Below are 122,931 nucleotides of genomic sequence, written 5' to 3'. Positions count from 1 at the left end.
TATTGTTTATCTTTTTTATGTCATTTCACCAAAATTGTCTCCCAGCATTGTTACAAGATAAAAAGCTTAAAGCCACATCAATAGCACAATAAACTGTTAAACACCCAAAAGCAAAATAAGAAATGAGGAAAACTCCTTAAAAATATTATTTAGTTTGTAAATTAGGGTATATAGACTTTTTTTTCTAAAAGTTCTGACTTGTAAACATTGCTCATATAAAATTTAACCAGAGGTAAAATTAGTAATGTGCTGTGCAATGTTTTTGGTTGCACTGATTGCAAAATAATCCCTTTCAAGCTATCTATTCCCATGCATAAAAGTTAACTGCCTAAGCTCAAGAGCTTATATCGTTTTATAGGCAGTCAACTTACCTGCCTAACTTTATATATATATATATATATATATATATATATATATATATATATATATATATACATATACTGTATATCAACCAATCAATCAGATTTTATTTATATAGTCCTTTTTATACTATTTTCATTCTCAAAGTGCTTTACAGAAAAAAACCTCTCTCTCTCTCACTCTCCCATACACACACACTCTCACACACACACACAATTTCAATTGTGAATGAAACACAAGCAAAGGATCTCTCCTCATGGATTTGAATTTTAGTTTAATTTTGTTTTTAGTTTCTTCAATGAAAAGTGTTGTGTTCTTACATCCGTGATATTTCCAGAATTAACTAAAATTTTCCATAGTCTGAGCCCTCTGGATGTTCATGTAAAAATATCACTCCAGTACTTTTGTATTTTGGGGTTAAGAGCATAACAAACATTTCAATGAGTTTCCTTGGAAATAATTGAAATTTGGCATGATATAATTTGGGCAAAGTTTCAAGCTTTAATAAACAATAAACTCCAGTGTTGGAACGTATGTGGACACAAAACCTCTTTTCCTTTTACATATAATTATCTCCAAACATTGCTCCTTTGTTTTTCCAAATATATCTTGAATTTATAGATCCTGGCAAAACTTCCATAGTTCCTCTCAAAAGCTCATTTTTAATTATATTTCAGTTTGTGAAAACTGCAAATTGGAAATGCTTTGATCTCATTTTGTCTTGCTATGTAGGCATCACTTACCTTAATTTTACTCAGTTGCTGCTGATTTAGAGAACTGATCTTCACTGGGTTTAATATTGAATTTATATTTATGAAGTGGATGAAATAAAATTAAACCGTAAGCATTTGAAGAATTACTTTTTAATATCTGATAGTTGCAGAAGTTTTAACTACATGACTTTACTTTGAAGATCACAACTGAAGGGTACTCAAAATTAATTTCATTCTAACTGAGGTTAGGTATTCTGTTAAGGTACATATGAGAGCATAAACAGAAGGATAGACTTCTTTTTCTGATTCTTGTATATTTTTTCCTTTTCCTTCAAGATCTCTCTTTTGTTCTGACTTATTAGAGGCTTCTAAATGCTCAGCATGTTGGGACAAGAGGTGAAATTTCTTCAAGAGCTGAAAAAGAAGACAGTTGTTTTTTTTAAAGTACTAGTAATTACCATGACTGATAATATATACATGCTTACACTCTTAAGATAATATTAAGAGAATACTTATATTTGAAGAGAACCTGTTAGAATCATGGTTCAAGTATTGCTCAACTTCTGCGCTGCGTATGGGAAATGGGCTGTAGATTATACAAAAAGAAGATACAGCAAAGGCTGGGCTGAGCAACACAGCCTTGACATGAAATGCTAAATTAAATCCGCATGATAACGAATGTTGTAATCAGAAGTGGACATGTGTGGTGCGATATCTGACAGAAGGCAAAGCAACATCTGCAAAACAGATGAGTGTACTGTGTATTTTTCTACAGTTATCTAATAGCTTCATTTAACAACTACACATTGTGCAAAGGTTACTAAATATATCTGTCAGCCTGACCTTTGATCAGCGCTCTGTGGTCACATCCTTTAGACAGTGGACTAGTTAAAAGACCTGGTGGAAAATATTCATTCATGGCATAGACTCATATTGAACTCATGTTTAATACACGCAAGGAGAAAATTCAGCACAGAGATGCATGTTCAGACTGTCAGAGAAAGTAAAACCCCTTTTCAATCGTTTCTCTTTCCATTTCTTTCTGTTACACACACACACACACACATACACAGGGGACAGGAACTCCATAATTACCAAGTAGTGGATCCCACTAACCACTAGCTGGCCCAGAGTGGCCATGTGATGGTGTGATCACTGGGGCCCAGTTTAGAGGAACATTTTCTCTCATTGTAGATCTGGGGTCAGTTTTACATTTTCCCCACCAGTAGTTTAGGTTACGAGAGGGTTATTAAACTGATCTACAGTCTGCACTTTAAGAGAAATGTAAACCAAGAGCAACTTGGTATTGTTGAATGTGGCTCGCCCTTGCATGGCTCATCCAGATGCTAGAGTTTATTTTTGTTTTATTTTCCTCATCCACATATTTTTTTTTTTTTTACAAATCTGCTTCACTTCAAGACAAAAAATGTCCATTCTGCTTTAATTTAGGCTTCTAACATTTTTGTGTGAAAATTGTAGTCTTGTTTGTGAATAAAAATCTCATTTCCTTCATATGTTATTTTCCATCTTTATCCTGAAGGGAACAAAAATATGCAACATGTTTTCAAAAAGGGGTACTTTTATTTTTGGAATTTCAGCCAACAAATGAAAAGATTAGCAGTTATTCTTAAGACTTTCTAAACAAGGGCTTTTAAATTGACAAGAATAGGACAGACACTTTACTCTCGAGTCTCTTGTTGACAAGAAAAAATTATTCTTTACATTTTTGTATAATTAAAAAAAAAACTAAATGTTAAATAGATAAAGTGGTGAGTAAAGTGGATTTGCTTACAAGGGCGCAAACCTGTAAATTTAGAGTGCCAGTTACTTAAAAGAGAAAAAAGAGCATTTAAAACCACTTTAATGGTTTTCTCCAAGGTGATACAGGATAAATCAATTATATAATTTTAGTAGATTACAAAGAGAGTCATGACAGCCAGCAGGAGAAATGTTGTCAGAGCAAAGCTTTGACTCTGCTGTGCGCTGTTGAGGTAGTATTCGGCTACCTTCTTGTTGGGGTTTGGTTTGGTGAACCAGAGCTGCATGCAACGGCCAGAGTTTTTGGTATATGTTGTGTAAAGGTAAGAGTTAGACCAGATTTGTTCACACATAGATTTGGGTGTTGGGAAAACTTCAGTCCACTTCCTGCATTTGCTGCCGTCGGGGCACTTGTTAATACCTGAAAGATTGAAAGGGGGAAAAGGGGATAAGAATACCATTTAATGGAATATCTCTGAATGTATTTGTTCAACTTTAGTGAGAGCGTGTTATTGTGTATACAATGACATGAATTAGCATAAATCCACCTGACTGTGAACATGCATTCAAACACGTCAATTACCTGAGCCCCAGTTCCATCCTGTGTGCCAATCAGTCTTGCAGGTGAAATCATCTTTGCAATCTTCCCACCACTGTTCACAGTCCTCCTTACAGAGAGGCACATCCAATATGCGCTCCTTTCGCCAGCTCTGGTCCACCTACAAACATGCACATAAGCAGCTTTTAGGTGCTTCAACTAGTTGGCTATATGTCAGACAATTTTTGCCCCCAGGCATCACTGTAATATGTAAAGGGAGCTGTGAATGTATCCAATAACTACACTGTGGAAAAACCCTAACTTCTTTTAAAAAATTTTCATATCTACTGCATGTGGGGATTCATATTTACAGACAAGTAATTCTTTTAGAAATTCATATGCTGCCATCTAGTGTTACAAGCATTTGCATACACATGAGACTCAGCCGCACACAAAGAATATACATACTTCTTGTATCCAAGGTCCCAAGTGTGGTGAGCATTCATAAAAGCAAGTGTCCTGCACAAAATGTTTCTTGCACTTGGTGCTCATGGGGCCACAGTGATCCCAGTTGAAGTTGTACAGGTAGGAGTTATCCTGGTGGGCCTCTTCTGTTGTGTTGGCAGTACAACATGCATTATCACTCCAGGGTTCACACTGGAAAGAAGAAGAAAAGCAATCATTTTATTTGGTTATATCCCAAAAATTCTTTCTTTCAGTTCAAGCATTAACATGAAAAAAGGAAAACAAAATCTAACATGATGCCAACTGAAAATTCACAAGAGCACAAGCTATTGCTATTGCAGCGGGAGACTTGCTCTTGGTCTACACTCGGCAGCAGAATTGCGGGGGGGGGTCAATGACAGAAAAAGGTAGAAAATGGTGAAAAAAGTAACTACTGACCTATGATATATTTGCATTTATTACCTGACTATACAGCTTTCCCTCAGGGCCAGGCTCTACTTTGTGGTGTTTTGCATCCATGCACATGTTGAGTCTGTCCTCAAACAGAGCACCTTGGATGAGGACTAGCAGCAAGGCCAGGATCAACCACATGACTCTAGAAAAGAGGCAAAAAACAGTTAAGGAATGTCTGACAGTCTCCAGTATGAACGTTTTCCAGCTTTTGCCTCAAAGCTGCAACAATGACACACATGCAATGCAACTGTGGCGCATCATTAATCAATGCCTCCTCTACTACAACAGCCAACTAGGTGCTTTGTTGGGAAAGGCGCAACTTGACCCGAGCAAAAGGACAAGTGGACTTGATGTAAAACTGGACAGAAGATTTGAAGAAATGCACAAATGTAGTGCAATGACCTTGTTGTGTAAATTATGTCAATTATCACAATCAGACCTTTGTTGAAGTCACTTTAAACTCAATCTTAGATGTTATCAATTCCCCACTCTTTTATATTAAATCTAATGGACAACAATCCAATTAAGTCTAATTCTGGCTCTGATATACTACACATGGATGTGTTGTCAGTAAGCCTTTTGTAAAATTTAAAATACAGCTTCTGAGTGCACAGAGTTAGCAATTTAACACATATGAACTATGCCAATAAATAAAGGAAGTACACTGAAACCATGAATAATTAACCAATTTACTTTACCTTTCTAGATTCTTCGATGATTCTATCTTAAAGCGATGATCCAACCAATCAGTATCTCCAGCCAACCTCTAGCACGTTTCTTAAGCCCAAACAGGAATTATAAAACACATCTGTGCCTATATATGTGTGAGACCATCTGAGAGTGTGACTAAGCACAAGGTTATCCCTAATACAAGGCAGTGCCATTAACTACTTTGTTTCCAAAGTCCGAAGTCTGTCTTGCGTGTGTGTGTGTGTGTGTGTGTTTGTGTGTTTCAGATACTGAAGAAGAACAAGAATGACACATGGTGCTATTTGCACGTGTGTGTGTGTGTGTGTGTGTGTGTGTGTGTGTGTGTGTGAGAGAGAGAGAGAGAGAGAGATCTTGTGTGTTTTATTACACTGTGAAAAGTTTGGTTTATCTCAAGGTCTTTCTAACACTGTCACACTCCCTCATGCACACACACACACTCACACAAACACACTCACACACACACACACGCACGCACACACACACACACACGCACGCACGCACGCACACACACACACACACAAATGAAGGAAAACATGTAAAATGGCAGTGTGACCTATAAGGGCAATAAGAAAAGTAACACTTTTACAGTTAAAATATGTTTCTGCTGCATCTGTGTTAGTGTTTCCTGAAAAATTGCATTTTGAAATGATCAAAAAACATCTGAGAAATACCAGGACAGGGCACTGAGACTGACCTTCTCAGTGAATGTCAAAATATAATAAAATTCAACAATAAATCAGAGATCTTTTGGTTTAGCCGTGACCTTCAGAAGATTCAACTGATGTACATTTCTGTCAAACATGTGATTCAGAAAATGTGCCTTCTTTAAATGTTACTAAAGACAGGATGGCGTGAAAAGCTAGGGACATGCCTAAGGTAAGTATTTTGATTAAAAAAAAGAAAAAAAAAAGAAAAAAAATTACATATTTTAATATGAAAAAATGTTGAAAGAATAGATGGGATGTGGCGTCACACACACACACACACACACACACACACACACACACACACACACACACACACACACACACACACACAAAAAAAAAAAAAAAATATCTACATAATATGATAATTATCATATCAATGCACCGTTAAACGTATATCGTCTATTCACTATTCCAAGTGGAACCTTACTGAAGCTTATGGAAAGGGGACTCTTAATTTAGGAACACCAGCAGCTTCCGGTAAAAGTGTTTTGAATTTTCTGTTATCTGAAACAAGAGCTTAGCAGGTATAGGAATTTGTAGTTTTATAAAAGATTACTTGACTTTAATATTTTATTGTGTTTTATTGATTTATACACCGAACATGCTCAGAAGTAGGTTTGATTTTAGAGCTTAGAAACACTTTAAATCGTGCGATAACTGTTTCTGCATTCGTCCAGTATCGTTTAACGTTTAACTGATAACTTATGGATAAGCTATGGTTGTTTAGGGTGACTTTTTTATTTTATTTGTTTTAAGCCCCAACTCGCTGATTTTCTCTGTGTGCGTGACAGCCATGTCCACGCTTTTCCCCTCTCTGTTACCACGTATAACGGAATCACTGTGGTTTAACCTGGACCGACCATGTGTGGACGAAGCGGAGCTGCACCAACAAGAGCAGCAGCACCAAACCTGGGTAACCCCTCTGCTTCAGCATCGACTTTTATTCGCCCTTAACTTAATGTTGATATAACCTCTCTGTCTGCTTTAGTTACAGAGCATTGCAGAGAAAGACAACAACTTAATGCCGATTGGGAAACCTATTTTTGAGGTAAAACATGAGCATTTTACCACATTATCAAACATGCTCTGGTAACATCTTGAAGTTGACTTTGTCTAAGTAATGTGTCTTTTATGGGTTCAGGCAGGCTATGAAGAGGAGGAAGAAGAGGATGATGAGGATGAAGAAGACAGTGAGGAAGACTCAGAAGATGAGGAAGACATGCAGGATATGGATGAGATGAATGACTACAATGAGTCACCTGATGATGGCGAGATTAACGAGGTGCTTTTTTTAAGCTTTTTATTTTATTAGCTTATTTTCTCAAACATAACAGTGAAGTATTTGTCTTTAATCTGACTGTGTTTCCTTATGTCAGGTGGATATGGAAGGGCCAGACCAAGATCAAGATCAGTGGATGATTTAAAACAAAAGACAATGTTAGTGAGCCTATTTGGCCCTGCGTTACTACTCCTTATTTTTTTAAGTGACTGCTTCTCCTCCAGTCTGTGACACAATCCATTATTTTTTATGTAACTAGGATCTGAATGCAGTTAAAGGAGCAGTTTGCACTTTTTAAAAGATTCATGCCGCAGTTCATCAGCCATGAAAGCGCCAACTGTTGTTGAACAGTACTGTGAGTGTCCTTACCTGCCACACCTCTATGTACTTGTATGAGGGATGTGAGGATACTGTCATAAGTGTACATTTAAACTCATGTGCACACACTTCTTACATTTAATTGTGTAAATCTGCTGGATACGATTTTAATGAAATGATTCAGCCAAAGCACCTCCAAGCCTGTCTGGTGCTATAAATCAAATTCTCAAGCACAGAGCTGTGGTTTACAACCACAGAGTGGTGGCTGCATGCTTTGATCCAGTGATCTCTTGTTAAAACTTGAACCTTGTCATATTGTCAGTCATGTGCTACTAAGAGTTTCCAAACAGCTGATTGGACACTAACATCAATTCAGTCAGCAAAATAATTAGTTACAGATGAAAACGTCATATACTTTAAACCTATACTTCACCTCTGTTTCGTTGAGTGCCTAATATGCTGCTGACCTTTTGTTACATACTTCTACAGTAAAATATTTATAAAACCTTGTGAAAGGACATCATGTTCAAGCAGTTAAAGCACATTTAGATAGTTTAGGCTTCCAATAAAAACTTTAATGTGTCCATCTCCGTTATCTAATTTTACACCACAATGCCACATAAAAGCTTTTGAGAATTTCTTCCTGGAATAACAGTCCTTGGAATTTAAATTAAATTATTTTGATGGAGCCAATTTTTATGTATTTTTATTTTTTAATAAAAAAACTAAAAATGTATTATACCAATTAGCATTGTAAGTTAGATTTATGCTGACTCATAGTTAATACTTACGAATGCCCATGTATATTTGGTTGTAATAAAATTTTAAACATTATTTGCTGCTGCTGTTCACTTCATATATTTAACTTAAAAAAACATTTGAGAGCTATTGTTTGCCTTCACTAAGAGCAGTGATTTTAATTAAAGCATGTAAAAAAAGTACATTTAATAATACAATATAATTAAGTTTTGATAGATTTGCAGTTTTGATACCACTGAATATAAATAAACTTTTTTTCTTTTACATTTACAATAATTTTGAGCGCAACAAATGAAAGGAGATGCTGGCAAAATTCCAGCACAATAAAAAGGTGATTATCTTGATCTATTTAAATTAGTATTATATAAATATATGATTACTAAAATGGGATGTTTTGGGATCAGATGGTGTAGTTTTGGAGACAAAAAATTTTTAACTAGTCTTGTATTTTTGTTGTCTTACTGAAAAACAGAAGACATCTTAAACTATATGCATAAAGTTGACCGTTTTTAGAGGTCAGTTTACACATCTTCACAATTTTCCACAACCCTTTAACACCTAGTGTATCATTATTTGATACATACAGTTTCTGAGACCTGTTACATTGCCTTTTAGTTAAAATTTGGTTTAAACCCTGTTGTTTACAATCTGTTGTCTTCTGCCCTCTTGTGGATACCTTTTGCACTAAACTAATTCTGACATAACACTTATAAATTGTACATATATGCAATTATAACTTTATTCTTTTTACATATATATTTTAACATTTTGTTAAAGGGCAAGATAAAGACTCCAGATTTGAAAAAGAATTTAATTTTCTGCTCTTTATTTCTTGGGTCAGACTTTAAAAGGTGAACGATTGCTTGTTCCTGTGTGAGACAACCTGGTCTATTTGACTCCCTCGTAGACCAGCTCAGCCATACCATCCCTGATGCCCTTGCTATATTCTAGTGTGGCTCTGTGAATTTTCCACTCATACAGGCCACTCTTTCGAATGTGTCGGAGGAATTTTGGAGCCCCGGGAAATAAAACATTGTCAGCCAAAATCATAGATCCTTTTCCGAGCAGACCAGAGCCCTCAAGCATCTGTAAAACATCAGAAGCAGTAGGTGAGAAAAACTGAGCAGAGATAAAAAGAAAATAAGGCATATAAAAATAATGCGATTAAGCTTTTGGGCTAAACGATTATTAAAATGCCTCAATGTTATCTTTGAACAGGGGGTGTATACACAAATACAAAATATTTAGGTACACAACAACTTAATCCATCAGGAGAATATTTACTCCCTAAAGTACATAATTTAAGTAAAACAGAAGTACTAGGTCCCACACTTTAAAGTCATGATCCACCTTAGAGCAAATCAAAAGAAAAACTTAAACTGCTAAGGGCAGTTAAATAAATAAGATATAAATAAGATAAGTAAAATAAAATGGGAATAATAAATAATGTTTTGAGTTATTACCTGAAGGTCAGGCAGGTAGCATTTCTTCCAGTGGTCCATAAAGACAAAATCCAGCCTCTCTAAATTGTAGTCTGACCGCAGCCGAGGGATCACCTCATCAGATGGACTAATGATGAGCTCCACCTGGTAAAAGACACAGAAATGTAAAAATAGGCCTCCAAAGGCAGAAAAAAAGCTCAGCATGCACATTGGATACGAAGTGGATATCTCTTGCTGTCTCACTGTGTCATCATCAAACCCAGCCAGGCGGATGATTTTCTCAGCTATGGCAGCATTTCTCTGATCCATCTCAATGCTGTAGAGCCTGGCCCCCAGAGGCAGAGCTCGGGCTATTCGCACAGTACTGTATCCGCAATGGGCCCCCAGCTCCAGCACTGTCAAAGGGCTCTGCTCCATTAGCAGGCGGTCCAAGATTTGCCCTAAGGAACCACATTCATCAGTGACTTAAATGGTAACACCAACATGTCTTCTACAATAAAAAAAGACCCTCTAAAAACATTCTCCACCTTTTTTAGGCCCAATGTTGCTGATATACTCAATTTTGCTGCACCAGAAATCAAAGGCATCCAGGATGCTATCCGGATCTCCTGGAGTGGAATGAGTGAGAACATACTGGTAGGCACGCTCCTCCCGACTCAAACCAGTAACGCAGTCTTTCCATGTCCTGACAAGGACTGCTCGATAGAACAGCACAAAATAGTAGCGATACCGAATAATCATTGTCAGCAGGAGGGGGATAAAGGCCAAAGCAATAGCTGGCGACACCATCCTTACACAGAAAGACACAGACAGGCACTTTCACTTATAGTTGTCATAAACTGTACATACTTATTCACGTGGTAGCTAAATTCATGCTGTCATAACTAGTGTCCCTTAAAGTCCCCATCAACCTCTTTGCAAAAACAGACATTCTGTAGAGATTTTTAATATTTTATGACTCGTGCACCCACAGGATATTCTAATTTACATCTAATGAAATCCCTATTGTTTTTTTTCTTTCTCACATTTCAAAGTTATGAAGACTTGGTACAGAATGAGTTTTTGTCTGTCAGGACACTGTGACTAGTTTCTGTTTTAAAGGAAATGTACAAATAAATGACTGAGGGACTTTTTGGCATCTGTCTGCCTTCTGCTTATTCACCTATTCCTTAACAATGCTGCTGTGTACTGTGAAACAGTAGCAGCTTTTGTCTCATTTGATGCAGTTTTTGTTAATCTAACTTATGTAATTTGACTAAAGTGATGCAAAGAAAGATAGATCCAGCTATGTTGGGATAGTGCTGACAAATAAAATGCCCCACTGAAAAAAGCAGTTTAATTTCAAGCAAATGTAGATACATTTTGACATACATTTAGTTTGTGTTCATGCTCTATGTAGTATTGCAGTAGATATGACAACAAGTGCAGTACCTCTATGTTTCTCTTGCCTTTGGTAACTTCAGACTCTACACCGATCACATGCTACAGCCTTTCTATCTTAAGGAAAAACTGGACAAAACACAAGACAAAAACAGCAAAACTCACCTGTACTCTGAGGAGCAGAACAGAACACCGAGACTAATGAAAAGTAGTGAAGAAATAAACATAGAGGAGTGTGTGTGTTTAGGAGAGGCTTTGGGGTATGAATAATTCATGCATCACGCTCATCACAGTATATATCAGGTGGTAAACTCCTGTAAACTGACACTGACTGCAACGTAAAACACAAATATATGTATTTTTCCTCTTAAATTTGCTGAGACATGTAAACATGGCCATCTTCAAAAATTACAAAGAGGTCCAACACTGAAAAAGAGCAGACAGATCAGCAGTCAGAGGCACCCTGAAACTGATAAGTCAAGTTAGCATCAACAGAGCATTTGTGCGAGTTTCTGCGGAGTCTAATTTCCAGAGTCAAGATGGAAAGATGAAGAATAAAAAGCTAATTTCTGGAACATGGTCAAATATAATCCAGAGCAACAGAGTTAAGTTTATTTAGATACAGAAACAAACATATGAAAATTAAGAATTACCATGCTAGATTAAAAACACATATTATTTAAAAAGGAGAAAAATAGACTCAACTCAAATTAAAACATTTTATTATTGATCCCATTTTCAATCCTTTCGTTTTTCACTACATCTCCTCTGTTGGTATTATTCGATCTTAACATTTGGTTGTTTTATAGTTGTCATTTTAAGATGAATGTTTAACTTATCAATCAAAAAACAAAAAAAGAAAAAAGTGAGATTTGAGCTGTTGTGAGACTGTTGTGACTTACAATGGTCAAATAATAGTAAAGCAGTGCAGTTGCGAGTTCATAAAGCAGCATTTACAGACAACGAATACAGCTTTTGATAACTTGCTGTTCAAAGCTGTGGACAGGGTTGTTTAAGAAGAGCCTTGATGAATTTCTTCAGCTCTTTGTCTCCTCTGGTCCACCTCACCAGTCGAGTCAGTACCAGTCTACCTTCCTCAGCCTGAGCCAGTGCCAAGTACCATCCACTCAGGGCTGCATTCCCCACCTTTACTTCTTTTTTTCCCTGTTTCTTTTGTACCTGCTCCTCCCCTCGCTCTGTGTCTTCATTTGTATCTACAGAGTCTAAGCCCGGACAAGTACAGCTGCCACCTTCTTGCAGCCACAAAGCCCCGTGGGCCATCGCGCCTGCAATCTCTTCTGCCCTCTCTGGACCTCCCCCTGCCCACCTCAGGATGCGGCTGCGGGCCAGAGGCACCATCTGACGGTCACCTCCCACTGTTGACACACTGCCCAGACGCATCTTTAAGGCTGCAACAGAGACAGAGATTGTACCATAGTACTATCACTTTACACACAATGAAACATCCTCCTCTCATTTAATTTGTGTCAGGTTTCCGCATGAATCAATTCATAACCTAAAAAAGAAAAGGTTATGTGCTATATTCATAAAATGAGAACCCATATTATTCATTCTCACCATATGGACTGTGGCAGAAATTTTCTTGGATGTCTGTCTCTCCTTCAGCAGCCAGACTACAGGCATCACAGATAACACTCCCTGGGGGACGGAAATAGAGATTACTTGACTGCAGTTATGAATGAATGAATGAAATGTCTTGTACTCTAACAGAAACTCTACTAGCAAATTATTAAAATAAATTTTAAGGTCATGTGAGGTTAGACATAACTGAGCTTAACCAATATATGAACGGAGACTCACAAGGGAAAACAGATTATAGAATGAATTACAATAAAAAAAAATACATTACGTTGATACTATAAGAGAAAAAAATGCTAAATACAACACAAATATCAAAATGCATTTTTAGTCATTAGCTATTCCCTTTTATAAAAAAAACCAAATACCCAACTAACTATAAGTGGTGTACAGTAGCTCATCTATAAAAACAAAAACAACAGCTTCATATGTCATGTAACTGACTTGTGTTTGAGTCGTTACTTCGTGTTTTTATGAAAGAAAATGGGATAAACCCTCTCACAGGCAGATCTGACCTTTCAGTGCCTCCTCATGCCTAACCTCCTGGTCCGTCCGCCCCTCCTGCTCTCCCGTTGCTGGGATACAAAGCTCGGTTCCGCGTGGGAACCGGGTGCAGTTAAACATCTCCGGCCAGGGGAACCCGAACGCGCTCATCACAGGAACACAGCCATCCCGCACGGCGTCACACAGGCTCCTGCAGGGACTGACCGGCCCGCTAAGCTCCGGGAGGCACACCGGGGCGAACAGTGAGCACAGGAACTTCTTGGTGTCCCGGTGGCACAGCTTAGAGATGAGGGGCAGCCAGGCCGCCGACTGCTGCTGGGCCTCTTTTAGCGAATCATGGCCGAGTAAGTTGGGGATCCACATGCGCCTGTAGCCGATCCCGTGGCACAGGGACAGTGTGCTCGGGATGGGTTTACAAACCGGGCGGACTGATGAGCTGAACCCAAGACTAGGCGCTCCAAACTGGGCAGGAGGCACTGACTCGGAGGCATGAGATACTCTAAGCAGAATAGCAAAGCTGAACAGAAAAACAGACATTGTTTTTATCCCTGAAGTCTTCACTGTCTGGGCTTGACCGGCATGAAGGTGTAAACAAAGGGGTGTGGAGGAAACAGGGTAAAGAGTGGGCAGGCGCCTCCCACCCATCATCCCACCCCACCAGACGACTGTTTGACTCTACAATTACTAGAAATATTTCTGCCATGTTGGCTGTTTGTGTCAGACAACAAAGAACAGGGGGAAAACTCACATTTTGTAGATATTAACAAAATACCTTGTCTTTTTCAGCTTTATTTCTTCCTGTTACTTTTATTGTTAAACCATTTATTTGCAGTTTAAACCAATGTTTAAGTATTTATTTAACATGGCCCTTACTGTGAGGACTTTACATGTAGACAAACATAAAATAATTGCAAATATTTCAAGACTTTTTATATGTAGATACACCGGCTCAGTTTAGGATTTTTTTCAGATTTTGAAAAACAAAACACATACAGCTGCATTTAAAGTTGCTTGCTTCTCTAGAAATAATAATTGTGTGTATTTTAAAAACACAGTTGAAACAAGTTACAAACAGCTTTCACAAAAGAAAAAAAAAGTTGAAGCTATGTTACATTTGTCACTGAAAATCAAGTGTGAACGCTGTGTGCTTAAAAAAGTGTGAGACTCTATCATCATGAACAAAGCCAGAGGGCATCATTATTTCCAGAGAGCCTGTCACATGTGCACCAGCATGTCTTGTCCTGTTTTTCTCCTGCTGTTGATGAATTCTGCTGCTTTCAAATGCAGAACAGCACATACAGTTTTTTTTTGTTTTGTTTTGTTTTAAAATATTTGCTGCTTATTAGATGTGCTATCCACAATCAAATAAATTAAGAAAGAAGGGAATTATTCAGACAAGATTCATCCCTTCAAGCTTAAACAGAGTTTAGAGACAAAAGAGGGGAACTATAGTACATTGTTGTTCTTTAGTATGCTGTGGAGAAGGAACTGCTTAGATACTTGAGATTTAAAAAGTATTTGGTTATAAACCTTTCACATTCTAAATATTTCTTGTTTAAATTGGGTTTTGTCAAGTAAAATACTTTAATCATTGGATTAAATGTATTTATTATGTTTTGTTTTATTTTTTCAATTCAGTCTTTACTTCAGGCTCAAAATTTGAACCATATAAAAAGAAAAAAACCCTCACACAAAAACAAAGAGGCAATGCAGAGAAAGACTATAAATTATATCTATAATCCAAACAAGCACTTTCTCCAGGGTCCACAGTTATATCGTGCTCTTCTTAGGCATTGTTAAAACCATAATAATATCACATTTTTAGAAACCTCCAGTCTCATAATCAATGTATATATAAAATTTCTAAGAACAGCATGTAGGTGGGCACAGCATTCTGCACAAACAGCTCACTGGCACTCATCCATCGAGCATAGCTGCACCACAAGTGTGCAGTGTACAGAGATTGTGCAATAAGCTATAAACAATGCAATTTTAACATATATATATATAACATTAGAGCTAATTCTTTGATCACACAACTGACTTCATCAGTCCTAATAACTACTTTGTCATGGGAAACAACACCAATACTAAAGTCCTCAGTTTTTATACAATTAAAGAGATCGCTGTACTGCTTTCTCCATAGCTCAACAATATATTTTTTAAGGCCTCTTTAGCTTGCAGATGAAGTTCACTCACATGCTCATTCCATCCTGGTCCAACATTTTGATGTTTAGCACTTTTTTATAAAATGTTTTGCTTCCATTATTTAATACATTGACAATTTTATCATGCATAGTACATAAATCATTGTTATGGTCTGGGTTAGCACAGCTGATATTGCCACACATTGTAGCATCATATGGAATTTAAATTTTACCTAGATTCTTTTCAGAAAATTGATAATGTTGCACATTAGACTGTGAGCTTTGACCATTCTACTTTACCAACATACGGGTGAGTATGCTTCATGATCAGCTCAAGCAGGGACTCTACATTTAACATCAAAGAGAAAAGCATGTGATCTGTTGTTACCATCCTATACAAAATCTCAATATCCTCTATACTTCCATGAGCATCTGCTGTGCATATGCAGTGATCAAGCCAATATGTTGTATTCCAGGCCTCACTAACATATGTAATGCTATCAGTTGGCAGCAGAACCTTATTAGACAGAATTAAATTGTTTTCTTGGTGAAACTGAGACAAGTGTTGTTGACAAGTGTTGTTATGTTTTTATGCCACATTATAGCCACTCTGCCAGAGATTCTACCATGCCCCATCCCCAAACTCAGATCCGTTGTAGCCTCTCCTGCCCCACAATTTACAGAGTTAAGCTTGTCCAGGTCTTGCTTAGGAAGGAAAGTTTAGGTTGTTTAACCTTTTGAATAACTTCTAATGCATTAACATATAAGTAACATATTACAGCAGACAAAGGTTGATCTGGTGTTAGTTATTCTATGTATTAGCTGGTGTATTTATTTAACCTAGATCATTCATCCTATTTAACTAAATTTTAAATATTACTTTTTCAAAAGTCCTGATCTTTTTTACGGTAAGGAATAACCACAGCTGCCAGACAAACAATGTATCCTAAAGATTAGCTATACAACATTTCCTGAGACATAGTATAGTTGAAGTGAGCATACAATCTAGACATTCAAAAACCCTGTACTGTTTCCATTTACTCTGCTTTGTTCATTCATGCCACTTTGGGCCTTCCTCCCTTAGAAATATGCAAATAAATAAAATACTTCTAATTCTACAGTACAACTGTATAATTATGGCATACAATGAACAGTTAACTTATTCTTGATATACTCAATGTGGCACTTATTTTCAGTCTGTTATATTTAGGCAACGCCTGTATCCCTGCTTTGCTGTTTACCTTTTCCACCATTAGCAACGTTTGAAATTTCCGCGTTCACGTGATGAGGGCCATTTTATGTCTCAAATACCGGAAGTAGGTACTGTGTTGTTGTTGCACCACAGCTGCTGTCATGTGATAGCCTGCCTGAGAGGCTGCTGTGGACAGTGGCTTCTTACCTTTAGATGAGGCTAAAGTAAAAACTGTCCAGAAGAGGGGTTTTATGTTTGTTGGAGAGGAAGGACAACACGGCTCGTATCTGACGGAGCGCAGTGAAGCCGGGGTTGTGTAGTTTGGCCCCTCGGTCGCTGCCATGGGTTGCTGTTACAGCAGCGAGAACGAGAACACAAGTCAGGTAGTTAGCTATTAGCTGACTGAAACCGATAAACACATTCTGGTTTATTCTGAAACAAAGTACTTATGGCATTTCGCTCTTTTGGTAAAGATTAACGAATAATACTAGTATTGTGTGTCGTTGTTATCAGGTGGTTGTTTTATAACGGTTAAAACTGTGATGTTTAAAAGCAGCGTTAGCTTACGCTTAAAGCCCGCGGGACAGGCCTGACTCAACTCAGCCTGTGAAGTTAGCACCAGTGGAGAAGTACTACAGAAGCTAAGTTAGCTTTACAGGGTTGAAGATAGATTTAAAATGTTTAATTAAATCTATGTGCAGCTTTAATAGTTAGCAAGACATGATCACCGTAGAAAGTAATGAATGAGTTTCTTATGCATTTAAGAATCAGTTTTGGTCTGTCTACTAATAACAACAATGTTTAGTATTCCGTTTTGTAGTTTAATGTGCGTTGTGTCATATGATCCAAGCCTCAGCTATTTTCAGTTTAGGGAACGAAGTCTGTTCTTTATCTTTTCATAAAAGCAGTTTATCATTAAGATTAAAATTAAGTCTTTTTCAGTCTTTAATACATATATGTATTTTGTAAATATATACTTTTTTCTTGTTTTTAAAATAGGGAATATATATGTGTGTATGCGCATATATATATATATATATATATATATATATATATATATATATATATATATATATGTTAAGTTAGACAGTTAAGTTTACTGCCTATAAAACAATATAAGGTCTTGAGCTTAGGCATCTTCTTTCGTACAAAGAAGAGTACAAATTTTATTTATATTTTCATGTACGAAATTGAACCTATAATTAAACTGTTGCAGCATTTATTAGTAAATTTAGCTACAAGTGACATAAAAATGGAAGTTACATTGTATTTGCGTTTTTTTTTATATATATATACATTGAATTGAAATTCATTATTTTCAAAGCAATAGCAGGGCTTCTCTGCCTGTGTCTCTCTTTGAGATGCAGTGTTGTGTATTGATTGCTGAGCAAGTCTTAATTTTTTTCTTGTTTAACCTTTATTTTACCAGGCCAGCTGGTAAGAATAGATTATTTACAGTGTTGGCTTGACAAGTGTCAGAAAAGCAAATTTGGTTCCTATTGTTGATTATTTCTTGTTGTTAATAATTATATTTAAGTGCTTTGTTTTATGTATGTAGAGGAAAAGAACATTTCTCATACATAATCATTTTATCTCTCAGTCTCTCATACTGTTCTTGTATTATGTACAGTATATTATTTTTTAAAATGACTTGAGCATATCTTGTTCAAGGACCCTGATGATGAAAGTAAGCCACTGATCCCCCCAAACCCTGCCAGCAAACCTCCAAATGGGACCGACTGGATCACGACCAGCACCCCCTCAGCGCGGACAGATGAACAGGCCCTTCTTACATCCATCCTGAATAAGACTGCACAGTAAGACTTTCTGATTCTGCTTGTAACTGGTGAAATTGCAGCACAATTTATTACAATAAAAATAATCATTTGTGAGTAATCCTTTATTTCTATATTTATTTTATTTAGGAATATCATAGATGTCTCAGCAGCTGACTCTGTTGTGATGGAGCAGCATGAGTATATGGACAAAGCTAGACAATACAGGTAAGTGCATGAGCATCTGTGTAAAATTTATTTATGTTCTTGTTGCATTAAAGAGGTGAGAAACTGGAAAAGAGCTGGTGAGAAGGTGAGATGTTTCCTTCATCTAAAGATTAGTGACCAGTTTAATTGTTTGAATGTTAACCAAACATGAATTTTAAATCCACATTATAATATAATTAGGATTTTTTAAATGTTGAATTCAAGTGAGTAAGTAAACCTTTATTTATATAGCACCTTCCAAGTAAAAAAAAATCAGAAAGTGCATCACAAAAAAAAAAAAAAAAAAAAAATTAACATGGAGAAAGATATCACTGAGTCCACAGATCTCAGGTGTAGAGTAATTGCAGCAGAGCTCTGTTGCCTTTGGTTTTGCTTGGCCATGCAGAGTTCTATATGTTAAAACCAGAATATTTTAGTGCACTCAGTAGCGGATTGGCAGCCATTGTAGCTGAGCTAACAATGGGGTGATGTTAGTATTTTGAACAGTGTTTCTCAATCCAAGTCCTTAAAACCCACAGCCCTGCATGTTTTAGATGTGTTCCTATTCCAACACACGTGATTCAGATTAATAAACTGCCTCATCAAGATCTTTGCAAGCCTGTTAATGAGTCATTCGTTTCATTCGGGTGTGTTAAAGTAAGGTTACCTCTAAAACATGAATGGCAGTGACTCCAGAGGTGCAGGATTTATTAACACTAATAGAAGATTTAGTTAGAAGCCTTGCAGCAGCATTTGTTCAACTTGGAAAATGTTACAGTGATTTCTTATTGATGCAAGTGAAAATAGTTACAGTGTTCTAGGCGTGAAGATATAAAAAAGTGTATGATTATTTCCAGCTCAGTACATGACAAAATTGGGTTTAGCTAGATTTTTAAATGATTAAAACGAGCTAACCAGGGATTTAACATAGGTGTTGAAGGTCAGTTCAGAGTCAAGGCATACCCTCAATCAGAAGATTGAGGCAAGTGGGCCAAGAAACTGGACTATCTTTTGGTTGAAAACCATCTGGGCAAAGACGAGGCTTTCAGTCTTTTTTATCATTAAGTTGTAGGAAATTTTCAGCCATCCAACTCTTCACAGACTCTAACAACCTGAGCAAAATCTGCAGTTTAAAAACATCCTGGGATTTAAAAGATATATAAAACTGAATATCATCTGCATAGCAGTGATAAGAGACGTTGAAAGAACTTAAAACATGCTGAAGAAGGAGCAGATGAAAAAGAAAAAATAAACGCCACAAAACAGACCCCTGTGGCACACCATAGGCAAGTTATGAGCGTGTGGATCAGAAATTAGCAGCAGCCACAGAAAAACAGAAAATGGCTACGATCTTTTCTAAAATCTTAGCAAAAAGAGGTAGTTTTGCAATGGGTCTGTAGCTGCTAAAAAGAGAGGGATCAAGCTTGGGTTTTTTAAAGAAGAGCGTGAATGTAAGTATTCTTAAAATAAACAAGGACATGACCAGGGATAGTTATAGTGAGGACATATGGACCAGTAGATCGTAGTTCTTCAGGAGCGTTTTAGACATTTTTCCAGGGGGGATGATGTAAGAACAAGAGTTAGTTGTGTTGTGACATTACAGGCGTTGTGTGAAATGGACAAACAATAGCTATTAAAAAGATCAGTTGAAGGTGACATATGACCTGACTAAGGGGGTGAGCTTGAGAGACATGTGGCTGCTTTTGCTTAAATAAAAGTGGGCAAAATTAAAGTCTAGGCAAGAAATTTCCACACCAACCCAATGACTGGAGAGGTTATGAAGCAGTTAATTTAATGGCAGAATTGCAACAGCACTGGTCTTTACTTTTAAACTTTAACCTCATATCTACTGATTTCTAGTGGGACTTGAAAGATTTTCCATCAAACACAGCAGCTGTGTTTAGACTAAAATACAAGTGAAGATTAATCTTTAGGTTGTGAAAACATATCAGCTTGGTTTGAGACAAGGGAATGAATTCCAGATAGTATGTTTTTTTAAACAAACAAGAAATCAGCAAAAACCTGAACTCAAGAAGCACAGTAAGTTTTTTTGTTTTTGTTTTTGTTTTTTTCCCCCCCAGTACGAAGCTGGCTATGTTGAGCACTAGCCTGCCCCAAAAGAAAGCCCTCGCTCTCCCCTCCCTCACCAGCCAGCCCCACCAAGTGCTCGCAAGTGATCTGGTGCCATACTCGGATGTTCAGCAGGTATTCTTGTCTTGCATTGACTGCAAATTGGCATGTACTTCCTGCATCCTGTTGCTTCATGTCATGTTGTTCCTACCAGTTTGCAGCACAAGAGGCTGTGTTGGATTTCACTGAAGTCTAAAGCTACTGAATAAAAAATAAATACTCAGAATTTGTAAGTTTTAACTATTTTGCACAACATACAAATTCTGTTTTCTCATTTTCTTTGCAGGTATCCAAGATAGCAGCATATGCTTACAGTGCAATCTCTCAAATCAAAGTGGATGCTAAAGAGGAACTGGTGGTCCAGTTTGCCATTCCCTGATTCTGCGCCTCTGGCCTGCATATTTTTCCTCCCATCTCACTCTGTGTGTCACTCCTGCATCTTCATCCTCCAGCCCACCTTTTATTAAAGCATTTTGGTCCATGTGCTTCTTAGCGGTAGTTCTAACAGTAATAAAGACAGGAGACTATGAAGGATTGTACCCTCTGGCTGTCCCTTTATCAAAATGTGTCCGTGACAACTGGTCAATTGTCAAATTAGTAATGGGAGATAGTTTACTGTGTGGGTATAATCTCATACTTCAACAAGGCCTATTCTGTATGCGATGGATGGATCACAGACTTTGTGTGTGCTAGATTCTGAACAAGATCATCTTGATCCATACAAAACCAAATTTTTTTTAGTTTTTCAGGATTTTCTGAGAATATTTACGTTGTATTTTTTTCTTTTTAAATCCCTAGCCCAAATGCTCAGGCAGGCAAAGCTACTTTCGTATCATAGTGTTATCCAAAGGCATGGAAGAATGCACAGTTTATTTGGGACAGATCAGGGATCTGGGACAGGGATCTTCTGAACAATAGACATTTTCACAATCAATTAAGTGCAAATGCACTAGTTAAAGGGGGGAGGGGGGCACTTGCAACATAGCTTTACATGTGTACATTATGTGAGTTGAGCTATATACTGTTAACCTGGAAGGCCATCTCATTCTTTAACTTTGTTTTTTTTAAGTTGGAAAAAAATGGTAATTATAACCAGAAAAGGCAAATATTTAATTTCAAGGTTAAGATATCGCTCTAATTCTAACACAATTCTAACTCTAATTCTATTGTATTTAGGTAATTTGGTGCCAATCTCAACCAAGAAATCACACCAATCTGTTTGACTGGAGTAAATTTAATTGACTGTTATTTTTTTTTTTTTTTATAAATTAACCACAAATATGGAGTCTAGTTGTGCATTGCCCAGTTTGTAATCTGTATTTTCCTATTAAGGCCCCGTCATAAGTGAACTGCCCATGGGTGGTGGTCTCTGGTGGGTGAGGATGCAGACACAAGTAGGATGGTGCTTCCTGGAAGGGACTAATGTCACTGGGAATGGGAAGCGGTCCTTCTTGGGGTGCAGTGCTTGAGTTTACAGACAGTAACGTGCAGGTTTAGATCCCTAAAGATGAACTTTCCAGAACCTGACGTTTTTAATAGCAGTGGAGGCAGTCGGTGATGAAGGGAGTGGCTGCATGGGGGGATGCAGGAACTGATGTTGTTTATTCACGCCTTTGTACAGACTTTTCTGAACGATTATAAAAACAGATGGATTGTATGAAGTTGCTTTTTGTGTCCAGAGTTCATTGGTCAGACTTGGCAAAGACATTGTGCTGATGAGAGTTTTTATGAAACACAGCAACACTTTTCAGGCCGTTTGCTTTTACACAAAGCATTTTGCTGCAGATTGTAAAAATATTAAGTTCATATTAATCAGAAACTAACCATTGTAGCAGTTTGGGAGAGTGTTAACAATTAATGTACCACAGCAGATTAAATTATCTCAGACCTTTTTGTGATTTATTTATTTTTGTTATTAAATGTATATTTGCTCTTTAGACAGAGCACAATTCGTGGGCAGAGGGCAAATAAGCTGCTCTTAAGTCGCTAAAGGGATGTTCTGCTGTGATTATTTCAAACCATGTAACACATTTGAGCTTTTTGCAATCAGTTCTTGGCATTTTTGTTTGTTACTCAAATGTGTAATACTACCTTAATTACTGTATGTTTGTAATATCTTAGGCAAGTACCAAAAAGTTTTAAGATTTTTCTTTTGTTTGTTTAATCAGTTCATTAAAAACTTTCAACAAAATACTCACATCACTCATACTAGTTTATTTAGAACTAGTTTACTCAGTGGTGTTACAGAGACGGCCTGTGACAATAATGACTTATCCAACTTTGTTATAACAAGACAGTCTATTGAAATGTTTCACATATATTCAAGCATGTTAGTGATTTACTTTAATGTGCATCCCTATCACTTAATCACAGTTTAGGAAATTACAAAGCTCTAAGCTGTCTTGAAATCTAAATCTGTAAATGCATCCATATTTTCAGTTATCACCAGTTCTACAAGCATGAGGCTAAACTGAGCTATTAACTGGACTCAAACTGATGGTTTCACAGCAATAACATGCAAGCATAAAGTGTGTCAGTTCCAGCCTGGTCCTCGGGCAAGGAACAACAAACAGACTTAAAGAACCTAGCTAAATCTTACTTCAAATAGTGAACATATATACACATATTTGTTTTCATTAAGTTACAGGAAAGAAGGGCCAGCAGTCACAGGAGACTTTTCCTTTCTGCCCCTGCTGCAAGTGTTGCCTCGATGCCAGATGTTTGCCATGACATGCTCCTGTCGTGTCACAGCACTGAAATCCATTGTTTTCAGCCGAGGCAAAACAGAAATCACATGATATCTAGACAGAAAAGCACAAATTCATCAATGATTATTTTTTGCAGTTATACCAAAATAACCACAAAAGGTAAAAATAGTTTTCTGATGTGCAAACTCGATTAGAAGTCACTTGTACGACGTGCCAAAAGTAATGCAAAAAAAAGCACTGATTCATAATTATAATTAAAAAAATACTTATAGGAATAGGGCTTTGCCACTGCACTGTCAGTGTGTGTGTCTGTGTGTGTGTTAAACCACTGTTTCCATGCAGACTAGGACATGAATCTGATCTGCATTTGAGCACCTGTTGTAATGTTATGCATGTTCATGCTTGCCAAGAACTCGTCTCAAAAGTAATGCCTTACTCTTCACTTGTGAACTTTATAACAGTGTGAGACGTACAAGACCCTGTTGACGGCCTGTATTTGTGTTCTGTTAAGTAAGCAGCAAACATTACTAATTTTCTCAAGAATTTTCACAAACCTATTTCTCAAAAGCAAAAGGATCTCACTTTTATAACATACAACAGCTGAGCAGGATGGATATGTGTGTGTATTTGATACATTGCACCTGTAAGTTTTGTTGGTTTCTACTGGATTTCCATGAAGAGTGATGGAGTGAAGATGAGGCAGTACGGTTAACCTGTCCACCTCGGACAGGATAGAAATGCTGTTTCCATGAAGGTACAATACACGCAATGCATGCAGCTCACACAAAACCTGGAATACATGTGTACATAAAGTTAAGATATAACATGCAGTTCCACATCAAATTTTCCTGAATTTTACATGACAATGCCCACACATAAATATGTCCCTATAACAAAGAGAACAACCAACCACCACTGACAACACCCTTCAAGTCAGGGAGATGGAAAATCACCTGGTCTATGTGTGTGAGTTTGTTGAAGGACAGGTCCAGCCAGGCAAGATGTGAAGGCTTAGACAGGAAGTGGCTCACAGTCTTCTGAAGGTCATACAGGTCAGTAATGTTGTTATTATTGAGACGCAGGGAACAGCTGAGGTATTTACTCTTTGAATTTCGCTTTAACGGACGTAGACCTCTGGTGGGCTCCTCTGTCAACGCATCTGAAATAGCATAAATATGAAACAATATATTAAATAAACATTTCTTATTCATTAATTTATTTTTCTGTTTAGCTGGTCTACAGTATAGTTAAACGTCACATAGAAGACTTTTGTAAAGCAAAGTATGCTTTTACTTATTATGTTCATTATCCACTGTCTGAGCCAAAATGATTATTTAAAGATAACTTAAGGTATCCATTAATTGTCATAAAAATATGGAGGAATAATAAATATATTAATCAAAGTATTACCTGTCAACCTGCTGAAATTTTTAAAAGATAAATCCACTGGAGCTCCACACATGGTCTCACCTGTGAATGCCTCTCCAACCTGCAGAGTGATAGGGATAATATGCTGAATCAATGTGTCAACTTGCCATGATATGATCAAACGTTTCATTACTCCATGTATTGCATACCTCTTTTACCATTACAACAAACACATTTTTATCTGGACGAGATACGCATTACATATGCCATACTCTTACCAAGAATGTGAGGTAACTTTTAGTGGATGTTTTCTATAGTTTCACGTTACGACGGATGATTTACTGTAGAAAGTTCCCTTTTGGGTTTGCTAAAGTTACCATTTGTTTCTAAGGAAACAAGCAAGCGCATCATGGGACTTGTAGTTGCATGTCTAGTGCATTTGTGTATGCTGAAATCCAACTGCAAACATGCTGAAACAACTGAAAAAATACAGGCTGTTGTAATGCTGTACATTCTGTAATATTGATTTACGAGTGCATTTGTATTTTTTTAGGTTGTATCCATTTCCTTTTCTTCTTCTTCTTCTTCTTCATTTCCTATCATGACTTGTAGCATTGCCACTACGTAGTGAGCGTAACGTCTGTACAACATCCGGCTTCTAAACCAATCATCCTCTTCTATTTTAAGACCCAACAGTATACGAACACGGATTGGTTGGTTTAATCTCCTGTTACTGTTTTTAAATTTTTTCCTGTTTCACCGGGTAGAACTGTTTGTTTTGTGACGCTAGCTTCGTGTAATTAGTCTCCTCAGCGAAGTAATATCTATTAGCACACTACAAGAGCGAGGAGTCGTTCGATTTAAAGGCAAGTAACTGCTCGGAAACAACATTTTACTACAGTTGCCCATTCTCAGGCAACGTTCACTAACTAAGCTAAACTTAGCATAAAACCAAGTCATCTGTGAATCAACTGTTATGAAAAAAAAACATGATGCTGACAGTACATTGCATGTTGTAGAACTAAGGTGATGTATCGTGGCCTTTAGTAATTTCACAGGCTCGCTGTGGGTTAAATGTGATGCGGATTTATGTTTTGTGTGCAGTCTTTCAGATGAAAATACTAGCTACTTTGGCTAACGCAATCTAGATGCTCTCTGTTTGCTTCTAGGTTGAAATCCCTTTATGGATAAAGGGACAACAAGATGGAAAACGTCGGGGTTAAGGCTCTTCTTTGCTGGGTAAGTTGATAGTGACGTCAATTACGACATGAGATATGCAGTTTGTATTTATTTGATAAATAATTTTGCTTTATTACTTTTGTTTTATAGGTCAACAGTGTCCAACTGTCAGACAGAGAGATAAACATCGACGATTTACAGGATCTGATTATCATAGAAAAACTCATTTATAAGCTGTGAGTGGGAGCTGTGTGTTTAAACTTTTGTTTTGTGTAAACAAGAGGTCGTCAGTGATTTGTGAAGGTTTTAAACACATTTCCATGGTTGATAGGATATTTGAAATGTAGAAATGCTACTTCCTTGTTGTGAACTACAATTTATTTTGTGTCATATCAGGAGAAAAGAACCGAACTTCACTCCCAGCAATTCCTTTGAGGATCGGTTCAGACTCATTACAGAGTTTTTAGAAAGTGAGTTTCTCTGCTTTTTCTATTTTAATATTCCCGTGTTTTTTAAAACGATTGTTTTAAAGTTTCATTTGTTGCAGTTATAATGCATTTAATGAACTTCACTTTGTGATTAATTACATTTAGCTTAGTGCTGCTACATTTCTAATTATTGTAAAGCAAAACTCCTGTCCTGTTGTACTGATGTAGATGAAAATCAGTGAGTTTATTTTACTGTGATGAAATGGCAATAAATAAATAAATAAATTGTATTCTGAAAATGGTATGCTAGATATTTAGACAAATGTAGACAATTCCTTTTGTTAATTTGACCACACCTTTTTTGGTATGGTCTTAAGTGTTTCACCCATACATTCTGTAAAAACTACATTATGTCAGTGACAACACTGATGCCAAGCTCCTCTACCATTTTTTCAGTTTAAATGAAGTAATTCTTTCTGCTGACAATTAATTAATGTATGTTTTGTTTTTTTAGGGGATTGTAGATTTAGTCAAACTGCAGGCACATTTGTATCTTGGGGCAGCATACAAGATGGAAAGAAAGTAACTATAGAAATTGCAAAGGTACAAGAAAACGGAAAAACAAAACAACACTTGCTAACAATACTAGGACAAGGCTCATTCTGACAAACTTTTGTAATGTCACCAGGTGCTTTTGCTCCTTGTCTACCATGACATGATGAATGACCGCTGCACTATCAACATGTTGGATTGTGAAGTAGAGGTACAAGCTTTTCTTCTAATGTGCTATTTAATATAGTGTCCCCTGTTGCATAACGCATTTTATTTGACAAACTATTCTGCCTTTTAATTTTTTTCTAATGTGTATGTTCATGCTCTGTTAGCGGGAACTGGCAAACCTCACTTGTTCCTTTGTGATGGAGAGTGATGGCTGTGTGTATCTGAAAAACAGACTTGACACCTACTTGGCAAAGAGACGTAAGTTGCAAATTTGTTCATTCTTTCATTCCTTTATGATATTCCCTTAAAAACAGAAGTATTTTATCTGACAGACACTGCAAACTTCATCTCAGGTTTGTCCATCTCACGTGAGGTCTTTGAGGAACCAGAAACCATGTCTACCTCCAACGTGTCAACTATTTCCTCGCTCTCCGATGATAGTTCCCCCGTCTTTCATCGCACTCAGAAAATCAGATTTTTGAATATGGAAACCGTGGCATCTTCCTCTTGCAGGTATTGGTGTACATTCAAAATGAATTCAGTATAACTACTGTATTTGTTTAATGACAGTAAGATGGTTTTATAGGCAATGTTGATTTAAACGTCTCTGGATTTAATCATTGAAATCCATGAGATTAACCTGGCTGACCTGTTTTCATTCCCACAGCCAGTCTCCTTTGGCAGAGGTCATGAATACACCAAAATTTCAGATGAGGAAAATGGAAAGACAGATGATCAAGGAGAGAGAATACAGAGACAATTTGGAAAGGGAGTTGGCCAACACTGTTGGATGCATTGCACAGAAAGGTATCACATTTACAACACTGCAGTTAACTCAACAGGTGCTGTGTGGTAAAATGGGCTACATTTTCTTATCTGTAAATTATTAATTTATGATGTAGAATCTTACATCAGTCAGCTGCAGTACCGTCTAGACAAACTGAAAGAAGATCAAGACAATCAAGAGCAGGCTATCCGAGAACAGATCGATGAGCTTGAGACCAAGAACAACATGTAAGTACACAAAATGATGACATATTCTAAAAACTTACACCACGCTCCTACCAAACATACCTCAGAGCTTTTTAATGCATGCACATAACAATCTCTAATAAGTTTTGAGATTTTTATGTAGACATAAAATGTTTAATTTGCATCTAAAGAATTTGATGTGCCGATGTGGGGGAGAAAAAACTGCTTAATTAACTGATTTTTGTCTTAGGTTGCAAGTACGTCTTGATGAGATGTTGAAGCAAAATAAAGAGCTCAAGACTACCTCTTCGCATATGGAGCGAAAAGTTGATGAGTTAACAGATGAAAATGGTGCACTCTCCTCTCAGGTAATAACACATCTGCAGGTTGTAAGTTTTTTTTTTCCTGATTGTTGACATTAGAAAGTTGCTTTTTGTATCCATGGATTCATTATTTGTAATTGAACATTTTTTTTAATTTTCTTTATAAAGAACATTTTATCAGGAGATTAGATCAGTGAATACCTGATCAGTTTTAGCAACAGAAGATGCATGCAACTGAAAGTTGAGGATGTCATAGATTTTCTGTCTGTTTAAGAACCAGTGCATCTGTAATTTATATAAAGATAAAGACTTAAACTTAATCTAGATTGTAAAGACTTACCCTACATGCTTTCTTAGGTGAGAGCAGTGTGTTCGCAGCTTGCCATCTTCGAGGCAGAAGTTGGTAGACTGACAGAAGCTCACGCTTCTGCTGAGAGGGAGTGGAAAAGTAAAAGTAGCCATCTACAGTCTGAACTCAACCAAGCAACAAACCAAAAGGTAGATAAATCATTCAGTTTTTTTCTGTCACACCAAAACAGTCCTTGACGTGTGGGGATGCTCAAGCACGCTTAAAGTTTGATCTGTTAGGGGCACAAAGTTGAAACTGCAAAGCATACAAACTTTCTACAGTTGAAGAATTGTAGAAAGGAAAGTGCACACTTTTTCAGAAAGCATACCCATTTTTGTTGATAGTGATTGCTTCTGTTACTGTTTTTGTATTTTTGGGATTGCCACAGCGCATGTCAATATAATGTGTGTGTCTTTGTTTCAGGAGTTCCTAGCTGAACAAATTCAAATCCTCCAAGGAAAGATTTCCTGTTTAGAAACTGAGATAAGCAGGGCGGCAAGGGAGGAAGTAGGAGAAAACATGGGCCCTGTAATGGAGGTAAAATGATTAACTCTTTGCTAGTGCTAACAAATGTATACTCAAACTTTATTTAGGAATTAGTTTAAAATAAATTGTGCATTTTCTGAAACTTTCCTCCTATACTAGAAAAGTGATTTGTTTTTTCCTTCCTACATTACCAGAGAGAAGAACTGGAGACTGAAATCAGTGATCTAAAGAACGAGCTGGAGAGCAAACTTTGCTCCCTGAAAGAGGCAGAAATGGAGATTCAAACCAAAACTCAAAAGTTGGTTGAGAATGAACAAGAAATAACCCAACATCAAGAACTCCTAAAACAGCAGAAAGCCCAATTCAAAGAAATGATTCGAGTCAAGGACGAAATTTTAGACAAGCTGCAAAACGATATAACTGAACAAAGAGCGTTTTTTCAACAAGAGATCCGAGAGCTGGAGCTTCAGCTTAAGCAAGTTGAGCAGCAGAAATCTGAGCAGGTGGCCAGACTACAACAAAATATCACAGCTTGCGAGCAAGAAATTGAAACACTTAAGAAGAATAAGAAAGAGAAAGAAGACCTTCTACATCAGGCAGAAGAAAAAGTGAAGGTGCTTGAGACAAAACTATCTGCTGTTACTTCTTTATTAACTGATAAAGAGCAAGAAATTAATGGTCTCAGAGAGGAAGTAGACATGCTTACAGATGTAACTAAACAAGCAAAAGATGATATTCAAGCCAAAGAGGAAGCAATGGCTAAGTTAGTTCTAAATAACTGTAACGAACAAGAAGTTCTTCATTCTAAAATCCGGACCTTAACAGTGAGTGTTGATGATCTTACCTCATCTCTAAAACAGGCTGAGCAGGAAATTCAACTGAAGCAAGACCTACTGGCTAAAACCCAACAAACGAATATCCAACAAAGGAGTTTACTTCAAGAGCAGATTTCAAGCTTTGAGAATGAGGTACAGAAACTTAATGCAGAGATACTGGAGAGAAACGAGCAGCTGGTTATGTTACAGAATACCAGCTCTCAACAGTGCAAATCTCTTGAGCAAGAGATCAGTGGCCTAAAAGACCAACTAGAAAGTCTGAATGATTCTTTCAAGAAGGCTGAGGATAAAGTTCAGGCTCAGCAGGCTTTGCTTACAAAACATGAGCAAGAAAGTGATTATCAAGCAGAACTTCTGCAACAACAACTGTCTGCCTCCGAAGAGGAGGTAAAGAACTTGAAAGAGGAAATCCAGGCAAAAGAGAAACATATGAAGTTGTTGAAAAGTCAGAGTTCAGAGCAAGAAAAATTTCTACATCAACAGATTGAAGATTTAAAGAAACAAGTTGAGTGTGTTACATTATCAATGAGGGTTGTAGAGGAAAATCTGCAGACCAAGGATAATCTGTTGGCAGAGCAGCAGCTACAGAGCACTCGGCATGTGGAGGCCCTCCAGATGGAGTTGGCAACATCTCGAGATGAAGTGAAGAAACTAAATGCAGCGATAAATGCCAAGGAGGAGCAGTTAATACAGCTGAAAACAGAAACTTCTACACACTCCGAATTGCTTCAGCTGGAGATCGAAGCTCTTAATGAACAAATAAAAAGCATGAGCAGTACTCTGGAGATGGCCAAGGAGGAGGTTAAAGCCAAAGAAGACCTGATGACCAAGCAGGAACAGGATAATGTGTTTCAGATCGAGGAACTTCGAACGCACAGTGCAGCTCTTGACGAGGAGATTAATTGTCTGAAGCAAGAAATCAAAGCTAAAGAGGATGAAGTAGATGAGTTAAAGTCCGAGAGCTGCAAGCAGTCAGAGGTCCTGCAGAATGAGATCCAAACTCTCAAGGATCAAGTACAACATTTAAATGATTCATTAAAGGCCGCAACAGAACAGGTTCAAGCTAAAGAAAACCTGCTTGCTCACAAAGAAGTGGAAATTTGTCAGGAAAGGTATTCCTTTCAAGACATGCTTACAACTTCTGAAGCAGAGATAAGAAAACTCAGGGAAGAGATCCAGTTTAAAGAGGAGCAGCTGGTCACAGTTAAAGAAGAAGGATCCACACAGTCTGACTGGCTACACCAAGAGATCAACAGTCTAAAGAAGCAGCTGGGTGATATGGGCGACTCTCTCAAAAACACAGAGGAAAAACTTCAGACTCAGGTAGTTCTTCTTAACAAGCAGGAACAGGACAGTGCTCACCAGAAAGAGCTACTACAGCAACAGCTGTCTGTGTTTGAAAAGGAAGTAAAGAACTTGAAACATGAGATTCAGACTAAAGAGGAGCAAGTGAGTCTGCTGGAAAATAAAAAATCAGAGGACGCAGAACTTTTACAGCAAGAGATTCATGGTTTAAAGAAGCAAATTGAGTGTCTTACATCTTCACTGAGGACGGCTGAGGAGAATCTGCAATCCAAAGATAATCTGTTAGGAGAGCAGAAGCTACAGAGTACTCAGCTTAGGGAGGCACTCCAGATGCACATGCAAGCATCTGAAGATGAAAATAAAAAGCTAAATGCAGAAATTAATGCTAAGGATGAGAAGTTTGTTCAGCTGCAGACTGACAGCTCTACACACACTGAAGTGCTGCAGCAGGAGATTGAAACTCTGAACAGCCTATTAAAAACGGTTACCAGTTCTCTTGAGATTGCCAAAGACCAGGTTAAAGACAAAGAAGATCTGATGGCCAAGCAGGAACAGGAGAGCATGTTTCAGATTGAGGAACATGGAAAGCACAGTGCAGCTCTTGAGGAGGAGGTGAATCGGTTGAAGCAGGACATTCAAACTAAAGAGGCTGAGGTTGATGAGTTAAAAGCAGAGAGCTGCAAGGAGTCGGAGGTCCTACAGAAAGAAATCCAAACTCTGAGGGATCAAGTAAAATGTTTGAACGAGTCCCTTAAAACTTTAACAGAGCAGGTCCAGGCTAAAGAAAACCTACTGGCTCAGAGGGAAATGGAGATATGTCAGGAAAAGGATACATTTAAAAATATCATCGCAACCTCTGAACAAGAGATGAATAAACTAAAGGCAGAGATCCAAATTAAAGAGGAACGACTAGTCGCCCTCCGAGAAGAAGGATCCATACAGTCTGACACGCTACAGCAAGAGATCAGCAACCTAAAGAAGCAGCTGGATGATATGAGCGACTCTCTCAAAAACACAGAGGAAAAACTTCAGACTCAGGTAGTTCTTTTTAACAAGCAGGAACAGGACAGTGCTCACCAGAAAGAGCTACTACAGCAACAGCTGTCTGTGTTTGAAAAGGAAGTAAAGAATTTGAAACATGAGATTCAGACTAAAGAGGAGCAAGTGAGTCTGCTGGAAAATCAAAAATCACAGGAAGCAGAACTTTTACAGCAAGAGATTCACGGTTTAAAGAAGCAAGTTGAGTGTCTTACATCTTCACTGAGGACAGCTGAGGAGAATCTGCACTCCAAAGATAATCTGTTAGGAGAGCAGAAGCTACAGAGTACTCAGCTTAGGGAGGCACTCCAGATGCACATGCAAGCATCTGAAGATGAAATAAAAAAGCTAAATGCAGAAATTAATGCTAAGGATGAGAAGTTTGTTAAGCTGCAGACTGACAGCTCTACACACACTGAAGTGCTGCAGCAGGAGATTGAAACTCTGAACAGCCTATTAAAAACGGTTACCAGTTCTCTTGAGATTGCCAAAGACCAGGTTAAAGACAAAGAAGATCTGATGGCCAAGCAGGAACAGGAGAGCATGTTTCAGATTGAAGAACATGGAAAGCACAGTGCAGCTCTTGAGGAGGAGGTGAATCGGTTGAAGCAGGACATTCAAACTAAAGAGGCTGAGGTTGATGAGTTAAAAGCTGAGAGCTGCAAGGAGTCGGAGGTCCTACAGAAAGAAATCCAAACTCTGAGGGATCAAGTAAAATGTTTGAACGAGTCCCTTAAAACTTTAACAGAGCAGGTCCAGGCTAAAGAAAACCTACTGGCTCAGAGGGAAATGGAGATATGTCAGGAAAAGGATACATTTAAAAATATCATCTCAACCTCTGAACAAGAGATGAAAAAACTAAAGGCAGAGATCCAAATTAAAGAGGAACGACTAGTCGCCCTCCGAGAAGAGGGATCCATACAGTCTGACACGCTACAGCAAGAGATCAGCAGCCTAAAGAAGCAGCTGGGTGATATGAGTGACTCTCTCAAAAAGTCAGAGGAGAAAGTTCAGATTCAGGTAGTTCTGCTAAACAAACAGGAACAGGACAGTGCTCACCAGAAGCAGCTTCTGCAGCAACAGCTGTCTGCTTCTGAGGAAGAAGTGAGGCAGGTGAAAGCTGAGATTCAAGCCAAAGAAGAACAAATACTCCTACTGAAGAATGATGCCTCAGAAAAGGTGAATTTGCTAAATCAAGGGATACAAAGTTTAAATAAACAGGTTGAGATTCTTGAGTCTTCCCTGAAAAAAGCTGAGGAAGATGTGCAGTCCAAGGAAGCTCTGTTGTCTCAGCAACAGCAAGAAAATACTCAACACAGGCGGGAACTACAAAGCCTACAAGAAAAAGTCCAACAAGTGGAAATTCTGCAGAAACAGGTTTATTCCAGTGAAGAAGAAATTCAAAAGCTAAAAACATCTCAGACTGAGAAAGAAAATCTCCTCATTGAAGCTGAAGAAAAGCTTCAGAACCTTCAGACACAGTTGTCAGATGTTAAGACAGTCATCTCTGAAAAAGACCAAACTCTGATGGGGTTTAAAGAAGAAGCCGCTACCCAAGTTAACTTGGCTCAAATATTAAAAGAGGAGGCTGAGGGCGCTAAGAAAACCTTGGCTGAGATAAAGGAGGAGAGCTCCAAGCAGGAAAGTCTTCTTCAGCATGAGATTCAGAAACTAAAAGCTGAAGTGGAAACCATTTCTCAAAGACTTCTATCTAAAGAGCAGAAGTTAATGGATACTCAGCAGGAGTCTGCTCAACAGATAAACCTCCTTCAGCAGCAGCTCCTAACAGTCAGTGCAGAGCTGAACCAACACAAAGAGATGTTAGCTGCAGACCTCAAATTGAAAGAGGCTTTGCAAGAGTTACAGGTTACCACACTAAAAGAGAAGGAAGTTTTCATTCAGGAAAAAGAAGTCCTCATGGCCAGGATCCTGCAGTCAGCTAAGGATCAGAAAGCTTTGGAGAAACATGTCAAAGCCATTGCCCTTGAAAAGGAGAGACTTGCTCAAGCCAATCAAGCCATAGAGAGAGAGAACATAGCCTCTCGCAAGCTGGAATCTGTGCTGCAACAGGAGTTGGAAATACTAAAACTGGAGAAAGAGAAGCTGTTAAAAGAGAGGGAAAAAGCAGAAGAGATTGAGCTGATGAAGAGGGATCTGCAGGAACAGCTTGCAGCCAAAGTCGAGGCTGCAGAACACTACAAGACTCAGGTTTGTACAGCTACAAGTGTTCAAGTTACACAATGCACATTTATGCATATATTCTTGTAAATTAGCTGATGTTGTGTATTCTTGGTTGGTTTGGTGTTGGATATGTAGTTTTAAGTGAGATATTTATAAAGAGATATCTGTTTTGGTTGTCATAATGCATCAGATGGAGAAAGCTGCAAGTCATTACAACAGCAAGAAGCAGCTTCTCCAGAAAAGTCAAGAGGAAACGATGGAGCTCAAACAATCCTTAGAGGTTAGAGACCAAGAAGTGAAGACTATTACCATGGAAAAAAAGTTGCTTCAACTTGATTTGGACAAGGCTCAAGCCAACGAGAAGAAGCTTTTGAGCAAGGTGGCCAGCTTGGAAGCACAGGTTAGTGTTGCATGTGCAGACTAAGCTGAAATATTCTCTTCAATTATTGTAAGGAAAAAGTACCTTTCTGTTGCAGTTCATTTGACTGTGTCAATTTATCTTTAGCTGACTTATGCAGACCAAACCCTGCGAGCACAGAATAAGATTCATGGCATTGGAGGCAGTACAACAGAGCCATGTTACTTGGAGGTTCCCCGCACAAACTCAGGTGTTTTCACTAGAGCTCAGGTGAAGAAGTCAATGAGCTCTGACAGCCTGGATCAAAGCTCTCTGGAAGACTCTCTAAACTCTACAAGGTAAAGTCTGGGTCATGTTTTTTTTTTTTTTTTTTTTTTTTTTTTTGGTTTTATGGATGTGCTGTGGGATGTAGTAGTATCCCTTTTAAAAGCTGGGATAATCTATTTTAAAACAGTCTACTCAGGAAGTCATTAAGTGCCTCGTTGCATCATTCACATGAAAATGGCACAAAAAGTTTAAAAATGAAAGAAATAGACAAGTACCGTGTCTCACTCATATTCATACCATTGGCTAATCAGCGTTTGAATGTTGTGATCTGTTATAGAAATGTAATGGGATGATTAGAACCTCCTAAAATACTCTGTTCTTTACCTTTGCAGGAAACTGTCAGCACCCGATGAGTCAAGCACACCGCTTGTTCGCAGCTCAGAGCGTTTGGCAGCCAAACGTCGGGGTCTACAGGCCGAGTCACTGGAAACCTTGTACTTTACACCCATTAACACCAGACAGATTAAAAGGTGTGCTGTATAGTTGTTACAGTCATGGTGTTTCACCAATTTTTTAGGTGTTGAGTTTCTATGCTGAGTGAGACAAAGCAATGCTGTTATGCAGCACAATGAACGGGAAACTGAACATTTTGATTGCACTTTTTTCCTCTCACAATTTTATGTTTTATGTCTGATTTATTTTCAGCACAGCAAGATTTCAGAAACTCCACACACTTTCATCTCTGCCATACTCTGTTCAGATCTTAACTTCTTTTCCATCCCCAGGGCCAACGAGTATGATCTGGAGCTGGACCCGGCCTGGAAAAATCCAACATCGTCTGTCAAACGACGCAGAACCACACAGGTTATAAATATCACTATGACCAAGGTGGATGAAACTCATGCAAAGTCACTGCATGTTTATAATAATCAACACTGTTGAAAACACTGTTGAAGTTAAAGTACTTTTATATCATTTTAGTTATACTTGTCTTTAATGAGATTAAAGCATTATTTAACTGTGAAACATCACAGCAATTTAACAATACATTCAAGTAGCTGGGTATAATATTTTATCTTGTTACCTTTTTCAGAGCATCCCTGTTATTTCCTGCTGTAGTATTACTGTAGTTGTAAGTAGTTTATTCATTCTGGTCTTTTAGAAAGACTGCAGTGAAGGCAATGAGACTTTCTACAGCCTGGCTCCAGCTTGCTCCCAACCAAACCTCTCCAGTGCTCACTCTGCACGACCCGTATCTATGGAGCTGTTTAATACACCTGCTGGAAAGACCGGTGCTGCCAGCGACCAACTCATTGGTCTTCCAGGATATAGACGGAGCACAGCCCACTCACAGAGTAAGTAGATACCTGGACAAGCAAAAATAAAAGGCTAACAACCAAAAACCCCTACAGGTGCTTTGAGGTGCTTACTTTTTTGTGTGGTCACCCTACAAAGATAGGTGTCATGCAATAGCCATCTGGTCAGTGTGTAGTTGTAATGATAGGCTTCCTTTTAGCCACTGTTTCCCAAGGCCATATACTCACTCAGTAAACACACACAATCACTTACCCGAGAACATTTTACCACTACCTCTGCCTTCAAAAGTGGTTTATCCAGTTTGTGCTTTTTGTAATAATGCAGCCAATTAAATAAATAGTATTTCACCTGACAAAATGTGATTAATCTGTTGGGATTCTCCACCGATCTGAGTCAAATATTCAGCATTATGGATGCATTATGGATGCACTAACTGATTATTGAACCCAGAGTAACAGTGGATTGACTGGTAGGACTGAATGTGTATATTAAACTCTACTTCTCTTATATCTGTTTACTTTCAGCCACGAGCACCTTCTGTGTGGGAGCAGAGAATGAACCTGACGGTGGATCTGAAGACTGGCTGAGGATTGCAGAGCTCCAGGCCAGGAACAAGGCCTGTCTTCCTCATCTGAAGAGCAGCTACCCTTTGGAGTCTGAGGTGAGAAGAGAGTTTCAGAGGAATTGATTCTGACAGCCACAAACCATCATAAGCAAATTAAATTAAACAAGCAAATTCATACCTATCTAGAAGCTGAGATAGTAGTGTGTAAAGCAACAGAAAATTTTCATGAAATCTCTCCTTTCTTTCTACAGTATGGCCGTAGTGGTCCATTTATTTTCACAGATGAAGAGCTACGAAATGGGGACCCATCGGACACTATCCGGCGGGCTTCTATGATGCCAGGCCAGCTGCAAGACTCCCTTGTCTCCCATCGCCATTCACTCATGTTGGGTCAGGCTGGTGTGTCTGCAGTTGGGACTCGTCCTCACCGTCTGTCTTTGATGCCTGATAAGCTGCCATCAAAAGCAGCTAGTTCCACTCATCTGAAGAGCCCGAAAATGTCTTTACATCAGATATCCCCACAGGTTGGTTTCCAGAAGCATGCACAATAGTATTTGTTGCATTGGTACTTTATCCTTGAGCCTGTTGGTAGTGTATTGAATAAATGCTAAAGAACTTCGTGAAACATTATTTTCTGTTGTTCAAACGTTTATTGAATGTGAACCTCTAGACTCTAGAAGTTATTGGCTTGTTAAAAAGTTACTGTAATACAAAAGGGGTTTTCAAAATGACCATTTGTTTGCTTTTATTTGTATTTGAAGAAAAAGACAAGGGCAAGCTGCTTCCCTCGTCCACTCACTCCCAAAAACAAGAATGTGAGCAGTGGACCTTCCAACATTCAGCCTCAACCCTTCCTCAGTCCTGTGAGTATAATAATTATGCACGCAGTTAAAATCCCCTGGCTGATGTTATATTATCCATATTTTGAGCTTGATTTTAAGTAATTCTCTGTGGTTCGCTAACAGATTTTCTTGCATTAATCACAGGCTGAAAGGAGGCAGTCTATGATGTTCACGATTGACAACACCCCTAAAAGCAATAGCTACTTAAAGAAAGGGCTGAACAAACTGCGCAGCTCCACCAGGAAATCCCCAGGGAAAAGTTCAAAGAAGTCACCTGCACAGACAACTGCCCGTAAGGGCCAGGAGAACACGGCTTCAGTTAATTCCCGAGCTGAAGTGAGACGAGCTGGCAAAATTGGCAACTTTAAGTCACCCCAGGTAGCAACCAAAGGCCTGAAGAAATCTCAGGTCACCAGCAGGTCTGCTAAGTCTCCTGGGCTGACGGCTAGTGCTCGAAAGGTAAACCACTGTTAATTTTTCCATTGCATATAGTTTGAAAGCTTTAGTTCTGTTGAACTGATTGATGTATTGAATCATTTTACAATATTGTGGCCACAGCAGAGACAAGAAATAGTAACAAATATTAAAGCAAAAATTACACTGAGATAACTCACTTATAAAACCAATCGATTTTCTGATTTTAAACTTCGATGAAAGGATCCCAACTATTCAGGTGAATTAAATTTTGAGCCTCCAAAATGTAATTTCTTCATTATATTCCTACAAACTTCTGTTGTATCATTTCCAGTGACCTAGCAGCTGTGGCAAATTAACTTATTTCTTATGAGTCCAGTTTGCAAGTAAATATTAAATAACCAGCCATCTTAGCTTATGGTTATCCATGCTTTTTATAGTAGTTTTTCCTAAATGTTTGCAGTTCAAGAACTTATTCACAAAGGTCTTTTGGTTTCCTCTCTGGGGTCTCAAGAGTAGAAACTTTTTGCAATACCGAGTGAGGTTTTTAAAAATTTGTACCATTCTTATAGTGTGAAAAATGATAGAAACACAGGTCTGTTGTTCATAAGGATGTAGGAACAAAGCTGCAAACCAAGTCATGATGTGATCTAAATATGGAAAGTTAAGTTGGGGTGGGTGTGGCAAAGCAATCACTCCCTCAAGTTTGTGATTCGATCCTCAGCCTCAGTAAATTTGCCAGATTTGACAAATAACCAGCTAATGCTGTGAGAAGACATGTCCCTTCAGAGTAACACCCGTTTTTAAAGGGAATCCATCACCCTAGAAATAATGGCTCATCAAGCAGGTTTAAGAACTTCATTCCACTTATATTTGCTTTTCTCTTTGTTATAGCCCAGCTCAGTGGCTGCAACAAAAAAAGAGAAGCAGGCACAAAAGTGGTACTTTACAAAAATCAAATTTATTAAAGAAAACCAATTAAACATGTACAGGCAAATGTATGCAAGAACATGCACCAGACCCAGGTTTGGCTTGTGCCACTAATCACTAGATGGCACTTAAACACAAACATAAAACAGGTGGTGCGGCCGTCACATCTTTCATGGCCTTGCTATAGTCCCATAGTGACATTTAGTTTTTGCTTTTGAAATGCAGTTTAATTTATATTAAAAAAAGTCTTCCTTTTTATTTATATTGCATACTGTGTACATCTGCTGAACATGTATAGATATTTTTGTCTTTTCAAAGGAGGCTATAGTATTACACTGACTGGTGACTCTACATTGGAACAAATTAGTGCAGATGTATGGGTGATTTAATGGAAAAAGCAGGCATGTTGATAACTTTTATGTTCAGAAAAAGCTGAATTTGAGCCTTTGTTTCAAAAACAGGTGTCTATAAAAGATCACAATCTTGCTGGAAGTCCATAAAGGTTACCATGTATTCATTTTATTACTACTTTTGTTCTTTTTTTTTTCTTTCTGTTTCCACTTAAAAGTTGGTTGGTGATTCTCATTTCTCACATCATGGCATAACTTTGTTTTTGTACTCACTGATTAGATGGTTGCCCACATTTCTATAAACACTATAGCCACAACATCTAGGATTCTAGTTTATTATTATCATCATTAATTTATTTTTAATCTTGTGTTTGTGTGTTTTAAATTAGCTTTTTGTTTAGTTTGTTTATTTCTTTGTGAGATTTGGTTTAATCAGTCTTTTTTTCTTCCTACAGATGATGAGCAGAATGAAGGTTTGAGGACTGGTTCCCAGGTCGAAGTTATGATCATCTGTAATTTTATAATCTCTGCTTTTTCTGCTTCTTCTTCCTACTGATAATCTGACTTTTATTGTTGTTCATCGAGACTTTTATTTTATTACAATCTGCCTTTATTTCTTCTGTATTATATTTTCACATCTGTTAATAAGAATAAAAATTTAAAATACACGACAAAGTCTGCTTGTTTACATGATCACAGCTTACTTGACACATCTGTCAGGGCATCAGCATCACTACTGCACATTATTTGTAACGGTGATTTTATAAGTCCTTCATCCTACCTTCATCCTGTCATAGTCCACAACTTGCTATTATTTAAATATAACCCAAGTAGGTTGTAGCCACACTTATCTAAATACGATATTTCTTGACATCTTGAAAAGCATTTAAATGCAACAATTTGAAGCCTTCTCAAAAGGATCAAATGTTGTGTACCTTATTAAAAATGAGGTAGCTCATTCTTCTAGTTCCCCCATTATTTACATTTTATTTGATATATTTTAAGTATTCATTACATAACAGGTGCAATTTACTAGAAATTGTATATTTACAATCTGAAACATGAAACCAATTGCAAAGAAATTTTGGTGTACAAACAAATTTTTGATTTGTAAAATCAGTTTTCTTTAAATTCATCTTGATTTTGTGTTAGAAAATGGTTTGTTGGGAAGATTTTGTTCTTGGCATGAAGATATTAAATCTAACTTTCATACAATTCAGTTTGAGGACAAGCAATATTTGGTTTACATGTGCAGGTGAATTGCAGACTTCCTGACAGACACATGGTAGTTTGTGAGGCTCGGTTCTCCCAGGGCTGTGTCATTTCTTCTGTTCTTCTCCCTGTACACCAACAGCTGCACATCTGGACACTACTCTGTCAAACTCCTGAAGTTTGCTTTTGACACCACTCTCCTTTGGCTCATCTCTGATGGGGACAGCCAACATGAGTAAGACTTGTGTCCTGGTGCAGCATGGACGACCTGGAACTCAACGCTCAAAACAGTGGATAGTGGACTTCAGGAAGGACCCAGTCCCTTTCTCCCCTGTCATCATCTGTGACATCCAGTGACAAAACATTAGCTCCCGCACCAAGAAGGGTCAACAGAGGCTGTACTTTCTTTTGGCAGCTGAAGAAGGTTCACCTCCCACTAAAGCTGGTGAACTTCTACACAGCCATCACTGAAGCCATCCTCTCATCCTCAATATCAGCCTGATTTGCTGCAGCCCCAGTCAAGGACAAGCTGCAGTGCACACTTGGCTGAGAAGGTGATTGGATACAGCCTTCCATCTCTCCAGGAGCTGTACCCCTCCAGGACATGTAGATGTGCTGCCACGGTTGCTGCTGGTCCCTCTTATCCTGGACACAGACTTTTTCAGTTTTTCCCCTCTGGCAAATGTTTCTGTTCCATCAGGATCTCATGCCACCTAAACAGTTTCTTCCCCTTTGCTGTCAGCTCCTTTGCTAACATCTACTTGCTTCGGAGAGCTGGACAAATCAGGCAGCACTCTGAGGATCATGCTCTTTGATTTCTCAGGTGCTTTAAATACAGTTCAGCCTGCTCTGTTATTTGAGAAACTCTATACATCCAGGTGGATATGTCTACAACCATCTGGATTTATGACTACTTAAACAGATCACAGCTTGTGAGACTGAAATGTTGTGTCTGAGATGGTGGTCAGCAGCACAGGAGCAATCTTACCATTTTGCTTCACACTGTACACCTCAGACCTGTCATCTGCAGAAATACTAATGACTCTGCAGTTGTGTGGTGTACCAGTGATGGACAAGCAGCTGAGCACAGAGAACTGGTCAGTCTATTTGTGAGATGGTGTAGAAACAATCACCTCATCTTGAATACAAACAAAAGAGATGAATGTTGACTTCAGGAAGAACAAGAGTAAACAGAGGACTATTTACATCATAGGATAAGAGATGGAGGTAGTGGAGGAATACAAGTACCGTGGAGCTCAGCTGGACAACAGATTGGACGAGAAATGCAACACAAGCATCTACAAGAAGGGACAGAGCAGTTTCTGCTACTTCTTAAGGAAGCCACATCATTTTCTCCACCAAGATGTTGCATATCTTCTATAAACTTGTTATGGAAAATGTAATCAGCTTTGTTGCCATCTGCTGGGTAGGCAGCATCAGAGCCAGGGACTTTAAGCTTGAATTTTTAAACATGATCATGTTTTAATACTGTTTTTATATAATGTTCTTTCTTTTTCCTTTCTCTTTTGTATTAAATTTAAAATTATGCTTCTTGTTTTCTGTTGTTTGTATTTCTCTGTAAACCACTTTGAATGACCCTGTCGTTTGATTTGTGCCATACAAATAAACTTGCCTTGTCTAAAGAAACTGAACATGTTGATCAAGAAAGCTGGTTCTGTGCTGGGGATAACCCTGGAGCTATTAGAGCTGATTGTCCAGAAAAGCATGCTGCATAAGCTACTGAAAGTAATGAATGGTTATTTACATTCTTCACGACACAATGAAGAAACAAAGTATGTTTAGTGTGAGGCTTGCCCAAATTCAATGGAAGACAGAAACGTACATGCATTCCTGCCAGCATCCATCAATCTATGTTTCTACATTTTTTCCTATCATATCAGGTCAAAATATCTACCTTGAAAAACAAGTCAAACACCTGTGTCATGGATTTAAACAACAAACAAACAAACAAACAAACAAACAAACTAACTAACTAACTAACTAACTAACTAACTAACTAACTAACTAACTAACAAAAAAAACCCAAATTGATAAGGTCGTAATAAATTGTTAAGAAGTTAAACTAGATTTTTAAAATGCTTGGCTAGAATTGTTTTCAAGCAGTTGGATTGTGTATGTGATTTTGTTTTTCCTGAGGCGATACCCTTTAACGTTACCAAATGGACTATGAATATTGTACTATTATTTTGAAAATATTCCGGATGTTAGCTAATAGGAAACTAAGTCGGAAGTGAAAGAGTACGTCGTTGGAAAGAAGTAGCGTCTCGTGTAATATTCTTAAAGTTTATGGTTTATTTTATTTTATTTATATTGCATACTTCACTACGTTCGTCATGTTATCCTAGCTTTGTTTCAGTGTTAGCAAGAGAGCCGCATGTATCTAACTGTAGTGACGTAAACCAGGTGGTTTCGGGTATATTTGGTAAGGTTTAGTAGCTTTTCGTCGATTGAAATTCGTTTCAGAAAGAAGCATGGACTCGGACACTGAAGTAGAAAAGTGGGTGTTTCTATTTTGCCATTGACAGTTACATGTGCATTTGAATTTTATTGACACTTCATGGTCGCATGATTTATTTTTTTAATTCTTTTATTGCTCCAGTTCTTCCAGGTGACAAAAGTAAAATAGAGGCCGAGTGAATTTAATAGTTGTTTCAGTTGTTGCTTACCAATCATTGAAATAGTTTGCTATTGTCAGTAGACTACTAACTACATTTAACCAGCCATAACATAAAACTACTTAAAGGCAAGTAACCCTGTTTATTTTGTTACAATGCAATGTCCTGCCAGGAGTACCTGCACCTTTGAGTAGGTTTGGAAGTTACTTTGACACTTAATCTACCAGAACATTGAGGATTTGGCCTGTTTCCCACATATACAGAGACGCCCAACAATACACAAGACCCAAAAGAGCTATTGTTAATGTCTGGATACCAGAAATAGCATTACCTATGATACCTTAGAATACCTTAAGTGTTCTTTGTCCACATCTTGACTGGTCAGACCTCTTTATTTATTTATTTATTTATTTTTTTATGTGAAACAAAGTTAGGGAGTTGGTGTACTTAAAAAGCAGTGTCTCTTGCGTTCATATTAACAGTCTCTCTTCATCCACTCAGTATTTTTACCAAAATGAATGGCGACGATGATGACGAGAAGCAGAGGAGACCACCTTCTAGTTATGGTTCAATGAAAAGCGAAAGTGATGACATGGAAGACATAAAGGAGGAGCAGGCAGATGAAGTGGTGGTTGCAGTGCTACCTGATCCACCTGTTACTACAGAGATGGGGTATGTTGTCTTTTTGGTACTAAAGCATTGTCCGATCTTGCCTGCTCATTTGGTTTGGTGTGAAAGCTTCACTGACTGAATTATCCTTTGAGATGTATGCAAGCTAGTTTAACCAAATCACTTGGTAAATGGTCCATATTTATATAGCACTCTACTGTACCTGGGATGATACCCAAAGCGTTTTACATCATACATCACATTCACCCATTCACACACACATTCACACACTGATGGCGGAAGCTGCCATGCAAAGGTGCTCAACCATGATCTCCATCAGGAGCAAGTAGGGGTTTAACAATATATATTAGGTTTGCTATAATTCTTACTGTTATACTTTTCCAGTGAACAACTGTCGACTTTTCAAAATGTCTGAGTCACAGAGTTGACTACTTTTTCTTAATCTGGATTTTTAAATGTAAAACAATTTACAGAAAATTCAGAATTTGGCTTTGCTTACATGTTCACATATATACCGTGGAGAGGCAGCACAATGTTTTCAATATTTTTTCACACATTCCACAATGTGTTGGTGTCCAACATACATTGGTCGATAATTCGTATCCCCTCCTGTACACGTATACTTGGACAAGGACAGTTGTTTGTTTAAATTCCCAAGCTGAGCTATATCTGAAACTCACCCAACTGTGCATGAAACTGTGGAGAATAATCGGGATCGGCACTGAAGTGTCACATTTGACTTGACGTTACAGTAACTTAATAAGGAACCATCTTTTTAATGCCATTATTTTTCTTATTTATTTTAATACAAAAACTGTCTTAAGAGGCTGTTTGTTGAGATCCTGAAAAGTTTGTTTTCACCATTTACCTAAATGTTACTTTTGCTGCTTTGAAATACATAGAATGCTTTATAAATAAAGATTTATTGATTGATAAGAGCCTGAAGGCCTATATGCTGTACTATTATTATTTATGTGTTGCAGAATGCAGATGAATCGCTCAATGTCTCCAGAGACCCTCTACACCATAGGCACAGAGCAGACCAAACCCCCCGGAGCCATGGTCCTTGAAACCAGGTAAAGGACATGCACTTACATTTAAGAGGTCTGACAGGTAACGTGAAGCCAAGCCTTCGCTTGCACATCTGAATATTTTAAGTGCAACATTTGTAAAATCGGATTATTTCTTGATTCAGATGCAAGTGCTCAATTTCTGCAGAATTGGTCATTTATATTAGTCTGTTTAATTTTAACTTGATATACTGCATTGTGATTGTTTGTGTGATAACATTTATCCATGTATTACAAACACATATTTGTTTTTAAAGTTTTAAATTAAAAATAAGTGTTGAAAATAATTTCTTGTTCTCTCCCAGTTCTTTGGATTTTGAGAATTTGATAGAGGAGGATGAGGAAGATGAGGATGAAATTTTGTATACTTGTTCTCCTGAACCACCTGAGCTTCTTGACCTAGAAGATTCAACGAGTGATGAGAGCAGCCAGCCAGGCAAAATGCACCCAGAACAGGACCTGGCCCACATATTCAAAGTTAGTTCATCACATTTATGTATATAAGAATTTGTGTATATATGAAATCGTATACAGGCTGCAAACAGGATCTGTGTAAGACTGTATGTTAACATATTTTGATATTTTTTTTTCTGTTTAAAGAGTATGCAGAAAAGTCTGTCAGGCCTCACCAGCATGGAGCTGTTAAAATTTCAGATCAAGTTTCATGATTGGCAGCGTAAAGTTACCATGAGGGTGGATGGAGACGTTCTTGACTTTGTGGACATGCTTATTGAGCAGTATGGTAAGAAAACAAGTGGAGCTTAAAGGCTAGTTATTAGTGGGGAGGGCAGCCCTAAAGTGATTGAAATGTTGAATTTATCAAATTTTTGACTTGAGAAAATTACTCTACAGCTGCAATAGTAATTGTTTAATTTACAGGTGTATTATTTCAAAGGCAAGGAGTGATACCTATAGTGCACAGGCCCTAATATTCCCAGAGTACTTACTATTGATTTTGCATTACACTTCTGTTCTTCAGGCCTGGAACATGCTTTGAGGTTGACAATTGAAACTCTTCAAAATATTGGCAAGAGGGAAGAGGCAGAAGAACTGAAACAGCAATGTCACAGAGGTAAGTAGACAAGTGGCTGGTTCTCTCTCAAAACTAGCCTGTGACTGGTTAAAAAATACGTGAAGTGAATACATGGCAAAATCTTTACTCAAATGATGCAGAAATTTTTTTTTATTATCACGTTTTGGGTGGTAAAATATAACAAGGGAAAGCAATACAAGCGGAAGTGCTGATTATAAGTTTAATATGGTTTACATGGCTCCCCATGTTTTAATAGCTAGTATATATTAGTGTGATGCATGAAACACTGATTAAAAAAAAAGCCCAAAATAATAATAAAGTAGGAAACACCATTCCACCTCTTTGTATTTAAGCTCCAGGAGGGGGGTGCATCATATGGCAGAGCAGATTTAAGGCTCGCCGAGATTTGCATCCCCTGATTTTTTTATGCCATTTTGTAAGTTACATGTCAGAAACTCACACGATGAGTCAAAATAGACTAGTTATATTGTAGGGAAACACCATTTCAACCCGACCTGTTTTGATTTCAGCACAAGAAGGGGGGGGTACGTTATATGACAAAAACTTTTTGTCATATAAAGAACGTTTTATTCAGCGAGGTAGCTCTACATATTCCTAAAATACAGCTCTCTGCTAGATGCGAAATGCCTTAGATGTTACTACAATGACACAAATAGTATCGCTTGCTTAGTTGTGTGAGATTTGCATGCCCATTCACATGATGGGCATGCAAATCTCGACAGAAGTGCTGTTCTTGGCACAACAGTGGTCTGACTTGCAATGGGAACGCTCACCTGAATTGGCTGGACTATCCTAAAATTTCCAGACCTTACCAGCCTGAACCGAACACTGAACCAAACTTGTATGAATATGTGTCCTGAATTTACTGTATAAACAAAAAGTTCATTAAGTGGAGACATACTAATTTCTCTGTAAATGTTTGGATTGTAGGTCTGGATTAGGCCTAAAATAACTACAAATAGATTTTTTTTTTTTTTTTATGGAAGATTTTTGCTGCTATAAATGCCTCTCTGTCAGTTTCAATGAAAGTTAACCTACAGCTGATATGTTGGTGTAAATCATCCAGGTGTTAATAATCCTAAAAGATTGGAAAAAAGAGAAAAGCGACTCTGTTTCTTGGTTCTTGTGGAAATTTCACCTCTCCTCTGAAAGACTTCTAAAGATCTAACCATTAGTAAGGGTATTTCTGTTTTATAAGTTGTTGAAGGGCCAGTCATATTTGGAGAGTTTTCTAGGCCAGAATATGTAAACTGGGCTAATATTGAATCAGGTCAAAAAATGGTGGAGGAAAAAACAAACAAACAAACCCAGAACAAACAAAGAATATAAAGAACAGATGCAAAAAATATTGTCAGGCATGTATGAGAAACTTTTAATCCTCTAAAAAAATGCCATTACTGTATTTTTCAATCCCAGCGACACCATCAGACAGAAACTGCAGTGTTTCCCAGAGACCAGGTAGCAATTTGTGGTGCCGGTGAGGGAATCGAGTGTCGCGGTGGAGTCTGTCATCGGGCTGTATGCAAAGTGTACAGCGGGCGGCTTTCAAACACAAACTTAAAATAGGTAACAGAGGGCTGTTAATCTGCATGTCAAATAAATGTAAAACAACAGGCTATCTAATTAAAACATGCTACCCTTTTGCATCAACGTAGTTTTGTCGTAGTTTTGTCCTCCTCAACACGAGCTGAATGATAAACAAGAGACATGGTACCTGCAGCAGAAAAGCCGACATTATGCCACGAATGTGACCCCCCTGTATGTGCATGCAGCCTTTTTTAGCCTATCTCAACTATAACTGCTTTTCAGTGTAATCGCATTGTTTGAGTATTGTTCAGTATTAATAATGTTTAGATCATAAGGGTAACATTAATTTTTGTGAGTTACAAAAATTTTTGGGCAGGTGTGTTTGAGCGCAATATATCATACTAACCTTTGCTAAACTCCCGATGCCGTCGACCCCGACTGCCTTCTCTGTGCCAAATATCCCTCTGCTGTGGGTTTGTCTTTTGACAAGCTTTGTGCATTGCAGTTGAGTGGAGGAGCAGGCGAATCAGCTGTCTGTATGTGTGCGTGGGTTGATCCACATTGAGCGGTTGCGAGTCACATTAAAGAATTTTCTTAGAAAAATAAAAGAACTGGGTTAAAACCTAAAACAAATAAAAACTGTCTTCTCCTCATGTTATTATGTGACAGTGAAACTGAAGAAGGGTTGTTGAAAGGCTGTATGATAAGGCCTCCAATACACTCTGTCTTATAGTCTTTATTATAAAAATATTACTTATTTCTTATTTTATTTGCGGGTATTGTCACTGTTGCTCTGTCAAGTGAAGTTGTATGTGCATGTGGGTAGGGGTGTGACGTTTCAGACGGCTGTGGTAACCATGGAAACAGGGCTGTTGACAACACTTCATTTAAAAAAAAGAAAAAAAAAAGGACAAAGTTCACATTTCTCGTTCAGCATCCATGGGTTTTTGCTTTATTGTGGACAGCGGTGAGAGAATCAGAATGGCTTTGTAACAGGAGCAGGACAAGCCCAAATAAGTAACTACACACAAGAAAACAAACCCAAAAAACACACACCACGCAACTGAAGATATTTGCAAGCAACTTCACAAAAAACATTGTTTCCTAACAAAGCATGTTTCCTGACTGCCTCAATGAAGATTACAAAAGCTGTGACAGTTAAAATAAACGCACCCTGTCAGATTTTTTTAAATTTCAGGTCTGGATACACATGGGACAGGTTCTGGGTCCGGATCCGGACCGTGGTCTGCTTGTTAGTGACCTCTGATCTCAAGGATAAAGGATTTTTTGAGGATAAAAATGTTGATACTGTGAACAGATAACACAGATGGTTCAGAGAAGAGTTAAAATAGAAAAACGTCTTTGAAGAGATTTTAGGTTTCGGGTATCAATTTATAACCCAGATCACAACCATTCACAAGTTGGATCTTATGTTTGACACCATTTTTAGTCAGACAAGTAATAATGACCAAGACAATCCTTATTAACTAGTGAGAACTAAACAACCCTTTCTGATGACATATTATCTGGATTTCATACCATTTCAAGGGAAATTATTTTACATTTAGCCAACAAACCGAAAAACGTTAACCATAATCTGCCTTACTGTTTCTATTTGTTCCTTGTTTTTCTGTACCTCCAGCTTTGTCTCGTTTTGAGATGAACACGTGTTTAATCGCAAAACACAGAATCATTCATGAGGGAGTGCCTCAACCTGGAAAACAAGCTTTTCTCAACAACATCTACGTGGAGCCGGAGCTTTCCCGCTGTGGTTACGGAGGAATTGACCCCTCCCATGAGTTGCTACAGCACCCTCCAACTCCCGTTCAACTCCCAAGTCCTGACACGTTTATTGGTGTGAATGACCTCTTCAGACTAAAGAAACAAGATGGTACACCTGTGAGGACAGTAGTGACCACTGGGCTTGCAGGAGTTGGCAAGTCTGTCTGTGCAGCGAAATACGGACTGGACTGGGCGGAGGGCCGTGCCAACAGGGTGAGATTAGACAAAAACCCATTTTATGTAAAAACAAACAACAACAAAAAAAAACCCTCTCACGCAAACAAAGTCAGACTAGCTGTAGAATTTAGTGGATACCTGGTGGGGCTTCATACTGAAGAGAGTGGTAACTGACCAAGCTTACCTTTGGTAACTGTCTTACCAAAAGTAACCTGAGTGTAATATTCATCCAGAAAGCAGTATTAATATATTTGTGCTAGCACTCCAAATCGTTAGCTTCTTGATGAATTCCCCTCTTTTGTCATAATAGTTTTGGTAACTTGGGAATTTAGTCAAGCATACATTCACACAATCTTACCTCAAAAATCTTTTCTCTACCCAGTGAAGGTTAAAACTGTACTGTTTAACATAACCTGTGTTATTTCAGAAAAACCCTTATTCAGTTTTTAAAGCACGGGCCTTCAGCACGTGGTTAAAAGATGTCTTGCTTTGTCTTTTTTGAGCTGAGGCATGTTTTTCCTGGATTCATATCGATATTGGGAGTTAATGTTGTGGAATATTGTTGAATATAGAGTGACGGTTGTATTTTTTATGTGTTTAAACAAGGACTTTAGTGTGTAGTGGGACGTTTGGGTTTATTTACAAGGTCTGAATTCCACTTTTGCATTTTGTGCTGGTTATTGGTAGAACGAGCAAGAAAACCGAACTGCCTCCTAAGTGTAATGCAGCCTTTTTAAATACATTCGTGCTTGTTGCATTTTTTTATTACAAATATTTTATTTTATCAGAAATAAAATCCATTGAGATTAAAAATCCCTTTTGTAAAATGACCTTGCCAAGTGTAAATGTCTGCTGTACAGTAAGATAAACAGCCTACTATTTATCACAGGCCCTGTTTACCTCTGGATCTTACATGCACATGTGATAGGATCACAGCTGAACATAATATTTTCTCAAGAATATTTTTATTGAGATTTCCCAAGCTCAACATTTTTAAGCACATATATGAATCCACCCAAGATGCACGGGCGATGCATTAAAATGTGAACTAAGCCGCTTCCGCCTTGTATCCTGCCGTTTCTTTTTTCCCTGCTTCTTTCAGTCATGTCCTCTTTGTTTCTTTGCTGAATCAGCCATGGTGCGCGTTCAGTGTGTTCATGTCCTGGTGTATAACCTGTTTGCTTGAGCTGGCATGCTTGGGGTTGAAACAAAAAAGTTTTGAAGCGTGGGTTCTCAGACTCTAGATGCCGCAAGGCAATGACAGCTCCAGGAATGTGCATGCTGAATGTCAATGTGCCATTGAAATTTAAAGCGTTTTAAGGTCAGAAACACGGAACAAAATAGGATTCATATGAATATTTGTCAGCTTTACTTCTATTGCTAGCATTTTCTATTGTGTGTGGGCCTCCCTGGGATTTCCTGTAACAGAAAACACTTGATTATTTTTTTCCAATACCTGACGACGATTAACTGAAAATTGGGATGTCTAAGATATTTACAATACAGGGTTTTTTTTGTGTGGAGTTTGCATGTTCTCCCCGTGTATGTGTGGGTTCTCTCCAGCTTCCTCCCACCATCCAAAGACATGAATGTTAGGTTAATTGGTCACTCTAAATTCTCCCTCTCTAGGAGTGAGTGTGAGCGTGAGTGGTCTTTTGTCTCTCTGTGTTGGCCCTGCGATGGAGTGGCGACCTGTCCAGGGTGTCCTTTCCTCTCACCTGCTAAAATGCTGGGTTAGGCTCCAGCTTCCCCGCAACCCTTTTGGATGAAGCAGTATAGATAATGAATGGATGTTTACAATACCATAAATGACATAAATGGCTCTCCTTAATAGGTAATTCTGAAAAGTGAGTTAGTGGTTTGAGGAAATTGTATTGATTGATGCTGTTTTCTTTTCATATTTTCTTCAGGATCAGCAGTTTGTTCTAAGTCTACCATTTCGGAGTTTTTGGTATCTGAGAGATAAAAATGAGAATGGTGATCAACCTGCGAATGTATCCTTCTTAGATGTGCTTAGCCATCATCTGTCAAACATGAAAGGCACAAAGTACCTGGATAAAGAGAGTCACAATTTTCTGTTCATAATGGATTGCTTTGATTGCTACAACGCTCCTCTGGACTGGGAGGTAATTCATCCACATGAACACATTTCCCACCTATTCATTCATAATTGAAACAGTTAAATAATTAGATCCTAAATAATAAAATTAAATTAATAGAAATAGCTAAATATATTTCAGTACACTAATCTGTGTTTATACTGTTCACTACAACAATGATTTGAACTTACTGTTAACAAGGAGGTAATTATGGATGCCAAATTAAAGGGACCATATCCCATAATAAATTGATAGTTTATCATAACAAAAAACGTATAATGTGATAAATGTTATCATTAAAACTTGAAACACAAAGTAGCCTTTCTAGATGTTGCGTGTGTGTGTCTATACTTTCATACTCCTGTGTGGTTTAAGGATGCAGTATCAACATTATGACAGTGTTATCCAAGGTGTAACAGCAGAATCTTTCCATGTCTCGGCCTAGTTTGAAGTACAACTTAATCAACTGTAATGTTATATTGCGATAGAGTCCTTTTTTTATTTTTTTTTATTTTCATAAATCCAGGTGACAGTTCTACGCTTCCATCCAATAGAAATAAAGCAAATATAAAATCTGATTTAAACAAATATCCACTGGCCAGGCAAGATATTGGTTACTTATTAAAATCAGATGGCAAATAGAAACTTTAATATTTCACTGTTATTGTACTTTTTTTTTTTCTTTCTTCAGAATGCTCCAGTGATAAGTAGTGTTCATACCAAAGCACATGTTGATGACCTGGTTGTAAATATCATCCGAGGGACTTTGCTTCCTGGTGCCCGCCTCTGGATCCTGGGGAGACGAGCTGCTGTCACACAGATACCATCTAAATTCATTGATGAGTTTACTGAGCTACAGGGTTTTAGGTGTGTGTTGATCAGATTTGTCTTATTATGTCTCTGTGTTTATTTTTGTGATCGTGCAGCTCTATAATTTTTCTCCCTTTTTTTTTCCCTCCAGTGACTCAATGAAAGATGAATACCTGACCAAACAGTTCAATGAAGCAGAGCTAGCAACACAAATTGTGAGACAATCCAAGCGTGTGTCAACACTCCACATTTTTGGTCGCCATCCCTTTTTCTTGTGGATAATGGCGGTAACGTTCAAGCGCTGCTTCGGTTATTTGGACTATGGGCAGGACCCTCCCAGAATAACACCGTTTTACATTCACATGATGACCGTTCAGATAAATCGCAGGCTACAGTTCTACCACGGCAGGCCTGAAAACCAACTGGTAATGATCATTAGCTTATGTTTTTTTTTATTACTAGGGATAATTTTGCCATTAGAGTTTCTAAATCAAAATTAAGGCCTACAATCATATCTTGGTGGAGGCCTGTGCTCTCTGAGTGCTTCTAGTTCTGGCCTGTTTTACTGAATGTTATTTGAATGATTAGCTTACGTTCAGTGTCAGAATTTCTGATGTCCTGTTTACACTTAGAGATGGTCTGATCAAGAGAGAAACCTGGTGAAAAGGCTGGGGAAGTTGGCCTTCAAGATGCTGGAGAAAAAAACCAGTGTCTTCTATGAAGAGGATGTGAAGGACTACGACCTGGAGTTGAGAGAGGTGGTGGTGAACTCAGGCATGGTCACAGAGCTCACCACTACAGCCCCAGATGGTGGAAGATCATTCTCTTTTTTTCACTTCACCTTCCAGGTAAAACTCTGCATTTATAGTATGTACAAGCAGTATAAATCTTTCTGAACTCATGTTATGATCACTATTAATTTAATGATTCAAACTCACAACAATTAATGTACATCTGCATGTGTCTGGGGGCTAGGGTTTATGTAGCTTGAGGTCAGCGTAGGTAGTTTTTTAAAAAATTTGTTTAATTAAATAGGAATTTATGTCGTACAGTATTTCTAACATGATTCTACTTAAAACCCTATGTTCATGCTATACATTTTCCATTCATTTTACTCTAAAGTTTAATATCCACAACTTAGTGAATAGTGCATGTGCTATGGAATCCATTAGCATTTTGACACATTTGGTATCCATGCAGAAATATCAGAGGTAATTTATATCAGGCTTACTGGAGTCGGGCTTTAAAGTGTTTTACTGGTTTGAGAGCACTAATGCTCTGAAAAAGAGCAGAAACTAAATCATCTAACAGAAACTAAGCTTCCTACCCAACATGGCAGCTCAGAAGAATAACTGAACCTTCATATTTGTTTTCTCTCATTTAGGAGTTCTTGGCTGCACTGTACGTCTTCCTGAAGTTTCACACAGAATCTAAGAACATTCTGGACTCCAGCTTGCTGTCAATGCCCAAATTCTTAACAGGCAAATATCTGACCAAGTCTGCAGCAGGTCTTATCCAGTATGCCTTTGCTCAAGCCCTAAACTCGCCACAAGGCCACTATGATCTGTTCCTGCGCTTTTTGTGTGGTTTTCTGAATCCACATTGCCACCACACTCTGCTCGCTATCTACTTCTATCCACACAACTTTCCGAAGGTGGCTGGACTGGGTGATGTGCAGGAGCTGCTGGAGCAAGCAATTAAAACTGCTCCTGAGGACAGAGTGGGAAACCTGAGGGAGTGCCTTAGAGAGATGATTCAGTCAGATGAGTGAGTTAGGGTTTTGATGACGTGTTGATAATTGCCATTTAACATGGTGTAATGGATTAAAGGACACTGTGATAAGTTATCGCTGAAGTTTCTGTCCCATCACAGAATTGGAGATTATTCCAGAAATGGATTTTCTTTTAGCTTGTACAGAAATGAATTCTCAATTTTATTATTTTTTTTTTCTTCATTTAGTTGTGATTGTTCATTTCAGCTGTGGCCTTTTAGAAACTATACAGGGCATACAAAAATAACTACACCTCTGTCCAATAACACTGTCTAATAAGAGATTCACACTTGTATCAACTTATAGTTGAAACAGTTTTAGTTAGAAGTGTAAAATATTTGATCTTATGTGTATTTAGAAGCAAACACTAAACATATTAGGTGTGAATGAAGCAAAATGCATACTCCTGGAATAAAAACAGTAAAAACCTTATAAGGCATTCATATGCTTATGAAGGCTAATGAAATTCACAAGGTTATAAGATATGTAATTAATCTAATTGACAATAATCCCAAAACAACTATTATCCATAATCTCTCAACTGTGTTTAAAGAGGAATCCAGAGAGGCAAAAACCTAAACGGCAAAAAGCAGCTGATAAGATCCATCTGTGGATAAACAACAGATCAGATTGAACAGACACAGAACACGTTGTAAATACAAGATTAATGCTATTGAGTTGACACTTGAGTTGGCCCTGCAATAGACTGGCAGCCTGTCCAGGGTGTCCAGGGTGTACCCTGCCTCTCGCCTGCTAAAGGTGGGGATAGGCTCCAGCTTCCACAAAGACCCTGAATTGGATTTAGTGGTATGGAAAATGAATGAATGGCTTTTGAGTTAATGCACTTTTTTCTGTTTTGTTTTTTTTTTTAACCATACAAGTTTACATGGTTTACTTGTGTACTTAAAATGAATGCTATTTTAATTTTATTAAAAAAAACAAGGCCAAAAAGAAGAAAGCGTTGATTATCATTTCCAATATTATTTGTCAACAGGGCTTATTATACATTATCTAGCCTTTTATTATTGTGTGCATGACCATGATTACTTGCTGAGATTATAAACTGGATCACTTTGTTTTCTGTGTGAGTTCATCTGTATTAGGTGGGTATTGTTTTACCAGATTTAATGTTTGTGTGTGTGTGTGTGTTTTTTTCTGCCCTGTTAGCATCTGAGAAAGACATATTGTTTAAATAAAGGGATATTTTTGGCTCCGGTGTCCTGTGTCCTCGGCTACTTTTGACCAGTTAGACTATGCTTTTTAAGGGGGGTAATAAAAATATAAACATATTCCAGTGGATTCCCAAAATAATTCACAATAACGGACAGATTTATTTGTGAGGGTATTTTTTTAAAGAAAAATTGGAAGAATTTAAGGTGAAAACCAGCCATCAGTCAGGAGGATCTGTTGCATGTAATTCCAGACCATATCCAGCAAGTTTATCTTATTTAACAAAGTTTCTTAGCCTCATCCCACACAGGCTGGTTGGTGATGTGAACAAAGGAAGAATTCACTTCTCAGCAGTTAACCAAAAGTGGTCGTCACTGTACCAACATTGTTCGTGTGAAAAGATGGAACGTTGTCTTCTGACTTTTGTTATTTGTGTCACCAAGTAGAGATGTCCTTTGCTATAGATGGCTTTAAGAACTTGTATGATTCATGTATATTCTGCATACAACAAGTTAACGGTGGTGTGGATCCTCTGTATTGTCCTGTGTAACTGTAAATGAGTATATAAGTACCAGTGTGAAGGTTTTAGACAAAGTTTGTAGAGGATTACACTGAAACCTTTTGGAGCCTCTTACGTTATTCAGACTCCTAAAACTACTGGAGGAAGTACACTGGCAGAGGATTGTAATCTGTCACACAGGTTTCTTTAAATATTTGATCAAGAACCGGCTGTTACTTCTGTCATTGACACGTTTCTTTCATTCTATCTAGGGCCTTTTTAAGTGGTTGTAGTTTGTACTGCTAGATGTGTCCTTAAATATTCAGCCTTTATTCTCAGTGCAAATGCACTAGATGTGTTGTTCATACAGAACGTTTTGTGCCTCTGTGAGAATGAACACCACTACAGTAAGATACAGACCTAAACAATTGATAAGGTTGAGCTTTTAGAAAGCCTGTATGATGTAAACAGACATTTTTGGAGTCTCTTGTCTTCAACACATGTACTCAGGACCAACAGTGTTGGGGAAGCATCTCCCAGGAGTTCCTGTTTTCTTTGAAAGGTGTTTTGATAACTGCAGCATTGTGTTAATTCATTATGTCTTCCACATTAAATTGACAATAACTTATGGAAAACCTGTGTTGGATGCAATCTGGAATGTGTGTGATGTTTACGGCATGAAGTATTGAATCAGACTTCAGCTCTTTTCTCTTACAGCAGGATGCTCTGGAGGAAAACTTAGACAGGATTTAGCAAGTTTAGACGGAAGTAGAAAATGGGTGGTGATATTATTGCTACCGTATGGACACATTTGAGAAGCACCAGACGGGCAATCAAGTAACTCGGCTTGTTTGAACTCAGCTTTATGGAGGTCATGATCACAACTGTAGGTATGCAGTCATGACACTTTGTTACTCTGGCATACAAACTCATGGTAGGTCCATGAGTGATTTTGGCACCCTCCTGTGGAAATATCAGAAAACACCAAAGTTTTTTTTCCTGTGAGCTTAAATCTGTCTTTTTCTTTGACTCTGTATACTGATAGTTTTCAAATCCTCCGCTAATATTAATGAAAACAACTAAATTAAACTAACCAGCTCTGAGAGATTTGCATGAATAAATAAAAAAAATCTTTTCTTCATCCTGTCAGGTTGCGGACATAAAGAGCAGTGTGGTCACCCTGGTGGCTACAAAGCTGGAGGTCTCGCTTAAAAAGGTTGTACTGATTACAGGGGCTCGCCTGGACCTGCCCTCACCTTTCTACCAAGTCAACAACAGGAGGAAACCAAAGCAGCTTCCCTCAGTCAGTCTTGTAATTTACATCTGGTGTCACCACAGCTAATCATACCCTTTGTCACTTGTTTCATCTTCTGTTTACTCCCTGTTCTCTATTCTTGGTGAACAACATTGTATGATTGTGCTGCAGTCAGTAGTACAAGTATCCGTTTTGGGAGCTGAATCTTTGTGACTTAACTCACCTAAAGCATCCTAACACTAAATGTTTGTGTGTTCATTGCAAAAAAATAAACTCATCATTATGTACAGCTTTATTATGACTGGTCACCACAATGGAAATGAAAAATAAGTTATCAGCAAATATCATTGATCTAAATCAAACCCAGTGCCATTTCTTTCACATTTAACTCATTTTTCTGACCACTCCATGACTACAGGATGGGGTTTTGTCTGCCTGTGCATATGGATGGATTGATTTTATAGGCAAAGACAAAACTCCAACAAAATAAACTGCTACATAAAATATTTCCTTAAGCTGTGATGCTGATATTCACAGTCTTTACTAAGGTCTGGAAAAAGGACCAGACAAGATACAGAGACAGTTCTGTATGTGTGTTGATGGTAGTACATCCCATTTCATCACATTTTCCTACCATTAAAAAAACCCAAAATAAAACCTTTAGTTCACAATGTTTGAGGCTGTGCTTCATGCAGGTGGTGTCAGGGTGACGCCAGCGGCGTGAACGGTGAATGCAGCAATGCTGATTTGCCGCTTGACTTCTTCCCAGGCCCTCTCTGGGTCAGCTGAGTTCTCAATGCCAAATAACGCATCGTAGATCCCAGGAAAAGATTCCCCTGCATATTTGTTATGACTGCTGGGAGCGAAAACCACATGTCTGGAACAAAGGAGAGATGAGGGAAAGAGCAGTGTTGTGTTAAGGAATGTAGATATTTGAAACAACCTTTCTGCGTGGTAATTGAAAACACATTCAGAGTGGACAGGGCTCCTCAGGGGGTCAGTTAATCTTAGCATGCAGTTACGATTTTGCAGTGGTAGAGGATGTATTTTTATTCTTTAGTAAAGTATCTGTATTTTTTTGCAGGCCAATTGTCAAAGTATGATCAGTAAACTGCACATTAAGCATTGAAAAACAAAGGTTGTCAAAGTTTATTATGGTGGAGGTAGTTTTGAACTGTTTTATATCCTGCTGCAGCTAATAATAATTTTAATGTATTCTGTGGGTGCAGCGTGGCTGACTCACTAGCTTTGGACCTCAGGCTTCTTTACACTCAACACACGCATGTCGGAAAGCAAAGTCTTGAAGTCAAGTTCTTCGTTTTCTTGGCTGATTCCCCTTTTTTTTTTTTTTTTTTTTCTTCAGTATAGCAGCCAATCAACATCCACTAATAAAAAGATCATTTCAACTGCAACACAGAACTATAGAATAATTAGGATTAAGTCCTAATCATAAAAAAATGGCTTCAACATATTCATTTCAAGATAATTTTGTCCACTAATTGTTCGCTAAGCTTGTTAAAATCCTTGCAATAGCAGGGCAAATTAACTTTGTGTAAACTGCTCAAAACAGATCATATTTACCATTACAAGAAGAAAGTGTTATGAGAAGAAAAATAAACAAAAACATAATATGACATCCCAACACTGCAGTTATGAGATTACTCAAAAGGACTAAAAAAAGTGGGTTTAATTTTTAGTAGTATAAAGGAGAAAAGTTGCCTTCAAGACTGTGAAAGATGTGAACACTGAAACATCTGGGAAACTTTAAATTGCTGCTTAAATATATCTGTTTAAAACAACCAATGAAGTTTAAAAACAGGAATATAGACTATGAAACAGGTTTAAAGTACAAGTGTAAACTTGATGAAGGACAAAGAGAGGACAGGTTGTAGTTTTTCATAATTAAGATCAAAGAAAAGCATTTCCTGTAATATAACACATCCAGTTAGACATGTTTAGGCGGAATCTGATGCTCCTCATCCAGTTGCCTTAAAACTTTCACCTTCCTTAAAACACCAAAAGACAAAAGATGACTTCTCATTTAACTTTCATCGACAGACCAGATGTGGCTTCTGAAGAGTTCTGGAGTTTGATTATAGTCTTTTAATTGTGCATTTTTATATTAAATGTTTTTATATCAAATGTGATGAAGAAAATGTGCTTCATGGGAGGGTTAACATGCTGAACACACTGATGTCAAGAGACCACGCTTTTTAAATATGTGTTTTCCTCTAACAACTTCAAGTGTTTCACTGGTGACTCGATGTCTTTATCTTCACTTCTCACATGATGCACAAACTCATCTGGTAATAAGCAGATCTACTGATGAAACAGAGCCCATCTCTACTAAGATTAAAAGCAGGTGGGAGACATACTGTCATAGAGGTAACTGCAAAGTGAGCAGCCTTTAAAGCCCAATGAGACGATGTACCGAAGTTCAATCCAGACAACATTAATACAATATTGTGCTAAGCTAATAAACAGGATAAAAAATAACCAATATAAAACCAGAGATGCATGGTTTCATTTGACAGATCATGACAAATTGTCTTGCACCCACATTTCTGTCTAATGGTCACAGTGTCTCAATGGTTGTTGAGATTTTTGTTGAAGTGTGTAAAAGAAATAGGAAAAAAAGTGTGTGTTTATGTGACACAAACCTGTAGAAAGGTCTGCCAGGTAAGCCAAGCGGGTCAATAAAGGCTCTTTCAAGGTACATGAGCTGATCATTCATGATCCGCACCTGCAAAGGACTGAAGCAGCCAAGTTTAGACCAAGTGTGCTGACTGATCTAAAAAATACTAAACTTTTACCCAAAGATATTTCTCAATTGGTTTAGCCATATGATACATGTAAGTTAAACAGACTCTTACTCTTCTCTGTTTAGAGTCTGCAGGCGTTGGTGGAAATCCCTGGCTGCAACAGTAAAGTTCTGAACTGCAGAAAACAGGGAATCTAGAAAAAAAAGGAAAACAAAAAAAATGACTTGTAGATAAATGATACACTCTAGAGGTGCATGTGCAAAAATAAATGTAACCTGCACCAGTTTGCTTCAAACAATGCTGATCAGTGGTAGTGCACATAAACTTACCAAATGACACCTTGTACACCTCCATTTGTTTCTGATTCTTCTGTGCCAGCTGTGCAATGCTCTGTGCATACTTCATCAGTGAGTCTGCATACTCATTAACATCGAGAGGGAGCACCTGGGAATCAGCCAGTTGGAAGATGAGCCCACCTCTCACCTGAGCCACTGTCTGAAGCCTCCTAAAGGAGGGATCATAAAACTTCTCCACGATTTCGAAGGTTTCATACACACTATGATAAACAGGATAGCTGCTGTATTGCTCTGTTTTCTGCAAGGACAAACAAACACACAAAACATTTCACTGAGTCCTCAGATTTTCAAATAAACCTCCACCACAAAGAAGTTTTCCTTATCTTCAACTGGTACTTCAGCTCAAGCTCTTAATTAGTTTATTTAAATCCAGAATTATTTCAACACATTACTAACAGATTTAGTGTTTAAGCTGGCAAAGATGAGTTTAAATAGTTAACACTTATGCAGGATAAAATTAAAAAGTTGACCTCTTACCTTGTTTTTTGTGTATCTTGCTCTGCCTGCAGCAATTCCCAGACGGATGAAATAAGCCTCAAAATCACTGCCTGAACCAAGTTTGCTGATCCTACAGCGCACGGAGTGGATGACACACTAATTTAGTAACTTTTCTGGTTTATTTATGGGTTGTTTAGAGGGCATGACTAAGCTTGAATGTTGGTGAGATTCCTATCAATCCTCAGCTGTGGTTGCCTTATGACTCATTTCAGCAGCATGATGTTTGGTTCTCTACTAGGTGATTTGGTGATTAATGCTTATTTTTGTTGTTAGTTTATAACTATAAGGCTTTTTACCTGGGTGCATCACGATCATTGGTCCAGTTGTCCCTCTTATGCCAACTCTCATACAGAGAAACTCCCTCCTCTCCTTCTTCTGGGCTGACTATCTGAACAAAAACAAAAGGAATACAGCATAATAGAGAAACTGAAAGATACTAACTTATTACCTTTGAGTTTCAGCTATGTTGTGTTTAAATCAGCTCACCTGCTTGGTGAGGTCGTACACCAAAGTGTGAAGTGATGGAGTGCAGTCAACTCTCAGTGTGTACATGCCTGATATATAAGTATAAGTAAGATAGACACACATGCCAAATTAAAACCTAATCTGAACAAAAAGAAGTTTAGATTCATCTTCTATTTTTTTGTTATTATTTTTTTTTTTTTATAAAAGACAGAGCCACAAACACTGATGCTCACCCTCTATGGCCGAGTCTGCATTGATGTAAGCCACTGCTCTCTCTTGCAGCAACCTAGCGTTGTCCTGTTGACAAGGATGACACATAGTTAATGTGCGCGCTGAGTGTGTGTGCGTCTATGCATATATGGTACCTCAGCCCATTCTGTAGATCCCAGCAGTCCAAACTCTTCTGCATCCCAGCTAGCAAAAAGTATAGTCCTCCTTGGCCTCCAGCCTGCGCACATACACACACATATGTGCAAAATAAGTAACTATGCACTGATGCCATAGTTTGCTTCCTAGCATGATCATACCTTTTCTAAGCAGCTTGCCAGCACTCCGGACAGTTTCGTGGACCACTGCAGCTCCAGACATAGGATCAATTCCTCCAAATACCCAGGCATCACGATGCCCTCCCAGAATCACATATCTGTCTACACAACAACATGAGTTGAAGTAGCAGTAAGACAGAGAAAAACTGAGAATTTTTTTTCTAATTTTAGGCACTCAAAGAAGTCTTTGTGTTTCTCCTGTGAGAAGCTGGTCATAATCCCAGTCTCCACACAGGACAACAGTTATGGTTGTATGTGTGTTGGTTGTGTGTACCTGGCTCCAGAGCTCCTCTGATCCTTCCAATGACATTGTAAATCCTGGTTATCTGGTTGTTAGTGAAGATGTTCATACGCACTTTCCTACAGAGGTGAAAATGAGTCATTTAATGATGATAGATCAACAGAATTATGTTTACTGGGAAATGAGTGGTATGATATTTGCTGTCATAGTACATGGAGAAAATACAAATAAGAAAAAAGGAAGCTGTGTGAGGAATAGAGAGGCAGCACTCCCAAACTGCATGAATTCAACTCTCACAAAACTCCATTTGGAGTTTTATTTTCTCTCAGAAACATAAAGGAAAACATTACTGCTGTTGGAAATGGTGCCTAACATGCCATATTTGTGCAGTGCTATGTGTGTGAATGTGTGTCACAAATAACCGGCACAAGAGGCCCCATTGTGCTTCTGTTGGCTACTTTCCAGAGCAGGGTCATACAATCTGAAGAGCAACAGACAGGGGGAAGACACTAAAATAGAGAGTGAAAACAGGACTAAAGTGGCACCAGAGAGGGAAGAGATATATTTTGAAGCAGGATGAAGGATGACAGAATCACATTATAGCAGGGTGAAGAGGACATAAGTGGCTGCTTCAACACTGCACATGATGACAGCTTTAGAATAGCACTTACTGGCTCTTGAAGTCATCTGTAAAACCTGGGCCAATCCTGTAGGAGACATTCAGAGCTCCTTTCCAGTTGTTGGGGGGAATATCTCCTCCCATATTCCTGTTGATTAATTTAAAAATACTGTAAATACTATGAATTACCTGCCTATTTAATTTAGAGAATACAATGAAAAATGTACTTTCTTGTCCTAATTTGGATTGAAAGTTTTTTGTTTTATTTTGTTTTTAAAAAGCAATCACTCTCTGCATGAACCAGAGCCACATTATCATTATCATTGTACTTCAGCAGGTGAATTGCATCATGGAAGCCAATTGGGTGCACAGGGATGCTGGGGAGCCCCACTCCATCCTCCAGGTCAAATCTATAGGTGTATTCTGTAAGAGAAGAGCCATGTCTGTATCAGATAAACTCCCTGCATTTAAACAAGCTCTAGGAAATCTATTAACACACCTTTAGCAGGGTACCCTGGTGTGAGTGGGTCTCCAGCTCCATTCAAGTTAAGAACGTTTCCTCTCTGCACTCCTCCACCAGGCAGGTTCCAGCCATCAGGGTAAGGCTGTAAACAAAAAAAATCATTCAGCTAGAAAAGTATTAAAAATCTTGAATCCTGTATATGTTTTAATGTCAGTTTTCATTTTAAACTCCTACCTGGACTCCAGCAGCCCAGTAATCTGCTGGATCTGAGAACATGATGATCCCTTTTGCTCCGGCCAACATGGCATTCTTCACCTGAGGGACAGACAGACACAGTGTGAAAGAGCTGCTGTTTAAAATGTCCTGAGACACCAGTGTGATATAAACTTTTGGAGTCCAGATCTGATCTTATCCACCTTATTGCCCCTGAATATCTTCCCATATCTGATGATAACAATCTTTCCAGTCACATTGATTCCCATCTCCCTCTCTAACTGGAAGAAATCTTCTGTACGGCCATAGTTCACATACACCAAATCCCCCTGAAATGAGATGCATGAATGGAAGTAATATTAGCTTTCTTAGCTGCTAGTGTTACTATAATTGTGTGTGTGTGCGTGTGTGTTTGGGTGTACCTCAGGCTGTCCTTTAGCAGAGTAAGCGCTGTATGGAGGTACAATGTTGGAAACATCTTCATAACCCTGTGGAACTGGCTCAGCCAGTGAAGTGGCAAAAACCTGGGAGAGCAAAACACAACATGAGATCTTGCTAAATAAGATTAGATTAACAAGATAACCTTTCCTCTTGTTGGTAAAAGATCACAAGTTTGTCAGCTCTTTAATGGTATTTGTGCTTTATTTGACTATGACCGCTTTGTGATGTGAATGCGTCTGCTCCACTTAATTTATCTCATGACTACTTGCATTATAATGTGGGTTTTCGCATGCACAGATTAAACTCTAACCATGTAGTCCCAAAGATTTCCGACAGTTGACAGAAAACATACTGAGAAGGTATTTTCAGAAACTCTTTGGGCTTTGGACTGTTGTTGTGTAGCTGATAGAGGGATGGGCATGTCTACAAATTCACTAAATTTTATAAATGAAGCGATCATTGGGTTATTTTAGGACATGTCCAGCAGATTAATCCATTATAAAAAATTTGCTGCAGCTGTCATGCTTTGGGGGATTATGATCTGTTCTGTATTGAATTCTCTTCCCTTGGATTCTGGTTCATTTCCCACCCTCTGCCAATTTTCTGAATAACTTATTGTGTCCATTTTGTAAGCCAGACCTTGAGTTTATTGTCACTTTGTGTTTCTGGGCTTGATTTTTGTCATTTTGCCTTAAAACATAAAAAAATATTTTGTTCTCCAAACCTGTCTCCTGCTTTGGGTCTTTGACTGAAGATGCAAGCATCCTTATTCAACACAGTTCAAAATCCCAACTAAAAACATAATTAATATTTCATGTTAAAGCATGAGTCATGCTGATCTAATAAGATTATATATTACACGGTCAGCACTTGACAGTTGTTGATGCTACAAGAACAAACCCCTGATTATACAGACGAATTTCAAATTAATATTATATTTGCTTAGAAATTTCTTTGTTCATCTTATACAGCAAAAGAAATTCTGTGAATGATTTGCAGATACATGTGATTCTGGTTTGCTGGCAGCTGTTAAACAGACGTCAGGGTCAAATCTGATGATAAGGTGTGAATATGCTGTTTAACTGAATAACTATTAACTGAGACAAAGCTAGCTTAAAAATAAATCCTGATTATGTTTCCTTTCCTAAATGCATGTCAGCATGCAGCGATGCTATATTTTCTTAATGGTTGTCTCTGTCTTGTGTCTTTCTTATCTTGTCTCGTCAGACACAAACAAAGATTTATCTCACAATGAGATCATAAAAGGACTTTAGACTTGAGCATATGCTTGTAGGAGGGTGGTGGAGAGAAGGTATGTAACTGTATGATCTCCATATGGCTGCTGCAACTTTGTCAACACCACAAATGCACTGAGGTGGTCAGGAGTTTGGGCTGAATTACTGTCATTGTTCAAGTGTGTGAGAAAATCAGCATCTTTTAATGCTGTAGTCACAAATGGAGCAAGTGTAGCGAATTGAGTATTTTCTCTGAACCCTTAAAATGGTAAATCATGTTAGTGTCACAAATTGCTTGAAACTAAAAATACTTTCCAATCAAACTTTGTAAAATATGAACACAAGACATGCTATTGGGATTTCAAACACAGCTGCCAAAAACAAGATGTGCTCAGCTCATCTCATGTCCGTTCTTTGTACCTCTTTTCCAAGCTGATCAACCATCGAGATGTAGTTTGGTTGGGACTTGTTGGGATAGGACAACAGGACATCGTAGGGCACCATCTCCACTGAGTCTAATCCAAACTCCTGCCACTCTCTCATGATCTGCTCTGCGTATTTTAGGTTCTGCTCTGTACCAGCCAGGTGGGGGAGGCGAGTAAATTTCCTGTAAAGAGGACATCGACATTTACTTTGACACTAATGTAGTCTTATGGACACATTTGGTATTCTTCACAGTGTTATTCACTTAGCTATTCTTGATATTTAATTTTACTTTAACACAGTGTAAGAAAAATCATATGTATTATCATTAAGTTTACTACATTATGTTGTGATTTCATGTGTCATTCATTATTATACTTTGGACTAAATCATTATGTTTTAAAAATCTACCAATCATTATATTTTAAGTATCAAGATTTAGAAATATATACTCAGCAACATTTTGCATGTGTGTGCTGGTTTATGCCTGGAAACAGAAAGTCAAGGCCATAGACGAGATGGAAGGATCTGATTTTACCAGAAGGAGAACAGACACTAACCTGCCCATGCCTGCTTTTTTCATGTCTTATCTTTATTGAAAAATGCTGTAACCTGAGACTTGTGTAATTCTGAAGTGTTTGATGTTCGGGGGAATGACTTTGTGAACTTCTCTTTATAATGTCTTGTGATGTGTGAAATAATTCAGTGTGTGTATCATACATGTATGGTGTGCATACTCCATGCAAGTAAAATGATATAAATTGAGTAAGGCTCTGTGTCTATCTTGTGTTGAAGGTTTAGCGTTGCAGTGCTTGTTGCTGGGAAGAAATATCCTAACACACAGCTTGATCCACATTTTCCATCCTTCTCTAGTATCATGTGCTTTGTAGATATGTGTGTATTTACTCTTCACTGAGACACACAATGCTGTAATAGATGCTAACATGACTCAAATATTTCAAGTTAGAGCAATTTTAGGGATTTTTCTACTTTAACTAGCATCCTGTCTAGAATAGAAGTACAAATAAAAACACTGGCCTGTTGGAAGTACACAAAAAATATAATCATCAAATTGTTTTAATTGGAGCACAACAACAGCTGCCTCAATTTATGAATGCAAGGGACCTTCCACCAGATGTGAAGTAGATTTTAATCCCTAAAGTCAAATCTATTGGCTACACAGAATACCCAAGATTACAGGCTGAACTGTAAAGTCCAGGCTCAGTTTGTTGGATGCAAAGTTTTTACCTGAGATGCTCTCTGATCTTGTCTGGCTGCATTTCATTCAGAAACTCCTTCATATATTTGCTGGAATCTTTGCGGTTTTCAGTGTTTGTATGTGTGGGCTTTGCAAACCAGCCTGCAACACACACGCACACAGACGCACACAAGCAAAAAGTAAAAACAAACTGACGGTTTATTGACAACATCATCTGTTCTCTTTACAGTTATTGCTGGATATAAATGACTTAATTGTGTATATCTATATTTAAAAAATGACTATGTCCTAAAAACATTTTTTCTTATTACCGATGTTACACAACAGGGGGGATCCTGGAGAATAAGACTAAGCTTTACTCAACAAAACATGCTGCTGCCCAGCTAAAGTGGCCCTTAACAGAAGCTTGGTGCTTTGTATTTTATAAGATAGTTGTGGTTTTGAACAGTTAGTGTTGACCTGCTGTGAGCACAAAGATGTGAAAAGTGTCAAAGTGATGACAATTTACAGCTCACACTGTGGCTAAACAGCACTCTAGTTCATACAACTAATTTCTTTTATCTGCTTGTATTATGTATGTATTCAAACATTTTCAGAGATTTCTTTCTATGTAATCAAATAGTATTTGTTATATTAGCTTTTTCAGAGCATGCAGTCAGTACCAAATCTCTGAAATGTTTCTGTTCCTTACCGATAATGAAGCCTATGAAGAAAAACGCTGTCACAATCACAATCCACCAGATCCAGCGAATCAACCTGCTCTCCTTCCTCATTTTAAAACTCTTTGTCCCAGAGCCGTCCACTAACTGAGATGGCTAGCTCTGCAGCCCAACTGTGCAGAGACAAAGATAGGGTGTAATTTGTTTAAGTAGTGCACAGAAGGGGAATGGCAGAGTGAGACAGAGTGAGACAGAGTGAGACAGAGAAACAGGAAGGGGGAGGTAGATGGCAGTCTGGCCAAAAGAGGGAGTGAGGGAAAAGTTGGGAGAAGGTACTCGTCATTAGTACTAGGTTTTTTGTCAGTGCATTACCTGCACCTTGGCCCTTCTTGTGATGACTCAGTGTTACTCAACATGAATGCAGAGAGCCACTAAAGCTTTAAGTCATGAGCAAGTCTAGATAAATGGAGTGTTAAGAGTCTTTGAAATGACTCTTTGATACAGACAAAAATAAAGAGAAGGGTTTAGAAATGACAGAAAAAACAAGAACGTTTGCATCTACAGACCACGAGTCACTAAATTATTTGATGAGGATGAAAATAGTCCAAAGCACATGATGTGGTCCTCACATTAGCAAAATGCTGAAAACACAGGAAAACTTGCACCAATATGTTCAACAGCACTCCACAATCCCCCCTCACCTCCCACCCCCCCACCCCCTTAATGCAACAATGTCTTTAAGAAGAATAACTTGCTCTGGTTTCTTAAAATCTAGCAAATACTAGCAAAAAATAATGCACAGAAATGAAATGACAAGACATTCAAACAACTCTGCTCTGTAAAAGTAACACATTATACATTTTATAGAAGCCCATATCTGCAAAGAAAAGATACAGAGAATTCTGATAGATAGTAGTGCAATAGTCAAAGTCCATGCACTTCTGATTTTCTTGGTTTTCATCATACACACATTTTATGCTGTGTATGTCTTTCTGGGTACTTCAGTAAGCATGAGTTTATCTATATGTGGGCCAGCAAGCAAAGCTCTACATCAACTAATAAATAAAAATTTTCAGATTATAAATCTTACACACAGATTATTTACTTTATTGGTTTTCAGCTTAGTTTCAGTTCAGGGATAAATTAATGTCAGACAGGTGTTGCTAGAGATAGTCAGACATAGTTTCCCACACTATACAGCAACATGCAGGCCCTTGAGGGCTTGACCCCTCCTGGCTCTGTGCACAGCTGTACGATGTGGAGGACGGCTCTTTAATGTGATGGGCTGGAGCATGAAGTTTGGAGGAGGATATCCACTCCCAGGAATGTGGGGAGGAAACACTGCCCACAGCTTTGACTCATCAGCGAGCTGTTTATCTGGACTGGTTTAGCTGAATGAGCAGGTTTTAGATCATTTGAATTGTTGTTTGAATATGTGAGTTTTCTCAATACTGCTGCCAATCTTAAACAACCCATAAAAAATCAAACAGCCATGACTCTTGTTTTCTGTTGCATTCAAGGTCATATCAGCTGTGTGTACGTGTGTGCATTTAAACCTATAGAATTACTGGCTCTTATGCTTGAGTTACTTAACACTGAATTGCATATTTGATAGTAATTATAAACAAAAATTAAGATCACATGTAACATGTAATTACAATTGACATGTAATTCCTTCACTTTCCTGTATATAAAAAAGCACTACAGCTACCTGAGTTATTTTGTGGTATTTCATGTAAATAAACCTTTCAGAACAGAAAAACACAAATCAAAAGCATGATAAAATGTGAGCAGACAGGACCTGAGGCATCAGGAAATAAAGCCCAACCTCTGTGTTCAACCAGGGATGGGTGAGGGGGGTTAAGGTCTGAACTCTGGCAGGATTAAGGTCAGGACTCGGTGCAGACCAATCACGTTCTTTCACACCAATCTGGAAAATGTTTCCTTTTGAATTTTTTGTATATTTGAATTTGACATTTTTCCCAGTTTTTCCTACGTGTTCAGGGGCATGTTCATACTGAAACAAGACAGGGTGATTCTCAAACTGCTAAAGTGTCTGTCAAACTGTTCCAACATACATTTTAACTCATGCAAACAATCCAAACAGCCTGTTAGTACCTTGTCTCGGGCTGGTAGAGATGGCACACATAGATAGCATATCAAAATGTGTATCCAAACTTCAATGCTTTCCTTTCTAAACCAACATTTCAGTTTAATCTACATTTGCAAGCCAAATGAGGAAATGTCCTTTTCTGCTAATTCATTCTAACTTTATATAGCAATTTAGCAGCTAACACTGCAGTGTATGTTTATTTTGAGTGGTTTTCTCTATGTTGGTGCTGTGATGGACTGGTGACCTGTCTGGGATACCCTGCATCTAACCTGATAGAGCTGGGAGAGTCTCCAGACCCCGAACATGCACTAAACAGGTATAGAAAGTAGATGAATTGATGGATAATCATCAAATTTATTTGAATTGTATTCACAGGTTAAGATACAACTAAATATTTCCCTTGTGATAAATACAGACGCTTTCAGCATTAAGGTAATTAATTAATTGATTATTTTAATCAAATATAAATAAAAAAAATATATACTGTACATAATGTTGTTCTGCATATTGAACACTTGGATCTTTGATACTTAGTTATATTTTTAAGCTTATGTTCTCATACCTTTACTCACTTTAAAATATGAATGCATGATCAAAAAGCATTTCTTTACATTTTTGTAGGCCTATTGATACGATGACTTACAAAATCCCGTTGGCTGATTTCTATTTGATGTTAAGAAATACATTGTGTTAATAAATGCACATTACAGTATTTTAACAATACATTGATATTAACCTATTCTGCCCTTTATCACAAATAACATTACATCCCAACAACTTTAATGAATGGATTAGAAACGATCAATGTTTTATTAACTGATAAGTTGCAACATTATTAGCTAATCTGTTCCTTATAAGAGATGTTGGTCAATGGCTCCCTCTAGTGGCAGACGACAGCAGCGAGAAGCAGTGAAGCGATGTTCATTGTTCTACCAACTTTTTGCTGATTAGATTTATATTCTTCACAGTGTATTATTCAGTTTACGATGCCGCTTACTTAAAATCCACGACAGCAGCGCAGAAGGCTGAACTGTGAGGAAGAAGAAGCAGGTGGAGATGAGGTAGTGTCATTGGGGGAAGCTCGGAGCTGAAATGGGGGGATGAAAAGTCAAAACGCGCTCAGAGCGGCGTGACGGAGGACTTGCTGGGAGGACAGAGCGGAGGGTGCAGTCACCGGCCGGTGTGGAAGCACGAAGGCAGGCAGATCCGCGCTGAGGACGGGTCTTTAACCTCTCGGCCTGACCGAGGCTTTGGTTGAAAATTGTGGGCAGCTGCAGCGGCAGAGCCCCCTGAAGGCACCATGGCTGTGTCGGTGCGGAGCTGGGTCGCCAACGAGGGAGGGAAACACTTGGTCCTGGTGGGGAAGTTTTTGTCAGAAACTCTTAAAACAGCTCTTCTCATGTCGTCAGCTGCTAATGAATCTGTTTAATCTGCTAACAACGTATTGCAGATTTGTTTTGAAGTTAAATGGCAAATAATTCTCATTTTCAATCTTTATGTTATATCAGATTGTAACTAAAGGAAAAACGAATGACTTGATTTTTCCTCCTCATAGTGAGTTAAATGTGTTTGCATCCCAGAAAACTTTCATTGTCACCTCATGCCAAATCGAAAACGTTCAGGAACAGGAAATGTATACAAGGCTTTTGTAGACATTTAACACAAATTTGCACGTGATAAACATCACAAATTGTTTGTTTGTTTTTCTTATTTCCTGCCTGTTATTGAACATTTTTTCTTTTTTCTTTTTCTTTTTTTTGCTTCAGTGGACATCCTGTGCTGTTTAAACATGTGTTTGTGTCTGTATCTGTAGATGCTGTGGCTGGGAGCCAACACCTGGTTATTCCTCAACACTTTCCTGTTATACTCCACCGGGCAGCAGTACCACTACCTCTACAAGATGCTCGGGGTGAGGAACACACCTAAGTAGTAGATGTTAATGCTTATACTATCATAATGTTATACTTTAAAAATGGAATCAGATTACAGCTGTCATGAGTAGTTATAATTATTTTGTTACTGATATTTACTTATTAACAAGCAAATTTTTCTGGGTTTCATTTATGATGTTGCATGACCTCAAATTCACTTTATATTCACTTTTTATTTTCATTTAGAGTTCACATTCAAGCAGAGTGTGGAATAGATGTGCTGCTCCAGGGTTGTTTGCAGGAGCAGGTTTTGTTGTGGATGTTTAAACTTCATATGCAGATATTGTTTTATTTGTAGCTTTAAACTTTGTGACAGGTTGTTAGTCTATGTATTGGTGTAGAGAGCCTACTATAGAGTCAGCCATCTTTACCATGGCTATAATTACAAATACACATAATTGAGATTATGTTATTATGCTCACTGACTCATGGTGTAATTTTTGTCACAAGTTCTGAATGGTGTGGCTACATGTTGCTTGTTGATGCCTGTGTGAGTGAAAGCCTTCCTTGTCTTGGGAGAAAATAATGCAAATACCACCAAGATTACGGTTCAGATATTTTTGGGCAGACACCCTCTGTTGTTCTTTGTCAGCCACACTTAACATCAGCATAGTGTGCAATTTTAACAGAGATTGAAACACAATCTGTACAGAGACCACTGAAGAGAGAAACACAGGGCTCAAAGCAAATATACTTTAAAAGTGAGTTCACATGTGATTTTCACTTATACTCATTGCATAAACTGCACAAACCAAGAGTTATACAGCGTGCTTAGTCTACACGGTGAAGCTCAGAGGTGTTGGGAAGATGAAACTCTGGGGATATATATAAAAAACCATCTGGATGATGAATAGACCCATAGTCTCCAGAATCCATGTTTCCAGCACAACCTCCCTACAAAGAACAACTGAAAAGAAGTACAGAAAAAATTAAAGATGTAAATCCCAAAAAAAGGTCCTGAAGTTAGGCTTGTATATATATATACATACAAGCCTAACTTCAGGAATGTAAATTTTTCATAAGAATATTTAATGTGCAACATGAGTAAATAATTTATTGGCAAAGTTCAATCAATCAATCAATCAATCAATCAATCAATCAATCAATCAATCAATCAATCAATCAATCAATCAATGGTAAATGGTACGTACAAGTCCATTTACCAATCAATCAATAAATCAATCAGTCAATCAAATTTGATTTATAAAGCGCTTTACAACAACCCTAGTTGATCAAAGTGCTGGACAGAGATAAAAAACAAAGTTCTAGCCTTTTTGACCACTCAAAGTGCTTTTTACATGCCACGTCACCCATTCATGTGCACACTCAGTTTTCCCTATGGGGCAATAATGTGTATCGTATGGTATCTTATGGTATCATATGGTATCATATGGTATCATATGGTATCGCATCGCATCGTATCGTATTGTATTGTATCGTATCGTATCGTATCGTATCGTATCGCATCATATCATGTGGGATTTAGTATCCTTCCATATTGTAAAATAAATTTGAATCAGTTGACATTGAAGTGCTCGTATTTACTCTCAGTAGTTTTTTAATATTTAATCTTGACTGTTTTAGCTTGATAAGCATTTTGCTCAGGCAAATAGTACATTCTGATGTGCAGAATTTTTGTTGGAGTTCTGTGGGAAAAAACTTTGTGTATTTGTGTTATTACCAGGGTTGCATTGCTTATGAAATTCTACGTCATTACTGATGTAAAACAGGATCATTTTATTGATAGCTGTTCCTCTATATACTGCTTATCATCCACATATAACAAAAAGAAATAATTTTATTTAAATATTCAGTTTTGTAGGGAAGAAAAGCTTTTTCTTTTAGACTTTTCAGCCTGTTAAACCATTGCTAACTCATTGACTTTTTGTATTTGTGTTCAATAAGCTTAAATGTTAATACAATTTAGTCAGTTTCAGACCAATGCAACACAACTACAACATACCAGAGAAATGTTGCCCACTACCAGTGGTTTGTGTTGTCTTACTTGCTGATAACTGATTGCACTGAACAAGCTGAATATCAACTTATACAGATATTAGGTGTATCTGTGCATCTGATTTTAGATGGAAAGCCAGACACTTGTATGGTCTTGAACTTTACAGTAACTCAGCCACCATCTTGTGGAAACATTTAAGTCAAAGTTGTTTAAAATGAGAACTAACAGAATTAAGCAAATATGTTATTAGAAGTACTTCTGAAAGGCAACCTTGAGGTAATGTTACAATAAATCAGAAAAATAAACAGAAGAAAAAATGTGTGCACTCAGACGCCATGAAAAAATGAGCAGTGACAGCAAGCAGCATGTGTGAACTGCTGCTCTGGCTGTACAGTGGGAAGCAAAGGGGAGCGAGGGACAAGTGTGGGCATGCTGCTGGCTTGACGGAATACCTTGCTAGAGGGCTTAAGCTTATGTGTGGGTAACGGTGCGTCTACATGTGGACATGTATTTCAAAGTGTTAATATTTCAAAATAACTTCAAATAGCACCTTATTTTATTCACCTGTGTGTCTCACTCTGCGTGAGTTTGGACTGTGTGGGGAGTTGGGAATCTACAGAAAGCATGATATCTGATCTCCTGCTTGTGGTTTTGCTGTCAGCTGCTTTTCTTTAGATGTTGTATTGAATGTGTTATCAGTGGGGAAGTTTTTAAATGGTAAAGGCATTTGACTGTTTAATCGTGCTGGTTTTAAACTTCACTCGCTATATTTAGACTGCTCATATTTGTGCTGCTCTCTGATGCATTCTTATATTTCAACACTTCAGTCGGTTGCACAGCAGATTGTGATCCTTCGTGTCTTTCTAGTCTGAAGTTTATTCAACTTAACCAGCTGTTATAAAATCTGCATTGAAAATCTAGTATCTTCTCACAGGCAGGACCAAAGTCCCACAAATCTCATTACCTCTTTTTTATCCACATATTCTTACACCTTCATTTCTTTCTCACATGACAATCTTTAGTACATCTGGGGTCAACAGAAGAGATGACACTGGCAGTACATTGCCAAAGTACATTAGTTGTTTATGCATGAACACAACTTTGATTATTGAAATTTTATAAAAGTCAAATTAGATAGATGACATGATTTCCATGTCATTTCAGGTGAAATATCTCCTGATTTCATTCGGGTATCGAGCTGTCTGAGCTTGTTTTTCTGAGATACAGTGGCTGAACTTTACATAACCAGGAAAAACAAAAGACTCATTGTAAAATCTTTGTGTTTTGGAGCATTCAAGTTTGGTTATTTTAGAGGTTCTCAACCTTTTTATTTTTGTTTTCTAAACATCCTTTAAATTTCGCTTAAGCTAACTACTCTTTTTAATGGCTTAATATCTAAAGAGTAACACACCAAGGATGAATGATCCTCAGCTCACCACACGAGGAAAGACAAAGGTTTGCAATGAAATCATGCCTGAACGTCTCAGTGGGTCTTGACTTAATAATCTAAATCTGAAGAGGATCAACCATGAAGTGTGTATCTTAATCAGTTTACTTCCGCTGAATCAGGTCTCATTTTGGCACCCTGCCTAACAATGTGTTTGTGTGCATGTGTGTTTTTCCCAGCTTGGACTGTGCATCAGTAGGGCGTCTGCATCCGTGCTGAACCTGAACTGCAGCTTGGTGCTGTTGCCCATGTGCCGGTCACTGCTCACTTTCGTACGAGGAGCACACAAGGTAGGACAGATGCAGAGGGGCGAACGTAGAACAGGGAGGTGTGTAGGGGTGTTAAGTGGATCAGTCTCTGAGGAATGTAACAACCCAGACTTGGATGGACTGGAGCCTAATGAGCTTCAAAATCATAAGGTTGCCTTGGATAAAGAAAAGAGCTTATATTAAAGGTGATATTTCTTTCTGTAAACTATATAAATTTGCAAGTTACATCAGAGGAGTCAAATAGGTGTACAGGTTGTTCAAAAGTATGTACAACTGCTGTCATGTTGAAAAATATCTATTTAAAATAGAGAAAGTAGAATTTTGGATAAGATGTTAAAAAGTTATGTGATTCCCTTGATTCGCAGTCACAACATGAATTTTTCTTGTCTGTGCTGCACACTCATGCAGGTATCTACCAGAAGGACACGCAGGCTGCTGGACAAGAGCAAGACCTTTCATGTTGCATGTGGTGTTGCTATCTGCATCTTCTCTGGTAAACAAACCTTACTTAAAAACTACTTTCCGTCCAAGCATGTGTTCATGTAATATTATGTATGTATGTATGCATATTTAGTTCATTTTGTTTTTTTTAGTCCCCCATTAGCTAAAGCTAACAGCTGCTGTTTTTCTTCCTGAGGTACATTTGTGTGTATATATATATATATATATATATATATATGTATAAATATATATGCCCACACCTGCTCGTGCCTGATGGCCGGGCCTTTTCCATGGGGCTCGGTCGGGCTCAGCCTGAAAGGGTGACATGGGCCTCTCCTCCCGTGGGCTCACCACCTGCAGGAGGGGGCCATAGGGGTCGGGTGCACTGTGAACTGGGCGGCTGCCAGAGGCGGGGACCCTGGCGGTCTGATCCTCAGCTGCAAAAGCTAGCTCTAGGGACGTGGAATGTCACCTCCCTGGCGGGGAAGGAGCCTGAGCTGGTGCGCGAGGTTGAGCGGTTCCAGCTAGCGAGGACTCACCTCGACGCACGGCTTGGGCTCTGGAATCACTGTCCTTGAGAGGGGCTGGACCCTTTTCCATTCTGGAGTTGCTCCTGGTGAGAGGCGCCGAGCAGGTGTGGGCATGCTCATTGCCCCCCGACTTGGCGCTTGTACGTTGGGGTTTACCCCAGTGGAAGAAAGGGTAGCCTCCCTCCGCCTTCGGGTGGGGGGACGGGTCCTGACTGTTGTTTGTGCTTATGCACCCAATAGCAGTTCAGAGTACCCACCCTTTTTGGAGTCCTTGGAGGGGGTGTTGGAGAGCACTCCTTCCGGGGACTCCTTCGTTCTGCTGGGGGACTTCAGTGAGAGGGGAGCCAGATGAGGTGGCTCGGGCATCTTGTTAGGATTGCCTCTGGAAGCCTCCCTGGTGAGGTGTTCCGGGCACGTCCCACCGGAAAGAGGCCCCGGGGAAGACCTAGGACATGCTGGACGGACTACATCTCTCGGCTGGCCTGGGAACGCCTCGGGATCCCTCCGGAAGAGCTGGTGAATGTGGCTGGGGAGAGGGAAGTCTGGGTTTCCCTGCTTAGGCAGCTGCCCCCGCAACCTGACTCCTGATAAGGGGCAGAAAATGGATGGATAGATGGATTGGGGTATATATATTGGGCTATTGCAAGTTTAACAAAGAATGCGGGAAAAGTGGGTGTGTGGAACCCTCTCGCTGGAAAAAGAGTGTGTGTTAAAACACCCCTATTCATTACATTAATTAATTAATGCTGTTAACACTATTTTTGACAGCCCTAATCTATCTATCCATCCATCCATCCATCCATCCATCCATCCATTCAACCAACCAACCCTAACCCTTTACAGTCCAAAGAGCCACTTTTCCCTCAGCCCAGCTAAATAAAACTTGTTTAGAGCCGCAAATGTTATGAGAAAAGAAAAGACAACTTATTTATTTCTATTTTTAGGCTTTAAATTAAAGAAAAACTTTTGCAAAAAGAGGATAGACTTTCTTCTATGGGATGTAGATATTTGTGTAAAATGATGTTAAAAAAAATTACTGGTACGTTTTGTGTCATTATGTTGTGGAAATTTCATGCAATTATTCCATGAAAAAAAGAACAATCTCTAAACACCTGCATTTGTTATCATATCTATATTTAGAAACATTAGTTAGTTCCTTGGCATTTCAAGCCATGTATTAAGAGCCATTGTAGAAGGTCCAGAGAGCAACTTGTGCCCCCTGAGCCACAGGTTGCACACACCTGGTCAAGGTTCACCCCAAACATGAAGGAATCTGTTGAAGCAAAGAACTTAAATCTTGGTGAGTCAAGTACTAATCAGGGTTTATTCATGTTCTTTGACAGAGTTCAGTCTTGCCAAGGTTTTGTAGAGCTAGCAGGTGTTTCTTGGTTAATGTCCATAGAGACTGTGTTGAAGAAATTTAGATTTAGTTTTTTTCAGAGCTAATCTTTGGAAACTGTGCACTAAAAGGGTCCTTGTGTCTCTTGATCATGCACTCTAATTACATCTGCTGTTGAACGACTGTGTGGTTAGTCTGTGATTTCAGGGAGTGTTTGACTATGTGTGTGTGTGTGTGTAGGTGTGTGTGTGTGACAGTGAATTTTGCTGACTTTTTGCTGGATGGACAAAGAAATGTTTGAGTGTCCACCGGCAAGTCATTAACAGTTTGTTTGAGGCAAAGGAAGAGCGTGACATGTGGTGCTGTGTTAGCACAAAAATGCGAGTTTTAAATCAGTCTGGTATAATGCTATCTCTTCTCCTGCAGTTGTGCACGTTTCAGCCCACCTGGTGAATGTCGTCAACTTCAGCATGAGCTACTCGGATGAATTTCCTGCACTCAATTTGGCTCGCTACAGAGGAGAGGTGAGACACAAATATGTGCACATAACCCCAACCATCACAATATTACATCTAAGCTTAAGTTTTATGTAAATATTTTATGTTTCACTTAAATGTGTGTCTCAAATGCATAGTCTGAAAGAAATGTTCTAATATGACAATAGTTAGAAAAGGGTAAAACAGACCCATTAATCTTGTACCTTGCCGCTACACATCTGGCTAGTTGCTGCATAGAGATGTACAAACTGTCCCCTTGTTTTCAAGCTGTAAATGTGCAGGAGAAATGGTGTAGCAAGTGATGAAGGTTTTCTTATTCTTAAATAATACAAAATACATTTAACATTAAGCATACACAGTAAACCCTTTGAATATATAATTAAGAAATGTCCGTAATTTTAGTCAGATGTGGCCACCCATTTGTCTCTGAAAGCCAAAAGAAAGCAGGTTTTATTTCACCTAAAACACTAAATTCATATGTTGAATTAAAGCCTGTAGTTTTATCTCTTAAAAGATCCTTTGGTCCTCACAAGAATTAATGCTGATGCTGACCTTTTTCTGTTTTCTTCCCAGGACCCCAAAGTGATTATTTTGACCACAAGTAAGAGGGATTCTTTTCTTACCAAATGTAGTGCATAAAGTAGACACTAAAGCTGTATCCCAGTTCAGAGTCTATGCACTTCCAAGTGCAGGTTCGTCGACTACATAAGTCACAGTGGCGAGCAAAGCACTGTCCCATTTGAAAGATGCCTCTGAATTCACCCTACAAATTGGCACTCCGTTTGGCCTGTAGTGAAAGCTACTGGTGGTGCACCCTTCGCGGCCTCTTTTCTCCAGAATTCATTTCACACAAGATGACGGCAAATGAGCAACAAAGCTCAGAAGAGTGTTTTCGTTTACCTCAATTTAGTAGAAATGTGAAAAAAATCAAATACATTAAAAAAGATGTTTGTTAAATGGTGTCATTAAAATAATGTAATATTTAATATTTGTGGATTTTTAATGGGCTAATGGTAGCCTTTTTTAAAAATGTATTATTTTTTTACATTATTCAGGAAAGAAGGTAAGATAGAACCAACTCGGTCGGTGTTAATGTTTACTGAAGTGCCCTATGATGTACAAAATGTATGAGTTTCAGAGGTATAAGTGATTCAAATGTTATTTAGTAATAATTAATCAGGTTAATTTAATAGTAAATAATAATAATAATAATAATAATATGGTATAATTATACAAAAATGAATTCAATTTAATATAATAATTATTATAATTATTATAAATTAGTATAATTTCTTCATTCTATAATATATTACATGATAATTGTATCATAAATTTATATATCATTTATTATTTTCAATTAATTAAATTATTAATTTAACATTGTTAATAATAAAACGATTATCATTAGCATTTGGTTTCTGTCAACGTCCTAAGTGGGAAAACAATTCTTGTTGGCTAAGTAGGCTGTTTCATTTAATGAACGGTAAACGGCTTTTTGCATCGACTCCGTAGGACACTCCGTAGCCTACGTAGTCTGTGCCTTCCGAAGTATGTAGACCTGGAATTAGGACACAGCTTAGATGACTGTTTTCTTTATTTTGTTTGTTTTTTTGTAGCTCTTAAAGAAAAATGCCTTACTTGTTTGTTTAATTGTGCCAGACAGAATTGTACAGGAATTTCAAAATGAGCAGGCACAACCTCTCAAGGATTGGTACATATATGTGGCCTTGACTGTTGACTTACTTATTTGCTTGGTCTCCACTCTGTTATTGAACATTTTTTTCAGTCCCAGGAGTCACTGGTGTGGTGTTGGTTCTCATCCTCCTCTTGATGTTCATGTCCTCCTCTTATTGTGTACGGTAGGTTAAACCAAAAGCACTCTAATCATTGAGATGATCAGTTAGTGCAGTGTTTCCCAGTCCAGGGCCTCGGGACCCCCTGCCCCACATGTCATAGATGTGTTCCTACTCCAGCACACCTGATTTAAATGAATGAACTTACTCATCAAGTTCTTTGCAGCCTGTTAACGAGCCATTCATTTAATTCAGGTGTTAAAGTAGGGTTACATCTAAAACATGCAGGGCAGGGGGTCCTGAGGTCCTGGATTGGGAAACACTGAATTAGTGTGTGAATCAGCAAAGTTTTTCTGCCTGAGTTGATGACTCATGTAATGGATGATGGAGACGATAAGCAGACATGCTAAAAGAGACATCGCAGCTCTGTCAGTACATATACATTATAACTGAGTATGTGTGTGTGTGTGAGTTCTTTCCTTACTTCCTTCAGTAACTGAACAGAGGATAAGAGGCTTTTCCAGACCATTTAAAGCTTAAGATAGCAGTTTAGCTAAGTGGTTGGAGTGGTGGGAAGATGAGTACTGCACACTGGAGGAACACAGATGTAATGTCCCAGGGATCCATTCATGTTAGCACTTACAAGGTCATTGATATTCACTAAGTTACTAAGTTTGCATGTTTTTTGTAAAAGCAGAAGCTAGGTTTGGTTTCCACTTTGACGGGGTAACTTGACTGGTGCGTTCAGGCACAGCCTACTATTCTGCATCAGTGTCAGTCACACTTCAGGGATATCAATCTGTCCAGTTAGGAAGTAGCACTGATTGTTAATTAATTTCACCTGCTGTTGCAGAAATGGAACCGACAACAGGTGGAAATAAGAGAGCAAAATAACCCCATATACAGGAATGATCCTGCAAGTGGTGGCCTCAGACCATTTCTCTGTCTTCATCCTTTCTGGCTGATTTTTGGTCACGTTAACATTTAGCCGGTGCCTTCACCATTAGAGGTAATATGAGGCGGTGTCTGCAACCCACAGATGTTGCTCAGGTAGTGCAGCTCATCCAGGATGGCACATCAGTGTGCTGTGGCAAGAAGGTTTGCTCTATCTCCCAGCACAGAGCATGGAGGAGATATCAGAAGACAGGCTAGTATACCAGGAGACATGGAGGTGACTGTAGGAGGACAACATCCCAGCAGCAGGACTGCTATCTGCTCCTATGTGCACGGAGGAACATCCACTTCATTACAAATGAAATAAAATGCTACATAATAATGATAAGCTGTATTTTAGCCTTTTCCTGCTCAAAGGATTTTAATTTTTAAAAATCAAGGCAGCTGCTTCGAAGAGTCTCTTGGCTATGGAGGAAAATACCTTTTTTTTTGTCCTTTTTTATTGTCTTTTGAAAAAACAACAAGCCTTAACGTTTGTATTAACTGGTCTTTCCTAATCACATTTATAAGCAACAATAACCTTAACAAACTAATAATGATAAGATACCTTGGTAAGTATTCATAGCTTGAACATCTAAGGATCACCAACATTGTTCATGGTTCTCATTTCCTGCTCAATCTTGCTAAAACATAACTTTTCACCTCATCTTTATGACTTTTGGACTTCTGTTCTTCTCAGTTTCACAAAACTGCTGTGTTAGTTATCTCAACTTGCACATAGCATGTTTTTTTTATGATTTTTAACTTTTACATTTAAAATGAAAGTATACTGTTAAGCTCTGCGTTTTTAAGTGTATTGCCAGTAAATGTACTTGCAAACCAAGATGCAAACAACTGGAGAGCAGTATTTACTTGTTTTCTGACTTTACTAAAGTAAGGTTAACAGCACATCTTAGTTGGTCTAAGATAAATTCACTGTATACTTTAACAAAGCATCCATTAAAGAAGCTCTATTCTGAAAAAAAAACAAGGTTTTTATAGCTTTTAGAATTGTTTGTCTTGTTTATGGTGGGTTGTTGTGTGTAATGTCCCCTTAGTTATTGACCTCTTGCATCCTACTTACTAGTGCTTTGAACTGGGAGTCTGTTTGATTCTCAACAAACTTCAAGCTTGCATTCTTTCTTTCTCTGCTTAGTTTTGTTTTTCCATTTCTTTAGCTTCTTTGCATCATTATACCAAAATTGTGTATTGAAAAAAAAAAATATATATATATATATATACAGTATATACATATATATATATATATATATATATATATAAATGATGTTTTAATTTTTTTCAGGATGTCCAACTATGAGATCTTTTGGTACACACACAACCTCTTTATTGTCTTCTACATTATCCTGATGGTGCACATGGTCGGGTAGGCATCACTAAAATCCATCTGCCTGTGTTTGCTTCCTTTTTCTCTAAAAGACAGGAAACTAGTTTACCTCACTTACAGAATCAGTAAATGTTAGCAAGTATCTAAAGTTTGTTAAAGTCAGCTTAAACCTTTTAAAACCAAACATTTAATTTAGTTGTATTTCTGTGAATGTGATACACATTACTGTCAGTGTTATATTAACACATTCAATATGAACTGTCAACACACTTAGTTTTTGTAAATATATCACTTTAATTCTTGTCTTCTTTTTTCACCAGTGGGGCTCTGAAGTATCAGACCAACATAGAGGCCCACCCGCCCGGCTGCCTCAGAGCCAGTCAGAACAGCTCCGAGCAGCAGGACGAAGATCTGGACCAGGCTGAAGATGAAAAGAGCAGATGCAGGGAGGATGCTCACTTCCAGCCACCCATCCCTCAGGTCCGTCTCTATGCATGCGGCCATGTTTGTGTGCCTTTAGGGTGAGTGCTCTACACGTGTGTTGAGTATTTGGGAAGTACTGGAGGGAGTTGGTTCTCTTTATTAGAGGTGTGGAGCTGTTAGGGAGGTGCTCACTACATCAAGGCTTGCGTTTGTGTGCGTCTCTTCCTATGTGTGTGTGATTATGTGTTTGCACATGGTTGTTAAGCAACGTGCTGGTTCAATAAAATCCCCCTTAAACCTTAATGTGTTTCCCGAGCTTTACTGAAGCTGTTAGCAATTATTCCTTACAGGTAACAGCCAATAGAAAATTAAACAAAAGAAAACAGATTCCAGATACAGATTCGTAGAGCTTACGTTGTTTTGAGATCAGTACTGTTGAAGTTACTCTGATCAGGATTTTGATTACTGGATGCAGTGTTAGATCAATACAGATTGCTGTTAAAGCCATTGATTTATAATGAAACATTACTTAAAAATGCACTATTTTTAACAACATTTTAGATCAAATAAATTATTCTGGGGAGATAAAATTAAAGCCCTTTGAGCTACTTTTTTCCATTTTGTTAATAAATTTTTCTTGTGTGTGTAAACTAGAAGTGTCAAACCACCAAGTCATGAAATGTTAGTAATCAGGCCACAAGTGGTGTGATGAAAAAAAACTTTTTTTTTTCATAATGGCATTGCTGTAATGACACTGAATGGACAGAAAAAGTTGCGGTATCACTTTATACCTTGTTTGGATGTGTGTGTGTGTGTGTGTGTGTTTTAATCATGTGATAAAAATAAGAGCTTGTGTGTATATTAATGACTTAAAATATGGCTGTTGAGAAATACAGTTGTGGCTTTGAACTGATTTGTATCCACGTGATAATTTATGTTAAAACTTGCATGTGCAGGCTCTGCACCTGCCAGTCACTGATTTTAGACAGATTAAGGCTGTGTCCGAATGTCCACCCTACTCCCTATCCCCTCATTCACTACATAGGGCTGACTACATAGCACACTACATAGTGCACTCATTCTTTTGATAATTCGGACACGAAGCTGCCTATTTTTTCAATGCCGCAAACCACGGGACTACCGCCATCACCACGGCAACCACAACCCGCGTCAAGATGTCATTCCAAATCCAATCCAAAGTTGTGTGTAAATATTTTTATTTTTATTCCTTATGTTGTATTTTATTCTTTGTTTGTTTGCTAATGGGTAATTTTGCGCAGCTCAATTTTTTCGCATCCTTGCGCCATGTTGAGCTTCTGCCCGCAATGCATTGTGGTCTGTATTGATCCGTCTAGTGACCATCGATGCTCACTACTTTTCAAGATGCATTGTGGGTAATTTTGAGTGCCCTACTTTTTTCTCTCTGGACATTCGGACACTCCAACAAAATGGCGTGACCCCTGTATAGGGCACTATGTAGGGAGTACGGTGCACATTCGGACACAGCCTAACGCTTGTTTATGAACACAAGTCCTTGTAGTCAACTCCAGCGTCATCTTTGCTGTTAACATCTGCCTGCTGCTGCAGATGGAGCAGCTTTCCTCTACATTTAAAAAAATAAAACTAAGCCTGAGTGATTGGAGCCTGAAATAAGCTCTTGCTTTATTTTTGAAGGTCATTGACTCAAAATAGACATTATTCGAACCCTTGATGCCTCATTTCAAATGATACGCCATTTTAAGGTGTCAGTAGCATAGCGTCAGCTTTAGTACGAAGTACTTTGTAACAAGAGTGTTTACACAGAAAACAGCCATTTCTTGGGTTTTGTTTCTCTAAGGACACAAACATGCTGAACCACTGTGTGCAGAAAACTATTTAGAGTCCCTGTAAGAGCATAATAAGCTGAATGCAATCAAGTCTTTGATGTCCTACTTTTTGGAAAGAGCCATAAATGGGATTGAACTGCCAGCAAAATAAGTGAACATATAAGATAAAATTGTATTTAATCAAATAATTATTTGTCTTAATTTTTTATTTGTTTTTATTAATATTTGTTGCTTTTATTGTGATCTAAATCAGAATTTATTGTTCTAGATAATCAGATGCTGCCACGATTACACACTTTCTTAAATTAGTAGTGGCCATTAATAGCCTAAAAGTTTGGGTGAGATCTATTCCATGAAAGTCTTAACATTATAATGCCACCTGTCCTGCTTCTGTTCTTCCTACATACTGTAGGCTGTCCACTTCATCACCAAAACTACATTTAAAAAAAATTTTTTTTATAGCTTTTGTTACTGCTGCCATAAATTAGGTTGTAAAACTGTAATAATACAACCTGTGCTGAAGCTGAAACCTGTGCCGTATTGTCTGTGTGTGCATGTATAGACTTGGCTTTGGGTATCTGGTCCTCTCTGTTTGTACTGTGTGGAGCGTGTATACCGCTACATCCGGAGCAGTAACCCTGTTACCATAGTGACAGTAATCAGGCATCCTTGTAATGTCATCGAGTTGCGAATGCTGAAGAAGGACTTTAAAGCTCAACCTGGGCAGGTAAGAGGACATGTCATTGTTGCTTTTGCTTTTATTGCATGTTTGATGTGTTTTGTTTCATGTTTGAAAAATTATTTTAATATGTGGTGTTTAAGAAGTGTCAGAAAAATTCTACTGCTGTAGCCTACTGCTGCATGAAGTGATTTATTTTGCTTTGTTTCTGTTTACATGCCCCCTCTTTCATCCTACATTTCCTACCCCTTCTCTTTCTGCCAGTACATTGTTCTTAACTGTCCAGGTGTGTCGTCTTTTGAGAACCATCCCTTCACGCTGACAACAGTAAGACTAACTCACACTAAAACATTCCTCAATCATGACATAAAGTGAGCACACAGACATGTCTGTATAGATACACAAACACACTTGTTTTCACATGTACTTAATCTTTCTTTTTCTTGTAAAGAATATGCAGTTCTGGCTCACCCATTGAGCGCTTGATTGACAGCTGGGCTGTGCAGTGATATGATGTTTCATATTGTTTATTGATGCTTCAGATTTAGTTCAGGTTGCATTAGAAAAAAAGCAAAGGACATAGGGATTACTTTCTGCTTAGCATACACAGATGGACTTGCACTCACTTACACCCACACAATCTCTGAGAGACTCAGATTTACTGTGTGCATGCCTTTGCCTGGTGGGTTGTGGAGCTTTATGCAGGAGGGCAGAGAATCACACTGACAGAGAGCAGACAGACCCCTGAGGCTAGTAATGCTGTCTGCCAACAGGAAGGCTGTGTGTATGTATGTGTGTTTGTGCTCATGCATTGTTAAATTTAATGAAAAGTGCAGCAGCTGTGCATTGTTATGTGCTCTGGATTGTGTTTTTGTACACATTATTCTCTTGTGATAGCTGGACATTTATGTGAATGCATGCTCCCTTGTATTTTCCAACAACCAAATATGTGTGTTTTGACAAACTCTATAACTCTTTACAGTGCCCCACGATGAACAGGGAAACTTTTGGCATCCATTTGCGGGTCGTGGGAGACTGGACTGGTGGGTTCACACACACAAGCACATGCACAACCCACAGATAAAAAAATAGACGCTATCAGAATGCTCCATTTTTATGTGTGAATGTGAGTGTTTATCTTTTCCTTTCTCTGGGTATGCTTCCTTCTTTATGCATGTGTATAGGTGTGTATGCAACACCCTTCTATACCTTGAGGCCAGCATTGTTCCAAGAGTTTAGTGTCCTGTTGGAAAATTTGATTAGTCACTTGCACACTACGTTGTAAACACATGGCATGTTGATTAACACTACAGAGCATCAAGACTTTCTTTTAAACTTAAAAGCCATAAACCGGACCATGTTTATCCACGTTTAAAACATGATTATTAAAGAAATTAAACACTAATACATAACACTCAACTGATGTGTCAAAGAAAAGGATTGCTTTGTGGCTGACTCAGAATGACTTAAACTTACAGGAAGACGTTGCCTTTGGGACCCTGTGCATTCATCTGCACTTGCTACTGTATATATTCATGCTCACATCCTTTCCAAACACAAGAAGGGAAGTTGGTCTATTTGTTTTGGCCCCTTAATCTGCCATGACGACAAGCTGTAAGGAAATAGAGTGGAATGAATTGGGATACAAGAAAAAAAAACTAATTACAGAATCTTTCCTCTCTTTTCAGAGCGCTTCACACAGCTGTTACTTCCTCTGCCAAAGATAGCCGTGGAGATCCTCCCAGTAGTTCAACAGAGGAGATATCCCAAGTAGGTTTATGTGTGTTTTGTAGCTTTGTGACTGAGGTGGCTCAGTGATTTCTCATAAAGGCTTAGGATCACAGAGAGGGCATCCTAACTAGATCATAGCTTTTATGACCTATTGACCTCTGACTCTGTGCTCTTCCTGTAACCGGCAGACATTGGGAGTTAGACGTGGGCTTTGAGGGGAGAAAGAACTTTATATTGTGACCGTAAACCAGAGCTAAATAAACCATCCAAACCTCTAAAAGCCTGTGCCACTCATTACCTAGGTGTACAACAGTGCCCAACTGTGGTCAAAAAGTGGTATAACTGCTGTTGCTTTTCATGTGAAGTGCTTGGTTTTGACTTTTGTATATTTAATTTTAATGGTCTTTTTTTGCACGTGTGAGAAAAGTGCATTTCTTTGTTTTTGTTTGGATTTCCAGTGACAATTGTTTGTACAGCTGTTGTGAGGTTGACATGTGTGCTGTCTAATGGTTGACAAACACGAGCTTCAACCCTTGAGATTTCATCAGCTTACTGCAAGTTCTTTTTCTATGTAGTTCTTTATTAAACTGTCTTTTGTGTCTATAATTTATGATCAGACTTTACATTGATGGCCCGTTTGGAAGTCCATCAGAGGAGGTCTTCAACTACGATGTCAGCCTTTGTGTTGCTGGAGGAATAGGAGTCACGCCGTTTGCCTGCATGCTGAATGCGCTGCTGTGAGTTGGCTAAAAATGATAACAAACTGACAAATGATGAACAATTTCAAAAGCTTTCTCTGTTATTCTTTTTCCTGTTTTACTCTCAGTGACGACTGGAAGAGTTTCAGGTTGCAGAGGTTGTACTTTGTGTGGGTCTGCAGGGAGCTCCAGTCTTTCTACTGGTTTGCGGAGCTGCTATGTGCTCTGCATCAAAAGGTCAGGTGTTAGTCTGACGTTTAACACTCCAGCTCTATAGAGTCAGTATTGTTTTTTTCCCTTCACAGCTATGGATGCAATAAGATCTTGTGGCAAATAATGAAAATACCACTTTTAGCCCTTTTAATGTGTCATTTAGACACATTTTAAGGTTTTGGTGTATCATTTTGCACAAGCTGAGTGGTTCGGGTTACAGTAAAAGTGCAGGGTAGGATTCCTTCCTCATGGAATGACAGCCAAACAATCTAAATGGCTGCTAATATCATGCCACATAACTTTTTATGTACAGAAACTATACTTTTTATGAAACCAGGGTTGTATGAAAGAAAATAATGTTGATATAAATATCTTTTGTAAAGACTACAGTTGTTATATTAAGGTAATTCTACAATAATAATAATAATAATAATGATAATAATAATAAAATAACAATAATAATAATAATAATAATAATAATAATAAATGCATGTTTATGTTTCTCCTTTAGCTTTGGCAGGAAAACAGACCAGACTACTTTAATCTGAGACTGTATGTCAGTCAAACAGACAACCTGCAGGTAAGTGTGGCCCCCCCCCACACACACACACATACCCAGTTTCTTTTTCTATTAACTGTCATGTCACTCAAACCTGAAATTGATGTGGCTAAGGGATATGGTTGGTATTGTATATTTGTAGATATGGATATTAGATAGAGCAATGGTTCCATACTAATTTTCCTTGGGGACCCCCTTCAGGCAAATACTAAAAAGCCATGGACCCCCTGTCTTACCCCCTGCTCAAGCTATGCTTGGTATTATGCTATGAGTCCTGTCCTTTGATAAAGTCAAAGTTAAATCAACAACATATAGCTTTACTTTTTGTTTTCTTAAAATAGGGACAATGTGTGGACATTAATCACAGTGGCTCTGAATATTCAAAGCCTTGGGGACCCCCTGGGCTTTTGGACCCCAGGTTGGGAACTACTGAGCTAGAGGAATGTATTTAATTGATTTTAAATGAGTAGTCCGAATTTTAAATGTCTCCCACTAGAGGGCAGTACATTACAGAGAAACAAGGTACAGCACATAGTCTATACTTTTTCACAGATTTTCTAATAGTCTCTGTTTCTAGAAGTCTGTTCTCCTCTGAAATATAAAGAATCTTTTGTGTCAGGTTGTTTCAGTCTGTGCATCTCACTCATAACCACTCAAACCGTCATCATGTTATGTTTGGCCCCATTATGTGACAAGTATGTAGTACAAAGAAAATACTAGTAGTCCTAAGTAGTAATAATTTTGAAATATTTCTGTCAAACCTACAGGTCATAGTAGTGTAGGAACCCATCATGTGAACATTTATATATCAGTAAACATAATCCAAGAGTATACCCACTATCTATGTCATAAACAGTCTCTGGAGTACATGTTAACATCTCCTCGTTAGTATAGTGGTAAGTATCCCCGCCTGTCACGCGGGAGACCGGGGTTCGATTCCCCGACGGGGAGTAGACACATGTTTTTTTTTCAGCTTCACTGCCTCATTGGCTTTGCGAGGGTTTATGTAACAAAACCACATTACTACAGCGCTGCTCGCTACAGTTTTTTTTTCTTTGTATTGATTTTGGAGAAGTTCAGTTTTTGGGTTGAGCAGCTTCATTTTTTTCTTTCTGAGACAGGACTAAAGTAAAGGCAGTAAATCAGATGACACTATTGTAAGTAACCTTACACCGTGTTGACAGAAAACTCTTGACCCGTAACACACGGTCTACGTGACCTTAAAGGTCGGATTTGCTCGGGGAAAAAAGGCATTAAACTGGTGAGCACTGAAAGACGAGACATGAAGCTTTGTCTTGTGTAAGTGGCTAAACAGCAGTAGGTTTCAGGTCTTTGAATGTAACAAAAAATATTTTAGTGTTAACATTTTTAGTCATTGTTACTATTTTAATTTTGATTTGTTTCATTCTTTTGAAGTTTTTTTTGTGTCAGAAAACTTAGAGGAAAATTTTTCTTGTATTTGTGTTTCTTTGTGTTTTTTTTCTTTTGCTGTTGTTGGTTATATAAAAATATAAATTCTTAAAAATAATAAATAAATAAATTTAAGAAATCTAATCAAAATAGATTAGATTTTTCCTTGTTTTGAAGAAGGCAGTAGAATGATAATGGTTGTTAATCAAATCAAATCAAATTTATTTACAGAGCACTTCTCACGCAAAGCAACACAAAGTGCTTTACATAATAAAAACAAATTATGCATGTTAAAAGCCTTCACACACCAAAGTATAACAAAAAATTTAAACAAACCTCAAAGTAGTTCACACACAAGTGCACACACACTCTCACACATACAAATGAAGTGCATGTACACACCCCCAAACCCTTTTTTTCATGTCTCTTGTCAGGGCATGTTTGAGGAGCGGTATCGTCCACTCACATCAAGACTGCAAGTTGGTCGACCCAGGTGGAAGTTGCTTCTCAATGAGATCGGAAAGAGCAATAAACAGTGAGTAGAGGAGGAATATACAGAGAAGTGTTGTAAGATATTTATTGTTGTAAAACTAGGATGTTAATGTTTCTTTTCTTTTTTTCTGATTTAGTAAGCGAGTTGGGGTTTTCTGTTGTGGACCAAAGGGCATCTCAAGGACCCTGCACAGACTGTGTAACTCAGCTCAATCCTGCGGAACAGCCTTTGAATTCAACAAGGAATCGTTCAGCTGACTGAACATCACAGCCAGGTGGATGTTTTTTGTTTCCATGCAGTTTGGAACAACACTTCTTTAGCTGGATGTTTGAACTTGTGTGCACATCTGTAAATCTGTAAACTGTTAGGTGACATTTGACATTTATGAAACTATCCAAAAAACCCTCAAAACAAAGACAAAGCTTAGCTCACTGCATGAGGCCCGTTCCTCTTTACAGATCAGCCTGACTTCCTGCTGAAGGCTTTAGCTGCATCAGCTTCAGCATGTGATCCATTCAACACGTGGGAAAAGCAGAAGAAACCAGCTCCTTGTTCGAAGTTTCCATTCATGTTTTATTTTTCTCAAGCTGCTGTGTTTCCTCTACGCACCCCTCTGTGAAGGACATTTGTCTTCATGCACGAGTTAAATGTGATGAAAGCATCTCAACTCAACCTGCAGTTCTCTGACTACAAACAAGATATACCAGAGGGAATCCATTTTTCCAGGGCTCAAACATCACTCAGGGATGAGAGACAAGCAGGCTTTATACAAGGTGGAGCCACATGAATGATTCCAGAGTAGCATCTGCCAGACTTCTTTATCCTTTATTTGACCTCTGACTTGCACCAAAAAGGCTCTAATCTTGATGTTATATTTACTTATAGAGCCAAGCCCTTACTAAGTGCCACTTAAAGTTCAACTTTAATGTGTGTCTTTAGATTAAAGGGGAATGAATAATCACATTTTATGGGATTTTTTACTGTAATAAAAAACTAGTTTTAATAGCATCCATCCCCTAAATGCTCAAGTCTTAGCCATACTATCTAAATGTAAACCCAACACAATGCAGCTGTTGAAAATAATAATTAATTCATTGCACCATCCTTGGCATTAGTTTTATTATTATCAAAATCCTCATGAATGTCTTTCAGTGTTGGAAGACTGACACAATGTATAGAAGCAAGCAGGGGGGACAGGACCTCAGCTCTAGCTTCAGAGTAGTGCTGGGTCTTAATGTCCAACTATCACGGCAGAATTTATAAACCACCTGGAGGGGAGTATCACTTTGGACTCAGTATTATTCCTTTTAAAAGAGGTAAAGAATTAGTGGACACATAATGCTGCCTTTCTTTTTGTTTTGCTGTGGGTTCAGCGTTCTTATTTGTGTACCAAAGATTTGCCATTTACAAAGCAATACTCCACATATCAAGCCAGTGTTTCTATATTTTTTCTCATATGCAGGGTTTGGCAATTAGTCTGCAAAGTGTCAATATTTTTATGTATGTTTGTCTAAAGAGTAAAAGTACTGATGTGACAATGTTTTCTTTTTTAAAGATTCTTCACATTTTTGCAAAAGAAACAGCTCTATTATTTCAAAATGTTATTTTAATTATAAATCTGATAAAGATGGAAATGCTAAATTGTATGCATATGTTGGGAATTTTCTTTGTTTCCAAGAGCAAGGCAAAGTATGAAATAAAATAACATTTCTATTTATTGTATGTTTAGATATACAGTTTTACAAATGTCATGTCAGAGTGGTTGCAATTTTTTCATTTGACACACTGCTTAATGTTATAAACGAGACTTTTTTTTTAACTTTAATCTGCCACCTTAACTTTAATTTATCAGAACAAGAGTCTCATGTTTTTCAGCCAAAAACAACAATATCTGTTTTAAAACAGGGACATGTGCTATGAAGTAAAATGTATGTAGCCATAAATTTATCACCCAGCAAACAAACCCTGCTTTTCTGCAGTCATACATGTAAAATGCATCTCTTACTGTTTAGTTTAAAAGAAATAATTGTCATTAACAGCATGACATAAAATCACAGGAGAAATTTGAGTCAAATTTAATTTTAATTCATCATGTACAATCTCATGATTCATAATTGTCAGTACAGTTTCCTTGTTATGAGCGATCACAGACAATATAACATTAATCTTTTAGCACCATTGCTAACACACAAGAAAGCGCGTCCACATTTATTGGTGTTTTCGCTGCAAACAGTGTAGAGGTTCAAGTTTACACGACTATCTGTGGATGGCCATATTTTTGGCCAGTATTACTCTGTTTTATATGTTACTTTGTAGTTTGTATTTATATTGCTCAGATGATTTCTTCAACTTCCTCTTGTCTTAATTTTTCACAGGGCAGCTGGAGGCAATTTCACACACACACACACACACACACACACACACACACACACACACACACACACACACACACACACACACACACACACACACACATGAAGTACCAAAATGTACCTTTAGGGGTACAAAGAACTTTTACTTGGTTGGTACTCTCAAAGGTACTTTGCATCCTTAAAAGTACAGTTAGGTACTTTGTTTTCTGAGAGTGCAGGATTGTGTGTGTATTGCTGCCTTGATTTATTCAGTGTAAGGAAGCAACTAATGTGACTACCAATTTTAAATAACCTGAGCGATCAGAATTAGACCTGACTTAATGATTTAATATTTCCTTTTCTCCAAGTTTTGCATTAAGCTGAAGTCATTTTGAGTTCAAACACACCCTACCTTCCTTAGTGATTATAAAGTACTTAAACACAGAATGCACCCTGTAAACTGAAGAACTCAAATATAATGTAACAAAACATGGTAGTAATTATATAAAGTGTAGGTCTGTCCAGGTTAGTGAGCAAAAACAAGATGATATTTTTGCAGAATCAAACACTTCTGGGTAAATTACAGCTTGTGAAGTTTTGCCATTCAGTGTCACCACCAAGATATCAATTGACTTAATTTCTGATTCTTCAGAGGCAAAGACTGCACACACAAGTGTCTCTTAGACATGACACTGTAGAACTACATGTTTGTGTTCTGTGATCCTTCAAGACGCTTCACTGGCTCTTCTTTACCTTCACATATTTTAAAATCTAGGGGGCATCATTAAAAGTTTGTCCAGTTATTTTCAGCTTTATGGTTGGGTTCTCTGTGTGTTAAAAAGTGGTCTGATACGACGATGAACCTTCCTCTGAGCTGCTCTGAAGGAGTGGCTGTCTCTCTCCATAGCTGGCCACCCTCTTCCTCCTCTGGTTACGCTTCCACTTTCTTCTTGCAATAACAAGCAGCACACCAACAACTGTAGCAATCAAAGCACCGAGGATCCCGGCCCCCAGGAGCCACTGCCAGATCTCTTGGGCCTGCTGAAGGTAGGGTGTCAGAATCTCCTGCATAAACCTCTGGCCTGTGGTGAGACAGATGGAATGAGATTATATCAATGAAAAAGGTAAAATAATATTAATAATTTAGAGGGCGTATTTGCAGTTATGCACTGACCAGGGTCCAGCAGGTAGGCATACTCATAACCTAGATCCTTGTTGGAGAGGAAGTAGTCCCCGTTTCTGTAGAGAGGCAGGAAGGGCACCATGTAGTAACCATCATTGTGGCCAATAGGAGCATTGGCACGAGGGTACTTGGTTCGAGGAGGCTGGTGGGTCCTTAGCCAGCGCTCAAAAATGCTGTAGAAAAAAGTGAGAAACAAAAGGGAAAATGAGGATGAGTTGGCAGAAGAATGTGGAAGGAAAAAACACTTTCATTTTTTTTAGTTTTCTGTGATCTATTTGCCTTTGTCTTTGTTGTTTTGTTGTTCTTTTCTCTCTGTCTTTCTTTCAGTTACCACATTTACTCATTACTGTCTCCTGCATTTCCTTCTTTCATTTCAGCAAAAGACTGCAACCATTCTGCTATAATAAAATGTGTAAGGCAAGGGCAAGGCAGTTTATTTGTATAGCACATTTCATGTACAGGACAATTCAAAGGGCTTTACATACTTGTGTATTTGTCCTTGTGTTAATTAATAGACTGTTGTGCACATGTGCATGTGCTACCTGTCAATGAAAGCATGGTGCAGCAGGAATATGGGGTCGTTGGCCGAACCCTGGACTGAGGACATGGAACCATTCATGAAGACATGTAAGGCGTTGTGCATGGTGCTCTGCCCTGGCACTGACATGCCTGTCTCTGGACTAGCAAAACCTGCATTAGACAGGGAAATAGAAAAAAAACAACAAAAAAAAAAAAAACGTGTATAACAAGAGGAAAATGGGTTAAAATCATCATTACAGAGGTTTAGGCAAAGGGATGGGAAAATAGCAAGTGGTTCAGTAAATTTTACAGGGATAAAGTTGAGCCTAGCAGAACAAAGTGAGAAGATTTTGAGATAATTTTTGAATGAGATTGCAAGTAAACAGAGGACAAGTTCAAGTGCATGCTTTCTGTGCATATGAAAGGTCTGAAAGGTAAAATGTACAAAGTTCACACCTAGCAGCTACTTTCTCCCACAGAAGACATTGCTATATTGAACTACCTACATCTTTTTTTGGTGCAAAGAACCTAACAGAGCATTTCAAACTCATGGGGACAAGAGTTGCTGCATGATTGTATGATAAATAGAATGTAACCACTTTCTTGTAACCACTAAAGTACTTAAACATGCTTTAGTAGACTTCTAAGATAAATCATAGCTCTAAATGAAAACAGTATGGGCTGTTTAAGTCGTTAAGGTCTTTTAACATTAGAAGTACTTGATAGTATCAAACACAGATTCACGTCTTGAAAATTCTTTAATTTGATGAAAGTGGTCATCCTTTCATACTGACAAAAGGTTTTTATGAGCAGATGGTAGAAGCTCTGACTTTTGCTATGTATTGCTTGTAGATATTGCTTAAATGCAAAGTAGGTTTTTATAAATCGAGAAAATACTGTATCACTCCCACATGAATACTGACCTGCTTCGGTTGGAGACACTTTTTACAAGCTTTTTGCTGTTGCAGATTCTGTATTTCTTCATATTTAAGTATGTTTGAGTGGTTATAGGCTTATTCAACGGTATAGTGACACAGCAAGGATATTCATAAACTTAAATTCAGGAACGGTGCACATCTGACACACTTTTAACCTTTATTTAACCAGGTAAAAAATGTTTGAGAACCAGTTCTCATTCTTCATGTGTTTGTAAAATCCCACTCAGCTTGCACACCTTTGTTCCTGTTTTCCATGCCCCAACTTACTCTCTCTGCCACTTTCTTACAGCTGGTCTGCAAACCTTTAAGCTCCTTTTGATCCTTCACATGCCCTCCCCCACACCTCACTTTTGGCCTCCTTTATCATGTATGGAATGCATTAATTTAACAATAGTGTGCATCTCTTCATGATGTGGTACTTGTGCTTGATATAGGAGTCACATTAAGTGCATGAACATGACAGAACCTGACAGAACAGTATCTACCCTCTAAGACGTTTCTAAAGCTCGAGTCGGTGAATCGGTCCATCTGTCCCGTTTCATACTCAGGGAGGCTCACAGTAAAATCCACATCAGCTGTTGTGGGGAGTCGTGGCACCCTATTCGGATCATGGTTGCCGGGGTTACGCAGCAGTGGACCCTCTGAAGTAGCGTTACACAATACCTCTCGGTTATTGTAATCCTCTGGCTGAGTGCAAATGACCTAAACACACAAAAGCAAAAATATGCACATTTTCATTTTTAAGATACTCTAGTATAAGTTAAATTAAATAACACTGAAAGCATACATGACAGGTTTTTGTTTACCTAACATCCCTGAACAGGCTGGTTGATGTTCAGAAGATGTTATAAAAGATGAGATTGTATTAAAATCTCTTGGTTGAAGTCTAAGACACAAAGATTTCTGATGGATTTCTTTCAGTGTGTTTAATTGGTTTTTCTTTTTGACAATAAGTCTCTGAAAGAAAACTGTTCACTGTGTCAAATGAAAATAAATCTTTAAAAAATTATGTAATTCCAACAACAACAACTTTGATTCCTTTGGATTCATAGAATAAACCAAAATTAAACCAAAAGACTTCCAGCATGAACTAAAAACAAACAAGGCTTTGTTTTGTGAAAACAAAAACGATGTTCAGTCTATAATAAATAGATAAAGACTTTTCCTTACAGCAGAAGTGAAGGAGCAAGGCAGTTTTTCTTACCTTCCATGACGAGAAGACAGAAGCAGGGCTGATGAGGTTGGGATTGAGGGTGTTGCGTCCCCCCATCAGAGCATCAGTGCACACCTCACAGGACTGGGCATCCCTCCAGTCCCAGTATGGGATGGTGAAGTTAAAATCTCCTGTCAGCTTTCTTATCTCATTCTCCCAGTGAAGCAGGAAGACTCTGTGCCAGGGGAGAAATGCTGCTGATTCATGAGCGAAGTCGATGTCTCTCCACACATTCCCTGGCCCTCCTAGGAAGGTGTCTCTGGATACATAGTAGTGTATCCAGACAAACAGGTCATAGGTGTTGATGTCAGAGAACATGGGGTTCTCACCATTTTCACCCATCTCTGCTCTTGTTCCTGTGCTGATGACGTAGTCTCGACTGATGGTGTTTTTAGCAAGATTGAGGAAGGAAATAAACTTCTGTTGCTCAGCAGCTGACATGGTGAGGATGTTTCTGCGAACTGATTCTCTATATTCACCACAGTTTGCACCCCAGTAACCAAACCTGCATTCACCACAGTTAAACCCTCCATAATTTCCAGCACAACGGCATGTCCGGTTGAAGAATGCCACAGGCCAGCGTTCTCTGTCATCTATCCCATTGTGTGGGTACTGCGGCCCATTGGGCTCATCTGAGATCAAAACCTCAGTGCAGAATCCACGACCTGACAGGGCCCCGCAGGGTGAGCCATCTCCTTCCCAAACTGGACAGCATTCTTTGGTTCGCAGTCCCTCTGAGTTGGCACATGGGCGAGGAAATTGGCATGAACAAATCCAAATGAGCTGCAGAAGAATAACAGATGCATATAGTCTCCTCATGGTGACGAGTCAGGCACTCCAGTCTTAATCACAGTGAGGACGTAAACTCCTGTTGCAAAGATGGTGAGCCTGCTGCCCTCTCTGACTTCACAGCTGACAAGGTTAGAGGTAACAAAAGAGGCACAGATTAGTAGATTCAATGCCAAAAAATTTACTTCCTGGAAGTGCAAGCAAAGAAATACAAGATTACAACTTGAACTAAAATTGATCAAAAGATGGTTTCTGTAGTAAACATGAAGAAAAGACAGAATGAAAACTTAAACTTATAATGTCTAAGTTTTTGGTGGTTTTTGAAAGGTGCTACTCCTCTAACCTACCATCTAACCAGCTACCAATCCTTCTTCCACCCCTCTTGCATACACCCAGCCAAAAGTCTCCTGTTCTCTCCCTACTCATTGAGCTGATTTGGGGGCTGTCCTCTGAAAAAAGAGTGTGATCTCATGCACGTAGTAACACACACACACATAAAAGCATGCATTAATATGAACGTCACATGCTCAGGATAATACTCTTGATTACTACTTTGTCAAGAGACCAGCTGACCTGTGCCTCATTATGCTACAGGCAGAAATGTGGGTTTTTGTGGTTGTGTGTGCACAGTGTTCCTGTCCTCTAACCCCCAGCCCTCTTGGCAAAGTCTGGCCAGGAATTTATGCGTGATCAAATGTGAATCTGCTAATGAAATAGAAAAGCGAGAAAAACTATGAGAATAGGATAAGGAGATGGGAAACTGACATTACACAATGGCTAGATCAAAATTAGGGCTAAATCACACTTGAATGCTTCAATTAACAGAGTCATCATGACTCAGTAAATCTGTGAACACATCTTGTGTCTCTGATGTCATCTGAACTTTCACCTTTGACACAGTTTAATTAAGTAACACTATTCTTACAATACTGTTCACAACAAACAAGAAATCACAGGTTTAAAATGATCAAAACATCTGTAGTGGTTAAATGGTTCAGGTCTCAGAGGGATGGAGAATTGCATTAACATTTCCAGATTTCATGGTAAAAGTTGTGGCACCATTATTGTCATAAAACATCAGATCTCCATAAAAAAGCTGTGAAAAACTTTGCTATTGTTTGAAACTTTTTTTTGACGTCTGGTTGTAGCAGAAATCAACCCACCATAACATTATGACCGCATGCCAAATATTCTGTAGGTCCGTCTCATTTTGCTAAAAAAAAAGCACTAACTAGTGAAGGTGGGGTGTAGACAACGAGCATCTGAGGATGTATGTCTGACACAGGGATGTTAATAACAGACCCTTTGAGCACTCTGGTTGTGGGGTGGAGTTTTGGTGAATTTGACTTACTTTCAACAGATGATATCAGAGCCCACCAGATTGGCTGCTGTTTCCTTGTGAGGGGTGTGAATGGTCTGCAGAAATGTTTAAGATGTTTGGAAGTGTCAAAGTAGGATCCATATAAATGCCAGTATGGAGATTTCTTTCAGCAGAATATTGTACATTAACAAGATGTTCACTTCTCAGTGGTTTTGGTGTTATGGCTGATTTGCTCCTGAGATTTATTTATTTATTTTTTCATGATCTCTCTGTGTAATCTCCTTTCTGCTGTTTGTGTTGCATGCTGTCATTACCCCAGACTTAATGCTGTTGTCACACAAACACAGATGCATCTGCACATGCAATCAACCAAAAGAATGATTAACACATCTGTTGCAGCATAAAAGGTATAAAAGCAGCATCTGTGGTATTAAAATCCAGGATGCTAGATCCACAAGACCCAACTTCACCCACCTAAAAACACCTGGAGAGGTTAGTCACTGTAATATGAAAGCTTAATGTTAGCATCTATGTTAGCAACAAGCTTAGCGCCACAGTGGTGTAAACGTTAGCTTGTTACTACCTTTGTACTAAAATAATGTTAACTCCATCAGATTAGCTTCACTGAATGTGTTCAGAAGAACAAGACATTTATTTAACACAGTTTCCATAAACTGTGACTTTGTCATGATGACGTTATACTGGGACCAAACTGGGATCAGACAACATGGTTTTACTGGGTTTATTGGAAACGTGCAGCTGCTGCTGATTGAGGAATGCAAGGAATATTTATTGGACTTGCAAGTATTGGGTCTGAACTAATTAAAAGTTTTTCCTTTCATTTTAAGTTTCACTGTTTATTTTCTGTACTCACCAAACACAGCTATTTCAGGCCCTTCAAACAAACAAACAAACAAACAAACAAACAATTTCTCTGTGTGTCCAGGTGGATTTTGGTTCACCTTAAAAATTCTTGAATAAGTTATGTTAAGAGCATATAATTTGAATAAATTTTCATGTTCATATACAGGTTTTTCAAATTCAGTAAAGCAGAGTATTTGTCAGTGTAAACTAAAGATCAGTGCTGTTACAAAATGCTGGTAGATAGAGTATGTATTTTATTTTCCTTGGATTATTATAATGCACTCTCCTAAGCAGACCAGATGGCAGGCTTCACGTGGCAGATTACTCATTACAACTAAAAATGACTTGACTTGGACTTGCACAAAAGGACTTGTGAACATCTCTGCCACCAGGGCAACATACAATAGTGTGCATTTTAATCTAATGTTACTAGATAGGTCTTTTCGTGTTGTAGGATAAAAATGTAAGCTTTGACTGGTAGACAAACATGTATTAATAAAATATTCTGCAAACATAAAGGATACAGAGGAGATGAACACACATGAAGTCAAAATCAGTGTTGCCAAGGAATTTTTCACAGAGAACTCTGTTGACATTGTCATGTCAGTATAACACTTTAGAAATATTATATCAGTTGTACAATTAGTTTAAAAGCTTTACTTATCTGAAATGAAAAATAAAAAGCTAGGGTTTGGGAAATGTGTAACAAGTTTCAAGTCCCAAAACAACCTAAGAAGTAAAGTTAATATTGAGTCTCATTATCCCTGTCATAATGCACAGGGTACTTGCGTATGTGGAAACTTCTAGGAGGAGAGAATAAGGGAGATTTTCCTCCACATGCTTCTCCTCTGGGCCTCCAGACCGGCACCTTCGAGCTCAGGGTAGAAAGTCATCTGCGCAAGCTTCGGCATCACAAGCTGGTCACATGCTACCGTTGCCAGGCACGGGATGCGGCTTATCTTGCTGCAGGAATGCAGTGGAGCGCATAGGAATGACCGTCACAGGATAAACCCACCCTCAGGGCTCCTTTGAGAGAGGAGAGTCAGACACACACAGTAGGTAGGTGTGTGTGTTTGAGAGATTTTTCTTTGAACTTTGGAAGAATTTCACCTCATGTAAGCCTGTGAAGGTACAGCAGTTCCGGCCAGTCATTCCTGAATATTTCAGCAGCCACATGACATCATGTTAAATTTTCTGATGGAGGCTCATAAAGTAAGTTGTCTGTCTTATTCAGACACCAGAGGGCAGTGCGGGCTGTTTATTCAGCTAAAAAGAGGAACACCACTAATGATGATCAGCAACTCCTCATCTCATGTAATGAGACAAGAGAAGAAGAAGATCACCAATTATTTGACAAGGTAGAGGTATTTCCTAGCTCTGTCATTTCAGAAACCTTATTTCCGATGACAGTAAAACAGCTGTGCAGATGGAAGATGAAATTGACTGATTATATCAGCATACAAAGTAGAGACCAAATTTGCACCTTGCCACTAGGATTATATTTTTAGCTGTGAAAGTCTGAAAATCTGCAGTAACATATTTTTTCAGTCCAATCTTGAAAATAAATATGTCAAAATGCTCATTTGCAGGGGAGCTACTTCAGGGTTGTAGGACAAGTAGCAGAAATGTGTTGGTATAACTTTAGTTGTTTATTCTTGTATGCAAGTGTGTTAACTACGGGGAAATAAAAATGTTCTCAGTGGTGGAAAGTAAGTCCATACACTTAAAGACTTTTTATAAGAAGAGTTTTGAGAGACTTTAAAACTTAAGTAGTTCTACTTCATGTACTTTTATATCTCTATCCCTCTAGCTCATATACATTTGGCATCTTTAGTTATTTTTAGTTACAAATACACAACTACTCAATGTTTAAGATCAAATCAGCTGTTTCCAAACATTGAGGTACAGACCCTTTTTCAGCTTATCGTTAGTTTTTAAAAGTGTCCACAAATGTTGTTTAACCTTAGTGCCTTTCATTTTTTTTTTTTTTTTTTTTAAATAGTCCTAAAGAATTTTTTACTGTATGGGTCCAAATGCTTCTTCAGCCACTGAATGTGCTGACACAGTAGTTTGGAGTGTGCTTGTGTATGTGCATGTCTGCATGCAATCTCAGGGGATTAGAAGGTATCACCTCCTGACTTCTGTTGCTATTGCAGAAACAGCTTAGTTCTGCGTAAAATGAACAGGAATATCTTATAGAAATCAGCATTGAAATCACTTTTCCTTGATCTGTTGTTGTAAACTCAAACTTTGGAGCTCAGATATGTCTTCTTAGTTACCATAACTCTTAGATTCCAAATACACCACAATATTGAACTACAAGCTTGTAGGGTTTATTATTAGCCTTGTTCACTAAATCAAATGACTAACTGATTTAAAATTAATTTTGGTATTTTGTACTTGCATGACTTACTTTTTATAGGTTTTCTAAATGTAATTGATTAATTTTTGCAGGATAAAACTAATGTATTGTTGCAGCCTTCCCAGTCCTGTGCGCTGTGCCTGGTGTCTGAGTGTTCTGGTAGTCAGAGACAACATGACAGCTTGTCAACCTGTGCTGACAGTTTACATCGAGACAGAGGCTGCTTATTGTTTGCATGCGCTCGGGCTCTGGAGCAGCCCGCTGCAAAATGAGGACAAACTCTCTTCAACTCTTTTAAATATGCACTTGGGTACTGAAAAATGTGAAAAACAAACACAGTGAATATATTAGATACAAAAATGGCGTCTATCCCAATGGGCTCCTCTTTTGAGAAAAAATTCCTAAGATTTTTATCTTTTTTACTGGCAGTTATTTAACAATAAAGTTTTGCTCCATAACTCAGGTGAGATTTTTTTTCAGTGTATTTTTAGACATGTTACATAACTTCAAGCTAGGTCTACAGATCTGTAAAAAAACAAAGTCGCATGAAAACTAAATTATATGGTACCTAGTGACATTACTTTAACCAACTGGGATGATGTACATAATAAGATCAAGGATTTAGGCCTATTAGAAAAAAAAAACAAAAAAAACCCACTGTTCTAAGGTTTATTGTTTATCATAACCTTGTTTAGTTCTGTAAAAATAAATAAGGATCATTAAAACCCAATTTTCATGTGGTCAGTGAAGCAGGAATCATGTTGAATGAGAGTGAATGTTTCATAACTGACAGCCTCATTTCACTGTTGGCATTACGCTGTTGTACTTTCCTCCATTATTTGTCCTACTTAAGAGTGAAAATATCACAGAAAAGTGACAATCCTGTAAATCAGCTACGTGTCTATGGCAACCGTGGGTATCCAATGTTATTTGAAATGCCATTGAATAATTGATTTCCCAACTGTGACACTGACTCTCTTGTTCTCATGATTTGCGGAGGAGTGATGCAAAAACAGAATTTTACCCAATAGATCTTACATGTGTGTGATGTACCCATTGATCACTGATTCCTCAAATACACACAGAGTATAGGCATGTATCACAACATGCTCTTCCTTGTTGCAGTTATTGTCATGTCATTTTTCTCCAACAAGGGGGCTTATTGTCATTTTGCTCTTCTCCTGTGTAGCCCACAGACTCTGCTTAAAAGCATCGCTGTCAGGTTATGCTCATACGCTGTGGTAACAGGATGATTTCCATCAGCCCTACCATTCAATCTAATTCTCCATCATTTGACATGCTTCACTCTATCACATCATTGATTTGTTTCAGTTTGATCAAAATTAATTCACTTATTGATCCAAATTTGCATCAGTCAAGTTTTAAGTGTCCCACTCAGTAAAAAATTAGTCAAATCTGTGAGTGTGTGCGTGTGAGGCAAATGTTGCTATTCATTAACTGCTTGTTGATTTTCTGTTTTGCCACATTGGCAAAGGGTTGCCATGGAAATAGGACCTTGGATCACTTGAGGTCTATTTATTATCTCAATGTCAGAATGTGATGTGACAACATCAAGAGAAAAATCTCTTGCATTTAAGTTTGTTTGAACTGTGGATGTCTATGTGAAATAAATCAAATGGTTAAAATTTTAATTATTTTTTTCTGTGAGCGAGATACTTTAACAGAAAGTTCCAATACCAGGTAAAAGATTTGTAAAGTCTGATCTAACCTCAAACATGCTGTTCATTTAGGCTTAAAGCTTGGGCATATGAGCAAATGAGGGATTATGTTACATCCAAATTAAGAGGCTGGGACCTCCAAAGTCTGCATTTCAAGACCAAATGTGTTAGGAAAAAAACGAGCTTAATCTGCAGCACACATCTGTTATGTGGTCATCTCTTTCCCATAATCCACTGCGAGCAGTCAATTTTTAAAATGGTACATTCAAGTGATCACCATGTTGTCACATCTGTGGTCATATGGTCATCCGTCTCTGCCACACACACGAGATAATCTGAATCAATGAAACAGCAAATCACTGCATGATGTAAATGCTGGAAGGTGGTGGTAAATTCTAGTATTTTTAAGAGTTTGTTCTGATATTAGTGAAAGAACTTTGGTATGGGAAATGACACACATTAAAAGTGAATAAATATATGGCCAGTATCCCAAAAGAGCTAAAATATTCAGATGTTGTCAGTTTAATACAGGTTTATCAGTCAAATTAATCAAATAATTTAACCAAATGCTTTACCAAAGTAAAAGTTCCAAAAAGCCTGTTTAAGAGCCAACTTCAACTAAAGGAATCAAAACCTTCACTTGTGTGGCATTGATATTATTTGTTAGTTTTAGTTTTTTCGGGGCACGAATTACTAAATCAAGTGGTGAGATGGGAGAAATTATTTCAATCTTTGCAGTAGGGTGATCTATATGGACTCCCCTGCAGATAATAAATACAGTATCTCTGTCTCTCAGCTGGGTGAGGAGGACCTGGCACCCCCTTTTAAGAGGGGAAGGACCTACCTTGGAACAGAAAGGTTAGGGAATCTCTGTTACCCCTGTGAGCCAGACCCAGCTTAGTAGCAGAAAATGGAAGGATGGATGGATGGATGGATGGATGGATGGATGGATTCCTTTCCAGCAGTTTCTTTCCCAGAGACTTTGATGCTTCCAAAGTGTGCAGATGATTTCAAGCAGCCCATTCTCCAGAGTGAAACATCACGTTTCTGCCAGGACAGCTGGCTGTCACCCTAATGCGATCACATGACACAATGTATTGAGTTGAAAATTTTGAAAACATATTTGTTGTTGAAATTAAACGGTAATAGAGTCTGTGTCGGGGGTGTCCGAGAGGAGGATGCTGAGGAAGCTCCTCATTATCATGGACAATGTCTCTCACCACCTACATGCCACACTGACGTCTTGTCAGAGCTCTTTCAGGTGTAGATTGAGACCACCAAAGGGCTCCACTGAACACCACAGGAGGTCTTTCCTACCTGAGGCTATCAGACTTTATAACTCCTCCCCCTTTCACCAGCAGGGAAACTTTAAAAACTTACTGTAATAAGAATGGCACTATTTATCTGTTCATTCCTGTTGATAACCATAATTTATCTGTATGTATCTGTTCATAACTATGAAATGTGCAGTATTTCTTTTGTTATATATATATTTTTTTGTACTCTGGCACAACAATTTCCTTTGGGATCAATAAAGTTGTTTGTATTTATATTCATAAATGGATTGCATTTATATAAAGTGCTTTTTAAAGGCTTGTTGATCAGTCAAAGCACTTTTAAATCACAGGTTACATTAATTTTCACTCATTCACAAACACTTCTATACCACTTAGTTTATACAGAGTTAGAGGATTTGTAAAGCTTTTGTTTCTACTTGTTTGCAACTGGAACGCCGGCAACCTGGGAATGATGTCACCGACTCATTCTGAGACAACTGGAACTCACCAGTAGACTGGTCAATTACAGAAAAAATTTATATATAATTAAAACCTGTGTTTCTATTGGTATGTAAACACGTTTCTAAAATAGATGTTATGTTTTTTATTGTCTTAGATTGAAACATTCTTGCTGTGGGTCCACATATGTGATGGTTGCCATCGTTGTGCCACTATTTTTACTATGGTGTCTCTGAATGGACAAACATATCTGTGAATGAATGGAGTACTCTCTGCAGTGCTGGCTTTGTTTGATAGGTGCTAGAGCACCATTTGTGATAAGTAACATCCTAAAAGGCAAATAGACGAAGACATTTTACATGTAGAAAACTTTAAGGTTACCTGAAGTATAGTCATCACTGCATCTGAGGCTGCTAAAGCCACTCACGGATGAAAACATTATTAGTCTGGAAGAAATCTGGCCACCGATGGCCACCATCCATTCACAACTGTGTTTGGAATTTGAAGTAATCGGTATGCCATACTTTACAGCTAGATGACAGTATTTTTACACATTGTACATTGAAACCACAAACCTTCCATCTATATAAGCAAAGTTAGTTATGAAGGCTCAGCTCTTGTTCTGAACAAAATGTTCAAGCTGAAGTCTGGGACCTAAAATATTGGTTTCCAGCAAAAACCAAATAACCATCAGATCCCAGCAACAATCATAACCTTGTTTTTTTTATTGGAAAGCATGGTAATAAGTGAAACTATGACCTGGTCATACAGAGAAACTCAACTTGTACTGTGGATGATAGTTCTACTCAGAGCTCCCTACTGGACAGGAGAGAGGCACTGTTGTTGTGGATGGAATATTTTGGTTCGATACAACTGGTTCTGGCTCTGAACAGAACTGAACTGTGAGAAGGAGCCAATGAGCTTATCTGGTGGACAAAAAGCAGCTTGAGAGTCAGCAGCCAATTGAGTTTGGCATTTGGAGAAAGAGCTGAAAACTTTGAACAGTCAGGCCCATAACCTCAGTATGTAAGAGGCAAAATCTGTTTACATATATCCAACAAGAAAACTCATATTTGCCATGTATCTTAGTGTGTTTGCATAAAACAAGCTCAGAACATAATGCCAGAAATAGCGATCACAGTTAGTAAGTTATGTCCAGCTTTCAGATGTGTGTATAAGAGGGAGTGTGTGAAAATGAGCAGCTGTGTATGTGTGAGCATATATACTAAAGATGTTCTTTTAATGGTCGACTAATCCCAAATGCATTTGGCTGACAAATTAATCCAAGCCTTGTCATAACTAAGCTCTAAACCCCCTTATATCCCATACACCTATCCCTGTCTCATCCCATCTCTTCCCAGGCTTCACTCTATCAGTATGTATCTCCAGATGGTATCTTGGAGGTGCAATGTGATAGAGAGGGAGAGACAGACAATGCACACAGAGGGAGGTGGGTGACCTGTGACGCGGACGGAGCCTCTCCATTGGAGCGCGGCAGAGAAAGAGAGAGAGAGAGAGAGAGAGAGAGAGAGAGAGAGAGAGAGAGAGAGAGAGAGAGAGGAGGCTCATTTGTTGCCATAGTGAACAAGTAGATTAACCACCGCGAGCATGATGCCGTGATGCACGCGTGAGAGATGCTGCTCTTCAGGAGCATTCACATCTGCAAGCAAAGGTATGCCACTCCAATTTCTCTATTGAAAAAGCCTTGAGGCATGAGTTGAAGGGAACAAAAAGTCCACATGCGTTTATTTCTCCATTCAGTTTCATGAGCAGGGGTGCATCCCACTTTTACATCGACGACAGTCAACCTGTTAAATTTTTTTTTTATCTTGATAAGCTTAGCCAGACACATTTTTGGGGATCTTAGAGTTAATATAAAATTAGGTAATCTTTCTCTTTCCTCTTTTAAATTTCCTCAGCTGCTTTATCTAGTTCTCATTCTTCAAATTATTTTGCATGGGCATTTGCAGCCTTTTATTTACTTAATAATCATAGCTTTATGAAAAACAAAACAAAACAAAAAATAATAGCAAGCTGAACCAAATATAAAAATAACTCATCTGAAATAATGATAATAATAATAAAAAAAAATCAAGTATTACTTTGCTTAAAATAGCCTGTTGTTGTTGGTCAGTGTTTGTGTCATAGACGGAGTAGAATGCGAGATATCGTTATTAGATTAGTAATGGTTTTTGATTTTATTTTTTAGATGAAATTGTATTCATTTATTTTGAAGATTAGATCTCTATGTCTTCTTTTATCATGGTTTTGTTGGACTCCAGACTAGGCTGTATAGGTTAATGCCCTTTTTTTTACTCCTGTGACCACTATGAAACTTCAAACGTTATCGATCTCCGCTGATCGTTATCCAGCCATAGTGGCACCTGGTGTTCACTTAATCAGTAAGTAGAAAGAGATACACCAAGTTCACCTTCATCTTACGTATAACACTATTAGTAATATAAAGGAACTATTTTAGACTAGAAGCTATTCCAATTTATGATCCTTTTGAAAATGAGAAAATTTGCAGCTACAGCGGAGCACCAGAGAGGGAAGAACAGATGCGAGAGAAAATGAAATAGCCTACATCGTAAAGGCTTGACAGAGGACACAAGACATTATCTATGAAACCATTTAGCCTACTGGAAGCACACATAGGTTTTTGTCCTAATTTTCTTTTATAACGCAGGTAGGGGGTTAAAGCAGGATGGATGAGGTTTACAAAAGGGATAATAACAATTGCATACAGCATGCACATTGTTTATACTGTAAGGAACAAGGTATGAAAAAAGACCAGTGGAGGTAAAAGGAAAATGTGTACAACGGAGCTGTGAAAATTAGAGGATTATTGATACATATGTTAAAATGGAGAGCTGCAATGGGGGTAAAGAATAGCGGGAGGTGGGGGCGTGCGGGAAATGAGATGAGGGTAGATGTGCTGAGGAGGAGACGAGGAGCAGAGAGGTGGGATGACGGAGAGAGGTGTTTGGAGAGAGGCTCAGGTGTGCGTGACTGGAAAACGGAGGAAGCACTGAAGGTGTACAGCAATCAGTGGCAGCTTTGGGCTGTTTGACATTGGACTATCGTCGGCAGTCTCTTTGCTCTGTGGTATTAACATAGGCTACATCCTAATTATCAAGCTGGACTCTGCAAGTGATTTCAGACATGTTCCCATAAGGTAAAGATTTATGGTGCTTTTGGAGGAAATATGAAATTAACTGCAGTTAATTCACTACGTACCCAGTGTCCCTCTGTATCCTGCTTAGAGCAATTTTGTTGCACTTTTTCTTACATTATTCCTAAAGGTACTTACTTGCGGTAAAATTTGCCCTAGTTATCACTGATGTCTTAAGGTAACGTCCCATTTAACCTAGTAAGAAAAAACAGCTCGTTGTACAGATGTAGCTATAGTAGACACAATCATGCAAATAAGACCGAGGAAGGTTAGAAACCCGCTTTTGATCGGTGCATGCTGCAGCCGTGTTTATTTCAGACTGTGTCTCTGTCATGTTTTGCATCATTCATTCATGATAACTCGTAAAAAAAATCGTGTGTTTGTGTTTGGTTCGGTGCAAAAGATGGACTCTTATCTCATTTTGCGGTTGACGGATGCAACGCTGCGCCAGTATTTCTCCTTGGAGGAAGAAAGAGAAGGCAGTTTCACCAGACCCTCTCCGTCAGTGATTAATTCAGGTCCCGCAAAATGTCACTTCAGTCAATTAATTAAACTTAAAATAAATGGTTTACCAGAATAATCGAAACCATGATAGACAGAAAAATTGTAGATGCAAAAACGGTTTCGGGGACCGTATGGTAGAGGACTAACAGGAGAGGTCACAAGCCGCTGTTAAAACATTGCAGGACAAGTGATTTAAGGTCAGTATTTGATTGGGAGGAGTTATACACGTCACACCGGGTCTGATGTCTTTGCAGCAGGTATTTAGTTATTGTGTCGGCACTCCCTGGTGACAAGATCACACGTCTTGCTGACACTGACAGACCTCTACAGGAAGCATCAGTTATCAATACCACATACCAATCAATACCTATAGGTATTGGATTTATCATTCAAGTTCAGATGGTGCATTCATAACATATTTATGTGAGAAACATGATGAGTTGTGGCTATTGAGTAAAATTAACTACTATAACACCACTTTAAAAAAAAAGCACACTAAGCAGAAACATTTAGAAAAAGTCAAGGTAAATCTGAACGTGAGTGTTGTTCTCTCTCATCTGAGCACCAGAAAGATCTCTCACTGGCACTCAGATTATTCTAGAAACAAGGCAGCAGGGCAGGCAAATAGTCTTTTGTGCACTCTGGAAGCACATGCAGACACATTGTCACAAGCCCACTCAGCAAAAGTCTGTCCCTGCATAAGTGAATGTGAAAACTCAACAGAAAAAGCAGTGTGACCTATTTTAGTTTCTGGCAGTTAATTTGAGAAGCATCAGCATATGGTGTTTGTGGATAGTGCCTGTTTTGTCTTTGTTTCTGGAAAACAATTTTTGACCCTTAGATGTTGTCTAATAGTGAATTGAGGTATCAAACTATGGGAAACACTCCTGATATTTATAATATAAACACAACACTCAGGCATAGCATGAAAGAGAAGCGCACACACCAACAGGGTGATAAAAGAATATTCCGCTTTTAAATTTATGTGGGTGGATGCACATCCATTTGTGAATGGCATTAGCCAGTGGCTGCTTTTTCCATTACGTTTATGTCTGCATTTGAGCAATGTGAATTGTGGATAATTCCGAATAGCTTACTCATGTATTTTTCTCTTAGGATGATTTACTCTTCCCTTAGTCAAAATGAACACACTGGTATTTTTATAATGTTAAACTGCTAAGTAGAGGGGGAGTGTTTAGACTATTTTAAAGATCCAGATACTGCCCCCTGCTCCATCTTTAATTGCCAACAGAATTGTCTTTGAATCAAACTGAGTGAAAGGTATGCTTGCATCCTTGTAAGCTGAATATTCTGTAGCAGCAAATGTCCCCCATTTAACACTCGGTAAATGAAATGCTTTCTAAACACACACAGAACAGCATTTCAGCACTAATGAAATTCACAGAATATAAGAGGCAGAGAGAGGGACTGGGTTTATTTGCTTCTGCTTATTGTACGTTTATGTCTGTGTTAGAGTTGATTTAGAAGGTTTTATGTCACACTTTGTGTAGTTTTGAGAGAGCTAAAGTGAGTGCCTAATGACTTGTAGTAGATGTTTGTTTAGGGAATGAGTAGTTGATTTGCTATCGTTAGGCCATCTCAACATGAAAGTGACAGAGTGAGAGTGTGCCGGAGTTACACAGCATGCATGTGACTTAGAGAGGGTTACAAATGAAAATAAAGTATGAAGAGAGGAATGGCTGGTGAAAAGACTTTAATCAGAGAAGATGCATCTATGGCTAACAGTTACGTGAAAATTTTGTTTAATCTTTTATATATATTGATATAAAGAACTGAGGTGACCTCTAAACATGGGGACAGATATAGTTGTATGTTTCACCAGTTCTTCATGAGTTGACGGGTTAATAGACAGAGAATAGAAACTGGAAGCAGATGCACAGTTGCATCACTGATTGAGACAGTTTATATGTGCAGTTTTGTTTTATTTTGGAGCAGCAGTTAGCCTTTTAGCCGTCCTGACACAGTCAAGTTAATTACAGTCAGGGAGATTTTCCGTCCCTTGATGCTTTTTTTTTATTGCTCTTGCCTTCCTCAGTCTTTTATCACATTCTTTCTTTGTACCTCCTTAAGCACACACTTCCCCTCTATTTGTTGTTTTTTGCTCGCCCCATTTGTCTTTTCATCAAAGGCATGCTGCCTCCTTCCATTTTCTGTATCCTTCTCATCCTCTGATTCTGTATTTCCCGACATTCCCGTCATGACCTTGATCCCATTTTTGCATAAGCAGGAGGATTTTCTGCTGTCTGAGGCGTATCAGGTCGTCTGCTATTTATCATCAGTAAAATTGCCGTAATGCAAGAAAATATTTGTGTAGCACAGAGGGTGAACAAATTATATGACTTATACTTCAAAGTAGAGTAATGGCTACTTGAAATGTTCCTTTAGGGAAATTACTGACATTCGCTTTATTTGGCTAAATGTTAAATGCAAGATACCTGCTGGATAAATTGTAGTTTGATGTGGTCTCCGAGTGTGTTTAAATCATCCACTTTGTGGCTGATTTGCTTACATTTATCAACATTGCCTGTAGCCTCTGGCCCTGCTTAAAGGATTGTATCCTATTATTTATGATAACAAGTCAAAAGCAATAGTCTGCTTTTTTCCTCAAGAACAAAAAGAATGAAAAATGTCTCTAAATTTTCAGTTTTTGCCAAAGGATGTATAGCAATCTTGTTCAGCATTTCAGCAAATTAAATTGTTACAGTAACGCTGCGTGGGGGGCTAAGTTAAAAAGAATACCAAGAATTCCACTAATAACGTCAGTGAGAATTGTACCCATCATTTTAATTTAGTTAGGGTTGAAGGGGCAGATGCTTGAGGATTAATTTTCTGTATGTTGACAGATGTTTTTTCTCTTGTCATTATGTTTTTTTTTTTAAATCATTAAGGAATTAATGAGAAAAATGGCCCCTCCAGTGTTAAAAGGTTTTGCAAGAGTACTATGTGAAATTAGTCAGGAAACTAACAGTTCACCCAGAACAGCTGAGAAAACAAAGTAATATATTCTCATTTTAATAATTAATCTGGATTTATTCTAAAACTCTTTAAAGGATTCTACACACTTTTTGTACTAAATGCATTTAACCAAAAGAAAACCAGAAGCTTTTGTTATAGTTTTAGAATTAAATGAATAAATTAAGCTGTTTGAGGGAGTCAGTGGCTTGAATGTTTGAGAAACTGAACACCACAAAAAATTTCTACATTCTAACAGTCTTTTTCTCCTCACAGGTTTATGTGAACATGTCTTTCTGTCAACTGTTACTGTGGAGATCAACTCAGCCTTGTACTTGGGAGATCCTGGAGCTGTTTCAGCCAATGAAACTTAGTACAGATTTTCTTTTAAATTTCCCAGGCTACATCGCTGCACCTATCTCAGCTGTTTCACTGATGGTCCCACCTTGACATTCAAAAGTACGAAGCAGGGTGGGAAGGAATATACTTAACAAAAAAGTCCTCCACTTTGGTACAAGCTCTTGTCATGGGCAGGGAAAGTGTTTCTGGGACAAGTAGTACCCTGTGACGACTCAAATCTAAAATCTTCTTCTCTATTGTTACCTCAACGGACCAAGATGATGCCTTGGCTGCTGCTAGTTTTGTCCATTTGGGTAGTGCTTGGACAAACGGACTCTGCCCACTCCAGTGAACGGAGAGTTGTAGCACACATGCCTGGGGACATTATCATTGGGGCACTGTTCTCTGTCCATCATCAGCCTCCTGCTGACAAGGTTGGTGTTTTTTTTTTGTCATACAGTTCACATTTTACTGTTTACCTGGATTTGACCGAAACACAATGAAGATTTTATTGAAATTAGGACATAACATGTAATTTTTGGCCAAATTGACTAACTATTGTACCAAGAGTAATGTTATGTAAAGGAATACAGTCGCCTTGTAATGGTTGACTGTGTGAGTATATGATCATTCAAGCTCCATTAGTTTACTCAGCAACCATTTGTCATTTATTGACATTTAAGTTTTTCATCTCATTACATATAACTGCAAAAAGGAACATGGAAGTCTTGGACATGGCATCTATGCCCATGTCTATGTTAGTTAAGTACTAAGTTGTTAAATGCATAATTGTAGTCATTTAGTGTATTTGAAAAAAAAAATCAACATGTAACATTATGTCTGAACTGTGATGAAAATGCTTAAACAACATTGTTATTTTAATGCCAGTTGACTTTTACTTGATTTAATTTAGTCTTTTATCCCATTTGTTCAGGTGCATGAGCGCAAGTGTGGTGCTGTGCGAGAGCAATATGGTATCCAGAGAGTGGAGGCCATGATGCATACACTGGACCGCATCAACGCTGACCCACACATCCTTCCCAACATCAGCCTAGGTTGTGAGATCCGGGACTCTTGCTGGCACTCAGCTGTGGCTCTGGAGCAGAGCATCGAGTTCATCCGGGATTCATTGGTCTCCTCTGACGAGGCTGAGGAGTGGGGTGGAGGAGGTTCCTGGGGAGGTGGAGGAGGTGGAGGGGCGACCATGAAATGTGCAGACCCCTCTGCAACTCCAATGCGTGGAAAGAAACCCATTGTGGGTCTAATTGGACCAGGGTCAAGCTCAGTGGCCATACAGGTCCAGAATCTTCTACAGCTGTTCAACATACCACAGATTGCCTACTCTGCCACCAGTATGGACCTCAGTGATAAGGTGAGGCCATCTGCACATTAACAGATATTATCAAAGTTGTAAAGATGCAGACACCTAAAATAAAAAAGCAAAGTATAAAACAGAAAACTGATTTGACTTAATATATCCATTATCCACTTTGCTAACTCTCATATTTCCTGCTAAATAACTATTTTCCACTTATTTTCTCTACAATGATTCAGAGCCTTTACAAGTATTTTATGCGGGTGGTGCCTTCAGATGCCCAGCAGGCGCGAGCAATGGTGGACATTGTCAAGAGATACAACTGGAGCTATGTGTCGGCCATCCACACTGAAGGTACAACCACGTACACTTGGAAGCACAAACGGCTCTGTGTTTTCATTGACCTGTGACCTCATAGAAAAAGCAAAATGTGCTTTGTTTCAAGTAACACAAGACTGCTTTTTCAATTCAAAGAAAAGAAGGAGGAGAGACTAATTTATTGATGATAACAGTAGCAACACTTCAGCAAAGAGGAAGGGACAAGTGATTTTTAAAGAGATGAGTTTACAGCTTATGAAGAGTAGTGTGGTAAAAAGAAAAAAAAATGGAATTGTTTTAGCTGGTTTGAAGCCAAAAAGCTGATAAAGCAGTAGGTGTTCAAAAATAGGGAAGTAGATCAGCAAGTAACAGAGGACAAATGGAGCAAAAAGGTTACAAGAAACAACAGCTCGAATCCCTGTAAGGAATGGCAAGGGAGAAACACATGGAAATCTGGGGGTGGATTATGAACTACAGACAGAGAAAATCATTTTGAGGAAAGGAAAAAGAAAAAAAAAATCATTTAATTGTTTTTTATTACTCATTCATTCACTCTCTATGGATCTAGTATTGAGTTGAGTCACCTACCAGTAGGTTACTGAGGAAGATGCTGCAGATAATGTGTCTACTACCTAAAGTAGAGTCTGCACACACACACACACACACACACACATGCACACACACACACACACACACACACACTGTGCCACATTCAGAACTGTAGATTCTGCCATCTGGCTTTAACATGGGTATTATAAGTGCATTAAAACCTAGATATAAGTATTACTGGTGGTGTGGTGTGCATGGCATGTATTTAAGTGTATTACATAAACATACTGAGTATCCGTGTGTGAGAGGGAGCAAGGTTTTTGACAGCTTGGTGAGATGGAATTGAACGAGAGGGAATATATAGATGAAAAATATAATGTGACTGCAGTGGCTAATGCCAAAATGTATAAAACTGTACTGTGGATGACACTAAAACTAATACATTTATTTATGATTTATAAGTACTATTAGATTTTAAGGAATGCTAATATGCTAACTTCTTCACCCATCATCTAATTGACTTCTTGACTCTAATTATTTCATGTTTTTTTACTTTAAGTTGGGAACGTGAAAGAATAAATTGAGTCACATGATTATCTATTTCCTAGGGCATGATAAATATATATAAGTTGTTTCTGATTCTGTCCTTGAGGCATTTAAACAAACTGCAGGATGGTAATGTGTGTGCCGTGACAAAGGCATACATGCTAACATGTTAGAGGCATGGATGTTCTTCAGTATGAGTTAAAAAGATAAAAAAAAGGGTTTGTTATTTAGGTTAATTGGTGTGTGTAAGATGAGCAAAGTGTATATATAGAGTGCAGAGAGCTGGTTCCTGCAGAGGGCGTGGATTCTAGCACCACATATGCACAACTGATCAGCCACAACTGCATTTGTTTTATGATATTCTCAGATTAACATTTCCCAGATCAAAAGCAAAAAAAACAAAAAACAAAAAAACCCAAAACTTTTTATATACTTTTCTGAACTTCATACCTGAACTGAACACCTCATGCCTCTTAATGGAGCCAGCTGAGAGACAGGTGTTGAGGGACCATCTACAAAGGGCAACACTTACAAGAGCAGCACCCACAGCTATTTGTCATGTTTGATAATGATGGATTTTCAGTGTATTATATTCATTAAAGCTGTGAACTAAATGAACAAACTAACTAACAAAAAACAAAACAAAAACAAAAACAAACAAACAAACAAACAAAAAAAAAACACACGCAAAAAGAAGGATTTAGTAGGGGGGAAAGGCCCAAGGATAATTGGGGATGAATAACAAGGAAGGAAGAAAGAATCAGAGAACTAGTGATAAAAAATGCCAGGAAACCACAGAAGCCAGAGTACTAGGTGTGAGTATATGTGTGTGTGCGCATGGATGCTTTGGATAAATAGGAGGGCGTATGGAAGCTGCAGAATCAGAGAAAGATTTGTGGGGGGCTTTAGAGAAACTCATTAATTCTCTGCACTAACATTTTGCATCTGGAGGCAAAAGACGAGAAACTGATACACAGGAAACTGAATAATACATATAATGTCGACACTGTAATTATATCTTTCTCTTTGAGAGGATATATTGCACATCCTTGAATTTTTCAATCCATTGTGTTGATTTTAAAATGTTTTTTTAAAAGAGACATACAATGTGAGGAAGTCTGTCAGGGTAAGACCATGTCTCTTTACAGCCCATTACAGTCATGTTAACATTTAAGCACACTACAATGTTGTTTCTGTGCTTTTGAGATAAGTACATCATTATGAAAGCTCTGTGTATTTTTAAATGTCAAATCCTCAAATATATGGTGACACAAACCTTACTTATTGTATTATCCAACCTGACTTGACTGAGCAAAAAACAGATAGCAGAAATGATCAGATGCCACAGTCAATAGACAGCAGCCAAGCAGTACAACTTACCAGCTTTAACTGTGATTCATAGAATGGGATGTGAAATAGTAGGTTACTAGTATTAGCAGGAAATTCAAAGATCAGTTGAATAAAAAGCAAGTACGTTTGGACATAAACACATTAATTCCTTTTATTGAACTCTGTTGTCCATCTTTACTCATAGGAGAGGCAGCAAAAAACACTTTCTGAGGCTCTGATATCTATGGCTATTTATATTTAAAGAGACAGGAGAAGTCTGACACCTCTTGGTAGTAAGCCTTAGTAGATCACCTTGGGAAGACCAACCTGCAGCTTAGGATGCTTTGCTATGCTGGGCTGTTGTTTTTTGTCAGCACTTTTCTTTAATCCTCATCATTTTCAGTTATATGCCCCAAATATATCAAGTGTGTGCATATTTAGTGCAATTGTATTTTTTTTTAATTTAAACACAGCCTTTTGTTAGTCTTGTCATAAAATAAACTAATAATTCACGCACACAGCAGCAAAATAGTTACGAGGGAGAATCTCAGTTATCATCCCGCACTACACTTCTTTTATTATTGTTGTCACTGTTTCCCTGCTGCCTGCCTGCTTTTGTATTACTGTTTCTCTGTTCATCTCAATTCAATTCAGCTCAATGGGTTTTATTGACAAGAAATTTGACGTTTCACCCAGCCATGCTCTTGACATCAACTGATCAATCTCAGTTAATCTGGATGCTACCCTTTTCTCCACTCTATCTCTTTGCTCGCCATCTTTTGTCCTGTCTCACTTTTTCTCATTTATTTCAAGCTTCTGCTGTTAATGGCTTTTTTGATCTAGGCCTCACAGATTCTGTCTCCCTTTCTTTTGGATTTTTTCTCCCTTTTTATTCCTGTCATCCTTCTAGCTTTCATTCTTTCCCTCTGACTCTGCAGTACAACATGGCCTTTACGCATTTAACGTCCATGGCATTGAAGGATTACAGGAGAGAGGAAAGTGGGATGAATTGGGGAAGACAGTGTAGAGAAGGGTTTAATGAATGGCACAGAGGCGAACGAGTGAAGCTGCTTATGTTTTTATAATCGTTGTTGCCTGAGGGTGAACATTCAAAGTGGGTCATGGGCCAGTTTTTGGTAGGTTCTGAAATAATACACAGGCATTTGTACTTGAATGATTAAGGGCTACAAGACCACAAATGCACAAAGCAGCTTAGTCTCATGTTTCAGAATTCATGTCCTGGGAATCTATTTAATAGCTTCTGTTAAGATAGATGATTTACCAGTCATCCTACTTCTTAGGCTTCACCCAAGACATCTGTTTAAGTGTGTTAATTGGTGCAAATTTAGACATTTAGAAAATGTTTTTATTTATTATTATATTACATTATATTCTTACAATATAGACTCAAAACAATTACAAAATAACTAACTGTATAAGCATTTAGTCTCTTTTGTAATAAGCTAGATTTTTGCTGTAATCCAGCAGTCCATCTAAAAAAGTGGTAGAAAAATTTAAAAAACTCTTCCATGATCACAAACAAACAAACAAAAAAAAAAAAACCCTGCATACTCAGACTCCCTCCTAGGATTGAATTAGAATGACCAAATAACCTAACATGGATGTTTTTGGATCGTGGGAGGAAGCTGGAGTATATGGAGAGAACCTATGCACAGAGAGAACATGCAAACAGAAAGCTGAGATTTGAACCAGGACCCTTCTTGCAGACAAACATCTGTGCTAAGCACCAAAAACTGAGATGTCTGGCCACAGACAAGGCTGTCTCAAATTGCATTCGGCAGGATTTGTGTTGGCTATTTTTATAGCAGAAGTGCATTTACAGCAACATTAATACACACACTATACTAGGAAGACCCCAGATAGTCTGCTCGTGAAAGTCAGAGGAATGCTGTACATCAGAAGAGATAATTGTGATGCTAACGCTAGCTAAGAGATTTGTATCAAAGACTGTTTTATTACTTGATTCGTACTAAAAGTTGATGTTGGAGTGTTGACATGAACAGTGCAAACTTGTCACTTAAATTGCTTAGTTATGTTTATACATTGTTTATCTTATAAATAAACAATGTACACTGCTAAAAAAAATAAAGGGAACACTTAAACAACACAGTGTAAATCCAAGTCAGTCACATTTCTGTGAAATGAAACTGTCCACTTAGGAAGCAACACTGATTGACAATCAATTTCACATGCTGTTGTGCAAATGGAATAGACAACAGGTGGAAATTATAGGCAATTAGCAAGAAACTCCCAATAAAGGAGCGGTTCTGCAGGTGGTGACCACAGACCACTTCTCAGTTCCTGCTTTCTGGCTGATGTTTTGTTCTCTTTTGAATGCTCGTGGTGCTTTCACTCTAGTGGTAGCATGAGACGGAGTCTACAACCCACACAAGTGGCTCAGGTAGTGCAGCTCATCCAGGATGGCACATCAATGCGAGCTGTGGCAAGAACGTTTGCTGTGTCTGTCAGCGTAGTGTCCAGAGCATGGAGGCGCTACCAGAAGACAGGCCAGTAGATCAGGAGATGTGGAGGAGGCCGTAGGAGGGCAACAACCCAGCAGAAGGACCACTACATTGACCTTGGTGAAAGGAGGAACAGGAGGAGAACTGCCAGAGCCCTGCAACATGACCTCCAGCAGGCCACAAATGTGCATGTGTCTGCTCAAACGGTCAGAAACAGACTCCATGAGGGTGGTATGAGGGCCCGACGTCCACAGGTGGGGGCTGTGCTTACAGCCCAACACCGTGCAGGATGTTTAACATTTGCCAGAGAACAAGACTGGTGCCCTGTGCTCTTCACAGATGAAAGCAGGTTCATACTGAGCACATGTGACAGATGTGATAGAGTCTGGAGACGCCATGGAGAACGTTCTGCTGCCTGCAACATCATCCAGCATGACCAATTTGGCAGTGGGTCAGTAATGGTGTGGGGTGGCATTTCTTTGGGGGGGCCGCACAACCCTCCATGTGCTCGCCAGAGGTAGCCTGACTGCCATTAGGTACCGAGATGAGATTCTCAGACCCCTTGTGAGACCATATGCTGGTGCGGTTGGCCCTGGGTTCCTCCTAATGCAAGACAGTGCTAGACCTCATGTGGCTGGAGTGTGTCAGCAGTTCATGCAAGGCGAAGGCATTGATGCTATGGACTGGCCCGCCTGTTCCCCAGATCTGAATCCAATTGAGCACATCTGGGACATCATGTCTAGCTCCATCCACCAACGCCACGTTGCACCACAGACTATCCAGGAGTTGGCGGATGCTTTAGTCCAGGTCTGGGAGGAGATCCCTCAGGAGACCATCCGCCACCTCATCAGGAGCATGCCCAGGCGTTGTAGGGAGGTCATACAGGCACTTGAAGGCCACACACACTACTGAGCCTCATTTTGACTTGTTTTAAGGACATTACATCAAAGTTGGATCAGCCTGTAGTGTGTTTTTCCACTTTAATTTTGAGTGTGACTCCAAATCCAGACCTCCATGGGTTAATAAATTCGATTTTCATTGATAATTATTGTGTGATTTTGTTGTCAGCACATTCAACTATGTGAAGAACAAAGTGTTTAATAAGAACATTTCATTCATTCAGATCTGTGTTATTTTAATGTTCACTTTATTTTTTTGAGCAGTGCACATATGAATTATACAAGCATGTGAAAAGCAATTTGTTTGAATTGTTTTGACATGGTTTATTGGGCCTTAACACAAGTGAAAACTGAGGCAGTTTTTAATAGAAAAAGTTACCAAAGATAAACTTGTTACAGACACACACTTGGTGAGTTGCATGAGCAAGAGAGGTGACCCCTGGAAAAAAACCCAAGTGTACCTTAATCATGTAAACACACACTTTGACTGGGGCAGCAAATGCAGCCAGTTAGGTTAATAAAGCTCCGCAACATCTAAAGACATTTGCATTGCGGTGAGGATGTTTGTAAATATTTGCACAATACTTGACACTTACTTTGCACTTACTCATTAATCTCTCAGTATGCTGACAGATATTGATGCACACACAAAATAATCTTAAATTCATTTTGTGAATATTTGCGCATTTGTGTGAAAATTTTCCCAGCACTACAGCAGATGTGATAAAGGGTTTAAGGAAAACTAGAAGAGGAGGAATAAGGAAGGAGAGCAATAAAAAAGAATAAAAGACAAAAGGGACCTTTTACTTACCACAGTAATAAGAAATCATACATTTTACTAGACATTTTTCTCTAGCTGAGGATGTGACAAGGGACAAAGAAAATGTATATAAATGTGACAAAAGATGAGTGATGCTGGAATTGATAACTGAGAAGAATATAGAGTAATGAAATGAATTGCAAAAAGACAGATTCCTGTCTTGGCATCTACATTTTATTGTTTGTTTTGGCTGCTGCTAAGAAGTTTTGGGTAGAAAAGGTGAGTATTTAGATGTGGAGAACCAGGAATGTTACAGATGGATTGGCTTTTGATTTCAAATTGCATTGTTTATTAAAGACTACCAAATAAATAACACAAAAAAGAGATTGCAGTGGCATTGCAGAGAACGTGCAACAGGGTTTATGTTGTTTACTTGTCTTTTTTCCACCCCTTTTTACGTTTTTTACTAAAAGCTATATGGAAGGTTAAACTCAACAAAACGCTAAAACTTGACAATACAGCCTTCTCCCCCATCTCCATTTAATGTTTTAACGTCACTGCACAAAGACAAATGGTAATTATATGCACATCTGAAGACCTTTCTCCAGGATACTCAAATTTCACAGTCAAATTTTTGTAGTGTTTTGCATAATCTGTGTTGAATGTCTCATTATAATAAAAGATTAAATTTAGGAGTGAAAGAACAACAGCTTGTTAGAAGACAGGAACAAAGATATATGAAGGAGAGGAAAGAGCTATATCAGAGCGAAACTGTGAACCTGTGATCTCAGTCGTTTTTTTTCTGTGGAAGGTGATTAAACCAAAGTACCACATGTGTGAATTAGTTAAATGTCCTGTGCATAAGGTGGTTTGTTTCAAAATGTGATAGTGAACATTTTGCAGTTGCTTGTGGACCATTTGATATGTGTTTGTGAATGTGAGAAATGAAGTGAAAATAGATTTAGAAGAGGTACAACAAGGTCCAGTTAGTCGATGTAAGACACAGCTGAGGCAAAAGCCAGAGTGCAAGGTGAAGTGAAGCAAGCATGAGTACATTATATAAAGTTTTTATAACTGACGATTTAGAGAGATGAAAATAAATTAATGCGGTTTGGCTTAAAATGTTCTAGTAAGTTGCAAGAGGTTTTTGGCCTGAATGCTTATCATGTCATGCATTTACTTTTCTGTATCAGAGCAAAAAGATCATCTTTCATTTTCACCATTTCAACAGTTAATTTCCTCAATATTTATCAAATGTGTGAGTTTCTTTTACTGGTCATTACAAGTTGAGGCTCATTAACATTCAGACACGTGAACAACAACTTAAGGCTGGTACACACATAAGGATTTTCTAAATCTGGAGAAACCTGTACAATTATACTGCAGTGTGTTATTGGAGGGGGTTCACAGCATCTTGTATGCTGTTGCCATACCATGCATACTGTTGGCTCCAGCAGAGTCAGTGGAGAGTGGCACATTTTCTGGTCAAAAGAAGACACATTTTTGGGGTTTAAGAGAAACCAGAGTAACGCTCCATGTTTAAGGGAAATGGATGTTCTCAAGGCTTTAATGTCTAAACATCTCAGTGGCATAAAGGTGACATTGATTAATCATTTATCAGACTATGATCTGTACAATATAAACAGAAATATGAATGGAAGTATGCATCTGCAACTCAGCACAATATTTTTTATAATAAACTATAGAGTTTATTTAGAATACACTCTCAAACTGATGCATGTGTGCGTATGTTGGGGAAGGGGATGGTGGGTATTTAGGAGAGACGAGCACAAGTGTGTTTGTGGTATATACGTTTTTAATGTTGAGGTATATAAACAATCTATGAGCATCTGAGAGACAGAGACAAAGTGATAAAGAGACCCATGGCAGACTTATTGAAGGAAGGAGAAGGTGGTCTCACACATAAATCCCTGTTGAGTCCAGGATGAAGTAGGTTACAAGCTTTACTGATTTTTGTAATGGTACCAGAGTGAATGTGTATGTGTGCCTGTGTCTCAAAGTGCACTAGGGAAGGATGGTCTGTACCATCTGTCTCTCAGTCCTCTCACTGAGACACTAATTATGGGACTTTACACTTCACTCCACCGCCCTCATCACTGGCCTGACTACATGGGCACTATGAGATGTATGGTGGCCAGGGACTGTGGGACTTCATCTTCTTCTCAGATCAAATATATCAAATTAGTGTGCGCTCAGTAGGTAATATCACACAGTTAAATCATCAGAGATAAAAAAAAAACAGACAAAAAATGATAAAAAAGAAAAAAAAGATATTTTTTCAAATAAAATTAAGACAATAAAAGAGTGGAGGATTAAAAATTAGAGTGGGGAATCCTATCATAGTCTTTGATAGTGTGCACAACCCTTCATTAGCATAAATTTCAGGTCACCCACTTTCTCTGGCAAAGAAAGGGGTGCCACAGTAGGGAGATGCTTTCTTTGACATGAATTTGAGCTGGTATATGTTGTCCACAATAAGCAATTGTGGTTGTGTGTTTGCAAATGAGTTTAGGCCCTCTCATACCACATTTTCCTCTAAAAAATCAAAACAAAAAACCCCAAAGCATATGCCTGCTTCTAAATCTCTATGTACATCCATCCATCCTTGTATGCCCAATTTTAGAACTAATTAAAATCTCTTGTACTCTTTCTGTGGTTCTTTAGGCAACTATGGTGAAAGTGGAATGGAAGCATTCAAGGACATGGCAGCCAAAGAGGGCATCTGTATTGCCCACTCTGGTAAGAAACAAAAGCCATTATGACCACAGCGACTTCAACAAGATCTCTCTTATTCATTACATTATTGACAGGTGACTGGATTTGTAGGTCTTATAGAGTAATTTAGTGAAAACTGTTCAGTGAAGTATTTGTACCACTGCCTTTGCTTACAAAAGAACATAATTTTAAGGTATTACGTTCATCTAATAACACTCA

General features: G+C 38.3%; 12 protein-coding genes and 1 non-coding gene across 21 annotated transcripts in view; 7 read left to right on the top strand and 6 right to left on the bottom strand.

The window, feature by feature from the left end:
- Positions 1 to 2,634: 2,634 nt before the first annotated feature.
- On the bottom strand, positions 2,635 to 5,121 carry folr (folate receptor). The gene is made up of 5 exons (XM_041995001.1): positions 4,986 to 5,121; positions 4,297 to 4,429; positions 3,838 to 4,026; positions 3,415 to 3,550; positions 2,635 to 3,252 (listed from the first exon to the last, which is right to left on the bottom strand). The coding sequence occupies exons 2-5, from the start codon at positions 4,423 to 4,425 to the stop codon at positions 2,981 to 2,983; spliced, it is 726 nt and encodes a 241-aa protein (XP_041850935.1). The 5' UTR covers positions 4,426 to 4,429; positions 4,986 to 5,121; the 3' UTR covers positions 2,635 to 2,980.
- Positions 5,122 to 6,242: 1,121 nt separating this feature from the next.
- anapc15 (anaphase promoting complex subunit 15) lies at positions 6,243 to 8,136 on the top strand. Its single transcript, XM_041995606.1, has 4 exons — positions 6,243 to 6,618; positions 6,694 to 6,753; positions 6,847 to 6,987; positions 7,082 to 8,136. The coding sequence occupies exons 1-4, from the start codon at positions 6,499 to 6,501 to the stop codon at positions 7,127 to 7,129; spliced, it is 369 nt and encodes a 122-aa protein (XP_041851540.1). The 5' UTR covers positions 6,243 to 6,498; the 3' UTR covers positions 7,130 to 8,136.
- Positions 8,137 to 8,857: 721 nt separating this feature from the next.
- On the bottom strand, positions 8,858 to 10,292 carry tomt (transmembrane O-methyltransferase). The gene is made up of 4 exons (XM_041995605.1): positions 10,031 to 10,292; positions 9,747 to 9,943; positions 9,525 to 9,647; positions 8,858 to 9,147 (listed from the first exon to the last, which is right to left on the bottom strand). The coding sequence occupies exons 1-4, from the start codon at positions 10,290 to 10,292 to the stop codon at positions 8,950 to 8,952; spliced, it is 780 nt and encodes a 259-aa protein (XP_041851539.1). The 3' UTR covers positions 8,858 to 8,949.
- A 1,296-nt stretch (positions 10,293 to 11,588) lies between these two features.
- sfrp2l (secreted frizzled-related protein 2 like) lies at positions 11,589 to 13,633 on the bottom strand. Its single transcript, XM_041994796.1, has 3 exons — positions 12,998 to 13,633; positions 12,462 to 12,542; positions 11,589 to 12,292 (listed from the first exon to the last, which is right to left on the bottom strand). Exons 1-3 carry the CDS (start codon positions 13,629 to 13,631, stop codon positions 11,874 to 11,876), a joined length of 1,134 nt encoding a protein of 377 aa, XP_041850730.1. The 5' UTR covers positions 13,632 to 13,633; the 3' UTR covers positions 11,589 to 11,873.
- A 2,862-nt stretch (positions 13,634 to 16,495) lies between these two features.
- lamtor1 (late endosomal/lysosomal adaptor, MAPK and MTOR activator 1) lies at positions 16,496 to 22,328 on the top strand. The gene is made up of 5 exons (XM_041994799.1): positions 16,496 to 16,708; positions 17,997 to 18,142; positions 18,251 to 18,328; positions 20,389 to 20,512; positions 20,724 to 22,328. The coding sequence occupies exons 1-5, from the start codon at positions 16,667 to 16,669 to the stop codon at positions 20,814 to 20,816; spliced, it is 483 nt and encodes a 160-aa protein (XP_041850733.1). The 5' UTR covers positions 16,496 to 16,666; the 3' UTR covers positions 20,817 to 22,328.
- A 326-nt stretch (positions 22,329 to 22,654) lies between these two features.
- lrrc51 (leucine rich repeat containing 51) lies at positions 22,655 to 25,082 on the bottom strand. 2 transcript variants are annotated; one of them, XM_041994798.1, is made up of 5 exons: positions 24,792 to 25,082; positions 24,556 to 24,634; positions 24,099 to 24,304; positions 23,787 to 23,935; positions 22,655 to 23,238 (listed from the first exon to the last, which is right to left on the bottom strand). In XM_041994798.1, the coding sequence occupies exons 2-5, from the start codon at positions 24,605 to 24,607 to the stop codon at positions 23,079 to 23,081; spliced, it is 567 nt and encodes a 188-aa protein (XP_041850732.1). In that variant the 5' UTR covers positions 24,608 to 24,634; positions 24,792 to 25,082; the 3' UTR covers positions 22,655 to 23,078. The 2 variants fall into 2 exon arrangements, with proteins under 2 accessions (XP_041850732.1, XP_041850731.1); XM_041994797.1 differs by lacking the exon at positions 24,792 to 25,082 and adding an exon at positions 24,723 to 24,738.
- Positions 25,083 to 25,246: 164 nt separating this feature from the next.
- On the top strand, positions 25,247 to 40,040 carry numa1 (nuclear mitotic apparatus protein 1). 5 transcript variants are annotated; one of them, XM_041995358.1, is made up of 25 exons: positions 25,247 to 25,379; positions 25,683 to 25,752; positions 25,843 to 25,928; positions 26,089 to 26,162; positions 26,635 to 26,723; positions 26,809 to 26,883; positions 27,005 to 27,098; positions 27,173 to 27,353; positions 27,508 to 27,647; positions 27,743 to 27,854; positions 28,063 to 28,180; positions 28,493 to 28,633; positions 28,908 to 29,021; positions 29,165 to 34,357; positions 34,521 to 34,730; positions 34,836 to 35,026; positions 35,348 to 35,485; positions 35,741 to 35,819; positions 36,118 to 36,310; positions 36,797 to 36,933; positions 37,089 to 37,361; positions 37,599 to 37,700; positions 37,824 to 38,138; positions 39,485 to 39,525; positions 39,829 to 40,040. In XM_041995358.1, exons 2-24 carry the CDS (start codon positions 25,717 to 25,719, stop codon positions 39,521 to 39,523), a joined length of 8,130 nt encoding a protein of 2,709 aa, XP_041851292.1. In that variant the 5' UTR covers positions 25,247 to 25,379; positions 25,683 to 25,716; the 3' UTR covers positions 39,524 to 39,525; positions 39,829 to 40,040. The 5 variants fall into 5 exon arrangements, with proteins under 5 accessions (XP_041851292.1, XP_041851291.1, XP_041851289.1 ...); XM_041995357.1 differs by having other exon boundaries at positions 25,248 to 25,379; positions 27,194 to 27,353; positions 35,741 to 35,843; XM_041995355.1 differs by having other exon boundaries at positions 25,248 to 25,379; positions 35,741 to 35,843.
- Positions 40,041 to 42,828: 2,788 nt separating this feature from the next.
- On the top strand, positions 42,829 to 55,352 carry nlrc3l (NLR family, CARD domain containing 3-like). Its single transcript, XM_041995286.1, has 12 exons — positions 42,829 to 43,103; positions 43,723 to 43,893; positions 44,835 to 44,927; positions 45,227 to 45,398; positions 45,522 to 45,663; positions 45,901 to 45,993; positions 49,145 to 49,497; positions 51,372 to 51,587; positions 52,252 to 52,427; positions 52,522 to 52,795; positions 53,003 to 53,218; positions 53,755 to 55,352. Exons 1-12 carry the CDS (start codon positions 43,078 to 43,080, stop codon positions 54,139 to 54,141), a joined length of 2,319 nt encoding a protein of 772 aa, XP_041851220.1. The 5' UTR covers positions 42,829 to 43,077; the 3' UTR covers positions 54,142 to 55,352.
- A 1,990-nt stretch (positions 55,353 to 57,342) lies between these two features.
- On the bottom strand, positions 57,343 to 67,446 carry naalad2 (N-acetylated alpha-linked acidic dipeptidase 2). The gene is made up of 20 exons (XM_041995389.1): positions 67,237 to 67,446; positions 66,575 to 66,686; positions 65,324 to 65,510; positions 63,650 to 63,751; positions 63,431 to 63,556; positions 63,249 to 63,329; positions 63,051 to 63,156; positions 62,881 to 62,974; positions 62,604 to 62,699; positions 61,966 to 62,051; positions 61,674 to 61,793; positions 61,512 to 61,594; positions 61,380 to 61,443; positions 61,168 to 61,235; positions 60,978 to 61,069; positions 60,661 to 60,751; positions 60,157 to 60,421; positions 59,939 to 60,020; positions 59,726 to 59,818; positions 57,343 to 57,942 (listed from the first exon to the last, which is right to left on the bottom strand). The coding sequence occupies exons 1-20, from the start codon at positions 67,316 to 67,318 to the stop codon at positions 57,753 to 57,755; spliced, it is 2,220 nt and encodes a 739-aa protein (XP_041851323.1). The 5' UTR covers positions 67,319 to 67,446; the 3' UTR covers positions 57,343 to 57,752.
- Positions 67,447 to 70,223: 2,777 nt separating this feature from the next.
- LOC121646435 (NADPH oxidase 4) lies at positions 70,224 to 91,511 on the top strand. Of its 3 annotated transcripts, XM_041995392.1 has the most exons (19): positions 70,224 to 70,674; positions 71,131 to 71,226; positions 74,832 to 74,942; positions 75,330 to 75,414; positions 77,658 to 77,755; positions 78,302 to 78,329; positions 79,515 to 79,587; positions 81,758 to 81,838; positions 82,120 to 82,279; positions 84,611 to 84,775; positions 84,992 to 85,054; positions 85,710 to 85,770; positions 86,416 to 86,497; positions 87,076 to 87,195; positions 87,285 to 87,393; positions 87,881 to 87,949; positions 89,773 to 89,873; positions 89,968 to 90,105; positions 90,290 to 91,511. In XM_041995392.1, the coding sequence occupies exons 1-18, from the start codon at positions 70,618 to 70,620 to the stop codon at positions 90,086 to 90,088; spliced, it is 1,680 nt and encodes a 559-aa protein (XP_041851326.1). In that variant the 5' UTR covers positions 70,224 to 70,617; the 3' UTR covers positions 90,089 to 90,105; positions 90,290 to 91,511. The 3 variants fall into 3 exon arrangements, with proteins under 3 accessions (XP_041851326.1, XP_041851324.1, XP_041851327.1); XM_041995390.1 differs by having other exon boundaries at positions 70,225 to 70,674; positions 89,968 to 91,511; XM_041995393.1 differs by lacking the exon at positions 70,224 to 70,674 and adding an exon at positions 70,814 to 70,871 and having other exon boundaries at positions 89,968 to 91,511.
- trnad-guc lies at positions 88,808 to 88,879 on the top strand. The gene has a single exon. It is a non-coding gene; the product is annotated as a tRNA-Asp (tRNA).
- Positions 91,512 to 92,298: 787 nt separating the features above from the next.
- Positions 92,299 to 96,854, bottom strand: tyr (tyrosinase). Its single transcript, XM_041994912.1, has 5 exons — positions 96,027 to 96,854; positions 95,308 to 95,524; positions 93,908 to 94,055; positions 93,357 to 93,538; positions 92,299 to 93,264 (listed from the first exon to the last, which is right to left on the bottom strand). The coding sequence occupies exons 1-5, from the start codon at positions 96,852 to 96,854 to the stop codon at positions 93,017 to 93,019; spliced, it is 1,623 nt and encodes a 540-aa protein (XP_041850846.1). The 3' UTR covers positions 92,299 to 93,016.
- A 9,546-nt stretch (positions 96,855 to 106,400) lies between these two features.
- Positions 106,401 to 122,931, top strand: part of LOC121645919 (metabotropic glutamate receptor 5-like) — a 17,989-nt gene continuing 1,458 nt past the window's right edge. The window contains exons 1-5 of one of the 2 annotated variants that reach the window (XM_041994705.1): positions 106,401 to 106,458; positions 111,715 to 112,211; positions 112,712 to 113,149; positions 113,332 to 113,446; positions 122,662 to 122,736. In XM_041994705.1, coding sequence (XP_041850639.1) covers positions 112,056 to 112,211; positions 112,712 to 113,149; positions 113,332 to 113,446; positions 122,662 to 122,736 — 784 coding nt within the window. In that variant the 5' untranslated portion in view covers positions 106,401 to 106,458; positions 111,715 to 112,055. Of the gene's footprint in view, positions 106,459 to 107,882; positions 107,965 to 111,714; positions 112,212 to 112,711; positions 113,150 to 113,331; positions 113,447 to 122,661; positions 122,737 to 122,931 lie in introns of those variants that run through there. The other variant, XM_041994706.1, reaches the window with a different exon arrangement.

Source organism: Melanotaenia boesemani, chromosome 9, assembly GCF_017639745.1.
Source record: "Melanotaenia boesemani isolate fMelBoe1 chromosome 9, fMelBoe1.pri, whole genome shotgun sequence".
Lineage (NCBI taxonomy): Eukaryota > Metazoa > Chordata > Actinopteri > Atheriniformes > Melanotaeniidae > Melanotaenia > Melanotaenia boesemani.
Note: the sequence above shows the minus strand (reverse complement) of the source record. Positions and strands in the feature narration are given on the sequence as shown.

Bases quoted from the DNA above. Each gene is read 5' to 3' on its own strand.
- folr (XM_041995001.1), bottom strand. From the start codon at position 4,425: ATGTGGTTGATCCTGGCCTTGCTGCTAGTCCTCATCCAAGGTGCTCTG. The intron at 4,027-4,296 runs GTAATAAATGCA...TCTTCTTTCCAG, and splicing joins AGGGAAAGCTGTATAGTCAG to TGTGAACCCTGGAGTGATAA. The intron at 3,551-3,837 runs GTATGTATATTC...GCATGTTTGTAG, and splicing joins TGGGACCTTGGATACAAGAA to GTGGACCAGAGCTGGCGAAA.
- anapc15 (XM_041995606.1), top strand. From the start codon at position 6,499: ATGTCCACGCTTTTCCCCTCTCTGTTACCACGTATAACGGAATCACTG. The intron at 6,619-6,693 runs GTAACCCCTCTG...TGTCTGCTTTAG, and splicing joins AGCAGCAGCACCAAACCTGG to TTACAGAGCATTGCAGAGAA. The intron at 6,754-6,846 runs GTAAAACATGAG...TTATGGGTTCAG, and splicing joins TTGGGAAACCTATTTTTGAG to GCAGGCTATGAAGAGGAGGA.
- tomt (XM_041995605.1), bottom strand. From the start codon at position 10,292: ATGGTGTCGCCAGCTATTGCTTTGGCCTTTATCCCCCTCCTGCTGACA. The intron at 9,944-10,030 runs GTGGAGAATGTT...GTGGTTCCTTAG, and splicing joins CAACATTGGGCCTAAAAAAG to GGCAAATCTTGGACCGCCTG. The intron at 9,648-9,746 runs GTGAGACAGCAA...GTCTTTTACCAG, and splicing joins CTGGGTTTGATGATGACACA to GTGGAGCTCATCATTAGTCC.
- sfrp2l (XM_041994796.1), bottom strand. From the start codon at position 13,631: ATGGGTGGGAGGCGCCTGCCCACTCTTTACCCTGTTTCCTCCACACCC. The intron at 12,543-12,997 runs GTCAGATCTGCC...TCCGTCCCCCAG, and splicing joins GCATGAGGAGGCACTGAAAG to GGAGTGTTATCTGTGATGCC. The intron at 12,293-12,461 runs GTGAGAATGAAT...TCTCTGTTGCAG, and splicing joins TTTCTGCCACAGTCCATATG to CCTTAAAGATGCGTCTGGGC.
- lamtor1 (XM_041994799.1), top strand. From the start codon at position 16,667: ATGGGTTGCTGTTACAGCAGCGAGAACGAGAACACAAGTCAG. The intron at 16,709-17,996 runs GTAGTTAGCTAT...ATCTTGTTCAAG, and splicing joins AGAACGAGAACACAAGTCAG to GACCCTGATGATGAAAGTAA. The intron at 18,329-20,388 runs GTAAGTGCATGA...TTTCCCCCCCAG, and splicing joins GACAAAGCTAGACAATACAG to TACGAAGCTGGCTATGTTGA.
- lrrc51 (XM_041994797.1), bottom strand. The intron at 23,936-24,098 runs GTGATTTTCCAT...CATGTATTCCAG, and splicing joins AACTCACACACATAGACCAG to GTTTTGTGTGAGCTGCATGC. The intron at 23,239-23,786 runs GTGCAATGTATC...TTTTCTGTCTAG, and splicing joins GAAACCAACAAAACTTACAG to ATATCATGTGATTTCTGTTT.
- numa1 (XM_041995355.1), top strand. From the start codon at position 25,717: ATGGAAAACGTCGGGGTTAAGGCTCTTCTTTGCTGG. The intron at 29,022-29,164 runs GTAAAATGATTA...CTACATTACCAG, and splicing joins ACATGGGCCCTGTAATGGAG to AGAGAAGAACTGGAGACTGA. The intron at 35,027-35,347 runs GTAAAGTCTGGG...TTACCTTTGCAG, and splicing joins GACTCTCTAAACTCTACAAG to GAAACTGTCAGCACCCGATG.
- nlrc3l (XM_041995286.1), top strand. From the start codon at position 43,078: ATGGACTCGGACACTGAAGTAGAAAA. The intron at 45,399-45,521 runs GTTAGTTCATCA...TTCTGTTTAAAG, and splicing joins ACCTGGCCCACATATTCAAA to AGTATGCAGAAAAGTCTGTC. The intron at 52,428-52,521 runs GTGTGTGTTGAT...TTTTCCCTCCAG, and splicing joins ACTGAGCTACAGGGTTTTAG to TGACTCAATGAAAGATGAAT.
- naalad2 (XM_041995389.1), bottom strand. From the start codon at position 67,318: ATGAGGAAGGAGAGCAGGTTGATTCGCTGGATCTGGTGGATTGTGATT. The intron at 66,687-67,236 runs GTAAGGAACAGA...TGTGTGTTGCAG, and splicing joins CTTCATAGGCTTCATTATCG to GCTGGTTTGCAAAGCCCACA. The intron at 63,157-63,248 runs GTAGGAGTTTAA...TTTTGTTTACAG, and splicing joins ACTGGGCTGCTGGAGTCCAG to CCTTACCCTGATGGCTGGAA.
- LOC121646435 (XM_041995392.1), top strand. From the start codon at position 70,618: ATGGCTGTGTCGGTGCGGAGCTGGGTCGCCAACGAGGGAGGGAAACAC. The intron at 82,280-84,610 runs GTCCGTCTCTAT...GTGCATGTATAG, and splicing joins TCCAGCCACCCATCCCTCAG to ACTTGGCTTTGGGTATCTGG. The intron at 85,771-86,415 runs GTGGGTTCACAC...CTCTCTTTTCAG, and splicing joins GGTCGTGGGAGACTGGACTG to AGCGCTTCACACAGCTGTTA.
- tyr (XM_041994912.1), bottom strand. From the start codon at position 96,854: ATGAGGAGACTATATGCATCTGTTATTCTTCTGCAGCTCATTTGGATT. The intron at 94,056-95,307 runs GTAGATACTGTT...TGTCTAATGCAG, and splicing joins CTTTAGAAACGTCTTAGAGG to GTTTTGCTAGTCCAGAGACA. The intron at 93,265-93,356 runs GTCAGTGCATAA...GTCTCACCACAG, and splicing joins TGCCTACCTGCTGGACCCTG to GCCAGAGGTTTATGCAGGAG.